The 143,754-nt window shown below is 44.2% G+C and overlaps 2 protein-coding genes and 1 non-coding gene across 5 annotated transcripts; 2 read left to right on the top strand and 1 right to left on the bottom strand.

Annotated features, from left to right (window-relative positions):
* The first annotated feature begins 1,203 nt into the window (after positions 1-1,203).
* On the top strand, positions 1,204-14,227 carry TIPIN (TIMELESS interacting protein). Of its 3 annotated transcripts, none has more exons than XM_070953578.1 (8): positions 1,204-1,264; positions 3,033-3,185; positions 5,080-5,173; positions 6,804-6,879; positions 8,253-8,375; positions 8,478-8,541; positions 11,981-12,184; positions 13,803-14,227. In XM_070953578.1, the coding sequence occupies exons 2-8, from the start codon at positions 3,056-3,058 to the stop codon at positions 13,931-13,933; spliced, it is 822 nt and encodes a 273-aa protein (XP_070809679.1). In that variant the 5' UTR covers positions 1,204-1,264; positions 3,033-3,055; the 3' UTR covers positions 13,934-14,227. The 3 variants fall into 3 exon arrangements, with proteins under 3 accessions (XP_070809679.1, XP_070809681.1, XP_070809682.1); XM_070953580.1 differs by lacking the exon at positions 1,204-1,264 and adding an exon at positions 1,277-1,327; XM_070953581.1 differs by lacking the exon at positions 1,204-1,264 and adding an exon at positions 1,783-1,801.
* LOC139324224 (small Cajal body-specific RNA 14) lies at positions 11,039-11,173 on the top strand. Its single transcript, XR_011601060.1, has one exon. It is a non-coding gene; the product is annotated as a small Cajal body-specific RNA 14 (non-coding RNA).
* Positions 14,228-17,224: 2,997 nt separating the features above from the next.
* DIS3L (DIS3 like exosome 3'-5' exoribonuclease) lies at positions 17,225-55,024 on the bottom strand. Its single transcript, XM_070953933.1, has 17 exons — positions 54,895-55,024; positions 50,740-50,893; positions 44,159-44,287; positions 41,946-42,081; positions 38,806-38,982; positions 35,060-35,138; positions 33,907-34,086; positions 32,851-33,020; positions 32,604-32,765; positions 31,501-31,748; positions 29,613-29,705; positions 25,658-26,191; positions 22,766-22,920; positions 22,496-22,674; positions 21,739-21,884; positions 18,442-18,616; positions 17,225-17,753 (listed from the first exon to the last, which is right to left on the bottom strand). The coding sequence occupies exons 1-17, from the start codon at positions 55,022-55,024 to the stop codon at positions 17,439-17,441; spliced, it is 3,162 nt and encodes a 1,053-aa protein (XP_070810034.1). The 3' UTR covers positions 17,225-17,438.
* Positions 55,025-143,754: the final 88,730 nt, after the last annotated feature.

Consider the following 143,754-nt stretch of genomic DNA (forward strand, 5'->3'; position numbering starts at 1 on the left):
CAAGCCTCTTTCTCTGGGTTTTTGCCATCCCACTTTGCAGAACGACAGCCTTTTAAAACAGGGGTCCCCAAACTTGGCAGCTTTAAGACGTGTGGACTTCAACTCCCAGAATTCTCCAGTCAGCTTTGCTGGCTGAGGAACTCTGGGAGTTGAAGTCCACACGTCTTAAAGCTGCCAAGTTTGAAGACCTCTTTTTCTAAAAGGTGTTTGAGCAGGAGAGAACATGACCCTCTCTACGTCTATGGAGATTGTCCCAAGGGTGCTCCCCCCCCCCAGAGGCAACTGGACTTTCTGTTTCTTTCTTTGAAGATGTTTCGCTTCTCATCCAAGAAGCTTCTTCAGCTCTGACTGCAGGGTGGATGAAGGAAGGATTGATACTCCTTGCAGACAGCTGGTCTTTTGCATCCTTTTAGAGAGTCATTGAGACCACTTGGAGGTTTGTCTGTGTCCTTAGGGTCACCTGAATAGTGCAAATGGTTCCTGTAGTCCAGGTCATGGTTGTCCCAAAGGTGATTTTTCTTTTTCCCCAAGAGGCAACTGGACTTTCTGGTTTTTCTTTGAAGACATTTCGCTTCTCACCCAAGAAGCTTCTTCAGCTCTGACTGGAGGGGGTCGGGGGTGGTGGTGGGGAGAATAGAAGCTTCTTGGATGAGAAGCGAAACGTCTTCAAAGAAAAAAAAAACCCAAGAAAGTCCAGTTGCCTCTTGGGGAAAAAAAAGAAAAAGAAAAAGCATCTTTGGAACAACCATGACCGGGAGAATCTCCATAGACGTAGAGAGGTCATGTTCTCTTCTTGCTCAAACACCTTTTAGAAAAAGAGGCCTTCAAACTTGGCAGCTTTAAGACTTGTGGACTTCAACTCCCAGAATTCTCCAGCCAGCTTTGCTGGCTGGAGAATTCTGGGAGTTGAAGTCCACAAGTCTTAAAGCTGCCAAGTTTGGGGACCCCTGTTTTGAAGGCCGTCGTTCCGAATAGCGCGATGGCAAAAACCTAGAGAAAGAAGCTTGTTTAGTTTGCGTACGGAGGCTGGGCCCTTTAAGACCAATTGTGGACTTCAACTCCCAGAATCCACATTTTTTTTTAAGTTTAACGGTGCGCGGTTCCTCTCGCGAGAGGACGCGAGACGTCCGCCTGTGATTCCCGCGCTTTTTTTTTTTTTTTTGCTCCGCTCCGGAAGCGGAAGCCCAGCTCAGAAGGCGGGATCAAACTGCTTCCGGTGCAGCCGGCAAAATTGGCGGCGGAGGCTGTGAGGACGGCTCTCTTAGTAAGGAAGGAGCGAGATGGCCGGCAGAGCTTTTCGGGAGGCAGCCGCAGCGGGATATTTTGGGTACGGGAGGGTGGATGGGCACCCCGGGAGTTGGGAGGCTTCTCTCTCTCTCTGGCGCAAGTGGCCCGTTTGGGGAAGGGAATCGCCGCTTATCTCCGTCAGTAAATGGATGGGAGGCCACCAGGAGATCCAGCTCCAGGGCTGACACGGTACTCGTGTCTCCCAGCTTTCCCTCAGGCGACAACCCTGCGAGGTGGGCTGGGCTGAGAGGGAAGGCCCCGCCCGAAGGGAGTCTGGGATAATTCCCGTTGGGGGATTTTTACATTGAAATAATTTTAATTAATTTTAATTGGGTTTTAATTTTTTATGTAATTTTCGAATTGTTGAATGTTTCCTTTGTAAGCCGCCGCCCTGAGTCCTCCGGGAGAAGGGCGGCATATAAATTACATAAAAAAAAAAAAAAATTTCGCCACAGGACGAAGAGTCGCACTCATGTCAAAGAAAGGGTGGAATAAAAACCGTGCAAAAGAAAAGGTGCCCAAAGGAGATAACAGGGTGAAATGCCAATGGCAAAAAAATTATTTTTTTAAATTTTTTTTTAATTGAAAAGTTTTACAAAAAACAAAACAAAACAAGAATTTTCTTCCCCCCCATGTTCCCCCCACCCTTTCTCCCCCTCATCCCACCCTCCCCCCCAGACTTCCCAGAGCAAAATACAAGGTATTTCATTTAATCAATCATAAGCTAGATTTTAAATACATAAATATAATAATTTAAGTAAAAATAATTAAATAGAATGGCTGAAGGGTTGAATTGAATTGGCCATAAAGGTTATGGAATTGAATTGAATTGAAATTTTCCTGCAGTGAGTTGGCCGTGGCAAGTGGTCCCATTCCGGGCCCAAAATCCCCCAGTTTTCATGCCTAACACCAGGCTCGAACTCTTAGAAGTCTCCTGCCTTCTTTTTTTTAAAACATATTTTATTAATTTTTAAACAAACAAAAAACGAAAACGTAAGTACAAAAATGCAAAAAAGAATAAAATTTTTGTGCAGAACTGTGACCTTTTACACGACATATCGCTACTCAGTTCTTTTACTCTATGCACTTTATTTCATCAAATTCTATTATATCTCAATCTATTTTATTTTTCTGTTTTCAATCCATTTGTACCATTTCTCCCATGATACATAATACTTTCCGGATACTTGGAACAATCAACCAGTGCAATGGCTTTCCTCCAGAAAGTGTGGGTGCTTCAACACTGGAGGCTTTTAAGAAGAGACTGGACAGCCATTTGTCTGAAATGGCATAGGTCAGGATGGGGTTGGACTAAATGACCTCCAAGGTCATTGCCAACCCTATAGCTCTATGATTCTACTTACCCCCTTTGGGAAAGGAGAAACTGTTCCTATAAGGCCACCAGGAAAACTCGGAATTGCCAGATCATTTTTAAGCCTTTCTTTGACCATGAATGTTATTATGAATTTATTAATCAGTAAACTGGGTTAAACAAACTCAGCTTTAGTGCAATTTGCGAAGGCAATCTTTCTTTTGTAACACCATGCTTCCAAATGAAAGTGCAGAATTTGCACTTTAATAATAATCTGTGCAGAATTTGATTCTAATCTTGTCTGCAATAATATTGCAGACAAGATTATTGTGTAGTAGTCTTCTCTATCGCTGAATTTTGAGATGTCCTGCAAAGATTTGAGAATTATTTTGCTCTTTATCTTTCCTCCTCCTCCTCTTATTGACATTTGCAGGTTTTAAGCATCCTTGAGGCAACATGATAGATCCTGTTGAAAACAATTTATTTGATCTTCCTGATTATGAACACACACAAGATGAGACCTTTCAGCCCCTCCTACCCCCAGACTCTCCAGGGGGGGCAGCTGAAGATGCCTTACTCAATGGAGGTAATTATTCTCTTGACAATTGAAATATTATGCCTTTATTTGTGAATAAGCCTTACAATATTCATTGGGAGTATCTCCAAAATATACATACATATAAATGGTCATCACTTAATACCAGTTACTTTAGGAGGATTTCATTTTATATATAATTATATACATGTATACATATGTAGCCATCATGCTGCACATGGCAGAGCTGTGGCAAAACCTCCCCTCCTGAACTAGTGTACATATTTTCTACCTTGCTACAAATGTCACAGGTATAATTAATAATTTAAAAGGGTCATCTAGAGTCTCTTAAAGTGAGTGGGCGGCCATATGCATTTTCTAAGGAAATAAAAAGCCCAACAATAAAATAGCGATATATCATAATTTAGATGGTGTGGTGGTTACTGGCTAGAAACCAGGAGATTATGAGTTCTAGTTCTGCCTTGGGCATTAAGCCATCTGAGTGACCTTGAGCCAGTCACTTTCTCTCAGCCCTAGGAAGGAGGCAATGGCAAACGACTTATGAGAAAACTGCAACAACTTGTCCAGGCAGTCTCTGAGAGTCGAACATGATTAAAGGGAAGTAAAATTTTAAAACAAGCTATCTGTGATGCTGGAGTCAATAGAATCAGTGGCATTTATAGCTTTGTTGTTCGGTTCCTCTTGAAGAACACAATTTTGCCAGGATTGTCAGACAATGACTCCTTGGCATTTATGTAAGCTTCTGCTTGTTCATCAGTGATGCTATCTCTCACCTTCATCCTCTATTGGTTTTCTTTTTTTGCCTTCGATTTTTTCCCCACAGGCTCTCCCAATGACCCTTTGGTTACATATAATATGTGTCCAAAATATTCAAACTGTCAGAACCACCAGCTCTGGCTTGGCACCTTGCAGGTGTTCTGCCATCAATCAGGGAAGGGAAGGGGAACAAATGAGCAATTTGCTGTATACCTTTATGGCGGGAAATTGGGAGAGGGAAATTGACAGTTGAGGAAGAACAGGGCCATTTGGAATCTGGTTTGTGTTGGTGTGCCGGCAACTTCAAGGCCATTTGCCCTGAAAATGGAATTTCACCAGCCCAAAGTCCTCAGAGTTTCTTACAACATCTCAGCAGTGCTGGATTGACTATGCATTGGCGCGCGGGAATTTTAGATTCCTCTTGACTCTGCAATCTTAGTAAAAGTGCCTTTTCATTTCAAATGGAGTCGAGAGTTTTATTTTCCTAAGGAATCAGACTGGGGCAGGTCTGACATAAACTTTGCCTTCATTTTGCTTTCATTTAGCAGTCTGATTGTACATCATCTAGAACTATTTGGTTTTTGAGAGGTCCATGGTGTTCTCATGATTTTTCCCCCACCACATTGCAAAGGCATTTTTCTTCATTTAGCTGCTTTTAAGATCCAGCTTTCAGAACCTTTTCTTATATGGACTTGATAGGACATATTCATATAAGAGCCATGGTGGCACAGTGGTTATGAGGACCCGGATTGTTGGGGGCAAGATGCTGACTCTGTAAACTGCTTAGAGAGGGGCTGTAAAGCCCTGTGAAGCGGTATAGAAATCTATTGCTAAGTGCTATGCTTGTTGGCAGAATGGTCTTTCTTCATTTTAATATTTACCCAAGTAGTAGATGCCTCTATCTCTTGTGGCTATAGGAACCATCTTTGCACATTTTGAGCCTGGGGAGATTGCAATGTACTGCCCACTTGCAGTACATTGATCCTCCCTATTACCTCTGTCTCAGTTCTTTTAATATTGACTAGCATGTTAGCTTTGGCATTCTCTTCTTGCTTGTACATATATTTTCACTAGATGTATTTCCTAATATGAACAATTCATGACGAAAAATCCAATAGGTGCAATTTGTATTCCTAGTATTAGAATTAAGTTCTGTTTTACTCACCAGATCCAGAGGGAAATCAGTTGACACAAAGCAAAGATTCTTCTGCGACCACAAAAAGAGCCGTTAAAAGAACAATACCTAAATTAGATGCTCAAAGGTATGTAGTCATTTTTACTCTCTGTATGGTGCATATCCTATAATTATTATTTTTTTACACAAGCTTCTATTTTACTGTTTTGAAAATGGTTTTCATGATGCCAAACTTCTGGAACAGAGATGCTGGGTTGTTTTTTTCCTCTGTTGACCTGTTTGGTGCCCTCCCAAAGTTATGAGAAACATCTTCGTCGCTGAGTATCGGGAAGCCCCTCAGCTGCCTGTAATTTCTACTAGAGACACTCATGCTCATCCCATGACATTCAGCTATGGGATTGCCCTGACTCGCTTCATGGATTTTTCTTAAGTGCCTGTGATCATAACATCTGGTTTCTATCTTTTAGATTACTGTATGTTTCGGACTATAAGACGCACCTAAATTTAGAAGAGGAAAACAACAGAAAAAAGTTTTTGGCCTCCATGCACCCCATTTTTGGCCCGTTTTTGAGGCTTTTTTCAACCTGTTTTCGAGGCTTTTTTTGGCCTGTTTTTGACGCTTTTTTGGGCCATTTTTTCTGAAAAGAAGCCTCTAAAACAGGCTGAAAAAAGCCCTGAAAGCGGACTGAAAAAAGGCCTTAAAAAGGGCGAAAAAAGCCCCAAAAACGCCATGCAGAGGCCAAAAAACGGCCGGTGGGGCTTCAGCAATATTTGCTCTATAAAACGCACAGACATTTTCACCCCCTTTTGGGAGACAAAAAAGTGTGTCTTGTAGTCCGAAAAATACGGTATACAGGTAGTCCTTGACTTACAACCATTCATTTAGTGACCGTTCAAAGTTACAACGGCACTGAAAAAAGTGACCTATGACCAGTTTTTTCACTTGTGACCGTTGTAGCCTCCCCCATGGTCACGTGATCAAAATTCAGATGCTTGGCAACTGACTCATATTTATGACGGTTGCAGTGTCCCCTGGTCAGATGATCCGCTTTTGTGACTTTCGGACAAGCAAATTCAATGGCGAAGCCAGATTCACTTAATCCTTTTATTAATTTAACAAATGCAGAGATTCACTTAACAACTGTGGCAAGAAAGGTCATAAAATGGGGCAAAATTCACATAACAACTATCTCGTTTAGCAACAGAAATGTTGGGCTCAATTGTGATCATAAATTGAGGATTACCTGTAATTTGTAAAAAAAAAAAGAAAAAAAAAGCCAAGACTTCTTTCCATTTTTGTGTAAAATACATTGATTTGGGAATGCTGTGTTCCAAAATGTACTGTTCCTTTATAAACCTTGCTGGACCTCCAGAATGGGATTGTGGGAAGGTGGTTAAATGGCTTGAAAAGTAAATTCTCCAAAATGAAAACAGTTCAAAGCATTCCAGACAGAACTCCCCAGCTGAAATAACTCAAAAGTCCCTCCGGCTCAGAGCATCTGTTTTCAGATACCACTAACCTATTAATCGGAACAGCAAGGATTGGTAGTCCTAATAGATAAGCCTAAAGAGTTGTCATATTTGTCCCTGTCGTTCAATTGTACCATATCAATTGATCAAAGCAGAGCAACGAAGCCTGTTGGCTGGACAAGGACTAAGACTCATCAAGTGTTGGCTTTCTCTTTCAAGATCTTGGATGATGGAGTACCTATTTATGATATTTTCCAAGTAACTGGAGACCCTTCTAATGTTTGCAGATTAACTTCAGAGCGAGGACTTCCAGCTTTGTGCAATTTGTTCGACAATGTAAAATTCAAAGGTAAAGGTCACGAGGTAAGGAATGGCTGAGAAAGATTTTGTGGATTTTTGTAGTTGTTGCATCCGTAGATCGTCTACAATATCTAAAAGTTGTAATGTTCAAATGTGAAGTTTATCACTGATATTTTCGGAGCTCCCATGCCAGTGTGGTTAGCTTTATTTAAAGTTGTTATGCTTATATTTTATTAATATTTAGTAATTTTTGTTTGATGTTATACTTCTGCAAGGCTCCATCTCTGCAGGCAAAGTAATTATTCAAACAAAGATATTCTGGATAATAATGAAATGACAGACATAATACAGGTAGTCCTTGACTTATGACCACAATTGAGCCCAAAATTTCTGTTGCTGAGTGAGACATTTGTTAAGTGAGTTTTGCCCCATTTTACGACCTTTCCTGCCACAGATCTTAAGTGAATCACTGCAGTTGATAAGTTAGTAACCCGGTTGTTAAGTGAATCTGGCTTCCCTGTTGACTCTACATGTGCAAATGGAGTGTTTGTGCTCGCTGTTCGCGCAAGTGGGGATGCGCACGCGTGTGAGCTCACCCGCCGCTTCTATGGCCCGGTTCTGAACAGCTCACGGCCCAGTAGTGGGCTGCGGCCCGGGAGTTGGGGACCCCTGCTTTATGCGATAGATAAAGAAGTTTCTATCAAAACCTTTGATTTAAACAACAAAATAAACCCTAGCAGTGGACAGGCCTCATTATGTACTTAAAGAACGTATATGACTACCTGTCTCATATAGCTCATCTAATGATCCTAGGGCAGTGATGGCTAACCTTTTTGCCGTCACGTGCCAAAAGCGGGGGGGGGAGTGCGGGGGAGGGGTTGCATGCACACGTGCCCACACCCATAATTCAATGCACTCCGCGCATGCGTGCATGACCCCCCTGCACTCCCCTCACTTTTGGCACACGATGGCATGGTGAGCATGGTAGGCCCATTTCTTGCCCTCCCCAGGCTCCAGAGGCTTTCTTGGAGCCTGGGAAGGGCAAAGGTGCCCCCCCCTTCCCGGAGGCCGGAAACAGCCCGTTTGCTGACTTCTGGTGGGTCAGAAGGCCCGAAAATCAGCTGGCCTGCGTGCACATGCGTGCTGCAGCTGATCTAGGGCAATGCTCGCGTGCCCACCGATACGGCTCCACGTGCCACCTGTGGCACACGTGCTATAGGTTCGCCATCACGGTCCTAGGGCCCTCAAATAGCCAGTAAGAAAAAGAATAAAAGGAAAACAATGCTTCCCACCAGGTGCCAGCTCAGATCAACAGCCTCCGGACTGAATCCCATCCTAGCCTAATGCTTGGGGAAGAGCCTGGGAAGACTAAAAAGGGGAAGGGTCCCTGCAGTCTTCTGTTGCTGTGCCGGTCAAATGTATTCTCCTTTATTTAGGAAGCCGATCTGAAGACGCTTATAAGGCACATGGAACATTGGGCCCACCGCCTCTTCCCTCAGTTTCAGTTTGAAAATGTTGTGGAGAGAATAGAGAGCTTGGGAAATAAAAAACCTGTCCAGGTGAGTGTTAATGGGATTGGTTGGGGGGGCGGAATGAAACACTTAAGGGAAAGCTTAACGCCTCTTGACCGGGGATAAATAGTTTGACCTTTGCCTCTCTAGACGTGCTTAAAGAAAATTCGACTTGATCTCCCTCTTTCGAACGAAGACTTCAGAAGTCATGAAGGCATGTATGGCTTTAAAGTATTTGCACTCGATTATTTTTGTTTGGAATGATTGAACATAAATGCCCCTGAGAAATAATAATAAATAATAAAATAATAAATAAAATAATTAATTATGGTCTAGGATTTTTAGTCTTTAGTTATTAGAAATTAATAACCCTCAGTTAAAATTAACGAGAATTTATACTGAATAGCTCATAACTGTTAAGCACGTAGCATAGGCAAGACCTCAGGTGGAGCTCTCGCCTTTGAGTTCGATCCTAGGAAGAGGCAGATATTTCTGTTTCTGGGCACAATAAGAATTTATCTGCTGAATATGACTCCACATTGGTGACAGGAAGGGCATCCGGCCAGTAAACACTCAGCTCCATTCAGTTGCCCAGACTCCACCCCACAAGGGATTATGGGGTCATTAAAAGATGATAGGTAGACCTCGATTTATGATCACGGATTTCTATTGCTAAGCAATTGAGGCGTCAAATGAGATGCGCCTGATTTTACGACCTTTTTTTGCCATGGTGGTTAATCACGTGGCCATTAAGCGAATCCAGCTTCTCCTGTTGATTTTGCTTGTCAGAAGCCATCTGGGATGCTCCTAAGTGGCCCATCATGTGACTCTTGAGACCCTGCAGTTGCTATAAATGCAGCCAGTTGCCAAGTGTCCGAATTTTGATCACGTGACTATTGGGGATGCTGCAACAGTTGTAAATGCAGGGATTGATCATAAGTCACTTTTTTCAGTGCCGTTGTAACTTTGAACAAGCAAAAGGTTGTAAATTGAGGACTACCTGTAGTTTCTATTGAGTAAGCCCAGAAAAAAAACACCTGTGCATGTTTATTTATTTATTAGTTCAATTTATATATGCCGCCCTTCTCCGGAGACTCAGGGCGGCTTACAATGCGTTAAGCAATAGCCTTCATACTTTTGTATATACCTGCTTAGTAGGGCTTTCGCCCCCCCCCAAGCGGTGTTCTTTTTTTTATACAAAGTCAGCTTATTGCCCGCACAATCCGGGTCCTCATTTTACCTACCTCGGAAGGATGGAAGGCTGAGTCAACCTTGAGCCTGGTGAGATTTGAACTTGCAGTAATTGCAGGCAACTGGCAGCTAAGTGCTACTTTAACAGCAGCAGCACCACCAAGGCTCTTGTTTGTTAATAAATGTTCCATTGAGTAAGAGCAGAATAATCCCAGTTCCAGGATAGCCTGCCCCAACCAGATGCTTTCCATATAAGTTGGAATCACTTTTCCCAGGAATCCCATATTTTGATTAAGAATGATCTAGTTCTTTCTTCATAAGGAGTACAGTTAGTCCTCAACTTACGACCACAATTGAGCCCAAAATTTCTGTTGCTAAAAAAAACATTTGTTAAGTAAGTTTTGTCCCCATTTTATGACATTTCTTGCCTTGTTGTTTGATTCACTTGTTATGCAAATCACTGCGGTTTTTAAATTAGTAACACGACTGTTAAGTGAATCTGGCTTCCCTATTGACTTTGCTTGTCGGAAGGTTGCAAAAGGGGATCCGGGACACTGCGACCGTCAAAAATATGAGTCAGTTGCCAAGCATCTGAATTTTGATCATGTGACTGTGGGGATGCTGCAACAGTCGTGTGAAAAATGGTCATAAAATCAGTTTTTTTCAGTGCCATTGTAACACTGAATGGTCACTAAATGAACTGTTGTAAGCCGAGGACTACCTGCATAATTCGGTTCTAGAATTGCTTGCATTTGTGGGGTTTCATTTTGTATCCAGAGGCTTGATTGCATATTGTGCTTCAGACAGAGCTCCTTGTCTTGAAAGCCAAACTCTTAAATGTGGTTGCACATTCGGATTTTACAGTGGAAGTCAGTCTTTCTGGACTTCTGCATCTCTGGGCTGCTCCCAAGGTTGGCCTAAGGATGCATGTGGTCTACTAGCATTTTTCGTGGCTTCTGGAATCTCCCCAAATGTACAGAGGAAAAAATTAAGGTCCCTTTTTACAATTCTGAGGAGTTCTAAGGGGCAAAATAGGTGATTTTAACCTTGCAGATGCTCTAAAGGTAGATTTTGGTCTGACTCTTTTCATTTAAAGCCCTAAGTCAGGGGTGGACAATTAATTTTCTCAAGGGGCCACATAAGAAACTGAAACTGTTGTGGAGGGCCACTGCCATCTCCCATGCCACCATCGTGGGCTGGACAGGGACATGAAAAGCTGGATATGGACCAAGGTTGTAAGATGCCCAGGTCTGTAATAGGTAGAAATATAGGACAATGATGAATTTGATTAAACTTCTTTGAAATTTGGTTAGAGGCTCAGAACTATCTTTGACTTCGAGAGGTATGTGTTAAAGAGATAAACAGTGGAGTTGGGAAGAAATTCAGTTTCTAATTTCCAACAATTGAAGGCCAGGGAAAACTGTTCAGTCTGTTAAAAGGAGTGATTTTATTCTCTTCATTTTATACCATTCCACTTGGGAAGCGGCTTAGAAAGAAAATACATTTCAGGTACATAACGTGTGGCTGCGATAAATATCGGTTGTATTTGTAAGCAATACAATACATCCCCCAGGTAGCCACATACATTAATGCGATGGTTCCTGCCGACAGTGTCTGTCTAGTTATCAGATTTCTGTGCGATGGCTCCATACATGCATTTATGAAAGGATTGGGTGGCAAGGAAAGAAAAACGATATATCGGCAGTTGCGTTGGTATGAATCCCAAAAATTATATAAATCGTTGTTTTTACAACTGTTTTCTTTTTTGTACGGTCACCCCAAAGTTGCTTAAAGAAGATGGGCAACCATGCAGATCGAATAATAAATTTTTAAAATGAACATTTTCTGAAAAGAGGGCATATTGATTCGAGTGTTTTTATCCCTGGAGTGCTTTTTTGAAGCAACCCAGTTTTAACTGTAGAGGTTGCCTGTGTCAGATTATTCATGAACCGGCAGAGACATGGTAACAAGGTCAACCAATGTATAGGCATAGCAACTAAGTCGGCCAATGAGGGCTGTTTGGGAGCTGAGACATACTAGAGCCAGGGCATGTCTTAGTCTGCAGCTTCTGAGTGTGCAGAGAATTGAAGCTGAAACTAAGCAGTCTGTGAAATTGTCTGCTCTGCTGAAATGAAACTAACTGTTCTCTCCTGCCTTGTGTTTTGCCTATAACTTCTACCAAGTTGAAGAATCGACTATTGGTATTGTAAAATCTACTTCATCTGTTATTATATACATAAAGAGAAGTTAATGAATCCTGCTGAATCAGTTTATCTGTGTGTGCTTTTGGATTTGATTTTGCAAGAAACTCTAATAGCCTAGATCAGTGTCTCTCAACCTCAACAACTTTAAACTGTGTGGATGCCAACTCCCAGAATTCCCCAGCCAGCCATTGTTGAGGTTGAGAGACACTGACTTTGCTGATTACTGATTAATAGTGATCCATCTTCCATCTAAAACAGGTGAAGATGAGAACAACAGACTAAGCTCAGCCGCCGAGGAACCAGTTTTCCTTCCCGAAACACAGAATACCCCAAAAGAATCTGGTTCTCCATCTTTAAGCCCTGCCCTGACCGAGGAGCAACAGCAAAGAATAGAAATGAACAGACGGAGAGCCCTTGAGAGAAGACAAGCCAAAACCCAGCTCAGTCAATCTCAGAGCGATGGTGAGGTCTAAGTATCAACCGTGAAAGACCGAGGCATTTGGGGATACTAGAATTCTCAGGTTCCTGCTCAAAAGCCACAATTTTAAATCATTTAAACCTAGAGCGGTTCCTCTTTCCATCCCCCAAAAGCTGCTTTGCTGAAGGCCGATGAGTAAATAATAATTTTAATGTTATTATTATTAAATAATAATAATTTAAATAAGTAGAACTTTGATGACAATGGCTGGAGGGAGTTTTCATATTTGTGTTGCTAGAATTCACCAGTTCAGGCTGTGGTTGAAAGTTGACACTCCTCAGTTAATTTGATTTTTGAAAAAGGGCACCCGAATCTGTTTAATGGTGACATTTGAGAGTAACGACAGTAGTGAAAAAAATGCAAGCCTCTTAATCCACATTGTTGGGAGACATAGAACCATGTCGGTCAATTTTAGGGTGTGTTTAAATCAGGGATGGACAGGTGTGGCCCCTTGACGGCCTGTGGACTTCAACTCCCAGAATTCCTGAGCCAACTTTGCTGCGGTTTAAGGCAGCACCCTTTTTTCCTGAGATAATCAGTTTACAACGGTATTTCTCAACCCCTGGCAAAAATGCAGGAGGGCTGCCCCAAACTGCCTGGGCTGTAAACCAGTGTTCACCCTATACAGCCATCCCAGCTGTTGGGTGCACAGCTTCAAGAATTATTTTCAATGTGGCAGTAGAGGAAAATTACTAAATACATACCGTTTCCCCGAAAATAAGACCCAGCCAGAAAATAAGGCCTAGCATGATTTTTCACGATGCTCGTAATATAAGCCCTACCCCCAAAATAAGCCCCAGTTAAGACGGTCAACCAGACGGAGGCGTTTAGTACTGTATTTCCCCCAAAATAAGACCTGACCAGAAAATAAGCCATAATGCATCTTTTTGAGCAAAAATTAATATAAGATCCGGTCTTATTTTGGGGAAAACATGGTACATAAGTAATTAACTATAGTGAATTTTTCCCCCTTCTGTTAAATTGTGTCCAATTTTCAGAGACTGCATGGAGAAGCCCCCGCAGTTTTCTTGGCAAGGCTTTTTGGAAGTGGTTTGCCATTGTCGCCTTCCTAGGGCTAAGGGAGAGTGACTGGCCTAAAGTCACCCAAATGGCTTTCTGCCTAAAGTGGGGCTAGATCTCCTGGTTTCTAATCCAGAACCACCTTCACTACACCAAATGGGTCAACTTGAAATTTTACTTGGACTTTAATCCCATGTAGTTTTGGCCCCAAACTTCTTTCTTTCCGAGTCCTTCCTGGGCCCTGTGACTTCTAGCCACCCAACAGATGAAGCTGGGAACAAAGAAATGGTTCAGTGCAAGATTCTGATTTGAGAACTCTGGCCGAGCCCGATAGGTCATTGTTGGACTTGGTTATAGTCCTCCATGGAAATCTGTAATAATCAGTACGTGCATTCATATAAAAAAAAAATCAAGTATTTTCTGCAAGTTGATCCCTTAGTGATAATTATTTCCCATTTTCAACTAAAGAGATTTTTTTCACTTCATAAAACTCATGAAGCAATTGGAAAACTGTGCCATGGTAATTATGTTAGAGCCAATGCAGAAATCGTGATTTTAAAGCCAATTTTTTGTTTCCTTTAGAGTTGCCTATAAATGAAGAATGCAGCACCATTACAACTCAGGAGAAGGACGATGTCTGCATAGACAAAGCTGGTGTCCCTTTTCAAGCTACCGAGGACACACAAAGTAGTGCAGACCAAGTGACTTTTTAGTTGTGTGGTATAGGAATAGTGTAGTTTTGTTTTTACTGCAACTTTAGATGTCGGGGCTGGTTAATTTGGCAGCTGCTATAATTTTCAGTGTTTTCTGTTATGCCAACATTTTAAAGAAGTGTTTTCATTTCAGCGGAAGAACATTTTAAGCTTTAAAGCAACATTTGTACAGGAAACGTTAATGAAAACTATACATAAAAGTCAAATGATGCTATATTTCTACAATTTAAATCTTTTATAACTTTCCCATTGTGAAATATTTGTAATTGCCCATATTTTATAATAGAAATGAAAATAATAAATCTTGGAAACCAGAAGTAATATATAAGCTCCAAACTGAAAAAAAAAATCTACTAATGCTGTAATTGCTGGTTAAATGCATTGTTTGCCTTCTAGAAATTGGCTATGCAGACCTTCTGAATCCAAAGGCATGGACTGAAGGATATGCAGAAATAGTGAACTAAAATCTATTTACTAAAAGAAGCAAGGGATGAATGGGAAAATAGAATAGAACAGAGCTGGAAGGGACCTTGGAGGTCTTCTAGTCCAGCCCTCTGCTCAAGCAGGAGAACCTATACCATTTCAGATAAGTGACTCTGTAGACCAAGGGTGTCAAACTTGAGGCCTGTGGGCTGGATCTGGCCTGCGGGGTGCTTGAATCTGACCAGTTCGACACCCCTGGTCTAGACTCTTCTTAAAAACCTTCAGTGATGGAGCGTCCACGATTTCTGGAGGCAAGCTGTTCCACTGGTTAATTGTCCTCACTCAGGAAATTTCTCCTTAATTCCAGGTTGCTTCTCTCTTTGATTAGTTTCCAACCATTGTTTCTTGTCCTGCCTTTTGATGCTTTGGAGAGTAAATCGACCCCTTCTTCTCTGTGACAGAACTTCAAATATTGGAAGACTGCTATCCTGTCGATCCTAGTTCTTCTTTTCACTAGACTATCCAGACCCAAATCCTGTAACTGTTCTTCATACGTTTTAGTCTCTGGGCCTTTGATCATCTTAATTGCTCTTCTCTGAACTTTTTCCAAAGTCTCAACGTCTTTTTTGTAGTCTGGTGACCAAAACCTGTTGCAGAATTCTCTCCTGTTCAATCATGTCCAATTCTCAAAAACTGCTTGGACAAGCCCCTACAGTTTTGTTACTCAGGTTTTCCAGAAGTAGTTTGCCATTGCCTCCTTCTTAAGTCTGAGAAAAAGTGACTGGCTCAAGATTGCCCAGCTAGCTTTGTGCCCAAAGTGGGACTAGAACTCAGTTTCCCAGTTTTTAGCCTGACACCTTAATGTCAGCCCCGAACTGGCTCCAACTTATACCTAGAGATTGGATTTAAAATATCCTACATACCTGACGCAGTGACATACGGACATGGTGGCTCAGTGGCTAAGACACTGAGCTTGTCGATCGAAAGATCAGCAGTTCAGTGGTTCGAATCCCTAGTGCTGCGTAACGGGGTGAGCTCCCGTGACTTGTCCCAGCTTCTGCCAACCTAGCAGTTTGAAAGCACGTTTAAAAAAAGTGCAAGTAGAAAAACAGAGACCACTTTGGTGGGAAGGTAACAGCGTTCTGTGCGCCTTTGGCGTTGAGTCATGCCGGCCACATGACCACGGAGACGTCTTCGAACAGCGCTGGCTCTTCGGCTTTGAAACAGATTCCCCCTAGAGTCGGGAACGACTAGCACATATGTGCGAGGGGAACCTTTACCTTTACATACCTGATATGGGGAAAGAAAATAGACCTTTTAATAGTAACAGAGTTGGAAGGGACCTTGGAGGTCATCTAGTCCAACCGCCTGCTCACGCAGGAGACCTGTACGAGGGATTCGAACCGCTGAACTGCTGACCTTTCTGATCAACAAGCTCAGTGTCTTTGGGTCAGTCTCGAGTCCTGGTGAACACATCTGTTTTTTTCTTGGTGGCAGCTCAAAAGGTGCTTATCAATACCTCTCTAGAATTTCGGGATGTTTTGGTTCTTATATAAGTTACAAACTAGAGATTCCCTGGAAGTCTCCAATCAGGTAAGAAACAACCACCCCACCTGTATTTGGCCTCCAGGTCTAGACAGGTTTGGCAGTGTGACCACCCATCGTACAAAAACAGATCAACGAATAATCATTTTTATTTTTCCAAACCACTTCAAAGAAGAACTGTACAATGCGGACGCCCACATCTGCAACCGGCTAAGTTTGACAGACACTGTCAGTCAAACTTCCCACCAGCCATTTTTCCCCTTGGCTGCTAAGTGCAGAGTTCAGACAAGGTCATGAAATCTTTGGTTCTTCCACAGTGATACTTTGATCATAGTTGGGGAAGGAGAAGACATTTTTTACTGCTTCCGCAAATTCATATGAATTAAATCTGAAGCCTGGCAATTTGTGGATGTTTGCTGAGAAATAAAAGCTTGCTTCACGTATTATCACACCAAGCTGGTGTGAACTCACTTGAGTGCTTGTGCTACATGGGAAAAGTCAGGCATGTGAACGATAAGCGTGGGGGTTCAACCCTTAAGTACATGGTACTATAAATAGCAGCTAAGAGATTGAGGTACAAACTAGCCACCAGCACTTTAGTGCGTTTAGAGAATACAACTATGAAGTTAGTACATGGTCCACTGCAGATCCAGAACATTGGGTTAACCATTTTTTTTTTTTTAATTTGATTTATATGCCGCCCTTCTCCGAAGACTCAGGGCGGCTTACAATGTGCTCAGCAACCATTTGCAACTGTATTGTGCAAATCCAGGTGTTTTTGTGCATTTATAGAGAAATTAGGATTCCTACAAAGAGCCCTTGCAAACCCCTAGTTTCAGCATAAGAAAATTGCATATCTGAGCATCAAAAATGACTTGGCTTTGCTTCCTTAGACTTCAAAACTAAGCAACTCTGCCTATAAACGACTTTTTTTTTTAAAAAAAAAGACTGAACTAAACTTGTTCTTAAAGCTACATCTGATTGTTTCCTGTCATTTACATACTGTATATCTCAGTATCTGCATGTCAAAACAACTAAAAACGATTAAATAACTGAACCGTAGCTCAGTGTTTCTCAACCCCAGCAACTTTTAAGTTGTGTAGACACTTGATTCCCAGAATTCCTGAGCAGGCATGCCAGCTAGGGAATTCTGGGAATTGGCATCCATGATCTTAAAAGTTGCTGAAGTTGAGAATCGCTACGCTACCCATTAAAATAATTTAAAGCAACTCACTCAATGTAGGTTTCTACACAGTCAAAAATTACCAAGCAGGAGTACTTTAAAGAACTAATCTGCTACATCATCACTTACTCCCTGAGGTCCTTAAGAGCTATTTGTATTTAATTTATAAAAGACAAAAGCATATCTTCCATGACCAATAATTGCTGTAAATGGATTTAACAATGCAATCTTAAAAATAGATTCTCCATTTTTTTAAAGATAAACAACATTGTAATCATAAATTTACAACTTAAAAAAAAAACCCCACAAGCTGAGAAAAGAGGTTTTGGCACAGAAGCCGTGGGAAATGAGGCCTCATGCTCCACGGTCTGCAGATACATCCAAAAGGGACAGATCCTTGATTTCTTCTAGCAGATGATACAAGCTCTTCCTACACTGGGTCTGCCGATACTCTTCGTCAAATCCTTCCTTTGCCTGGTTTGCTTTGGCCAGATTCTGTGCAAGTTGCGTTTCCTCCGCCGTCTTCGTGACTTCCCTTACCAAGTCTGTTCTAGACATCTGGGTCCTCTGAGACGGTTCTGTTTCCGAAGTCTTGTATGGCTTGCAGCTTGTGATCTGAAGTTGGATCCTATCTGCATGGCAGCGAGACGCCTGCACGGAGATTTTCACCTGGGTAAGAACAACTCGGAGTAAATCTCTTTGTCAGACCTGGCACGGATTAAACTCCTAAATAGAAACGATCGTTGGCTCCCATTTTGTTGAGAAATATAGTTTTATTAGAAATCAAGCTTATTGCAATAATGCAAAGCCAGAACTGAAAACTGCACGCCAAAATCCCTTAGTTCAACTTTATCCCACCCCTTATCTACCTCCCATTACCCACCCCCGGGCAACCAATGAGGTTCAAGCAAGATGTTTTCTTAATGGACAATACAGACACCGTTTGGTATGCAGCTGATATGCCGGATGACCTTGAAGCAGCATCTCGAGATAACAGCATTTACTTTCGCTTTCCCCGTTACAGTTCCCCTCCTCTCCACTGTTCCTGGCACTGTCACCAAATAGTAGCCAAGCACAAGCGAGCATAAGATGGCAGCTGACACTCTTGCAAGTTTACGTAAACTGCTGGTGCGTGTTGTAAAGCAGCGCCCCCCAAGCTTTTGAGCACCAAGGACCAGTTCTATGGAGGGAAGGTTTTCCCACAGATCAGGGAAGGGCGTGGTTACACACGCTGCCTGGATCCCGCACATGTGCAAATGGGACTTTGCTTGCTTGCATGGCCCAGTTCCTGATGGCCCGCTTAACTGTTGCCGCAGCCCGGCGGTTGAGGACCCTGTTGTAAAGATACATCACTTACCGTCACATGATCGAAGAGATTCAAAGTCACAGGCTTTCCGACCGTGGGAGTGGCGATAATTTTGCTGGGGAAGCGCTGCAGAGAACCAGGTTGCCATTCATAGTCCCCATCGGTTGGACAGGAGATGACCAACCCTTCCTTGCTCCTCAGATAGGCAGCCCCTTTAATGCCGTACCTGTAAGAGAAACGGCTTGCTTGACACTTCAGCCAGATCCTTTATACCAGTGTTTCTCAACCTTGGAAGCTTGAAGATGGGTGGACTTCAACTCCCAGAATCCCCCAGCCAGCAGCGCTGGCTGGGGGATTCTGGGAGTTGAAGTCCACCCATCTTCAAGCTACCAAGGTTGAGAAACACTGCTTTATACTTTTATACTTAACAGCCAGGAAGCTGATTCATCAAATACAAGTCTTTGGCCGCAAGTTAAAGCAGGGGTGTCAAACTCACGGTCCGTTTTTGCTGGCAGAGGGTTGCAGGAGGCCGTCGCAGCTGGAAACAGAGCTCAGGAGCCCATTTTCACTGGCAGGGTACTCGGGCCACCGCAGGCGCTCCCCGACAGGAGTGACGTCAAGCTGGCCACACCCACCCTGGCTCCCCCGAGGTCATCACAGCCCTGCTGCAGCCCTCAATGAAATCAAGTTTGACACCCCTGAGTTTAAAGGAACTAAGTGGCTGCTGGATTGGCTGCTGAAGAAAAGAGCACTCTGGATTGGCATCCTGAAAATCATGTCCCCGGTACTTTATTTGGGGGAGGAAAATGCACTCCGTATCAGAGGCTCAGAGCGTGCTCACTGGGGCACCTACTCCAGAGGTAGATGCGATGTCAACTCTTCGGAAAGATCCAGAAGTACAAACCATGAGTACTAAAGGTGCTTTCCCAAAAGGTGACTGGACTTTCTTTCTTTCTTTCTCTTTCTTTCCTTCCTTCCTTCCTGCCTTCCTTCTTTCTTTCTCTTTCCTTCCTTCCTTCCTTTCTTTCTTGGTTTGATTTATATGCCGCCCTTCTCCGGAGACTCAGGGCGGCTTACAATGCGTTAAGCAATAGCCTTCATCCTTTTGTATATACCTGCTTAGTAGGGCTTTCGGGCCCCCCCAAGCGGTGTTCTTTTTTATACAAAGTCAGCTTATTGCCCCCACAATCTGGGTCCTCATTTTACCTACCTCGGAAGGATGGAAGGCTGAGTCACCTTGAGTCAACCTTGAGCCTGGTGAGAATTGAACTTGCAGTAATTGCAAGCAGCTGGTTTTACTTAACAGTGCTTTAGTCTGCTGCGCCACCAAGACTTGGGTTTTTTCCTTTGAAAAAGTTTCGCTTCTCATCCAAGAAACAGTCTTCAGTCTTCCTTTCTTGGATGGGAAGCCAAACGTTTTCAAAGGGAAAAAAACCCAAGTCCAGTCACCTTTTGGAAAAAAACTTTTCGGTCAACCATGACCTGGATGATTGAGAATCTCCGTAGACATGAGTACTAAAAGTTACCTGTTCTGACCTAAGCTTCCCAAGAGCATGAAGCAGAATCCTGGTCCCGACAAAAACCCCTTTTTATTAAGTTACTGTGAATTCCTCTCATTCACATCCAGCAAAGTCTTTTCAAGGGAGAATCTGCAGTCACAGACCTTACCTGGCTTGGAGAGCTGCCAGGCTGATATCTTCAAAACTTGGCAAGGATTCTCTGAGAGTCACAAACCAATTAAGCGAACTAATTGTCTCCTGCAAACTCCCCTCCTCTTTCGCTCCTCTTTTATTCCCCCTGGGAGGGGCCATTCATCGTCCACCTGTGGCTTTACTCCCGAGTCGACCCTTGTTCCTTAGCTGTTCCCTTCTCCTGGCAGCTCTGTGCATGCGCACACTGGGATCAGGCTCCAATTGTTCTTCTGTCCTACTTATCTCTAACTCTGAAGGTAGCTGATAACTGTCAGACGGCCCTGGCCCCATCTCTGCCTCCAACGCAGAGCACTCATCACAGCCTTCCCCAGACTCCAGGACTGGCCCATGTTCCTTGCCAACCTCCTCACTGTCGGAGTCTCCCACCAACTCCACTGGCTGCTGGCGGGCCACAACACTACCTTTATCGTAAGATTACAGTAACAGAATCTTGAAGTCTGAAAACCCTTCTCCCTCACTTTTCCTTTCCAGAGAACGGGGGGCGTGGGGGGGGCGTCCCTTCTGAGACACTTCCCACGCCTCTTTTCCTTCCCTGGGCTGAGATTGCCATTTGCATGTTGTCTAGGCTGCGGTTCTTCCTCCTCCTGTGTCCCAAGGTCATTCTCACATGCCGTTACATGAATTGAGGTCTAAACCAGGGGTCTCCAAGCTTGGCAACTTTTAAGACTTGTGGACTTCAACTCCCAGAGTTCCTCAGCCAGCAAAGCTTCTGGGAGTTGAAGTCCACAAGTCTTAAAAGTTGCCAACCTTGGAGACCCCCTCGTCTAAACCACAGCATCTGTTTGGCAGAGACCCTGCTCGGAAGACTGTTACCATCCACTGCCTGCAAAAAAAACTTTGCTAGCTGACCCTGAGATCTCTCTAGAACCTTTTCCCAGGTTTCTATGTTTAGCTGTCTCTCATCGGTTGACTCTACCTTGACAAAACGTTTTACTGCAATGAATTCAGGACAATTTCTTTCCTGAAATTCTGCCCTTGCTTTCCAGCGCCTTGCCACGTCCACGGCCTTTCCTCACCTCTCTTCAAGATGCCTCCTGTTGTGGCCCATACACGGCCTGTGCAGCTAGTAGCTGATTCAGATAGCGAGGAGAATGGTGTGGTGCTGCGCCAGCAGCCTGTGCAGCTGGCACTCGAGTCGGACAATGAGGAGGCTGGAGAAGATGTGGTGCCAGAGGTGGGGATTCAGCCAGGGCCTTCAGAACCTCCAGAAGCTCCCTTAAGTGAAGAGGAAGAAGAGGAGGAGCCTCTTCTCAATGCACGGGTGCGCAGAGCTGCCAAAAGGCAGGAGTGGCTCCTCAGGAGGAGGTCTTCTCGAGAGTAAGGCTTGGGGCTAATTGGCCACTCCCTTAGCCTATTTAAGGAGGAACGTCGACTGAAGCAATTTGCAGGGAACAACTTCGTTCACATACCTTCCTGTCTTGTCCTGCTTATCAGCTTCCTGCAAATTGCTTCTGGGCATTCTGCCAACCACAGTAAGTTTTCAGTTGTTATTCTTTGAATTGTTGGCGGCTGTTAGTGCAGTTAATTAACAGCCCTTGTTGTAAAAGACTGGTTTATTCAGTAAATTAAGGTTTGAACGGACTTTGTGTGTGCTGCGTTCTTTGGGGTCCGTAACTGGGGCAGAATACCTCCTCACCTTGGCACAAAGACGAGCACCCCGTTGGTTCGGATGGAATAGATCACTCCGTCCGCTGAGCGCTGCTCCTCCCTCTCAGGACTCTTGTCGTTGAAGAACATGCACTGGAAAAGGCCTGTGGATTCCTTCTGAACGTGCTGGGCCGCCTTTCCGAAGAAAGCAATTGCAATTAGCCACAGAAGTTGCTTTCAAAACGTTTTAGAGTCTCAGATGCTGTCAAATCCAGCACCCCTCATGCTGCCTGCCGTTTCTTTGGCTCTTGTCTGAATTGCTGGTCTGCTCTGTTCTAACAAGCTAATCAATACCCACCATGGCTATAAATAGAAAACCCACCATGGCTATTTAAAAGAAAAATCAGGATTAGAGAGCCAGTTTGGGGTTCTGGTTAAAACAGTGGGCTAGAAACTGGGAAGAGGGGGACGGCCGCAGAGGACAGGAAGTCGGCCATGCTGGGAAGGTTTCTGCAAAAGGAAGAGGGGGACAGGCGGAGACGACATCAGTTATGCTGGGAAGGTCAGTGATGCACAGGAAATGGGACAGCCAGGAAGTCCTTCCTTGCGGTTTGTTTGATACTCGTCATTTTTACTACTTTTTGCGCCTCAAATCCATTAACGACGAGTACCAAGGTACCATTTTAGACAGAATACTGTCATTCTTGGAACATCTCCAGAATTGCTACAGTGAAAAGTTTTCAAACCTCAAGCATGGTTTTTCTCTGTTGAAGCATGGATAAAAGGAAACTGGTCTGTAACCTTACCCGGTTCCTGCTGTTGATATGTCTGCATAGCTCTTCAAGTTCTTTATTGCCAAGCAAGCCACATTTTGCACCAACTCCATCTTCTGCTGAAGTGGCTGCTAACAAGAGTCTGTGGACAATTATATCTGCGTACCTCCTAATGGGCGATGTGAAGTGGGTGTATTTATCCAGAGCCAGACCTAAGGTGGAGAGGACACGAATAAGCCCAAAGTCCACAAGAGCAGCTGCAGAAGTAAGAAACAGACAGGTCGCCCATATTACAGCAAATACCGTAATGGAAGAAGTCTTCCTCGGGAAATGATCCAGTTGAAAAATAGACGGCGTTTGACATGGCTTGAGTGACCATAGACCTCAACAGCTGGTTCACCAGGGGGTCAGAAGGGTCCACGGCTCTGTCCAGAGAGTCAGCTAATGCCTTGTTAGATCTGTCAACGAAAGAACTATAATTACTTCTCTTAATCACTCAATGCCATAGAATAGGAGTGGGCAACTATGGTCCCTTTACGACCTGTGGACTTCAACTCCCACAATTCCTGAGCCAGCCATGCATGGAGGTTGGAATTCTGGGAATTGAAGTCCATAGGTCACAAAGGGGGCATAGTTGCCAACCCCTGTCCTATAGAGCTTTGAAGTTGAAAACTATAATAAAGCTAACCGTGTGCGGCGGCAACCAAAAAAGCCAATGCAATCCTAATCTGCATTAATAGAGGGATACAGTCAAGATCAAGAGAGGTACTAATACTACTCTATAAAGCCTTAGTAAGATCACACCTAGACTACTGCATCCAGTTTTGGTCACCACACTATAAAAAAACAACTGAGATGATTAGGGGACTGGAGGTTAAAACATATGAAGAACGGTTGCAGGAACTGGGCATGGCTAGTCTAGAGAAGGACCAGGGGAGACAGGATAGCCGTCTTCCAATATCTGAGGGGCTGCCACAGAGAGGAGGGGGTCAATCTATTCTCCAAAGCACCCGAAGGCCAGACAAGGAAGAATGGATGGAAACTGATTCAACCTGGAAATAAGGAGAAATTTTCTGACTCTGAGAACAATCAACCAATGGAACAGAAGTTGTGGGAGCTTCATCACTGGAGGCTTTCAAGACGAGACTGGACTGCCATTGGTCAGAAATGGTGGAGGGTCTCCTGCTTGAGGGGGGGTTGGACTAGATGACCTACAAGGTCCCTTCCAACTACCACTTTGAATTGCTCTGGGAAGCCCAGTTGGAGGCAGTGTAGTTCATGCAACGCTGGTATCCCATAGTTGCATCATGGTTTTCCTGCTGAGTTCTGGACCGGCTGAAATTTTCAAATGGTGTTCAAGGGCAGCCCGATGCAGAGTCCATTGTAACAATCCAATCCAGAGGTGAGAAGGCGTGAGGGACCTTGAAGGAAGGCCTCCAGATCTAGCTAGGAATGTGCGCAACTGATGCACCAAATGAAACTGTGCAAAGACCTTCCTGGGCATGGCCGCCAGCCGCTGTTCAAGTAGGAGTTGCAAATCCAGGGGAGATGCCTGAGGGATTGTTACTCCCTCTCTAAACCATGATGACTAGAGCCAGGGGACCTTGAAGCCCACAGACATTAATCTTGTCTAAGTTAAGTTGAAGCAGTTCTTCCAGAGGCTGAGAAAGCTCACCAGTGTTGCTTGGATGGCCCCAAGGCAAAGACGTATAATAACTGAGTTTCATGGCTTACAAGTCTAACATTGCTGTTAATGCTCTTGGAGAACCGTCACAATGAGAATGTTCCCTGCACATAAATCCTTTTTAGTAGAATACTCATTCTACTTAGCCTAGAACAGGGGTGGCGAACCTTTTACTTACCGAGTGCCGAACAGGAGCGCTCTGCACGCACTCGCATACCATCCGCGTTAACGCATGGCTCCTCCCCATGTGCTGCATGCGCAACTGCACCATCTGCGCATGCGCACAGCTTTTGCGTGTGCTCCATGTGCTGCGCACACAATCGCACCATCTGCGCATGTGGACAGCTTTTGTGTGCACAATGCATAAGTGCAAATGCTGTCTGCACATGCGTGCACTGTGCACCAGTCATCTCGTGCACATGCGCAAACACGCACGCATGCGGAGAGCTCCGAAGACCAGCTGGGTCCCCTGAACTGTGCGCATGTACACCAGAGGCCTGAACACCACCTGGGGCACACGCGCATGCACAGCTTCATGTGAGCTTGGCAATGGCTCTGTGTGCCACTTCCGGCATGCGTGCCATAGGTTCACCATCACGGGCCTAGAATAATTGCTTACTACCACATCAGCAATGGGCAATCCCAAATAGGATTCGGACCTCACACAGCGTCTGCCAGGACTCTCTGTATAAATGGGGCATAGCATCCTCTCCTCAGTGTGACTGTGGGGTCCCGTATCAAACTGTAGATTACATTGTGTCTGGCTATAAACTGAGAGTATATACCAGTCCAGTATCTGATTTTTAAAAAGTTTAAACAATGTGTTGTGGTCTGTAAGCTCCAGCAGCTGAATCAGAGGAGGAGGAGGCATGGAAGTCAGGGTCAGCACCAAGGCAACTTGAGAGCTCCGAGCGGGAAGAGGGAAAGGAGCTGTCAGAGAGAGAGGCAGAGGCGAAGTCTGGGCCGTCCGTCAGCCCTCAGATGGAGAGTCAATAGCTCCCCGGTCTGGAGGTGGCTGATGAGGAAGAGGAGGAACAGCTGGGTCCAGTGCCTGACGCGTGGATGCACAGAAGGCAGAGGAGAGGAGAACAGTGGAAATCTATGGGCCGGCCCTTGGGAAGGAAGAGCCACCGCTGCTAGCGAGGCCCCACCCTAGCTCTGGGGATAAAAGGCGGGGGGTGGAGATGAATAGATGTGGCAGACAACTATTCATCTCCCTGCCAGACAGACTTGTTAGCCTGCACGGAGAGAGAAACTTTTTGCCGGGGCTGCTGGTGCTCCTAATAAAGGAATCATTGGTTTAACCACAGAGGGTTTGTCGTGTTTGGGGAACTGGGTCAGAACACAATGCTGCACTTCAGTGGTTAAATGGCCTAGACATTATTTTTTGAACATAGCTCTTTTTGACTTTCATCTTTTATAGGGTTCTAGTCATCTAGTTGAAATGTTAATTTATATTGCCAGTCCATGTATAATATGCCGCATGCTAAATAAATGATACATCTACTTACCGCGTGTCAATCGAAAAGCCTTTTGCACTGGCACATTCTCGGACCTCGGAAAAAAACTCCTGCCGGGGTGGCGGGTGCTGACGAAGCAGCGCCTGGTAGGGGAAAACCTCCCAAATCTTCTTGGCTACCCAGTGGTTTGCCAGAATCATGCACTCGGCTATTGTCTCGTGGACTTCCAGCGGCTGGCGGGGGATAAGGTCATCGATGTTTTTCTTGTCGTCCAGCTGAACCCTGATTTCCACCCCTTCCAGCTCCAGGGCTCCGTAGCTGCTGCGTTTGGCTCGGAGATGGCGGGCAACATCAGTTAACTTCCCGATGGCCCACTTCAGCTCATCTAACTTCTGTTTCCGTGTATTTTCCTCCATGCTTTTGAGCTCTGGGATTTCCCCGGCAGCAGTCAGGTCTCCCTCTAGCAAAGCCTGGGCGGCCTCATAAAAGAGTTTGTAAGAAGAGCGAATGATGGTTCTCTGGTACCGGACTCTCTTTATTTCGTAAGAGGCCTTGTCCAGCTCCCAGATAACGCTCACGGCATACCTGAAAACAAATATGCAAACCATCCCTGATGAAGACACTTACAAGCAAGTTGTCAGGGTTCCAAGTCATACAGCCATAGCACACAGAACTCCGCAGCAGGTAAATTCCTCAAAGGACAGCTTTGTTGGATATATCATATTGGCACAGTTCTGGTAAAAACCGACTCTGAATGTTCCCGCGGTTTTCACCAAATTAAAACTTAAAGTTTTCCTTTGGTGAAATCCAAATTTTTTTTACTACTGGTTCTGTGGGCGTGGCTTGGTGGTGTGGTGTGGCTTGGTGGGCATGGCAGTGGAAGGATACTACAAAATCTCCATTCCCACCCCACTCCAGGGAAAGGATACTGCAAAATCTCCATTCCCTCCCCACTCCTGGGGGAAGGATATTGCAAAATCTACATTCCCACCCCACTCTGGGGCCAGCTGGAGGTGGCATTTGCTGGTTCTCCGAACTACTCAAAATTTCCACTACCGGTTCTCCAGAACCTGTCAGAACCTGCTGGATTTCACCCCTGGTTTCCCTCCTTCCCCCAACTATCAGTCACACGATCCAATTAAGGTGTCATTACTACAAGGTATGGTAACTTCACGCCTCCTCTCTCCGACCACCTGTGGGAATGTCCTTGGTTCCCAGGAGAAAGTATTTTGTTTTGGCTACAAACCCCATCTATCTCTATTTCCCCCCCCCCCATCCCTCAGCTCCAGTGTGGTAACACTGAAGCCTCAAAATGGCCTCGGTCAAGTCAGCTTCAGGGTTGACACAATGTTTTGTACAATAATAATAACAATGCAGAAAAGAAGTTTACAAGTATTCCATGTCATTTAAAGCACTCACTCCACACTTCCAAGCCTTATTTTGGTGGAAGGATGGCATTTTGAAGGGGGATAGGCACAAAAAGAAAAATGACCTGACATTTAGATCTCTCTCTTGGGAGGTACAGAGAAGATACTCAAAATTTCCGAACTACTCAAAATTTCCACTACCGGTTCTCCAGAACCTGTTAGAACCTGCTGGATTTCACCCCTGTAACATGCCCAATCGGGCTTTTGAGCACATGTGCTAAAATAAGCCTCCCCATGAATATAAGTCCTCCCCAAAAATATTTAAACAGAGAACTGTAAATTAGGTAAGGTGGCAAGAGGAGCCCCATCTTGCTCCATACGCCCCAAAATAATAAGACCTCCCCGAAAATAAGGCCAAGAGCTTATTTCAGGGTTCAAAAAAAATATAAGACAGGGTCTTATTGTCGGGGAAACATGGTACTTGTCTCAGCCCGCAGGAGGAGGGAGGGCGTGGGAAACATCTCAGAAGGGACCCTCCCTAGCTTTCCAAAAATAAAAATGAAATTTAATGAATGTGCACCAGGGAGGAAGCACACATTCTAGAGAGAGGCCCAAGAACTGGTTAAGGAAGGGAGGAAAAGGTCCAAGGTAGCCACACCCTAGAATCTCCCAGACTGTATGTATTAAGTTAGAAGGTTATAGTTTTAATCTGGCAAGATTCTGTCTATTAGCAATAGTACTTAGACTTATATACCGCTTTGCAGCACTCTCTAAGCCGTTTACAGAGTCAGCATATCATCCCCTGCAATCTGGGTCCTCATTTGACCCACCTCGGAAGGATGGAAGGAGCCTTGAGTCAACCTTGAGCTGGTCAGGATCGAACTACAGAAATGCTGGCAATCGGCAGTCAGCAGAAGTAGCCTACAATAATGCATTCTAACCACTGCGCCACCACGGATCTTCTTAACCGAGTTGAATAACAGACTTGAAAGGGACCTTAGAGGTCTTCTATTCCACCCCACTGCTGAAGCAGGAGACCCTATACCATTTCAAACAAATGGTTGTCCAATCTTTTCCTAGACCAGGGGTCGGCAACCTTAAACACTCAAAGAGCCACAAAGGTCCTAACCGGAAGTCCCCCCGTTCAATTCTGGAGCTGACCGGAAGTCCGGTTCCCCCACCATAGAGTCTCCTTCTAGCGCAGCGTCCTTTTTCCCCTACCTGTCCTAACTGAAAGCCCTATCAATTGTGGAGCTGACTGGCGACAGGAAGCCGCAGCAGAAGGATGAAAGAGCAACATGTGGCTCCGGAACTGCAGGTTGCCGACCCCTGTCCTAGGCAAAGTACTTTCCCTTTGCAAGATTCTGCTACTGTAACCCTATATAACGAAAACAGAGCTCGTATTCCAGGTAATGCTTTTCGTCAGGACTAGTAAAGCTAACAGACTTGGACCTAATATGAAACACGAATCCAACCAAATAGGGTTTTTTCATACCCTACTGGAAAACCAGGTGCTTTTTTTAAAAAAAGTTTTTTTATTTTTTAGACAAACAAACATTTAATATATCAGTCATTCCTTCCATGTGACATCTCGGTATTGTCTCCAAAAGTTCTTCTTTTTGTTGTTTCTTCTATCTTCATTCTCGCCAAGTTTATAACAATTCAACACTAACACAATATTCTAATTGTAGCATTTTTGTACATAACTCTTAATTTACTTATTTGTATCTCTTTTCTAACCAATGGTAAAACTGATTCCATATCTTAAAAGTATTCTGAATCTTCTCTTTCTTTAATCATCAAAGTCAATCTATTCATTTCTGCACAGTCTAAAATTTTTTTAATTACTTCTCCTTCCAAAGGTATTTTCTCTGCTTTCCAATTTTGTGCATAAACAATCCTTGCAGCTGCTATTATATGTATAATCAAATAGATACTTTCTTTACTAATTTTTTCTTGATGATACCCAGTAGGAACAGCTCTGGTTTTAAATCAATATGTTATTGTATCATTTCTTCCAGCCATATCTTAATTTTATTCCAATGGTTTTTAGCTTCTAAACATGTCCACCACATATGATAATATGAACCTGGTAACTGGTGACACTTCCAATGTTTAGCTGATTTATCTTTGAACATTTTTGCCAGTTTCTCAGGGGGCATATGCCATCTATAAAACATTTTATATTGATTTTCCTTGTATGTAGTGGACATTGGTAATTTATAATTCCTTTCCCATAACTGTTGCCATTTATCTAAATCAATTGAATAGCCAAAATTCTTTGCCCAGGCTATCATTGTTTCCTTTACTTGCTCCTCCTCCAATTCAATGCCAAGTAAAAAATTATAAAGTTTTTTTTATTAATTTATCCTCTGTTCCTGTGAGTAGTCTATCCAGCTCTGTCTTTTCTGAATAAAAACCATATAATATAACCATATAATTTGGAAAACCAGTGGCTTTTACTGCAGTGGGTGAACCCAGTCACACACTCGGCAGGAAGGTAGCTTGTATTTTCTTAGTTAAAAGACTGCAAGTCTTTATATTTAGAGTCATAGTTCCCACAAGAATTAGTGTTGGTGAAAAGGCGTACTACGAGGGGCTTAGCTTAACTTCCCCACTGCAAGGAGTTGATAACTCACCTGTCCACGTTCCCAAGAAGGGAGCATAAATTGGCACTCAAGATGGCAGGCAACATGTCATAGCGACGGTCAGCTAAGTAGTAAGTAGTAGCCCTAAAGAAATCAGGAGCAAAAGTAGTCAATGGTTTTTTTCTCTCACTGCACATTTTGAAGCTTAAAAAAAAAAATCAGACACACCTTGTAGCACCGTGGTTATTTTTTAAGCCTTTGATTCAGTCTTGATTCCTGGCAACTGCCTGGACAGCTCCAGGCAGCTTGCTTGGTAACATATTCTGGATGTGTTCAGGCTTTTAATTACTGACTATAAAATAATTTTATCTAGACAAGAGGTATAGGTTTCATATAGCATTTGGATTCATCGTAACATGTTAATCTTCGTTGAGAGTCAGTCTGGGGTTGTGGTTAAGGCCTTAGGCCAGATACCAGGAGACCCTGAGTTCTAGATTTTTCTGAGGCACAAAAGCCAGCTGGGTGACTTTGGGCCAGTCACTCTGTCTCAGCCCTACGAAGCAGCCAGTGGCAAACCATTTCCAAAACCTTGCCACGAAAACTGTCAGGGCCTGTTCAGGAGACAAGAGTGACTCAAAGGCACACACACACACACACACACAATCTTTGTTGACATGGATGCCTCGGTTTAGTTCAGAATAATTGTTTTTAGCAGAAACAATTCACCGAGGAAGTTTTAACAGAGAAGAAAAATGAAAATAGATTAATGTAGGCAGTGTTTCTCAATCTTGGTAGCTTGAAGATGGGTGGACTTCAACTCCCAGAATCCCTCAGGCAGCAGCGCTGGCTGGGGGATTCTGGGAGTTGAAGTCCACCCATCTTCAAGCTTCCAAGGTTGAGAAACACTGATGTAGGGCTCAAATTTTATATGAGGACATAACGGAGCTTGTTGACTCTCTCAGCAATCGTGATAAATAAACCACAGTTTATGGCTCAGCCCATTTCACAATCCTAACCAAGTGTGAATTATTCAAGCCATAATTAAGGAAAATGTGAAGTTAATGTGACGTTAGAAACCAATAACATCAGGAGTAGACAAAGGCTAAAAATAATTTGGGCAAATCATACAGGCAGTCCTTGACTTACAGACATTTGTTTAGTGACCGTTCAAAGCTACAACGGCAGTGGGAAAAAAAATGACATGGCCATTTTTCACATTTACGACCGTTGCAGCATCCCCCATGGTCACGTGATCAAAATTCAGAGCATAATATTCTTGGTATACAGATAGTCCTTGTCTTACGACCACAATTGAACCCAAAGTTTCTGTTGCTAAGTGAGACAGTTGTTAAGTGAGTTTTGCCCCATTTTTTGCCAGAGTTGTTAAGTGAATCATTGCAGTTGTTAAGTTAGTAATATGGTTGTTAAGTGAATCTGGCTTCCCCATTGACTTTGCTTGTCAAAAGTCACAATAAGTGATCAAATTTATTTTATTTATTTATTTATTTTATTAAATTTATATCCCGCCCTTCTCCCTGAAGGGACTCAGGGCGGTGAACAGCCGAAAATTAAAATAACATGCAATATAAAATTTAAGATAATTAAAAATAAATTAAATAAATGGCCTCCCAATTTAAAACCCCTAGCTATACAATTAAAAAAACCCCATAAAACCTATTCAGGCCAGGCCGGTTTGCTGAAATAAAAAATGACACCGGGACACTGCGACTGTCATAAATGTAAGTCAATTGCCAGGCATCTGAATTTTGATCACATGACCATGGGGATGCTATAGGTTGTAAATGTGGAAAGTGGTCATATGTCACTTTTTTCAGTGCCATTGTGACTTCGAATGGCCACTAAATGAACTGTTGTAGGTTGAGGACTAGCTGTCGTTTCTTCAATGACTCTTGGCATGATTAAACGGGAAAAGGCCTACCTTGCTTTGGCCTCTGTATCGGTGTAAGAATTGGCTGCCACAAAATGCGTTACGTCGGCAATGTGGACGCCCAGTTCCAGGTTGCCGTTGGGAAGGAGCCTGATGGAGAGGGCATCATCCACGTCTTCGCAGCCTTTGGGGTCAATGCTGAAGACCAAATGGGTCTCTCTCAGATCGAGGCGCTTCTGCTGCTCCTCGGGACTTACTTGCCATGGCTTCTCTGGGACGAGGGTGGGCATCTCACACATCTACAGGGACAAAGAGACCACTGCGTCATAAACTGAGCCCTGGTATAACTGAGCCAGTGGTGAAATCTGAACCGGTTTACTACCGGTTCGCTGGCTGCGCATACGCAGTGCGCACCATGCACCAAATGCGAGGTGCGCATGCGCAGTGCACACCAAAAGGAGGCATGCGGTAAGTAGAACAGCGCACGAGGGGGGGTGATCAGCTGTGGCGCGCAATCTTTTTTTTACTTTTAAAAGAATTGCTTTTAAAAGTAAAAAAAAAAGCCTCTGATGATTGCGCGGCTCAGCTGGGATTGAGATGGACAGCTAACACTTTGTTAATCTGAGATGGTTCGTTGCTCATCCAAGCAACATCATCCATCAGAGCAAAATTAGGCAGAGTCAGAGAGTCGTAGGAATGTACCCTCTCTTGCCACACCGACTTCGGGGGTTTCTCCCCAAAATGACTCACAATATGTCAACAAAGACTCAATCATCTAGGCCAAAGGTGTCTAATTTTGGGGAGAAACTCCTGAAGTTGCTGTAAATTGGTGATCACACAACCCTGGGATATTGCAATCGTCATAAACACTGAACGATGCCAGGCATCCAAATTTTTACCAAGTGACCACAAGGATGCTTGCAAGAGATGTTAAGTGTGAAAAATTTTTCAATTCCGTTGTAACTTTGAATGGTCGCTGAGCGAATGGTTGTAAGTTGAGGACTACTTGTGTACCGCCCCTAAAATTAAATTAAATTAAATTAAATTAAATTAAATTAAATTAAATTAAATTAAATTAAATTAAATTAAATTAAATTAAATTAAATTAAATATTTAAATTTCACCAAAGAAAAACAAGAACAACAAGAGCTTACCTGTGCCTCGGAGAAAGGACTAACTGAAACGGAATTCTCCACCAGAATTGTCTGTATTTCTCCTTCGAGATCGCCTATCCGGCCCACGACCCGCACAAAATGTCCGTTGGGGTACAGTGAGGTTGATTCCCAAGAATCTATACGCACGACAACCCGGAAATCCTGAGGCAAAAGCACGTCAGAGGTGTCAGAAGTCGCTCGCTCACACACCCGCTGGACTCTGAGGGAAGGCCAAACGACCGCTCACCTGCAATGCCTCGGCCTGCTGAGTGCTTATTCGGATTTTAGGGATCCGGTAATCCCAAGGGGTCACAAGAACCTTCTGGGCATTTTTGCTGTGCAACTGATTCTCTTCCCTGGATGGGAAAGTGACCACGTACTCACGCCAGTTCTTCTGCAGGATGCCCACCACTTTGCCTGGAAGGGAGACCGAGGCCGATTACCAGATCAACAGAGTTGGAAAGGACCTCGTAGGTCATCTAGTCCAACCCCCCGCCCAAGCAGGAGACCTTACACCATTTCTGACAAATGGCAGTCCAGTCTCCTCTGGAAGTTTGGAAGTTGTGGGAGCTTCATCCCTGGAGGAAGCTCCCACAACTTCCAAAGGCAACTTCTGTTCCATGGGTTGATGGTTCTCACTGTCAAAAAATTCCTCCTTATTTCTAGATTGAATCTCTCCTTGATCAGTTTCCATCCATTATTTCTTGTCTGGCCTTCAGATCAGGGGCGAAATTCAGCAGTTTCTGACAGGTTCTGGAGAACCTGTAGTGGAAATTTTGAGCAGTTCAACAAATACCACCTCTAGCTGGCCCCAGAATGGGGCGGGAATGGACATTTTGCAATATCCTTCCCCTGCCATGCCCACCAAGCCACACCACGCCCACCAAGCCAAGCCCACAGAACCGGTCGTAAAAAAATTTGGATTTCACCACTGCTTCAGGTGCCTTGGAAAATAGCTTGACCCCCTCCTCTCTGTGGCAGCCCCTCAAATATTGGAAGACTGCTATTCTGTCTCCCCTGGTCCTTCTCTTCACTAGACCAGCCAGGCCCAGTTCCTGTAACTGTTCATCGTATGTTTTAGCCTCCAGTCCCCTAATCATCTTGGTTGTTTTTTTCAGAATTTCAGAATGCACACCTTACACAATTAAGACCCATACCGTAACCCATCCCTGTCTTACGCACCCCAATATCCTCTCCCCGAAGACCTGCATTATACTTGATAATACAACAGACGTATAACTGGGGCTGGCAGCCGATCAAAACAGAAACCTGGTCTCAACAGGTTTTCTTCTTGGCCACATACCAGTGGGCATGGGTTCACCATAAACTTCCCCAGGAGTTTTCTCTTCGCCCTCATTCTCTCCGAGGGCAGCCGTCCGTCCTTTCCACTCCTTCTGGGGCAATAATTCCACTGCCACCACATCCCCATGGATTGCCCTATTCCGGGCTTTTGTGCCATAAATGAGAACATCCGTCTTGAGATCTGGGTACCAAGGAAGAAAAATATGGATCAAGAGGACTAGTATCTCCAGCATTAGAGAGGAGAGGAAAAAAAACAGAAGATTTTCAATATGCTTCAGTTTGCTAATTAGGGATATTCATGGATAAGAGATGATCCATTAAATGAATAATTAATTAAAGCTGAACAATAATTATTTAAAAAATAAAATATGCAAAAAAGCCTCATTTTAACATAACAACTGTTAAGATATGGCTTGTCGTTTTTTTAAAAAGCTGCCCAACATTGCAGGATATTGTTTTACTAATTTTTATCCCAATCCAATCCAATCCATTCCTGTTCCAATAGCTTTGGGGAACCCGATGTCAGCGTTTCAACGCTGGCATAGAGAGCAGAGGAGAGCGAGAGATAAACTCTGAAACTTTTGCCTGCCAAATCCCTTTGAAGTCGGGTTGCCGTGGAAATGAGGGGAGGGGGCACATTCCTGGGAAATGACATGAAGAGAAGTCTGAAGAATGACTTGGAAGATAGCCAATGAGAAGCAGAGATTTGGGGATCGGAAAGGGAGGGATTGGGGGGCAAAAGGTCAGTCTTGTCCGCGCGGAGTCATGATCTGGTGGCTGTGCTCAATTAAAGAAAGTTTTCCTTAAAGATTGGCAGTTTGGAAATTCATTTAATTTTGAGATAGCATCGCAGTCTGACACCCATTCCCAAAATGACCCTGAAGTTTAACTGAACCCACCATAATATCGGCAACAAAACAGAGGGGCAAAAGTCAGAAAAATGTAGAAGCAGCATTGTCAGAAGCAGATTCCACCCATTCAACCAGCCTTTCTTTCAGGTTGCCTAGTTAGGCCCTGGACTGAGGTATAAATAAATTTTTTAAAATTAAATTAAATTAAAAATTAAATTAAATTGCCTCAAGTGTACGTTGCATAGGAAGGCAAAACCAGACTTGGCATGAGAGCCAAACGGAATATGCTGAATTTGTCCTCACCTTTTTCTTTGTTGCTAGCGCCTTGAAATCGCATGAATGCCTCTAACTGGGCTCTGTGCTTATTCACATTCAAGACCCCCTACAAAAATGAATAACAGATTAACAGAGTTGGAAGGGAGCCCAGAGGTCCTCCAATCCAACCCCCCACCTAAGCAGGAGAACCTGTACCATTTCAGTAACAGTAACAGAGTTGGAGGTCATCAATGGCTGTCCAGTCTCTTTTGTCTCCTACAAACTCTGAAGGCAAGCTGTTCCACTGGTTAATTGTTCTCACTTTTAGAAAATTTCTCCTTAGTTCTAGGTTGCTTCTCTCCTTGATTAGTTTCCACCCATTGCTTCTTATCCTGCCTTCAGGTGCTTTGCAGAATAAATTGACTCCCTTTTCTTTGTGGCAACCCTTTAAATATTGGAACACTGCTATCATGTCACATTTGGTCCTTCTTTTAATTAAACTAGACATACCCAATTTCAGCAACCGTTCTTCATACGTTTTAGCCTCCAGAACCCCAATCATCTTCGTTGCTCTTCTCTGCACCCTTTACAGTCTCTCAATATCTTTTTTTATATTATGGCGACCAAAACCGGATACGATATTCCAAGTGTGGACTTACCAAGGCCTTCAAAGGTGGTACTAATGCTTCACACAATCTTGCTTCTATCCCTCTGTTAAAATTGGCTTTTTTCCCCCTTTGAATTGCAAAGCTGTTTCAGAATCATGCACGGATAAGCCTTGATTTATTTTAGTTGTATGATTATACAAATGGAGTTTTTTTTCCTCAATTATATTGCTAAGAACAGCTCTTTCCTATATCAGAGTATCAGGAACTGAATAAAAACTCTCATTCGTGGTCTAAGATAAGGGAAGAACTGAAATGTGAAGGGTATTTGAAATACTTAGTATACAAATTGCTTCAGGATTCAAATACTAAAGAGAGCCGTCCATAGGACAGAAATGAATGGCAGCCCCTATTCATTTTTGTTTGACCTGGATATTCTTTGTTTGATTTGCTGGCTGACATTCTTTTAAGTGCTGCCTGGAGGAATGCTGAGAATTTTTACGAGCCAAATGGTTTAGGTATCCCAAAATGCCCATTTGTATTCGTGCACGAGATAAATAAGTATTTTAAAAGTAAAGTCACGTGCAGCAAAGCGAAGCCGCTCCTGATCAGGAAGGATGAGAAACCCCAGGAGGGGGATGATTCTGACCTCAAGTATCTTTAATACAGGTAGTCCTCGACTTACGACCATAAGTGGGACCAGGATTTCAACTGCTAAGCAAGGCAGTTGCTGGGTGAGTCACATCTGATTTTATGACCTTTTTTGTCATGGTTGTTAAGTGTATCACCACAGTTGCTAAATTCTTGTAAGTTGTTAAGCAAATCCAGCTTCCCCCATTAAACTTGCTTGTGAGAAGCTGGCTGGGGAATTCTGGGAGTTGAAATCTACAAGTTTTAAACGTTTACAAAGTTGGGAAATTCTGATCTAGGTGAATGCAATACAGGCAGTCCTCAACTTACGACTGCAATTGAGCCCAACATTTCTGTGGTTAAGTGAAGCATTTGTTAAGTGAGTTTTGCACCATTTTATGACCTTTCTTTCCACAGTTGTTAAGTGAATCCCTGAAATTGTTAAGCTAGTAATATGGTTGTTAAGTGAATCTGGCTTCCCCATTGACTGTGCTTGTCAAAAGGTCGCAGAAGGGGATCACGTGATCCAGGGACACTGCAACCGTCATAAGTACATGCCAGTTGCCAAATGTCTGAATTTTGATCACATGACCATTGGGATGCTGCAATGGGCATAAGTGTGAAAAACGGTCATAAATCACTTTTTTCAATCCCATTGTAACTTCACTAAATGAACTGTTGTAAATTGAGGTTACTGTACCTTTAATTTCCCCTACAACTGCAACCCTGAGAGGTAGCCTAGACACTGACCGACACTAAAAGTCACTGAGTTTTCATGGCGAGACAAGATTTGAACATGAACTTCTGCTGCTCTTAATAATTCGACCCCTTAAGCAGCCAACCACACTGGCTCTTGTGTAGGGAGATCCTCAGTCCTCCAGGTTACGGTTGTCCCAAAGGTGCTTTCTGTCAGCGCTTCGACGCTGGCATAGAGAGCAGAGGAGAGAGAGAGATAAGCTCTGAACTTTTGCCTGCTAAATCCCTTTGAAATCGGGTTGTCGTGGAAATGAAGGGGGGAGACGTTCCTGGGAAATGACGGCAGAGATTTGGGGATCGGAAAGGGAGGGGTTGGGGGGCAAAAGGTCAGTCTTGTCCGCATCGAGTCATGATCCAGTGGCTGTGCTCAATTAAAGAAAAGATTTCCTTAAAGATTGGCAGTTTGGAAATTTATTTATTTTGAGATAGCATCGAAGTCTGACACTTTCTTTCCAAGAGGCAACTGGACTTTCTGGCTTTTCTTTGAAGATGTTTCGCTCCTCATCCAAGAAGCTTCTTCAGCTCTTCGGAGAAGCTTCTTGGATGAGAAGCGAAACGTCTTCAAAGAAAAACCAAGGAAGTCCAGTTGCCTCTTGAAAAAAAGCCCCTTTGGGACACGCTGGCTCTTGCTGCTGCTATGATATCCACCTTGTGGCTTAATAAATCTAACTGGCCTCTTTCCTATTAGCTTTCCCCCATTCTTTAAAGACTCACTTGTGGCAAGCGCCATCAGCCAAGCCATATGTTATTTATTTTATCCGGCCAGCTGTGCGCCGTTTATTACAGTTGCTTCGCTATGTCATTTTCAGAGCCATAAACGACTAATTTTTTATTACTAGTTGTCAGGCCATTTTCAAATTATTTAAAATAAATTGCCGCTAAACACTCCAGAGCTTCGTTTTGTGGATTTTGGGTTTTTTTTCCTACCAATTCCGTAATTCTACAAAGGCCAGCATAGAGATGGCAGCAAGATGCTGGGCCCTTTTTTTGCCTACAGAGACAGTGGCCATTTTATATTATTGAGAGAAAAGAGCAAGAGAGATGAAACAAGTGGGAAGGGCTCCTTTTTCAGGAATTTCCCATACCCTATCTATCTATCTATCTATCTATCTATCTATCTATCTATTTATTTATTTATTTATTTATTTATTTATTTATTTATTTATTATTGGTTTGATTTATATGCCGCCCTTCTCCGGAGACTCAGGGCAGCTTACAATGCGTTAAGCAATAGCCTTCATACTTTTGTATATACCTGCTTAGTAGGGCTTTCGGCCCCCCCTAAGCGGTGTTCTTTTTTATACAAAGTCAGCTTATTGCCCCCACAATCCGGGTCCTCATTTTACCTACCTCGAAGGATGGAAGGCTGAGTCAACCTTGAGCCTGGTGAGAATTGAACTTGCAGTAATTGCAGGCAGCTGGTGCTACTTAATAGCACTTTAGTCTGCTGAGCCACCAAGGCTCTAAGATATCTTTTGACATATCTCTGACCCTCTACATTTTCACCATTATTTCCACAAAAAAAAAAAAAACCTGCACAGAAATATTATAAAAGCATAGCTCATGGCTTATGATTCTGTAACAGGTCTGCTTCTTTTGGTATTTACAGCCGACTCTAGCAAAATCAACCAGATTTTGCTTGGCCAGATTGCAGATCTGGTCTACAAATTTTAAAGAAAGATGATTGGAAGTTTAAAGTAAGCTCACATTGGAAGGCTCTGTGTCAAGCTACTTTGAGGTCAGAAATATTGATAATTTCCCCTCTGTTATTTTAGCTTTCTGTGCATGCATTGTAAACGTCACCTGGATGTAGTGTCCCGATTTGATTCCGGCTTCCAGGGTTTCTATGGGGAGATGCTCGGGGTATTCCTTCCCACTGTTTTCATGGCTTTCGCTTTCCCGTTCACGTCGCGACTGGAGTATGGAATCCAAAAGCTCTTGAGCGGCTTTTAAATCGGGCCAGAAGTTGTCCAAGTAATTCTGTGTGTACAGACAACAAAGAAGAAATTGGAGACCCACTGTCCCGCTACCTATCGATTTACTTCATTAATTGCAAGATTGATGTCAACTCTGCAAGGCAGGCCAGTCAAGAAACATACCCTCAAGAAGTAGTTCTATTTTACACTAAGATTGCATTAACACAGGGGTCAGCAACCTGCTCTTTCACCCCTCTGCTGCGGCTCCCTGTCACTCAAAATATGCGTCACAACTGCCAATGTGCAACACCCGCCGGCACACGATTTATTGTGCGTTTCAACCCCCGGTAGGCCAACCATGGATAAATCCAAGAAAAGAAAAGTTTCAGAAGAAAACAGAACGTTTAATTCAACTACATATGCTAGTTTTGTGGCCGCTCAAGAAGTAGCCAGGCACGGGATGGGTTTTGTGGCTCCCGGTGTTGTCTTTTCTGTGGGAAACGGGTCCAAATGGTTCTTTGAGTGTTTAAGGTTGCAGACCCCTGCATTAACAGAATCTTACAAGTTTCAATGTATATCTCTCTTCCCCTCTCCTTTACATCCAAGAAACTAGGGAGGGTCCTTTCTGAGCTGTTTGCCATGCCCCCGTTGCTTATGCAGCCTCTGCTGCCTCTTATCCAACCACTCACTCACCTGCAGCTCTTCCTCCCGTCTCCAAGGCCATTCTCACATACCATTACAAGGCCCGGGGAAGATCAGTTAATAGCACTTCCAGTGACTGAAGTGAGGAGATTAAGATGTCCATTACTTTTCTGCAAGGAGTTCAGATGCACAGTGCACAGGACAATAGCGCAAAGGAGCTGGGTGCATGTATACATGCACTACCCCACTCCCCTCCCCCCCCGTACAGCAAGAGTTCTACAGGTGTTTATTCAACCCACCCCTGAAACAGGTCCTTGGAAAGCAGCCCCCGTTGCGCAGGTCCGAATTCCGAGCACAGTAACAGAGTCATTGGGTAACTGAGTCTAGTGGGCACACATGAAGTCCAGGAAAGCAGTCCACAAGTCAAATGGGTCAGGATACACGGCACAAACATACAAGGCACGGAACTGGGCACGTTGCTCCAACAACACTCAAGTCCTCAGGGAGGGATTAAGTAGGTGATGTAGTGCAGCGCTTCATGAGAGGCGAGGTTGCCTCCACATGAGTAGTCTAGGAGGCTACTCCTAGGAGTAGTGCCTGCCTCCTCTCTGCTCTACGTGACCTTGGATCAGGAGGAGGTGTGGACGTCACCTCCTCCTCATTGCTAAAAGGCAGCTGCTGATGCCAGTCCTAGCCTGGAGCCTCCTGGCCAACTGGCTGCAGCTCGCCAGCTTCAGCCTGTCACTTGTCTGATGACCATTTGTCTGAAGTGGTGTAGGATTTCCTGCCTAAGCAGGGGGTTGGACCTCCAAGGTTCCTTCCAACTCTTGTTATTCTGTTCTGTTCTGACCTAGCTGAGGCTGCTCCATCAGGCCAGCACTCTCTGAGCCCCAATCCTGACCAACACTCGGCTCTGCGCTTTACTCTGCCGACTCAAACTCCCCCTCCTCTGAACTCGCATCTGGAGAGGATCTGGAGGCAGATTCGTGACACATAGGTGGAGCTGCCTACCTGGTTCTGTCAAAACAAGGTTGTGTCTTTTTTTCTGCCTGAACTTTAAAACCCAGCAGAACAGTCAACTTCCTCTTCTAAGAGCATGAGGGCTCAGTGGCTAAGACGCTGAGCTTGTCGATCGAAAGGTCGGCAGTTCAGCAGTTTGAATCCCTAGTGTGCTGCGTAATGGGGTGAGCTCTCGTTACTTGTCCCAGCTTCTGCCAACCTAGCAGTTCGAAAGCAGGTAAAAAATGCAAGTAGGAAAATAGGGACCATCTTTGGTGGGAAGGTAACCGTGTTCCGTGTGCTTTTGGCATTGAGTCATGCTGGCCACATGACCACGGAGACGTCTTCGGACAGTGTTGGCTCTTCGGCTTTGAAACGGAGATGAGTGTGTTTGGGGATTGTTATGTGTGTTGGACCTGTCTTTGGGTGTTAAGTGAATTTCATTGTATGAGTATACTATGTATACACATACAATGACAATAAAGTTGTTGTTGTTGTTTTGTTGTTGTTGTTGTTATTATGAGCACCGCCTCCTAGAGTCGGGAACGACTAGCACATATATGCGAGGGGAACCTTTACCTTTACCTTATGGTACCTTAAACAAAGTAAGGGACTTGCAGCCAATAGGAAGGTAAGGTGGTGGAGAGCACAAAACTCATTTCTGAAAGGCAGCAAATGCCTCTTTGCCCTCCAATGTGATTGTGGATCCCCACAATATCAGGAGTGACTCCAAACTGGGCCAATGGTACTTTATGGGGGGGGGGGAATTCCTCCCTCCCATTCTAAAAGGATAGATCCAGACGCCTCTTTGGGGATGAGAAAATAAAGAACCTGAAAGTCTATTACAGGTAGTCCTCGACTTATGACCATAAGGGAGCCTGCCCCTCATGGCTGTGATGTTTATAAATTGGTAGGTCACATAACTTTTTTACAACTTCATTTTTTTTTGCAACAATTGTTTAGTGAATGCCACCATGGTTAGGTGAAAACCAAAATCAGAAGTGCCAGTTTTAATCAAAACTGGTGTATGAATGTGTGTTGTCGCCGGCGTGGGGGGGAGGTTGGGTGTGTGTGTTATTATTTTATTATTTTTTTTATTATTTTTCTTTTATATTGTATTTTTATATCCTTGTAAGCCACCTTGAGTTGCCATGTGCGAGTAGGTGGTAATATACATTTTCTAAATAAATTAAATGAATAAAAACATGATCATGTGAACATGGGATGCTTCAAACGGCCTTAAATATGGCTGCGATGCTGGGCACCCCAAGTTTGGTGGGGTGTTGGTGGAGGCAGCCATCAGAACTCTGAATCCAGTAGCCCCAAAGTAACTAAATGACCAAGTCGTAAGTCGACACACAAAAGAACAGCACAAAAGGCATTTACCTTGAATGAGATCACAAAGACGCCTTCCGTTTCACTTCCGAACAGTTGTACAGCCTCTTCGTCCTCTGTTACCATGACGATGGGCATCTGGCCCGAGAAGTGATTATAGTACCACACGGAGGCGTTGTAAATACTCCTAGGAGAATCAGCGATCACATTTATCTTTGGATGTCATGTTACATCTTCTCCTTTTGCTCTGATCCCGCCGTTTGTACGACTTAATCGTCTGCCGTTTGAAAACATGCCACAAGCATCTAAGTCAGTGTTTCTCAACCTTGGTAGCTTGAAGATGGGTGGACTTCAACTCCCAGAATCCCCCAGCCAGCGCTGCTGGCTGGGGGATTCTGGGAGTTGAAGTCCACCCATCTTCAAGCTACCAAGGTTGAGAAACACTGATTTAAGTCTACGCAGTCAGTCCTTCAAGGGTTCACTGATCAACACTAAAGGGAGCTCCTTCCACATTACTTTACTGAAATACTTGATTGATTAGGTCTCATCCGAATATATTTTAGCAGAATATAAAATAGGGGACAGTGAATAAGACCGTATGTGAAAAACAGAGTAGAACACCTAAATGCAAGAAAACGCACATCTTATTACTGTGTCACCCCAGTCAGATCCAGGTAGGCCGTTCTCAATTGTGCTTTGTTCGAATAGAGGTAGTCCTTGACTTATGACAGTTCATTTAGCGACCGTTTAAAGTTACAACGGCATTGAAAAAAGTGAATTATGACAGTTTTTCACACTTATGACCATGGCAGCACCCCCAGGGTCACGTGATTTAATAATAATAATAATAATAATAATTTTATTTCTATACCGCCCTTCTCCCGAAGGTCTCAGGGCGGTGTACAGCCAATTTAAAAACACAAGACACAACAATGATTAAAAATTAAAATAATTAAATAGATTTGGCCGGTTTAAAACCCCCAAAATTTAAAATACCCCAATTTAAAATCATTATGTTGATAGCCCTGCCTGGCGGAACAACAGGGTCTTCAATGCACAATGAAACACCCGGAGGTCGGAGATCTTACGTATTTCCGGGGGCAGTTCATTCCACAGGGTTGGGGCTCCCACAGAGAAGGCCCTCCCCCTGGGTGTCGCCAGCCGACATAACTTGGCTGATGGCACCCTGAGGAGACCCTCTCTGTGGGAGCGAACTGGCCGGTGGGAGGCTATCGGTGGCAGAAGACGGTCTCAAAGGTACCCGGGTCCTGTGCCATGGAGCGCTTTAAAGGTGGTAACCAGCACCTTGAATCGCACCCGGAAGACCACTAGGAGCTAGTGCAGCTCGCGCAGGAGGGGTGTCACGTGGGCGCAACGGGTTGCACCCATAACCACCCGCGCGGCCGCATTCTGGACCAGTTGGAGCCTCCGAGTGCTCTTCAAGGGGAACCCCATGTAGAGAGTATTACAGTAGTCCAGCCGGGAGGTGACAAGGGCATGAGTGACCGTGCGCAAGGCGTCCCGGTCCAGAAAGGGCTGCAACTGGCAGATCAAGCGAACCTGATAAAAGGCCCCCCTGGCCACGGCCGTCATATGCTCTTCTAAAGACAGCCGTGCGTCCAGGAGGACGCCCAGATTGCGAGCCCTCTCCCTGGGGGGCAAAGATTCACCCCCAATAGTCAGCGATGGCACCTGCTGACTGTATCGGGATGCCGGCAGCCACAGCCACTCGGTCTTGGAAGGGTTGAGTCTGAGCCTGTTCCTCCCCATCCAGACCCGCACGGCCTCCAGGCAGTGAGACATCACATCAAGGGCATCGTTGGGGTGGTCAATTTACATTTGGATGCTTGACCACTGACTCGCATTTATGACGGTCGCAGTGTCCCGGGGTCACGTGATCCTCTTTTGTGACCTTCGGACAAGCAGAGTCGACAAGGAAGCCAGATTCACTCAATAACTGTGTTACTAATTTAACCCCTGCAATAATTCACTTAGCAAAGTGAATTGCAAGAATTCACTTGCAAGTCTTTTGGCAAGAAAAGTGGAAATATGGGACAAAACTCACTTCACAAATGCCTCACTTAGCCACATAAATTCTGGGCTCAATTGTGGCCGTAAGTCAAGGACTCCCTGTATAAGACAATGATCACCCCCACCCCCAGGTCAGGCCAGGCCAGGGCTGGGCAGCCTGAAGACCGATGAAGGTGTCACCAAAGCTGAGCCAAAGCTGCACTGCTCAGGGCCGCGTTATGTGGAGCATGTACCTGGTCTGCCATTTCTCCAGCGATTCTCCCCGCTCTCGTGGCAAATAAGAAAGCAGCTGGAATTCATTAAAAAATATAATGCAATCGCGGCGGGCATCCCTCACTAAATTCCGCAGTTTATTGTAGTGCCTGTAGAAGAAGCAGAAGACAAGAGACGGTTTCACAGAGAACAACTTTATTATTTAAGATCCGAAACAGCCATGCCTCATATTTAGACTTTCCTGCTCAAATCATTTGCAGCCTTTTGCTGCCAGGAGATCTGGTTATATATATACACAGACCTTCAGATAATATGTTATGTTAAACTATGCTAAGAACAGCAGTGGCAGAGTGTTTTTTTTTTAAAGAAACAACGTAGAATCTTGAAATTATTGAACAGCTATATCAAAGGAATTATGTAATGTGACAAGGTGGCCTGAATGTGTTTTCTTCTGTGCTCTGTTTTATATTTGCCTTTCATCTTATGGCAGTGATTTATCGGAGGGCATCAACAACTTTGGTGAGGAGCAGGTGGCTGGCCAGGTGTTTTCACCGGCCACCCCACCCATCCCTGCCTGGGCATCCCTTCCCTGCCCTGCTTTGCCTGCCAACGAGAATGCCAGCAGCTTCTTCTGCCTGCCAATCTGTGAGGTCAATGGAAGGGCTGTTCCTGCCAGCCGAGGCTGCAGCTGGGCACATTTTGAAAAGTGTCTGACCGAGTCCGCTAATGCAATGAGCCGCTCAGAGTCATGTACAGGTAGTCCTCGACTTAGAACAGTTCAATTAATGTCCGTTTGAAGTTACAATGTCACTGAAAAAAAGTGACTTATGACTGTTTTTCACATTTAGGACTGTTGCAGCATCCCCGTGGTCATGGGATCAAAATTCAGCCGCTTGGCAACTGACTCGTATTTATGACTGTCACAGTGTCCCTGGGTCATGCAATCCAACTTTCTGACAAGTAAAGTCAATGGGGAAGCCAGATTCACTTAACAACCTGTTACTAACTTAACAACTGCAGGGATTCACTTAACAAATGTGGCAAGGAAGGTCGTAACATGGGCCAAAAGTCACTTAACAAATGTCTCACTTAGCAACAGAAATTTGGTCGAGGACTACCTGTAGTTGTAAACGGGCAGTCATATACCATAAATGAAATGAAATCAATTTAAATCCAACCAAATCTTCAGTAAATGAAGGAGCAGCCAGCTTTTCTTGCCAACAAAAGCACCAGAGAGGTTTCTGGGCCAGCCTTCCTTTACTGGGGCTTCCCTTCGAGATGCAGATTGCAAAATTTCCCCCAGGCAGAGGGTCTTTTTGAGAATCCTGGGGTTGCTCTGCGTATTTGGAGGGTGTCTGGTCTGGGGAGAGCTGCCCCAATCTATGTAAACATATTCACCTGTTGGGTACCAGTTGGAAACTTCAAAATTCTGAATTATAGAACAATTATAGAATAATAGGATAAGACAAAGGCAAAGACAGATAAAGACAAGACAAGATAAAGATAAGCTTTATTTCACTTTTTTCTATGAACACACTGGCACACGTTAAAAAATGAAATTCTGATGCCTGCTCTCAAAAGAAAATAAATATAGGGTGGGACCTTGAAGGTTTTCTAGTCCAACCTCTTGCTCAGGTAGGACAGCCTCCACCATCCTGTCCAATGCTACCTTGTTAAAGAAAGAATGAAGGAGGAATTTCCTGATAGTGAGAACAGTTAGTCAATGGAACAGCTTGCTTCCCTGGAGTTGTGAGTGCTTCATCCCTGAAGGTCTTCAAGAAAAGATTATAGACACCCATTTGTCCTATGTCAGCACGTCAAGATGCATTTATCCTAGTGCTGACATGAAAAGGAGAACGCAAGTGTCTGCAACGGGACGATTGCCTTTCACCTACTTATTTTAGGTGGAGATAATGTTCCCTAGGAGATGGATGGGAGGGGGGAAATTCTTTGAGTTGGAGCAGTAGATTAGGGGTGAATGATTGGGAAGATGGCCAATGAATGCAGAGGAGTGGGGGAAGGAAGAGGAGGGATTTTGGGTCAGCACCTCAGTGCTGGCTGCATGGAGTCAGTGTAAAAGTTGCCGTGCTAAATAAAATGGAAGTTTGTTTCAAAAGACTTTGTTTGAGACGCAATTTATTTGAAGATGGCCTGAAAACCTGACATCCTGTATGAAACAAGTTCTCCTGCCTTGGCCAGGGGGCTGGACTAGAAGACCCCTGAGGTCCCTTGCAGCCTTATGATTCTATGTGTAATTCCATATGTATATGTAACAGAATGGAAATGTGCGAGAAGCATAATTTAAATTACATTCCAGCACTTTGACTCAACAAACACACCCAAAGCTATGAAGCACCCAAAGCACGTGGCACTCAACAAACCCTCCTGCAACCGATGTTTCCTGCTAATTCTATAATTACTGGGTCCCATCGCCCCTGCCTTACCTAAGCTCATTTTTCTTCAGAGTCCCACAGCCAAAGTAAGGACAGTGGCTTCCTCGCCCCCCCACCCCACCTTCATTGGGGAAGAGAAGCTGAAATCTGAGGATTCTTAAGGGTCCCCCAATTCACTAGCAGACCCACCCAAGATTAAAAGAGATTAGATCCTATTAAAGATTAGAGCCGAGGTGGTGCAGTGGTTAGAGTGCAGCACTGTAGGCTACTTAAGCTGACTGCTAGCTGCAGTTCAGCAGATCAAATCTCACCAGGCTCCAGGTTGACTCAGCCTTCCCTCCTTCCAAGATGGGTAAAATGAAGACCCAGATTGTTGGGGGCAAGAGGCTGACTACTCTGTAAACTGCTTAGAGAGGGCTATAAAAGCACTATGAAGCAGTATATAGATCTAAGTGCTATTGCTATTGGTAAAAGCCTAGTTCCATGATGGCAACCTATGGCACGCGTGCCAGAGGTGGCACGCCAGAGCCCTCTCTGTGGGCACGCACGCCATCACCAGCTGCTCTTCGTGGGAAAACAGCCTGAAAATGCCCCCCAAAACAGCTAAAAAACAGGCCATTTCAGGCTGTTTTGGGGGCCTTTCCCGGGCCTTTTTCTGGCTGTTTTTGAGCTGTTTCTTGGGTGTGAAAAACAGCCTGAAAAATGGCCAAAAAACAGGCATGCATGCACCGGCCAGCTGGTCTTCGGGTTTCCTGTGCTCCGGTGCGTGTACATACATGTTTTCAGGGTTCCAAGTAACCCGATTGGTCGGGTCCACACAAGGACACACACACATGCACACAAGTTCCGGTTTGGGCACAGTGCCAAAAAGGTTTGCCATCACTGGCCTAGTTCATCCATCTTCATCTACTTATTTTTGCAACACCACTGAAAGCTCATAAAAATGCAACGTTAAGACATAATTTCTAAATAAGAGAGTATTGTATTCCAAATCTTAAATATTCAAACTATGCGTAAGAATTTATGTGAATAAAGTGTCAGTCAAAAATAATTCATTTATGCCGCTGAAATATGCCATTGCACTCGGGTTTTCCAAGTCAGTGAGGAATATTTGACCCCCATCTGTCAGACTGCAGGAAGGTCGCGCGGGGAGGCAAATGGCAGATTGTGTGTCAAGAATGAAAAAAATTAAGACGTATTTTACAGGCATAACATGGAATCATTTTCACAATCCAGGGAGGGTCTGACAGTAAAAAAAAAAAACCGAACAAACATACCAGGGGCAGAAAGATTTTAAACATTTTTATTAACTTTCTGTATTATGACTTTCAATTAGAATCCTCCATTACCTCTGAAATATATTCATAGATAATGATGCTATAATTAATGTCGGCTAGAAAAAAAAATCCCTGATTAACCTTTCAGGTCTCAAGGGTATTTAGAGCACGGATGTATTCATATAATCGCCAAAGCATATTATTAACCTTTGCAATTGATTTTTTTTTAAAAAAAGAGACTACAGTATACTTTTTAGAGTTTGATTCTGTATATCTTGGCTTTTCCAATGCCACTGTAAATCTGAAATAAGTCTGCAAACTGAAGTCTGAAGGAATATGAGATTTTAAGCATGTCTATTAATTTGCAAGGCAGATTAAATACAGAAGGGCCTGCAAATCTTCATATTTTTTTTTCATTTTATTAGCAGTATATTATGGATGGATGGACTGATTGATGCATGCATGTTTTTCTTCATCATCACCTGTATCACAGATCGCAAATGAACGCAAGTACTTTAGCTTAGGGGTCTAGGTGTGGAAACACAAACAACCATCAATTGTAGGTGAAAACTGAAGTGACAGAAGACGTTGGATTTACATCCTGCCTTTCCTTCAGGAGCTCAAAGCAACCCCCTTCTGCTCCCCCCCTTTCCCCCCCCCCAACAACCACCTGGTCAGCCCTTGGTTGGGCTGAGGAACAGCACTGAATTTCTGTGGCTGATGGCAATGCTGAACCTGGATTTCTCTAGCCACTATTCCAACACCTTCACCCTGCTTGGATCTTGGTGGAAAAGCAACTGGAAACAATGGTGGTAAAGAGCCGGAGGGCCTTGTTCCAGTGGGACTGCATCAGGCCTGGAACTGGCTGACCATCTCAGCCCGCTGAGCCTCCAGGAGCCAGTACCTAGCCTTGTACTCCCGCAGGTCTCCTCTCTGCTTGGAAAGCCTATGCTCGTAGTCCTCAGTGAGATGTTTCTGCTGGGCCTCCTTCTTGGTGAGATCCAATTTGAACTGAGCTGTTTTGCCAACTCTTTCTCATGGTGGCTGCTTAGCTCCAGCAACTGCTTCCCGTTGGGATCCTAAGGAGCCTGGATGGGAAGGCGAGGAGTGGCTGGGAGAGGAGGGGTGAGTAGAGGCCAGCGAGGCACCCCTTGACGTGAGTGACATCGAGTTGACCACGCCCACCCAGTCACATGACCACCTAGCCACGCCCATCCAGCTGATCATTACGCAAATCATATTAGTGGTCCATGGGATTTAAAATTATGAATTTAGTGGTTCCTGAGATCCGAAAGGTTGGGGACCCCTGATCTAGTCCAACCCTCAGGAGACCCTACACCATTTTTGACCGATGGCAGTCCAGTCTCTTCTTGAAAGCTTCCAGGGATGAAGCTCCCACAACTTCTGAAGGCAACTTCTGTTCCATTGGTTGATTGTTCTCACTGTCAGAAAATTCCTCCTCATCTCTAGGTTGAATCTCTCCTTGATCAGCTTCCATCCATCATTCCTTGTCTGGCCTTCAGGTGCTTTGGAAAACAGCTTGACTCCCTCCTCTCTGTGGCAGCCCCTCAAATATTGGAAGACTGCTATCATGTCTCCCCTGGTCCTTCTCTTCACTAGACTAGCCATGCTGAGTACTTGCAATCGTTCATCGTATGTTTGAGCCTCCAGTCCCCTAATCATCCTTGGTTGCTCTTCTCTGCACTCTTTCTAGGGTCTCAACATCTTTTTGTGTATAATGGTGACCAGAATTGGACACAGGAAAAGGTAGTCCTCGACTTACAATAGTTCATTTAATAGTTCATTACAACGGCACTTACAATAGTTCATTCAAAGTTACAACGGCACTGAAAAAAGTGACTTATGACTATTTTTCACACTTATGACCGTTGCAGCCTCCCATGGCCACATGATCAAAATTCAGACACTTGGCACCTGACTCACATTTATGACGGTTGCCGTGTCCTGGGGTCACATGATCACCTCTTGCAACCCTCCGACAAGCAAAGTCAATGGGGAAGCCAGATTCACTCAACGACTGTGTTGCTAACTTCAACCCTTAACAAACATGGCAAGAAAGGTCGTAAAATGGGGCAAAACTCACTGAACAAATGTCTCACTTAACAACTTAAATGTTGGGCTCGGTTGTGGTCGTAAGTTGAGGACTCTCTGTATTCCAAATGTGGCATCACTGGTGCAGCAAACAGTCCCTTTGTGAGGGAGATGGGCAATTAAGAAGTTTGATAAATCAATAAATAACATAAATAAAGAGTACTATCATATTACATGAACTTGAAACTGCCCATTAATGCAACCTAGAAAGGGGTGGGTTCTAAATTTTTTTACTGCCGGTTCTGTGGGCATGGCTTATTTTGTGGGCGTGGCTTGGTGGGGGGAATGTGACTGGGTGGGCGTGGCCAACTTAAAAAAAAAACTTTTAAAGCATTTTTTCTACAACCTTAAGAGGTTGCAGGAAAAAAATGCTTTTAAAAGCCTCTGACAATCAGGCAACTCAGCTGGGATCGCCAGAAGTTTTTAAAGGCATTTTTTTTCCTACAACCTCTTCGGCTGAAGAGGTTGTAGAAAAATGCTTTTAAAAGCCTCTGACGATCCCAGCTGAGCCACGCGATCATCAGAGGCGTTTTTTTTACTTTTAAAAGCATTTTTTCGGCTGAAGAGGTTGTAGAAAAAATGCTTTTAAAAGTAAAAAAAAAAAAAAAAGCCTCTGATGAAGTGGGCGGAGTAAGGGAGCAGCGACCGGGCCGGGGACCGGTTTGGGGGCGTGGCCAGCCAATGTTATTACCGGTTCTCCGAACTACTACAAATTTTTACTACCGGTTCTTGTGAACAGGTGCGAACCGGGAGCAACCCACCACTGAACCTAGGACTACATTGGCCTGTAAATTAACCCTCCTGGAGAAGACCAGATACCTGCGTCCTCTTTGTTGCTGCATTGCTTGACATGCTGTCTGCATGAAAACCAGCCCCTTCAGCTCAGGGAATTCCAGAATCTCCAGGTAATCCTGAAGCACCTTCCAGTCAGGCACAACATAGTGAGTGACATCATCGGACAGCAATTTCCCATCTGAAGCAATAAAACCAAAATTTAACAATATGTATAAATATGTTGTCAGGTATGACGAAAGACAGGTAGGGGAATCCTGAGGGATTTACAATTTAAAACAGGATAAATTTAATTTATCCCGTTTTAATTTACAATTTAAAACGTGATAGGGCAGGGGTCAGCAACCTGCGGCTCTGGAGCCGCATGTGGCTCTTTCATCCCTCTGCTGCGGCTCCCTGTCATCGGTCGACTCCACAAGTGATAGGGCTTTTGGTTAGGACAGGTAGAGGAAAAAGGATGCTGCGCTAGGAGGAGACTCTATAGTGGGGGGGAACCAGACTTCCGGACGGCTCCAGAATTGAATGGGGGCTTCCAGTTAGGACCTTTGTGGCTCTTTGAGTGTTTTAAGGTTGCCGACCCCTGGGATAGGGGAAAACAGCTGAAGAAGGGAGAGTAGGTAAGGTTTAAAGTGTACAGTAGGGGGAAATTATGCAGTTTTTAACTTACAAAAACTTAGAAAGGGAGACCAGTTCCTGGGAATGGAGCAGGGGAGAACATGATTAGCAATGACTTCTGGTTTTTTAAAAAAAATTAATGAAAAATGGAAAGTAATAGTAGGGCAATGATTACTGGCATTGAAGTCATGGAGTTACACCTAGACCCATGATGGCGAATCTATGGCACGGGTGCCAGAGGTGGCACGCAGCGCCCTCTGACGGCACACAAGCCATCACCCCAATTCAGCTCTGCTGTGCATGCGTGCGCGCCTCCCACTGGCCAACTGGTCTTTGAGTCTCTGCCACGCACGCGTGGGGGGCTGGGTGCTTGCAGGGGGGACATTCGTGGGTGCGGGGCTCATGCGGGGCGTGCACATGTGCAGGGGCGCACGCACATGCGTGGGAGTGGGGTGCATGAATGGGGACCCCACGAACATTACATTTTGGGGGTTCAGGCATGAGCTTGCTTGCACTTTAGGAAACTCGGTCCAGTTAGCCATCACTGACCTAGACAATAATATTGAAGCCAGTATTTCCACTTAACAATCATCCTTTTGGGGGAGGGGAGAAAATTTATTCTGCTGTCGATGGGCGCCTCAAGGCCATCGCCCACAAAATGGGAGGGTTTGGCTACAAGCACAACTGAGGTTTAAAATTCTTCTGGGGCTGAGCAGCCTTTTGGATTCAATCCTAAATTTTGCACTGAAACCCACAAGGGCAGCACGTGGCATTTAAAGCAACTGCATTTATCCTGGGCTGTGGGAGTCAATCCTACTAAATGATGCAGCTGCTTTAAAGAGTCAGAGACAAGGTGCTAACCTTCAAACTAAACTTCATTTTTTGGGAATACCTGTATCAATAAAGAGCTTCCCCATGCTCTAATGAAAAATCAAAAGCAGACATACTGCTCACAGCATTCAAGTTTAGAGCAAGAGTTGCAACAGGGTATGCAAACTGAGAAATTGAATTAAATACCCCATGAAAATGGTAGAATGATATTCTTTTAGGATATCCTTTTTCATCCTTAAGCAGAGATGAAGGAAAAAACTGCCTTTGACATATCACATTTAGTCCTAGGGAGACATTCTTATGTCATTCTCCCCTGACCTTTTCTATCAGAAAGGGACTGCATAGCCTACCTGGAAATAATTTTATTAATAACAAGTATCTATTTTATTAGTAAATGCCAACTACCAGCTAGTTACTAACTCATTTATTTTTAAGGACAAAGGCAAAGAAATTTATTTAATTTTACATTCAATTGTGGTGGGGAAAAACAGGGGGAAACTTGGATATTCCATGTAATTGTTAACATTTTCTAACAGCTTTTAATTTTCACAAAACTGAAGTGAGGTCGTATATGGGTGAGAATCTTTCTGGTATGGTTGTTCCAATCAATCTTGGAATTCAAATTTATCACCTGGAGATTTAAGGGGCTCCCCCACCTCCAGAGAAGGACCAGCTTCACAAGGAGAATTCATTACTGCCAGCTAAGGAGGCAACGCTCTCAAAGGAGGATTTTTATAGGCCTTCTTAGCGCATGCCTGTTACAGGTAAAACACCTGGTACTTGTAGTCCTTAAAACAGTTCATTTAAAAACCATTCAAAGTTACAGTGGCACTGGAAAAAGTGACTTGACCATTTTTCACACTTATGACCCTTGCAGCACCCCCATGGTCATGTGATCAAAATTCAGACTCCTGGCAACTGACTCATATTTAAGTCAGTTGCAGTGTCCTGGGGTCTTGTGATCCCTTTTTGTGATCTTCTGACAAGCAAACTCAACGGGGAAGCCAGATTCACTTAAAAACTAGGTTACTAGCTAATCAACTGCAGTGATTCACTTAACAATGGGGCAAGAAAGGTCATATAATGGGAGAAAATTCACTTAGCAAATGTCTCCTTTAGCCACAGAAATTTGGGACTCGGTTGTGGTCGCAAGTTGAGGACTCCCTGTAGTTTAAAGCTAATTTATGCCTGATTCATGTATACTTGATATTATGTATATGTATATATATATATATGTATATCATATATATACATACATACATATGTATGTATGTATGTATGTATGTATGCACTGGTCTCCCAATGGGCAGCAGGGTGCTTGCTGCTGCCTGAAGAAAAAAAGCCTAGAAACTAGTGGATTGGGATTTCATTGAACTAGGGCTGCATAAAAATCTTGGTTTACGTAGGAAGAACCTGGCTCAAGAGAAATACACATAAAGGCCTACGAAAAGAAAAGAAAACATATGTATATCATGTATACATATATCTCCTCCTCCTCCCACTTATGACTGTATGCCTGTAACCTTGTTGCTGGTATCCTTAAGATTTATATTGACTGTTTCCCTATGACTATCATTAAGTGTTGTACCTTATGATTCTTGACGAATGTACCTTTTCTTTTATGTACATTGAGAGCGTACGCAGCAAGACAAATTCCTTGTGTGTCCAATAACAATTGGCCAATAAAGAATTCTACTCTATTCTATTCTACTTTTCCTGGATTCAACCTACATAGCTTGCAAGGCCCTTCCTGCCCTCTTAACTGTGCAAAAAACATTTTAAATCTGATCCTTTCTCTACTTTCTGCTGGGCATGAAGCCTTCTCCTTCTTGAAAGCTACCATGAAAACGTGGAATAAATTCTTCCCATTTGCTTGATTGGGCCTAATCATGTGTTGCTTGGAAAGAAAAGGGCTGAAATGCAACTCACTCTCTACTAAGAAAGTTACTTTAGCAGCCTATATTTTTAATGCATTTATACATTTTGATTTTCCTCTCCCTGGATCCCTTTCACATTCAATGAGAAGTAATGAAGCCATTTCATTTCCCCCCCCCCTTCGCAAGCACAAAATCTAGAAGTGACATCCAAATGAAAACAAATTTACCTCTTTGAATAAAATAATCAATTTTAACCATTCCATTGCTATGGAAATAATGCCTATTTCTTATTTGCACCTAGTAAGTCTTTGTGGACTGTTACCATTTTTATTTACAAAATTCATGGTATTTCTTTCAAATTCTTTGACCTATGAAAAAAAGGTCTTTTTCTTTCAAAGTTCTAAACTTTAAAAAAAAAATAAGAAAGAAAAAAAAACCCCTTTTTTCTTTTCTCCCTTTAAATGAAAACTTTAATCTGTCGTCTTCTTTGATTTAACATACAAGCTTTAAACTTTCAACGTTCCCTTCAGATTCCCTCCCTCCATTGGACTCTGAAGTCTTTCAGCGGGTCTGAAATAAAGAGCTCTCGGCACCAGCAGCGATTTCCTCCCACTACACGCATCTTTCCTACCCAACACGTGTTCACACGTTCACACGTTCTCTCCACGTGACGCTAATATTTTGAGATGACATAGTCATAGGCCAACCCCACTCCTGGCTCCGCCCCTCCTTGGCCCCTCCCTCGCATTCGTAAGCCCCGCCCACACAAGGGAAGGCCGCGAACGGCGTTCACACGACTCTACCCCCACCTGAGCCGCGGCCCCGCCCCCACGAAGCTCCGCCCCCGCTCTCAACGCACCGCGGGGACAGCCCGCCTGGCAGAGGGCGCTGCCGCAGGGCACGTCGGGACGCAGGTAGTGCTCGCGCACGACCCGCACTGAGCGGCCTTGAAGGCTCCGCAGCAGCAACACCTTCTCCGTCCGCAACATCTCCGCGAGGAAGCAGGGCCCCGTCGTCGTCGTCGTCCCGCCTCCCGTTGCCGGGCAGCCCTCCTTCCTGTCTCTCTGATTGGCCGTCGCCGAGGAAGGGGGTTGGGCTTAACAGAAAGGACGCGCGAGACGGGGCGGGACCGCGCGAAAAAGGCGTCGCCACTTCCGGTGCCTTTTCCCGCCAACGTCTGAGGTAAAAATTAGACGTTGTTGTATCGCGGTCGGCCTCTCAGTGGGCGTCGCGCTCCGGGCAGGCCGCGCGAGCTGTGAAGGCTCCTTTATTATTTCGGAGCCGCGAGATGCTCCCCGTCTTCCTGCTTCCGCCCGCCGCCACCACGACACTCCTGTGAGGTAGGCCGGGCGGAGCTCGAGGCCGGATCTCTCGTCGCTTTAGCCCCGCAGGCTCGCCGCCTTTTTCCGCCCCGCCTTTCCTTCAAGAGCTTAACTAAACAGTGACAGAGTTGGAAGGGACCTTGGAGGTCATCTAATCCAACCCCCTGCTCACACAGGAGACCTGTACTAGGGATTCGAACCGCCGAACTTTCTGATCGACAAGCTCAGTGTCTTAGCCACTGAGCCACCTAGTCAGGCTCCATGGTGCTATAACAACAATCCTGCGAGGTGGGCTGGGCAAACATGAGTCCCCAGCTGTGAAGTCACTGAAGGAACTTCTCTGAAGGAGGCCCCGGTTTCCCTGGTGCCAGTTCAATGCCTTCCCCAGTGTCCCAGAGCTCACCAGGGAGTCCCTATGGCTTTCCATGGGAGGGGGGGACTGGAGCCTGGCTCTCCCCATTCTCAGGCATCCCCTTCACACGGAGGCCCCCCAAATGTCACTTGGGAAAAAATACCATCACATCAGTGTCTTCGCACAGTAACAAGAGTTGGACCGGACCTTGGAGCAGGGGTGAAATCCAGCAGGTTCTGGAGAACCGGTAGCAGAAATTTTGAGTAGTTTGGAGAACCGGCAAATACCACCTCTGGCTGGCCCCAGGAGTGGGGAGGGAATGGAGATTTTGCAGTATCCTTCCCCTACCACGCCCACCAAGGCACGCCCTCAGAACTGGTAGTAAAAAAAATTGGATTTCACCACTGCCTTGGAGGTCATCTAGTCCAGCCCCTGCTCACGCAGGAGGCCTGTACTAGGGATTCGAACCACCGAACTGCCGACCTTTCTGATCAACAAGCTCAGCGTCTTAGCCACTGAGCCACCTAGTCAGTTCTTAGCAACTCAACTTGGTTGACAAACTGCACTCAATGGAGTTGTGGCCCAAGGTTCTCTCTTGGGCCCAGTACCCTTCCAGTAGCAATAAGACATATATACTGCTTTACAGGTGCTTTACAGAACTCTCTGAGCAGTTTACAAATGTTAACATCTTGCCCCCCAACAATCTGTGTCCTCATTTTACGGACCTCGGGAGGACGGAAGGATGAGTCAACCTTGAGCCTGGTGAGACTCGAACTGCTGACTCTGGACTGAGTTAGCCTGCAATACTGTAACCATTGGGAAGAAAGGAAGGAAGATAGCAATAGCACTCAGACTTATATACCGCTTTACAGAGCCAGCCTATTGCCCCCAGCAATCTGGGTCCTCAATTTTACCGGCATCAGGAGGATGGAAGACTGAGTCAACCTTGAGCCTTGTGAGACTCGAACTGCCAAACTGCAGGCAGCCGGCAGTCAGCAGAAGTAGCCTGCAATAGAGGATAGAAGGGGAAATCGTCAAATTCGCAGATGTCACCAAGTTTGTGGGAATAGCCAGCACTCCAGAAAATGGGCTGAAGATTCAGAAGGATCGTAACAGACTTAAACACCGCGGCTATCCAACAAAAGGCAATTCAATGGGAGAAAAATAAGGGTTTACACTTAGGCAAGAAAAAAATACAAATGCAGGCTGCATCAATAACAGGATAGTTTTAAGAATATGTGAAGTGTTAAGTACCACTTTATACTGCAAGGTAAGGCCGCACTCCAAATTGTACTGCATCCAACCTAGTGCAGCACTTTCCCCACCACCCCATCAGTAGGTTGACCTTGAATCCCCCAGGGATAATTCATGGCAGAGTGGGGACTTGAACCCGGGTCTCTGCACTCTTCTTAGTCCAGCACAAAGAAGAGAGGGACAGAAGAAATGATGCAAACTAATCCAGGAGAGAACCAAGCTAAAAATAAGGACAAATTTCCTAACAGAATAATTAATCAGTAAAATGGCTTGCATTCAGAAGTTGTGGGTGCTCCATCACTAGAGGTTTTTAAGAAAAGATTGAGCAGGAGGATGGACTAGAAGACCTCCAAGGTCTCCTCCAATTCTGTTATTTTGTTCTCTACTTTTGGTCTTGTTCTTCCTTTGTCAAAAGAGAAATCCTATGAAATAAATAATGCACAATAGTTGTGAGTTTTATTTATTTTATGAAGCTTTTTAAAATATGTTTTTATATGCATTTTCCCATGTTTTTAAACGGTTGTCTTATTCTTTATTGTTTATATTTTCTTTTTCATTGTTTCTAAGCTGCCCAGAGTCATATATCACAGCGGAGGGTGGCTATATAAATTTGAATTGCTTATTTATTTGGGAAATTTATATAGCTGCCCATCTCACCACATGAGAATCTGAATGGCATACATAATTAAAAACACAAAACAGTACAATTTTAAAATTTAGTATCGTTTTTGTTACAAAACAGATTTTAATCTTTAAAAATTTAAAAAATACAAATACAAACTAAGAACAAAAAAAAAATCTTATATTTTATATGTGTCAATAGTCTCTGGTTTAATCTAAAACAACACAACAAAATAACCCAAACCAAAAATATTAAAACCAATTAATACAAAAAATATAATTATATAACAAAATTCTTATTCTGTTTTTCTTTATATACATAACTCAAAGTGGTAAACATACTGTGAGCATAATGTGAGTTTCATATGGTGTAATCTTAGCATCCTGATACATACAGAATAGTAAGTATAAATGTGTAAATGATTCTCAACTACAAAGGAATCAAAAAGTTCAATGAGAAGAAAGGAAGAGTGCTAGTGAGATATTGAGAAGGGTAGGAGCAACTATATCTTGTAGGATGTGAGCTGTCTTTCTGATGAGTGCTTCCAGATGAAGTGGAAAGACTACTGAGCCACATCAAAACTACTAATTGCAATTCACTCCCATTTGTGGACATGCATTATAGCTAGAAGAGGACAATTACTTGTGAACATCAGTCTGAGAATTCCCCAGCCAACATGTTTTAAAGTTGCCAAGGTTGAGAAACACTGGTTTAACTATAAAGTCGAGTAGGAAGTGAAGAGGCTGGGCATGAAAGTATGAGGGGTTTTTTGCAGGAAAGCAAGATCCTGAAAGTGAATAGATAATTAAGAAATTTGTATAAAATCTGAGATTCTTAGACCAACCCTTTCATCAATAGTATAAGAGACTTTAGCCAGAAATGAACTACAGCTCATATGGTGAAGGAGAACATGTTTGGCAAGAGCTTTGGGAATCTTATCAGGAGGGCTAAACTGAAAAGGAATGAGGGGAAAAAGAAATATGGACCATGAAAAGTCTTGGACACTAGGAACATGGCTTCATACCATCATAATAAGGCTATGCAAGACAAAGAAAAATAGTTAAAATTCTTAATATAGGTAGTGCTTACAAACATTTGTTTGGTGACCGTTCAAAGTAACAACAGCACTGAAAAAAGTGACATAGCTATTTTTCACACAACTGTTGCAGCATCCCCATGTTCACATCATCAAAATTCAGATACTTGGGAAGCGTCGCGGCGAGACAGTCGGGGAATTAGTGGGCTCTGATGATCTCCATGAAAATCCGGACTGACAAACCGCTGCCGAGGGGTCTTCGGACCAATCCTGTAGGGACGGGGAAGGAGAGACACCTCGGAAGACCAAGAGGAACAGGCAAGTTCCTCGAAGGTCAGAGGAATCTCCGATTCGGCAGCAGAGGTGGCAGCCATTGCAGCTGTCAAGAAGCTGGGGCAACTGGAATAAGTATTGAGCAGGAGCAAAAGTATTGTTTAATTTGGACTGGACTATATAACTGATTTGGTATCTTTAAAGTTAAAAAGAAAAAAAAATTCGGATACTTGACAATTCGCATGTACTTTTGTCTCAGAGGTATGTAATCACCTTTTGCAACTTTTTGACCAGCATTGTCAATGGAAAAGCCAGATTCACTTACTAACTTAACAACTGCAGTGAGTCACTTAGCAGCCGGCAAGAAAGGTCATAAAACGGGGCAAAATTCACTTAACTGCCTTGCTTAGCATGAAAATTTTGAGCTCAATTGTGGTCGTAAGTCAAGAACTATCTGTATGTGGCAGTGAGGAGACCAATAAACAGTGATAATCTCATCTCTTATCTCCAACACATAAGGTCTTACTTAACAGCTGCCCCGTTTAGCAAGCATCTAAAACTCTTGATGGCACTGAAAAAATAAGTGTGCCACTGGTCCTTGCATTTATGACTCTCGCAGTGACCCTGCAATGATTGACATTTGCTTGCTTCACAACTGGCTGCTGATAAGAACAATCAATGGAGAAGCTGACAGTAAAATTGCAAGTCAAGGTCACACGTCTTGCTTGCCAATCAAGAATAATGACTCAAATGAGAAGTGATGTCAATCTGTTGTAGTCATGTGATGTTTTGTATAGCGACCACATTGCTTAGCAGCAGAGTTTCCTGCCCCAAAAGAAATTGGAAGCAAAAATAATAGTACCGGTACTATGGATTATGGTTATACAATTATGGTTTATATTAAGGAATGCTTCTCCAGGCAGAGATGTGGCCAAACAGTTTATAAATCATTTCACAAGTTCTCAAGGAAACAGGCTACAGTGGTAATGGGAGACATGAAATACCTTGACTTTAGCTGGAAAATAAACTCCCCTCAGTGGAGTTTGAGTGGCCCTACAGATGTCTCACTTGCTGACAATGGTGTTTTTCAGAAGGGGAAGGAGACACTGGAATCCGCTACCCTGGACTTAAATTGGACCGAAGAGAGGAGCTGATCAGTAGCCTTATGGTATCAGGTGCCCTGGGAGAAGTGGGCAGGTCGTGTTGATATTCAGACTCGAGGGAGAAAAGCTGAGTGGAATAAGTCACAGACTTCAGAGAGGCGAGCTTCAGTCAGCCTGGGCAAAAAGCATACAGCCTATTGAAATATGAAATCCTAAGTGAGAAGTCGAAGAGGGATGGGAGAACGTGGGAAAATAGATTAGGCATAAATGATCCCCATAATAAGGAAAAACGAAAAGCTTTAAGAAGTCTGTGAAATTCACTGAACAGCAAAAAGATGCGTATCGGAAATAGACTCAGCAGGAATCCAGGTAATTCAAGTATGTAAGGATGGGGTTGGGAAGAATAAAGGTGTTAAAAAGAGGTTTTTTTGGGGGGGTGCATCTGAAAAATAAGATAGGTAGTCCTCAGCTTAAAACCACTACTGGCAATTTCCATTGCTAAGCAAGTCAATTGTAAGAGAGTTGCACCTGATTTTACAACGTTTTTTGCCATGGCTGTTAAGCAAATCACTGCTGTTGTTAAACGAATCATGTGGCCATTAAGTGCATCGAGCTTCATCCATTGACTTTGCTGGTCAGAAGCTGGCTGGGAAGGTCGCAATTGGTGATCATCTGACCCTGGGAGGCTGCAACCATCGTAACTACATGCTGGTTGCCAAGTGCTTAAATTCTGATCACTTGAAAAAAAATCACTGATTTTTTTCAGAATTTCATTTTTCAGAATTTCATTTTTTAATGTGTGCCAGTGTGTTCCCAGAAAAAATAAAGGTGATCTTACTTTATTGGCCTTGGAAATGCTGCAATGATCATCAAGTGTGATGTAGGTCAGTTTTTAGTGCTGTTGTAACTTTGGTTCCTAAACAAATGGTTGTAAAACGAGGACTATCTGTAGAGCCTTCCTATTAGAAGCAGAATGATCCAGGCAGCTTCTGAAAGAAACCTCTTAGTGGTCAGAACTGTTGAGCAGTGGGACAATCCACTTAAGAGGGTAAGGGACAGACACCCACCCCCACAACTCTGGCAGGAGGGTCCCAAACAGGGGCTAGTGTCAGGGTTCCCCACCCAAAAGAAAGTCCAAAGTCCCTCAACACCCACATGTCCATCACATGAGCCAATCAAAGCACCGTCCCAACTGGAGATGCCTCCCAGTCACAGCCCTCCAGGTGCAGGGTAAGATGTCCTTGACTCTCTGAGAAAGGAATGTTATTATGACTACGTATCACCCCTGCTCCATACAATCTCCACTCCCAGTTCCCCACAGCAGTGAATGTGGCAGGCCTGAAGATCCAATGCAAAAGGTGGCTTCCAGGCCTGACAGCTAGATAATCTGACCAGGAAGAATTAGTGGATTCCCAAACTAACCAAGGCATGGTCCAGATCCGTACGGTCCCCACCAACTCATACGTGCTGTGATACTTTCCTGTTACAGGTAGTTGGCGATTTAATAACAGTTCATTTAGTGACTGTTCAAAATTACACCCGAAAAAAAGTGACTTGTGACCAGTTTTCACACTTAAATCCATTGCAGCATCTCCATGGTCACGTAATCAAAATTCAGATGCTTGGCAACTGGTCCATATTTATGACGGTTGCAGTATCCTGGGTCATGTAATCAACTTTTGCGACCATCTCAAAAGCAAAGCCAATGGGGGAGCCAGATTCACTTAACCGTATCAGTAACTTAACAACTGCTGTGATTTATTTAACTGTGGCAAGAAAGGTCATAAAATGAGGCACTTAACAGCCTCACTTAGCAACAGAAATTTTGGGCTCAATTGTGGTCATAAATCAAGGAACACCTGCATTTTTCCCAGACAGATGATACTGTTTTATTTCAGCATAAAAGAACTTACTACTCAAGGAAACAATGCTGTTAAGAGCGAACATAATCACAAGTTGCTAAAAACAGAGGAATAGACCAAAACCTGTCATTCTGAATGGATTAGTATCTTCATTTTTGCTGGCATGTCAGAGCTGTTATGATCAATTATTAAGTAAAGAAGAAAAATTTACTGTGATATTCACAACTCTGATTTTTTCCATATATGTGCAGTTGTAATGTATCATCTTTTGACATTTTAATGACATTTTAATCTGGTAACTCCTTTCATTTTCAGGTTATGTTCATGTACACTGTAGAAGCTCCCATCTACTTCCCTCCCTCATGCCAGTCAAGGAAGAAAAATGCTTTTCCTTCCATATGGCAAATTAAAAGATATACAGTAGCAGCCCAACTCAAGAAATAAGCCACGAAAGACAAAAAGGTTTATTCTGTAGTTGAAACGCTTCTGTTTCCAAAACCATGACTCACCGCTGGCGTATTGCGATCCAATGAACCTTTGCAGTGCACAGAGGTAAATCCCACCCAGTTAGTTCACAGATTTGAAATGGTAAGAGAGCCACAGATTATCTATAAAGATTTCTTTTTGTATTCGTTAGATCATTTAAGTGCATTTGACAGTAGTTTACAGGGTGTAATTTTCATAACTGGCATTGAGCGTCACTCTTTCCCTAGATCAGCCCTGCTGGATGAAGCAAAGAGAGTTTCATTGCCCTTTTGTGATTGTTCCAGCATCCCGGCTGCTTCTTTCAAAATACGCTTAATAAACCTGTAAATTCATCTTCAAAATAAAAAAAAAAATTGCTCTAGTATACATTGTCACAAGCAATGACCTAGCCTGTTAGATTCATAGAGATCATCCTCCTTCTATTTTTATTTTTGCTTAATTTTTTCTGTTATATATTGGTTAAACAATTCCAACATTAAGATTAAATTGTTAAACTCTACTTTTATGCATCATGCAATTTGATACCTGTATAAAGTTTGGGGACTATGCAAGTATTTGGCAACATCACATTTGTCATTCTGGGATAAATTTGTTGTGTGTTTTAAGTAATAAGGATGAATATTTGTAGCTCAGGGTTGAAATGAGGGGTCCTTGGTGCTCTGAGCTTGGTTGTTTTTTTTGTTTGTTTTTTGCAGACATTTCATTACCCAACTAGTTAACATAATCAGTGCTAGGGGGATTAGGAAGTGCAGAGATGAAGAGAAGGATTGGTGGTTGTTGTTATTTTTTGCAGATATCTCATTACCCAAAGTAGGTAACATCATCATGGCTAGTGTTTTTTAACTTTCCAATCTAGCCTAGAGCTCTGCATACATCTTTATAAATCAGTGCACTTGTCTATATCAACTTTTAAATTATACCCTATACACACTTACCAGACAAAAGTGCTCCACCAAATTAAATACTGTAAAATGTATTATATTACAATTAAGTGTATTGTCAAGCTCTTTGGCAACTACCTCAACCCAGAGTAATTCTTCCAAGCAAGATTCTCACAGGGTCTCCTTTAACGCCATCTATCAAGATGAAAAAGGATTACCAGAATTCTAGAACTGACTTATTCCGAGTGTCGAACTAATTTATTCCCCAGTGCATTATTGGCGGTGTTTCTCTTAGTTCCTCTCTAATAGCTTTGTTGTGAACCAACAAGGAGGCAATTCTTTTCGCTGATAACAAAGGAGCAGGTGGCTGTTTACAAAACTGCCTCCTGAATTCTTATCAATCGCTGAACTAAGTAACACACATAATGGGATCCAGCTGTTCATTTTCTTTTCTTTTTTTTATAATTTCAGAAAAGTGCTTCACAGTTAACGTAGCAGGATTGGAAGCCAATACAACGCGGGGAACTCTTTTCTTTAAAATCATGTGTTGCATTATTTATCCCATTGCACTATTGGAAAGTAAACTCTTTCAGCATAATTCTTCTCGTGTATATCTTAGATTATCCTTGTAGCCACAACTTAGTTTGGCAGATTAGAGGGAGAGAAAAGCCCAAATCATCCTGGGAGTATATAAAAATTGGAAATGGATCACCACCAGCAACTTACCTGTTATATCCAAATACCATATTTTTCAGAGTATAAAACGCACCCTTTTCCCGCTAAAAGGGGCTGAAAATTTAGGTGTGTCTTATACACCGAATGTAGCCCTGCCCACCCACTGGCCCCCACCCTTTGGCCTCTGCCTCGCAGCAGTTACCTCCTTGCAAGCAAACAACAAGAAAAAACAGCTCCTTTCAGCTTCAGCAGAGCCTAATTAGCACAAGTTGATTGGATCGGCCTCCCGACTCTCAGTTGATTTGCTTTCAGCTGTTTTGCACAGGCTCTGTTGCTTGCTGCAAGAAGGTAAATTGTTGGAGCAGATTCCCCCCCCTTGTGCTAATCAAGCTATGCTGAAAACGAAAATGAAAGTAAAACAGGCTGTTTGCTGTTTGCTGCAAGGAGGCAAAATTGTGCAGAGGCAGAGGCAGAGGGAGATTTCTTTTTCTTCTTTTCCTCACCAAAAAAGGTAGGTGTGTCTTATACTCCGGTGTGTATATACTCTGTGTATATACAGTGTGTCTTATACTCTGAAAAATACGGTAGCTTTTACATACAGTAGTAATTTTTCTGAAAATTGGCATTGGCAAAAACATGAATGGATATAAGTGGGAAGCTGATAGAATATTTCTGTGTATGGATAGTTCTCGACTTGCAACAGTTTATTTAGTGTCTGTTCAAAGTTGCAACGGCACTGAAAAAAGTGAGTTATGATAGTTTTTCACACTTAACAATTGTTGCAGCATCCCCATGGTCGCGTGATCAAAATTAAGCTGCTGGGCCACTGACTCATATTTATGACAGTTGGGGTGTCCCAGGGTCGTGTGATCCGCTTTTGTGACCTTCTGACAAGCAAAGTCAATGGGGAAACCAAATTCAATTAACAACCGTGATAGTAACAACTTCAGTGATTCGCTTAACAACCGTGGTGTTGTTAAGATCGTAAAATGGAGCAAAACTCATGTAACAACTGTCTCATCTAGCAAAATAAATTTTGGGCTCAATTGTGGTCGTAAGTCCAGGATTGCCTGAATAGCCTGTCACGGAAATTTGACTGCTTTCAAAGGAACCTGAAACTATTCATCAGTGTTAGGTCATTTTGATGAGCATATATAGATGAGAAAAATGCTGGTGGACAATGATTTCCTTCCTTCTATACAGCTTTAAGGTACCCTCCTAAACTTCCTCCCATGTTATCTGTGCAGCAAACGATGACTCGAAATAGTTCAATGATGCCTCCCGATAGATGGCTAAAAGGAATTAATCAATTTCTTATTGGCAAGAGTTATTTTAGCAGCCCTTTGCAATGTAATTCTAAACAACCAAACTGAATCAAGAAACACCCTGGGCCTTGTAATCAAGGAACTCTAAACGTTCCATAAATATTGAGACGTTCCAGCTTGGGTTCCTGCCCAGATAAGGATAGATCTGAAATATTCAGACAATCCAGGCTATTTCAGGTCCCTTATTCCTTGGATATTGGTCATAGAAGAGCCTTGGTGGTGCAGCAGACTAAAGTGGTGTTACGTAGCACCAGCTGCCTGCAATTACTGCAAGTTCAAATCTCACCAGGCTCAAGGTTGACTCAGCCTTCCATCCTTTCGAGGTAGGTAAAATGAGGACCCGGTTTGTGGGGGCAATAAGCTGACTTTGTATAAAAAAGAACACCACTTAGAGGGGGCTGAAAGCCCTACTAAGCAGGTATATACAAAAGTATGAAGGCTGTTGCTTAACGCATTGTAAGCCGCCCTGGAGAAGGGTGGCATATAAATCGAACCAATAAATAAATAAATAGATGTGTTTAAGCTTCTTTTATTCTACAATCTTACACTAGCATTGTTACAAGTTATAATTTGCCGGTAAGGACAACTTCAGAAAACCAGAATTGCAAACAAAATGTAGGGAGGATCTTTTTCAGAATCATAATTGGCATATACAGCTCTTTTTATAGCACCATAGAGAGAAACAAAAATGTTTCCATAACCACTTGAAAAGAAAAAGGGGGAACACCCCCCCCCAAAGCAAATGATTTGTAACAACTCCGGTTGAATAAACTTGTCTTTATTAGCACAGAATGATGTTTAAACTATAGATCGGTCTAAAATTAAAACTAACTATTGGGGACGAGTCATTGACCCCCGCAGAGAAAGCTCGCAATGTAGGCATCCTCCTGGATGCACGACTGTCTTTAGAAAATCATATAACAGCCGTGGCCAGAGGAGCTTTCTATCAGGTTCACCTGATTCGCCAATTGCGTCCCTTTCTAGACCGGGACTCATTACGCACAGTCACTCAAGCCCTCGTCATTTCCCGACTTGACTACTGCAATGCTCTCTACGTGGGGCTCCCCTTGAAGTGCACCCGGAAGCTCCAACTGGTCCAGAATGCGGCCGCACAAGTAATTATGGGAGCAACATGGCGCTCACATGTAACATCTCTTCTACGCGAGCTGCACTGGCTTCCGGTGGCCTTCCGAGTGCGCTTCAAGGTGTTGGTTCTTACTTTTAAAGTGCTCCATGGCTTAGGACCTGAGTACTTACGAGATCACCTGCTGCAACTGATAATCTCCCACCAACCAATACACTCTCACAGAGTAGGCCTACTCATAGTACCATCATTAAAACAATGTCGTCTAGTAGTTCCAAGGGAGAGAGCCTTCTCTGTGGGGGCACCTACTCTTTGGAACAAAATACCCCCCTGGAATACGAATAATCCCAGATCTTCGCACTCTCCGACGTGCCCTGAAGACCTTTCTGTTTCAACAAGCAGGGCTAGCATAAACATCTAAATTCTATGCCAAGGTCTTAGCAGATACACCAAGTTGACTCAATTTATTATTTACTGTTTATAAAAAAAATAAAAATAAAAAATTATATTTATATGAAATCTTAATCTGTTCACCGCCCTGAGTCCTTCGGGAGAAGGGCGATATAGAAATTCAATAAATAAATAAATAAATAAATAAATTTCAGGCAATGGACATGGATATTTACACAGCTATTTTTATAAACAATTCCAACTATTAAAGATTCTTAACTGATAGAATCAGTAACCATAAAGGTAAGGCAGCTTTGATGTATGTACTGTAGTATCTATGTGAACGACACATAAAAAGTGATTGGAAGAATAGAGTATTGCCAGTATTTTTATTTCAGTACCCTGGACAGTTTTTCCTCTGTCCTGCAAACTTTGCATTGTCACCGGTTCATTTTTCTGCAGCCCCATAGAGATATCTGGCAGGCTGCATTTCAGATGAATAAAATAATATGCAAAATAGACATATGTTACGATGTTTAATATTGCACGTGCAGAATTTAAATTTTCCTGGTGAATAATTTTTGACTTCGTTAATTGTTTTTTTTCTTGCACTGTAAACAGCCCCCCGCCCCCACATCTGTTGTTTGCTTTTTCTTCCAAAAAGCAGGAAAAAAATGCAGTTTGTGCTGACAAACCTCTAAGTAAGCAGGTAAAAATGAAATGCTACAAGGATGAGGAGGCAGAGAGGAGACGGTGCGCAGATTCTTTGCTGAGCCATGCTCCTCTGCTGGCGTTCTCGAAGGAAAGGTTTTTTTTTTTTTTGCTGGTGCAAATGCAAAACAAGCTCTACCGGGACTGAGATTTTGGCAGCCAAAGAACAGGAAGGTCAAACGGCTTGCCAGAGGTCATCCATTGAGTTGAGTGTCTTTGACAGGACAGCAGCCAAATTTCCCACCGTCTCCTTGTCCTGATCTGTTGCCTGTTGGCTTTTTAACGCAGGACTAGGTTCTCTTTTGAGTCGTATTTCTTTCCTCAAGCAAACTATTTTTATAGAGTTTTGCAGTAACTTAATATATCCTGCAATGAAAGTCAGAGGGAGATATTGATGGCCGCCTTAGCATATTTTGGTGCAATGCCAAGAACACCCCCGGGGGAAAGGCAGTTACTCTGCTTTGGTGGAGGGTTCCCACATTCTCAATTCTCCTGGAAAGGTTGCTCCTTATTAATACGATGCCATCGTTCGGTACCTTCCATCTTGCCATCCCCCAACAGCACATGTTCAAAAGCAGAAGCGAAGGGCATCCATCTTTTACCACAATTTAACCACAGGGCTTGTTAACATGGCCTGCTTAAATAAAACCATCTTACTTTATTTTCAGGACCTGATCTTTGTCAGTGACAAAAGCAACACCGAAGAGGAGCATTTATTCAGCATTAATGAATTCAAATAAATCATCGGTTGACTTTATTAAGTAATGAGTTATTTAATTAAGAATGGAGATGGATGGAGATAGATAGAACTCTTTTACGAGAGGCTCGGTTTTCCAGACCCTTTTTATCTTCTCTTGCGCCAATCCTGTTGAAATAAATGGTAAAGTAAATATAAATAAATAGTAAATAGACCTTGAATTATTTTTAATATGCTTCTAGTCGCCTCACTTTTAATGTTGGAATTTAAGGACGCCTTTTTCTTTTTCCAGATTCTTTTATTTCTTTTTGTTCATCCAACCTCCTCCTTTGCTGATTGTCCCCTGCATATCAGATAACGGGGGAAAAAATGAAAACTGCCAAATGATGTGCTAAAAACAATAGCCGATATCTAGACTGGTCAACTTGAATGTTAAACTAACTTTACTTTGAGCGCATTGCCAATTTTGACCTCGATAAAATTATTCATGCCTGCAAAAGTCCATAACAACATTAAGCACCGTTTACTTGCAGGGTTTTCTTGTTGTCTTCATTTTTGTGAATTTTATTAGAGTTTGATGGCAAGCACTGCAAATGCAAAACAGAAAGTGTGCAGGAGAGATATTGCTGTTGTTTTGGAGCACCAAGCATCTGTGGGCCAAAGTAGATTTTTTTCTCCCAATAATGCAAACTAGCTGTGCTAGGATTTGTCTTCTGGAACCTGAATGGTTATTTCTTGCTATCAAATCTGCTTACTTGACTAAATCCAGTTTTGTTACTAATATTCTAACAAATACCTAGGACGATTTTTGTAATGTACAATTATCTCTTTTTTATCTTCACAGCAACTATGCAAATGTTGAAAAGCAGCAGCTTGCATGTTGCCTGGTCACCAAAAAGGGTTAGAAGACTTCAGCTCCTGGTTTTCTGTGGGTCCAATGAGTGACTTCGCATTCCTGGTGAGGATTTTATTCATTGGACCCTTAGACCCGTTTTCAGATTCTTCAAGCAGCTGCTCCCAGTGCCATTTCCTCCCTCCAACATACAGATAGTCCCCGGCTTACGATTGCAATGGAGCCCAAAATTTATGTTGTTAAGTGAGATAGTTGTTAAGTGAATTTTGCCCCATATGTTAAGTGAATCACCGCAGTTGTTTATGTTAGTGACACAACTTCTGAGTGAATCTGGTTTCCCCAATGACACTGCTTTTCAGCACTGCGACCGTCATAAATATGAACCACTTGCCAAGTGTCTGAATTTTGATCACATGACCATGGAGGAGGCTGCAATGGTCCTAAGTGTGAAAAATGATCATAAGTCACTTTTGTTTCAGTGCCATTGTAACTCTGAACCCTCAGTAAATGAACTGTTGTAAGTCGAGGACTACCTGTATAGAGTAGTTTCAGCTGTTTCAAAGTGCACTCAAAAATGTGACTTACGGGGAGTCTTCACACTTAAAACCCATCACAGCATCCTGTAGTTACGTGACCAAAATTTGGGCTGTTGGCAACCAGATATTTGCGATGGTTGCAAGTGTCCCAGGGTCATGTGATTACCATTTGTGATCTTCCCAGTTGGCTTTGGACAAGCGAAGTCAGGGAAGGAAGGTGGATTCACTTAACAACGGCAGCAACGTGCTTAACTGTGGCAAAAAAGGGTGTAAAATTGGGTGTGCCTTACTTAACAACCACCTTCCTTAGCAATGGAAATTCTGGCCCCAGTTGTGACTATAACCTGAGGACTGCCTGTACTGATCCACCTTGGGAATAGCTATTTTTATTTACACAGCAACAAGAAATCTGGAACCTTGGTCTAGAACAGGGGTGTCAAATTCGATTTCATTGAGGGCCGGATCATTCATTCATTCATTCATTCATTCATTCATTTATTTATTTATATGCCGCCCTTCTCCCGAAGGACTCAGGGCGGCGAACACAAGTTAAAAACATACAATGATAAAATAATAAAATCCCGTTAAAACCAAATTAAAATCACTAAATAATAAAACCCAAGAATCAGCATCAGCCCATTCATTGGAATAGCCAAGTCTTCAGGCCTCGATGGAAGGAGCAGAGATCCAGGGCCGTCTGGAGCTCGGTGGATAGTTTGTTCCAAAGGGTAGAGGCGCCCACAGAGAACGCCCTACCCCTGGGCGTCGCCAGACGGCATTGCCTGGTCAACGGTACCCTGAGGAGAGCGGCTCTATGAGAGCGGACAGGACGGTGGGAAGCGGGCAGGAGATGGTCCTGCAAGTACCCCGGGCCTAAGCCATGGATCAGGATGAGGGTTGTGTTTGACTTCAGGGGGCTGGGGTGGGCGTGGCCAGGGTAGGCGTGGCCAGCACATCACTCGTATCGTGAGTGCCTGTGGTGGCCCCAGTGCTATGGCAGCAAAAATGGGCTCCCGATGTCCGTTTTCGGCTGCGACAGTCTCCTGCAACCCCCTGTCAGCGAAGCACCGCAGCAGAGGCACCGTGGGCCCGTCCTCCGCTGTTTCCAGGGTGGCCCCATGGGTAGGATTTAAGCACTCCGTGGGCCAGATCCAGCCTGCGGGCCTTGAGTTTGACACCCCTGGTCTAGAAGAAAAAAGATGTTTGGACACCATTTCACTCTCCACCTCATTTCCTTTGGGTCCTGCAAGAGATTAAATCCCATGGGCACCGATTCAGCAGCTCAAAGGAAGAAGACCGAGGAATCAAGTATGCATCTTTTTGATATCTGTTATTTTTCCAAGGGACAGGTTTCGGAAAAGGCTGGACGCAGCGAGATTTTGGAGATAGAAAATGTCCAGCTGAGATTTACAGCTTCAGCCTGATTAAAAACCTGTGCTTACCTGGTGGCAAAATCCAGAGTCGCGATGTCTTCGGATCAAAGTGGGTCCTTCCCCCCCCCCCAACTCGCATATTCTTCCATTTGGGAGGGGGGGAAAGCAGGAAACTATCTTGGCATCTATTCTAGGCCATAATGAAGACAGATGGTTTACCTGGCACTCTCTCCTTCCTGCCTTCTGTCTGCGGGACAAGCAGATCATGAGCCAGGAGGCGGCATGGAGGCAGGTCACTCACCCCACCCCACACCCCACACAGACAGTTTGATCTCCCCTGGGAGGGTGCCCTGAAAGGGAGGAAAAAGAAAAAAAAAAGAAAACAGGAGGCAGAAAAGCAGCAGCTCGTGCCAAAAAGAGACATCATGGTGAACTGTAGTGCAAAATGGAGACTTGCTTTTCTGTGCTGCTGCTGCTTTTTAAGCCACTTTCTTGCTGTCTAGCCAGGAATCTGCTCTCCGTGTTTAGAAGCACACAGTGGGCCACTTCCAAGAGTTTATGTTCCTTTTATTACGTTAGGAAGGTGCCCTTTCCCATTTAGGTTTTACTCAGTGCAAGTCTTAACGGTTTGAAAAGAAGGGGCCTTGTGAAGGTAAAAAAAATATATAGAAATAGCCCTTATATCAGACCAAAGGATCTTTGGACATTCTGCTAGGTCCAGAGAGCTAGGTATAAAAGTAGATCTCGCACCACTGGCTTGGAAAGGGTTACTGCCTTCGGATCTGGAACATAAGAGCCTTGGTGGCGCAGCAGACTAAAGTACTGTTAAAGTACTGCCAGCTGCCTGCAATTACTGCAAGTTCAAATCTCACCAGGCTCAAGGTTGACTCAGCCTTCCATCCTTTCAAGGTAGGTAAAATGAGGACCCGGATTGTGGGCGCAATAAGCTGACTTTATATAAAAAAGAACATCGCTTGGGGGGGGACGAAAGCCCTACTAAGCAGGTATCTACAAAAGTATGAAGGCTATTGCTTAACGCATTGTAAGCTGCCCTGAGTCTCCGGAGAAGGGCGGCATATATAAATCGAACTAATAAATAAATAAATAAATATTCATCATCGCTAGAAATCATAGACAAAAAAGACCGTTTGGGAGAAAAAAATGAACTCTGGAGTGACCTTGAATTTCAAACATAGGAAACTCTCTTCTTTTTTTCCCCTTTGTTCCCATTGTAAGTTATTTTGATGAGTCAAGCCCTGTCTCATCATCAGAATAACGGGCTTGGAAGGGACCTTGGAGGTCTTCTAGTCCACCCACCCCTGCTCAAGCAGGAAACCCTATTATTTCAGACAAATGGTTGTCCAATGTCTTCTTAAAAACCGTCACTCATTTGATGGGTTTCCTGTCCATTGCATTTTTTTTCCTGCCTGGACCTTGAGACCGGAACACACACAATCGAGGGTTATTCCTTGAGTTTAGATCCAACCCTTCATCTTCCCTGCCAGTCATGCTTCCTGTGAGCCAATGCAGGAGATGGTTAATATTATTTTGAAAAGTGTGATTCCGTGCTCCGTGGGCTTGCTATCATTTTAAACTGGTGAAAATATTGGGAATTTTGGCAGCATGTTATGGACCCTGGCACCAAATGGCTGCCTCTTGGGCTTCGTTTTTATCTTCTAAGAATTCCTATGTGGAACCCAAGCAATCTTAAAAAGAATAATGTTAGAGAGTGGTGATTGGTTTTCTTTTTAAAAAAGCATAATTTTTAAATTTCTAATTTAAAAAAAAAGCAGTAAGGGGAGCAGGGAGTCTGGTAGACACCAAGAAGGAACCAACGAACCAAATTGATGCCACTGGGCACTTCGTAGGAAAAATTAGCCCTATAAACTAAAAAGTAACAGTATTGTAGGGTTGGGTTGTTGTTTTTTTTGTTTGTTTGTTTGCAAAGAATGAAAATGGGCCTTCATAAAAAGTCTGCTGATTTGTTAGGGATTCTAGAGTCTTCCTTCAAGCTCTTCCCTGAATTTTTTCGGTTTCTTTTAGTCTGGAGAATCCTGTCTCAAATTTCAGGAAAGATGATGAACAAAGCTGGGAATGATTCAGCCATTGGACATCACCCCATGAACACCACATTGGGTTTCCATTGGCTCTTTCACTCCTGCCCCAAACCTCAGATTTACGCCTCCAGGAAAACAGTGGAAGAGCTGCTCTTTGTGAAACGATCCAGGAATCACTGCAGCAAATTAACTCAACCTTCCTCCGCCTGGGTTTGGATTGCAGCTGCCCGAGTCTTCAGACAGTTAATCCAACCTCTGTCAGGCTTATTGGCAGCTGCCTAAAAGTGAGCCCTTTCCAGGCGTCATGCTCACAGTTTTCTTTAGCAAGATTTATTGAAAGGGATGGCACAGGGGTTACAAGCATTTGAAGAGCTGAACTGTTTCTCATTAGAACTAATCTCTCCCCATATATGTTATGGCAAGACTTTATGTTTCTCTTTCTGGATGGATTGGCAAGGACTTTTCACCAAGCTGGCAGCTGACTGTTTCTATAACTGCCTCCTGAATCTTGGAGGCCGAACATCTTGATCAATTATTCCTCAAAGCTTTCTAATTTGATAAGTTCCCTTTTTTCCCCTACTCAGGCAAAAATTGAGTGAAATCAGCTGCATGGAGAGAGCAGAGCATAGAATGAATATTTTGCATTGGGTCTCGGCACCTAAATCTAATATAAGTTATTTGATTTGAATTCTTTGGATTAGTAAGGAGAGATTAGCTATGAAGGAGACCAGATTGTTATTCAGCATTATTAATGATGTTGTCTATTCTTAGATTCCCCCAAACTAGAAAACTAATACATTTTGCTTATTGGAGGAAAAGGGTGGGTGGGTGTGGGGAAGAAGCACGGAGTAATCTAACAAATATATAAATTCTTTAAAGTATTTAATATGTGTTAAGGAGACAGCATGATAAATTCAATATTGAAAAGCAATATCAGGTTTACAATTATTTGCCATTTATCATCGCTGATTGCGCAGACAGTATCTTATTGAGAAGGATAAAGCGATTCATAAAGAGGATTCTGGTGGAGAAGAAAGAAAATAAAAACAAGGGAGAAGACTGATGCAATCTACGCATCTCTTTGCTACCATTTTCACCAAACCATTATTTGTTCTTCCAAAGAAACAAACGGTGTCTGGATTTTGTGTGTGTTTCTGTGTAATTGCTTGCACTTGGATAGGATATTAGAGATATGATGAATTTATTAAGGGTGGTCCAGGCACAATTTCTGAGCAGTGTCTTGACAGCAGATTTTTCTCCAAAGATCTGATTTTCCATTTTCAGAGGTAAACAGAGACAGCTCTCCCAAATCTTTGCCTTCAAGAACTGATTTCTTTGAAGGTTACCTCTCTCTCTCTCTCTCTCTCTCTCTCTCTCTCTCTCTCTCTCACACACACACACACACACACACACACACACACACACACACAAAACTGGACCTAGCAGAAGACAAGAAAATTCTGTTTCTAATTCATCTGTGATGTTTTTTGAAATGCTTCTTGTTAAAAGTTTTCTCACCGGTGTAACTTTGGCTGAAAGGGCAGATGTGTTAAAACCACTGCATACGAAGTTCTGTTAGTTTTCCAAATCATGTGAGCTGAACCTTTGTGGCATGTAAAGGAGGATTTATTGATTTATGTGATACAAGAATATACAGAATAACACAGCTGGAAGGGATCTTGGAGGTTTTCTAGTCCAACCCTCTGCTTAAGCTGGGAGATCCTATACCATTCCAGACAAGGGGCTGTCCAGTCTCTTCTTGAAAGCCTCCAGTGATGGAGCACCCACAGCTTCTGGAGGGAAACTATTCCACTGGTTAATTGTTCTCATTGTCAGGAAATTTCTAGGTTGATAGAATAGAATTTTTTTATTGGCCAAGTGTGATTGGACACACAAGGAATTTGTCTTTGGTGTATATGCTCTCAGTGTACATAAAAAGAAAAGATACATTCGTCAAGAATCATAAGGTACAACACTTAATGATAGTCATAGGGTACAAATAAGCAATCAGGAAACAATCTCAATATAAATCGTAAGGATCCAAGCAACAAAGTTACAGTCATACAGTCATAAGTGGAAGGAGATGGGTGATAGGAATGATGAGAAGATTAATAATAGTGCAGACTTAGTAACTAGTTTGACAGTATTGAGAGAATTATTTGTTTAGCGGAGTGATGGCATTAGGGAAAAAACTGTCCTTGTGTCTAGTTCTGGTGTGCAGTGCTCTATAGCATCGTTTTGAGGGTAGCAGTTGAAACAATTTATGTCCAGGATGCGATGGGTCTGTAGATATTTTCACAGCCCTCTTTTTGACTCGTGCAGTGTACAGGTCCTCAATGGAAGGCAGGTTGGTAGTAATTGTTTTTTCTGATATTTCTTATCCTGCCTTCAGATGCTTTGGAGAATAGGTTGAAACCCCCCCCTTCTTTAGGACAGTCCCTCAAATATTGGAAGACCGCATAATTGATGAAGTAATAGAATGGTAATAATGAATTATTTAAGTCAATATGAAGAAATGATAAAATGTAGGGATGTTTAAGAATTGAAAATAAGACCCAGAAATAAGAAGTTTAATATATGAAATTGTAGTAGTTTGGAACATTTGGGTGAAGATATATATTTAATAGGTTTCTACTAATATGTTGAATTGTATTATTTAGAATAGCTGATAAAAGAATCATTGGTGATTAGAATAAGAGAATTTAAGGAAATAATTGGGGATTGTACTATGTTATGTGAATTTAAATTTAGGGGTTCAAATTTTAAGGAGGGAAAAGAAAAATTGAACTATAATAGGATGAGAAGTTAAGATGAAGGGTAATATTGGTTTCTTAAAATTAGAGAGAATAAATGCAGTGAGAAAAATTGAACATATAAAATTGTGTTAAAGATGAACAAAAATCTGTACAAATTTAAGACCGGGCCAATATTCTGTTTAGAAAAGATGTATTTTATGTTTGTGTGTTTAAAAAATAAAAAAAACTTTACCAAAAAAAAATATTGGAAGACCGCTATCATGTCACCCCTAGTCTTTCTCTTTGTTGGCCTAGACATAATGCAATCCAATGAACTTCAATTGTTCATGTCTTAGTCTAGGAAAAATGTTGGGAATCTGAACTGCATCTGCACATAACCTACCTAGCCCACATGTAATGTGGATGTATATGTCCCTATGTAGAACAAGCACATAAATCAAATTGGTGGCCACCAATTTGCTGCCCGATCAAAGCCACACCCTCTTTTTAAGCGCTTCTAAAAAAGAAAAAGGGATACGGGGGTTCAGTGGCTAAGACGCTGAGCTTGTCGATCTGAAGATTGGCAATTCAGCAGTTCGAATCCCTAGTGCCGTGTAATGGGCTGAGCTCCTGTTACTTGTTCCAGCTTCTGCCAACCTAGCAGTGTGAAAGCCGGTAAAAAATGCAAGTAGAAAAATAGGGACCACCTTTGGTGGGGAGGTAACAGCGTTCCGTGCACCTTTGGCGTTGAGTCATGCCGGCCACATGACCACGGAGACGTCTTCGGACAGCGCTGGCTCTTCGGCTTTGAAACGGAGATGAGCACCGCCCCCTAGAGTCGGGAACAACTAGCACATACGTGCAAGGGAAGCTTTACTTTTACCTTAAAAAAGAAGAGGGCTTTGATCATGCAATTGTGGCTGCCATTTGACTTTTTTGACACGCGCACACACAACACAACTTGTATTCCCCTGGGTTGAAATTGAAGAATTCACCAGGAGATCGTACTTGGCACTTCCAACATATTTTTTACAGCCCAATGATAGATTTCCTTGCCTGGAAATGTTCCATGAAACTTCCTCAGTAATAAGGGTGCTTAGAATCAGGGCCAAACAATCACTCTGTTGACACCATGTTAAGTCACAACGGGTTGTGTTTGTTTTTCCCTGAACCCGGCCAATTGAAGTTTATTTAACAAATGAATAACAAGCTACCTATCAGTCAGGGTTTTGATGGAATAATTTAGCATATTTAGGAAACTGCCATTTAGATCAACTGTGGGAAAGGAATCAACAACCCAGCTGGTAGATTTTGTGTTTTTCCTCCATGAGTAGAAATGGATTTTGATCGCAAAAGGTTCCAGGAAGGAAGGGTTAAGCTTTGCTGCGCTTACCCTAAGACCCTGTTCCTCTTCTCAGCAAAAATAGCCATCCTGATTTCCCAGCAGTATTACCACGTGCCTGCTAAAGGGGAGAGATTTTCCTTCTTGGGGTCTTTTTCTGGAGCAGATATTGATTGCTGATCAGTGGATTATTGAAGCCTTAATTTTAGATGTTGTGCTACAGCAAATGCCAAATGGGTGCATGGAGGTTTTGTGATCCAGGGTTTAAACAATGGCTGTGTTTGCAAAAAATGTTGCAGAAAAAGCTAATCCCTGCAATAGCAGAAACTGCTTGGCTGGTATTTAAACTTGGTTCGTTGTGTGGTGCTTAGCAGGTTGGGCAAACTCTGATTCATTTAGGATTCACTGCGTCATGCCAGCCAGAGCATGGGTTAATCCAGTCACCAGGTTAAATGCATTATGTGAACACGGCCTCTAGCTGACATGACCGGGTCATTTCAGACAGCCATGGCTAGTTGATCTTAGGTCTACCATCCCAGCTTTATCATACGGCTGCCGCATAACCACAATCTTTGGCTCCTTCTTCAAATTTTCTGCTTGGCGAAGACCAGGATAAGGAAAGAAAAAAACACAACACCCCCCTCCCAAAAAGACATTACCCCTAAGAAAATAGAAAACCTAAGCACCAATTCATATTGGAGTGCAGGTAGTGTTGTGGTTCGCCAGCAGCCAGCGATGAGGCTGAGGAAGAACATGGGCCAGTCCTGGAGGCTGGGGAAGGCCCTGATGAGGGCTCTGGTCGGAGGCAGAGATGGGGCCAGGGCCATCGGGGAGTGATGTGCGGACTCCAGAGCCTCCAGAGGCTGACAGTAGAGAGGCAGAGGAACAGGAGGAGCCTGTTCTTAGTGCATGCATGAGAAGAGCTGCCAGAAGGCAGGAGCAGCTAAAGCAGAGAGGACAACTCAGGAGTAAGGCCAAGAGATGAGATAAGGCTTAAAAGACCAGCAATGGCTCTTGCGCTCTTTGTCAGAAAACAACATTGATAGTCTTGCTGCACTTATTTCTTGTTGGTGTCTTCTGCTTTTGAACTTTTGCCTAATTATACCAAGGTTGGTGATTAGACTGAAGAATTTGTGTTATGAAGAATTTGTTTTAATTTGGACTATGCTGAGAATGAGTTAATTCTCAGCTGTTCTAATAAAGTCTGTTTGTTTTGGAACTGTTTGCGTCGATTACTACCTACTTGGGCCTGGGTCACAACAGGTAGACCTCGACTTACAACAGTTCATTTAGAGTCTGTTCAAAGTTACAATGGCACTGAAAAGAGTGACTTATGACCATTTTTCACATAACCATTGCAGCATCTCCGTGGTCATGTGATCAAAATTCATACACTTGGCAACTGGCTCACATTTATGATGGTTGCAGTGTCCTAGGGGTTATGTGGTTACCTTTTGTGGGTGTTTTTGACCAGCAAAGTCAATGGGGGAAGCCAGATCCACTTAATGACAATGTTACTAAACTTAATAACTGGCAAGGAAGGTTGTCAAATAGGGCAAAACTCACTTAACAACTGCCTCGCTTAAGCAGCAGAAATTTTGGGCTCAAATTGTGGTTGTAAGTCGCGGACTACCTGCATTATTTGCAAGGGTTTAAATTCTGCGGAAGTCTTTAAATCTTTTAAAGCCGTATAGGGAAACGAAAAGGAAAGGAACTCTTTAAATCCCCCACCTCCCTTCCCATGATGAGACTCTCCCAAGGTTAGAGCATCTGCAGAAATGTTTCCCATCTATTAAATCTTAGTGGTGGGCTGTGAAAGTCTTTCCTGAATGAGCTCTTTAAGGTTGCACCGATTCAGAAAGATGCCCTTGAGATAACCTTGCCCTGACACGCAGCCAGTGCGAAATATTCTGGGGGGCTGTCTATAAGCAACCAAGCAGCCGCCTCATGCACCAGCTGAAGCCCCCCTCCCCAAAGTGTAGTACAGGAGTTTCGAATAGATGCAGCCAAGCAACGGCAGGCATTGCAAAATGGCTTTTTTAAAAAGATATTTAAAGAGCTGTTTGGTGGTCTGAATTTCCTCTGGCCGAGGAAACAAAGGCTCCTAAAAGCTAATATATTTATTTTTGCAGACGTTTTTGTCCTGCGTAATTCCTTGAATTATGGATGGATACCCTAGAAAGGTGTGAGTCTTTAACAAGATGCTTCCCTCCACCCCCAATAGATTAATACCTTGCCCCAAGAGCCTGACGTGGCAGACGGTTGAGAAAATGGTTTTGGCAAACTCTGGGGGCATCCCACCGGCTCGTGATAATGGAATATCTCCCATGCTGTTCTATGTCTCCCCAGGAAAAGCCTTGAGGAATTGGGGATGAGGTGTCATTGCGATGCAACTCAGAATTATTCTTGTTGGAGGGATTTTTTTTTTTTTTAAAAGAAGGAAGATCAAAGTTGCTTTCTACTATCTTTCTCCTTTTCATAGCAGGAAAGGAGAGGAAGATATAATTAATGAGATCAGGGTTCTTTTAACCTTGCATGTAGAGGGGCTGTCCTTTGAACCTACTGTGGTTTAATCCAAAGGGTGAATCCAGCATAAAGGTCTCCCATCTGTGGAGTCTTTGGTGCTCTTTAAGGTTATTTGTTGGCTTGCAGAGGTTAACTGGATGGTGCCCTGATGATGCCCTGATGGAGCACTGATGATGCTACCTAGTTGGGTCATGAAATGTCCGCAAGAAAAGAACCGAGCTCAGAGAGCATCAAGGACACCAAACTTCTCTTCCTCCTCCTCTCCTCCTCCTCTCTGCAAACCTCACTCCCTTCTGCCCCGTTTCCCCAAAAATAAGACCCAGCCGGAAAAGAAGTCCTAGCGTGACTTTTCAGGATGCTCGTAATATAAGCCCTAAGCCCTCTCAAAATAAGCCCCCGTTAAGATTGTCAGCCAGATGGGTGCATTTAGTACCGTATTTTCCCCAAAATAAGACCTAACCAGAAAATAAGCCCTAATGCCATGATGGCGAACCTATGGCACGCATGCCACAGGTGGCGCACGGAGCCATATCTGTGGGCACGCGAGCCTTGCCCTGGCTCAGCTCCAGCGCACATTCACGTGCTGGCCAGCTGATTTTCAAGCCTTGCGGTCCCACCGGAAGTTGGGAAACAGGCTGTTTCCGGCCTCTGGAGGGCCTCTGGGGGAATGGGGAAGGCTGTTTTCACTGTCCCCAGGCTCCAAGAAAGCCTCTGGAGCCTGAGGAGGGCGAAAAAACGGGCCTACCGGGAACCTTTTTTGCTGTTGGGTGCCAAAAGTGGAGGGAAGGGGTGGGTCGCATGTGCATGCACGGGGGGCATTGAATTATGGGTGTGGGTGCATGCACGCACGAACCCCCCCCCCGCGCTCCCCGCATTTTTGGCACGTGACAGCAAAAAGGGCAGTGACTGTCCTAATGCATCTTTTGGAGCAAAAATTAATATAAGACCCGGTCTTATTTTCGGGGAAACACGGTAGCACTGGTGATGTTACCTCATCTGGTAATGAAATGTCTGCAAGAGAACAACCAAACTCCCAGAGCACCAAGGACCTCACAATTCAACCCTGAGTTTCAAAGATTCTCCTCTCCTCTCCCCTTATTTTCTTTTTTCTTCTGTGTATTTTCTCTCCTCTCCTCTTCTCTTTTCTCTTCTCTCCTTATTTTATTTTTTCTTCTGTATATTTTCTCTCTTCTCTTCTCTTTTCTCTTCTCTCCTTATTTTATTTTTTCTTGTGTGTATTTTCTCTCTCCTCTTCTCCTCTCCTCTCCCCTCTCCTTATTTTCTTTTTTCTTCTGTATATTTTCTCTCTTCTCTTCTCTTCTCTTCTCTCTTCTCTCTTCTCTCCTTATTTTATTTTTTCTTCTGTGTATTTTCTCTCTCCTCTTCTCTTCTCTTTTCTCTTCTCTCTTCTCTCCTTATTTTATTTTTTCTTCTGTGTATTTTCTCTCTTCTCTTCTCCTCTCCTCTTCTCCTCTCCTCTCTCCTTATTTTCTTTTTTCTTCTGTGTATTTTCTCTCTTCTCTTCTCCTCTCCTCTCCCCTCTCCTTATTTTCTTTTTTCTTCTGTGTATTTTCTCTCCTCTCTTCTCTTTTCTATTCTCTCTTCTCTCCTTATTTTATTTTTTCTTCTGTGTATTTTCTCTCTTCTCTTCTCCTCTCCTCTCCTCTCCTCCTCTCCTCTCCTCTCCTTATTTTCTTTTTTCTTCTGTGTATTTTCTCTCTTCTCTTCTCTTCTCTTCTCTTCTCTTCTCTTCTCTTCTCTTCTCTTCTCCTCCTCTCCTCTCCTCTCCCCTCTCATTTTCTTTTTTCTTCTGTGTATTTTCTCTCCTCTCTTCTCTTTTCTCTTCTCTCTTCTCTCCTCTCCCCTCTCATTTTCTCTTCTCTTCTCTTTTCCTCTCCTCTCCTCCTCTCCTCTCCCCTCTCCTTATTTTTTTTTTCTTCTGTATATATTCTCTCTCCTCTCCTCTCCTCTCCTCAAGAAACAATGGTTAGAAACTAACCAAAGAGAGAAGCAACCTAGAATTAACGAGGAGGACAATTAACCAGTCTAACAGCTTGTCTTCAGAAATCATGGGCGCTCCGTCACAGAAGTTTTTTAAGAAAAGACTAGACAGTCACTTCTCTGAAATAGTATAGGTTCTCCTACTTGAGCAGAGGGCTGGACCAGAAGACCTCCAAAGTCCCATTCCATTCCATTCCATTCTTATTTTTAGCAAAAAATATCCATACTGGGGAAAATTGTTTGATTGTAGAACTTGTCTGAGATTGTATATAGGTTCTCCTGTTTGAGCAGGGATCTGAACTAGAAGACCTCCAAGGTCCCTTCGAGCTCTATTTTATTGTTTTCCTATCTTTTCCCCAGGCTTGGAGAGCATTTGATGTTCAGAGAAACCTGTTCAGAGAAAGGGCTGAGCTTTTGCCACGTGCAAAGCCTCCCTCATTGCCCACGAGAGTCACTTCTCCTCTTAGCTAAAGCACTGAGCGTGATTTCCCAGGAGGACGGACGGGGAAGGAGAAGGAGGAGAAGAGAGGGGCTACTTACTTGTCAAGAAGAGGCCAGACCTTTGCTGCATTTTTAAGATAATCTTTTTCTGGAGTTTTCGAACCTTCTCTTAAACAGCTTGGCGTGGGCCACCCTCTTTTTATACCCGCTTCCTTTTCTCATTGTAGTAATTTTATTCCTTTGTATACCTAAATTACCATTTGTATATACCACTGCATGATTATTAGATCAAGGGCAAAACAAATATTTTTTAAATAAATAACCCTTTCCCCCCCCCCACAGTGCTCTCATTGTCAGGAATCGATTTTTCTTAGTTTGAGATCATTATTACCTCTTGTTAAATAAATATGCTACAAATGTTCTCAATGCACTAAGTAAAGAACAGCTTCTCTGCTTTATTCTCTTTCTTCCACTTTTGGAACCGGCTGTAACTTTAAAAAAAAGAAGAAGAAGAAGAAGACGCAGGGGGAGAGCAAAAGCCCTCACCACAAGTTTTCTTCTCATAGATCTACATTTGTTTTTAATATTCTAATGCAAATAATAAAGAAAAGCAATTAGGCTGCCTCTTGTTTATTCAATAAGCCATTGCTAAATTTCAATCAATATTCAATGGCTTTCCATCCTTGCTCTAATTTAATCAGCAGTCACTTATTTATTATTGATGTTATGAGTTAAGAAGTTTGGCGTTTTTGTTTTCCAGGGGGAAGATAAATTAAAAGTCTTCCACCAAACCCAACACCCCAAAACTTGCTTTAAACCTCGGGACAAGGCAGAGGAGGAACCATAATGGCAGAGGCAACCGGCAAACCGTGGCCACATTTGTGATCGATTCTCCTGGCGTGGACAAGGAGCCGAATTGATCACGCCACCAGTGGCAGAAATCAGGCAGCCAGCCCCCTCTTGCTCCGCCGGCTTCCTGGGTGCCTAATTCATCATCCAGAGAGCCAGATCTATAAGGCGAATCTTGCACGGATCGGATGATCGTGCCTTGCCTGCTGGTTTCTCACTCCAGCCTTGTGTCCACCCGACAGGCAGAATTTGGGGATCAGTAAAAAAGGAAGGGGGGAAGGGGGAGGCGCTGAGTTTTTGGGGTGCAGGCAAGCAGAGGCAGCTGGCCTTGACTTCAGCCATGTGTGGGTCAAGGATGGGCCCCATCCCTGCAGTGGGTGGGCATTTTTTATTTTATTTTTATTTTTAATTTGATTATATGCCGCCCTTCTCCGGAGACTCAGGGCGGCTTACAATGCGTTAAGCAATAGCCTTCATGCTTTTGTATATTTATACAAAGTCAGCTTATTGCCCCCACAATCTGGGTCCTCATTTTACCTACCTTAGAAAGGATGGAAGGCTGAGTCAACCTTGAGCCTGGGGAGATTTGAACTTGCAGTAATTGCAGGCAGCAGATGTAAGTGGATAATAACAGTTTATAATTAAAGTTAATAACAGTGCTTTAGTCTGCTGAGCCACCAGCAGTGCACTGCCGAGTGTGGAAAAGTGTGAACAAAAAACTCAGACATTTAATAAAAAGAACCTGGGGGGGAGAGAAAGAGGGAGTCCACAGAGAAGGGGGCAGCGGGGGTCCCTAGCTTAGAGAAGCGGGTGGCAAACAGGACCACGTGGCTCTCTATCTGCAGCTTTGCTCCAAGCCCCAGGTAGACTGCTCCTGTCGCTGGAAGCCCGACGATGGGGGCATTTCTTTCTCAGAGGCTCCATTCTCCCCTGCCACAGGGAGCCAGCCTTGGCCCGAGCGCATTTCCTTGGGGGTGGGAAGCCCTGTTGCCTGCCTCTCCCAAGCCCCCCGACCCACGTCCTCTCCCTCCCACGGGGGTCAAGAAAATCCGGACGGCCGCTAAGAGCCTGATGGCTCAGCAGACTAAAAAAGCATTGTGATTAAGACCAGCTGCCTGCAATTACTGCAGGGTTCGAATCTCACCAGGCTCAAGGTCGACTCAGTCTTCCATCCTTTCTAAGGTAGGTAAAATGAGGACCCAGATTGTGGGGGCAATAAGCTGACTTTGTATAAATATACAAAAGAATGAAGGCTATTGCTTAGCGCATTGTAAGCCGCCCTGAGTCTCCGGAGAAGGGCGGCATATAAATTAAAGCAAAAAAAAAAAAAAAAAAGAGGCGGGGGGGGGGGCGTAGCAGGAGGGAGCCGCGGCGTGGGGGTGGCGGGCTCTGCCACGCGTGGGAAGGGCCGGCCGGGGGTCGCGGGAGCTGCGGCTGTGGCGCCTCCTGGCCAAAAGTTCTGCTCCGCAGAGCGGCGGCGATCGCCCGTCCTTGTCGCAGGACTTAATCATTTATTACCTGCAGTCTCCGGCACGGCCGAGGTGCGAGCGCCGGCTGCAAGCGCTCCTCCCCCGGCTGGCGGGCGGCGCTCTGCAGACGCTCAGAGGCGCTTGCCTTCCCCCGGCGGCGGGGGCGGGGGCGGGGCTGGGCTGGGCCGGGCCGCCCCGTCCTGCTGGGAGGCGGGTTTAAGGCGCTTGTGCGGCTGCTGCAACTTTCCCACCGAGCCGACCAGGCGCCGGGAAGGACCCCCGAGCCCGAGCCGCCCCCAGCCTCTCCCGGCCTCGCCAGCGGCTGCGGCAGCGGCGGCTGTTCCTGCTGCTGCGGCTGCTGCTGCTGCTCCGGCCCCGCGCATCTTCTCCGCTGCCTTCGCTCGCCGGCTCCCAGCCAGGTAAGCGCCAAGTCTCTGAGCGCGTGCAGAGTTCCGCTTCCTTGCGCGCGCGGGCGGGCGGGCGGAAGGCGCAGACCTGAGGGTCTTTGGGGAAGGCGAGGCGGAAGAAAGGAGGAGAGAGAGAGAAAAGGGTAGCCCTTCCCTTCCCTTCCCCGCTGGGCTCATTTGTTTTCCGGCTGTCAAGTTCCTAGTCCCTGGTGAGGCTCTCTCTTCCGCGCTTGTCCTGTGCTGTCCTTGCCGGAGGGTGCCGTTCCCCACCCCCAAGTTGGCTGAATGGCGGCTGGCGGGAAGCCCAGAAGGGGATGCCAGCCTCGCCATCATCACCCTGTGCCCGCAACAAGCAGGAGAGGATCCCCCTTATGAGTCTCGACGGGGGTGGTGGGGGGTCTCCACCAGCCGGGATTCCCTGCTCCGGGCTGAACTGCCTCCCCCACCCCCCCAAATCCTGACTAATTCCTCTGCTGGGTTGACCTTCCTTCCAGCCTCTTCCCTCCCCCCCCCAAAGAAAGCTGCATTGGGAAAAAGAGCCCCCCCCTCTTTTTCCATCCCTCGAAAGAAGGAAAACCTTCCCAGTTGCTGCCGTTCAACTCGCGCCCCTTTTCAGGACTGTCCCCCCCCCACTCCCCAAATACATCTGGGGAGGTTTCCCTCTTCCTCCGAAGTGCCTCTGACCGTGTGCGGGGAGGCTGTGCGGGACCCCCGCTTCCCGCTGCTTGTTAAAGATGAACTTCTGGTGTGTCTACCGCCCCAAAAACCCACCTGCCAATTCCCTGCGGCTTCGGGGCTCCCATATCATCCAGGCGGCCCCACGCGTGATAAATGGTTTCTTTTTAATTTGGGTGGGTGGGAGAGCGGGGGACAATGCGGGCGTGCTGGCCTCTAGCAGGGAGGGGCCGGGAGTTGGGTGGCAGACCCCGGTGGGAACGGGGTGGGTGGGTGGGTGGGTGGGAGACGGGGGTCTTTGCAAATGACAGCCTCCTTGCTCGCGGCTCTCCAAAGCGCATTGCAAATTCTGTGCCGGTTTAAAGTATCCGCAGAGCTTTCTCCAGATTCCCGGGGAAAATTTCGAGCTTGGCTTTGAATGGTTGTGTCTGGGGATGCCGAGGGGAAGCCAAATACAGGCGTTAAAGGCTTGAACTTGTTGGCTCTTAACTCACCGCAAGCCCTCCTGCTTAATGATTGGGGAGACCCCGCTTCTTCCCTGCCCCTAAACCCCAGCTCCTTGGCTCTTAAAGTTTGCTCTGGAGATTGTTGAGAAGGGAGCTGGAATCCCACTTACTCCTTCCTTCCTAGATGGGACCCACCGCATGGTCCTCCTCCAGGATCTGATGGGGAGGGGGACACCGATAGATGTCAGGGGGCGGGAGACCATCCCTCAAATAAACTGGGCCCTGTGCCATGTAAGGCTTTGTCCCCAGCACCTTGGATTGAACCCACCTTGAAGGAGGCAAAGCTTTTTCTTCCATACCTTAGCATGCAAAATTACCTTAAAAAAATGACTTAGTTGAGCAAAAATCTCCCAAGTCAGCATGGGTCAGCATCTTTGAGTCCCTGGAAAGTCCGCTTCCTGAACAGTCCACAAAAAATATGCCTGATTTTCTTGCCTGTAACTGTGCTCCTGTTAACTCAGGGGAATTAATTGAGTGGCTTTATTTTCTTGTTTGCTACTGGTAACTTCTACCTACTCTACTTGCTACTCAGGTTCCTCTAACAGACTGCTATGCTGAGACCGAATTAAAAAAACATTGTGTCATTCACACATCCTCAGGACTCTTTTAGAAGGAGTCACGGCTCTGGCTTGTACATCCACCAACCTGTTGTACTTTGAATGAAATTTTAATTTGCCTTGCCTGTGTAGAAGGGACTTGGGTGCAGAGTTAACTGGATTAATAATGATAGTGAAGGCAGAGAGAATGGGAACAAGCTTCGGCACAAGTTCGGGTGTCCTCCTGGGAAAATGTCGTTCCTGTGAAAATGTATGTTACAAGTGCTAGCAGATAGAACTCGTGCTTTGTCTCATGAGCTGGAAGGATGCGTGTGGAATGCTACTTGCCAGCTGTATAGGTGGACGGTAGCATTAGGAAATAATTTATGGCGTTTACAGGGCTATTCAGATTGAGTCTCGGAAATTCTGTTTGTAGCGCATCCCTTTATTGCTAAATATTTGGAAAAGTTTGTTTGCTCATTGTTGCTCATTTGCGGATGCATTTTGTAAAAGGAAAATTGAAAGTAATTTGATTTGAGTAATTCAAACTAATTTTCAGAAATAAATAATATTTGTTTCATGGTGGCTCCAAGAAAAATTAAATTAAAGCTGAACAAATTCCTCTTAATTTAAATTAGCAAAGAGATTTTTAAAATTTAATTTTAACTCCAAAAGGTTGAAAACAAATCACTCTCTCTGGTTTTCTTTCCATATCTCATGTTTTTAGCTTGAAGAATGTTTCAAGCACCCCCTTTTCTTTTCTTTTTCTTTTTAAAAAGTCCCATTAGAGCAATTTTGCTTTACAAATTCATTTTGCATTATGTTTTAAGCTGTCATTATTATTGTTCTGTGTCTTAAAGCCAATGTGCTACTCAGCAAAATTATGATTTCTTGAAACGAGGCACTTTCTAAAGGGAGTGAATAGAGCTTTTAAAAAGCAAGTTGTACTGGCTGTTTTTCCCCCGTTGAAAAGGTTAAAAGAACCCTCCTCTAAACGTTTGAAATGTTTTCTGCATTATTGCAAAGTCTACGTCTGGCGGTTTCTTGAATATCATTTCACAGGTTCCTTAGTTGCTTTGAAACTTTCAACACGCTGCAAAGGCAGGCGGAGGATCCTATGGAAAACATGGTCAGATTCCCACAGATCATTCGTTTTATGAAGCTGAGCCAGATCACAAAGTAACAGCACCGAGACGGGTTGTATCAGGGTTATTTTGACTAAAACACCAGAGCTTTGAATAGGGAGGAATAAGAAAGAAGGCAGGAATCTCAGGTTGCCTTAAAAATTGCACCTCATTATCCAGTCTTCCCTGCTGGACACGGAAAAGGGAAAAAAGCGACTATGATAAATATTTATCTAATTTGGCCAAGTGTTTTAGACATACAAAGAATTTGTCTCTGGTATAGAAACAGTGTACATGCAAAGCGACGGAGAGAATAATAATAATAATACCAAGAAAAAGGGGGAAGTAAAGATAATAAGAAGGATAAATAATACTACTACACAGCCATACTACATGAGTAAATATACAGTACGTAGACATTAGATTGTACTGTGAAAATTAGGTATTCAGCAGAGTGATGACACGAGGGGAAAAAAACTGTCCCTGTGTCTAGTTGTCTTGGCATGCAATGCCCTATAGCAGGGGTCTCTAACCCCCCCCCCCCCCCGGTCCATGCCATGCCATCAACCGGGCCACACAAACAAGCGAAGTCCCATCCGTGGGCAGCATACAAAACCACGTCCCCTCCAGTCTGCGGAAAAACCTTTCTCCGTGGAACAGGTCCCTGGTGCCCCAAAGGTTGGGGGGTCGCTGCCCTATAGCATCATCCCGAGGGATGGAGTTGAAACAGTTTATGTCCAAGATGTGAGGGGTCTGCAGATCTCTTCTCAGCCTTCCTTCTGACTTGTGCAATACAGTATGTGTAGATCTTCTATGGAAGGCAAAGCTGGTTGCAATGATTCTTTCTGCGGTCTTACTATCCGTTGGAGCATGAAGTTAATACAGAGCTTGGTGGTCAGTTTAACCCCCAGCCCCCCACCTCTGAAGAAGTGTGAAGGAGTTTTTGGGTGCCCCTGAGCCTTTCCGCCGGCCTTCCAAACATAGATTTTTCAAGTCCGTTCTTGCACTTAAAGAAATTAGGGAGAGCGCATCTTGTTAGGTACTTGGATGGCTCACCACCAGGAAATCCCAGGACTGTAGGCTAAGCTGGGAAATCTAGAAAGCTTCCAGGAAAAAAAGGCATGGGGAAACCATCTCTGGGTTGTTGCCAAGAGCATTATATGGATGCGTCTACAGAGCCTCTAGGAACCAAACTTAACTGGTGGTGGGGGAAATATACTTTTTTCCTTTCAAAAGCAGCCTTCTCACCAAATGTGGATGGGGCTGTATTCCTGTGTATGCAACAAAACCTCTTTGCAGTCGCATGTAAAGCACTTTAAAAAGGCAATTTAAAAAACAACAACACCTGCTTAGTTCTTGTTGTTGTGCAAATCCAGCTGTTGGTTGCACTGCGGTTTACGGCTTAGCATGATGGGCGAAACCCTTGTGACATAGTGTAGAAATGATGGTTAAGGAAGCCGGTGGATTAGCATGATGCGCAAGGGGCTATTAATTGTTATGCTGAATTTGCACTGGAGGAACATTTTTGCCTTGTCCACAAAGCCCTTTCCCCAGTTGCCTTGTTCCCCTCCGTTCCACAGTTTCAGACTTAGGAATTCTAGAGAGGCGTTTGTCCAGGGGTGAAATCCAAATTTTTTTACTACCAGTTCTGTGGGCGTGGCTTGGTGGGTGTGGTGTGGCTTCGTGGGCGTGGCTTGGTGGTGTTGCAGGGGAAGGATACTGCAAAATCCCCATTCCCTCCCCACTCCTGGGGGAAGGATATTGCAAAATCTCCATTCCCAACCCACTCTGGGGCCAGCCAGAGGTGGCATTTGCCGGTTCTCCAAAGTACTCAAAATTTCCACTACTGGTTCTCCAGAACCTGTCAGAACCTGCTGGATTTCACCCCTGCCTTTGTCCCAAATACCACTTTGGTTGTTTTGAGTAGCGCATGTTAGGAAGGGCTGTGCTGGCTGGTACAGATGCCGAAAGCATCTTTACTATAGGTAGTCCTCGACTTACGGCCACAACAGAGCTCAAAATTTCTGTGGTTAAGTGAGACACTTCTTTAAGTGAGTTTTGCCCCATTTTACGACCTTTCTTGCCTCAGTTGTTAAGTGAATTATTGCAACTGATAAGTTAGTCACTCGGCTGTTAAGTGAATCTGGCTTCTGTATCAATTTTGCTTGTCAGAGGGTCGCAAAAGGGGATCACGTGACCTTGGGACACAGCAACGGTCGTAAGTATGAATCTGTTGCCAAGCGTCTAAATTTTGATCACGTGACCACGGGGAAATGCATCGTAACTGTGAAAAACGGTCATTAAGTCGCTCTTTTCAGTGCCGTTATAACTTTGGATGATCACTAAATGGGAGGTTGTAAGTCGAGGACCACCTGTACTGTATGGAGTACTAGTATTGCGCCAGATGTACCAGAGACCCAATGGCTTTGTATCGCCAAGGAGAGAAAAAACAAACCGATTCTCAAACTCTTCTCCGTGTTCTAAGAATTTGTGCTTCGGAGGCAACTTTGGCTGTCTGTGTTTCTGGAAAAAATTCTGAAGTTAGATGGAAGGGATACGAAGGGAACCCAGATTTTAATCCTGCAAGTTTTTAACTCTTTTCCAATGTTTAGTTTGTCCTTTGATATAAAACAGTCTCACCCCGGCTTGATATCTGAGATAGTCAGTTGCACCAGGGGTGAAATCTACTTACCTTCCCTACCAGTTCGGAAGTGTGCACTCTGCGCATGTGTAAAGCCTTCTGAGGGTCAAAAGCAGGGTACTTCCTGGTTAAAACCAGGAAGTCACAACGTCCGGGTGGGTGGGCGGAGCCTCGTGTTGCCACGGCTACTGGTTCGCCGAACCACCTGCCACTGCCGCTACTGATTCGCCCAAACTGGTGCAAACCGGTAGCATTTCACTGCTGAGTTGCACCCTCATTATCCTATTATTTCTGGACATGGCAATTGCTCTTGTTCTCGACTCAACCAGAAATTTAGGAGAGGGTAGATTTAGGGGAGGACGCAGTGGCTCAGTGGCTAAGAGGCTGAGCTTGTCGATTGAAAGGTCGGCAGTTCAACGGTTCGAATCCCGAGTGCCGCGTAATGGGGTGAGCTCCCGTTCGTTGTCCCAGCTTCTGCCAACCTAGCAGTTCGAAAGCACGTAAAAAATGCAAGTAGAAAAAATAGGGACCACCTTTGGTGGGAAGGTAACAGCGTTCTGTGCGCCTTCGGTGCTTAGTCATGCCGGCCACATGACCACGGAGATGTCTTCGGACAGCGCTGGCTCTTCGGCTTTGAAACGGAGATGAGCACTGCCCTCTAGAGTCGGGAACGACTAGGACATATGTGCGAGGGGAACCTTTACCTAGATATCCCTGCCCCTGGTCTGGCATTTATCCCAGTTGGTTTCCCCAAGCGAGGATCTTCAAGCTTCTGCTCGAACAGGACAAGAAGTTTCTGTGTAGGAGTTTCCAGCTCATTTTTTTGGCAATGGGTCTGGGGGTTTTGTTTTGTTTTTACAATATTCACAGCATCTCTTCTGGGAAAATGATTGAACTTGGTCCTTATTGATGTAGGTTCCTTCCTTTCCCCCAGGTGACCTCTGTCTTCTTGCCCATCTGGACACAATGTCGACCAGATCGGACCTTGAAAGATGCTTGTAGGGGCCATCCAGGATGCCAATGTGTCAGCTTCTAGAATTTAGAATTTTAGAATAACAGAGTTGGAAGGGACCTTGGAGGTCTTCTGGTCCAACCCCCTGCTTAGGCAGGAAACCCTATACCACTTCAGACAAATAGTTATCCAATCTCTTCTTAAAAATGTCCAGTGTTGGAGCATTCACAACTTCTGGTGGCAAGTTGTTCCACTGATTAATTGTTCTAAGTGTCAGGAAATTCCTCCTTAGTTCTAGGTTGCTTCTCTCCTTGATGAGTTTCCACCCATTGCTTCTTGTCCTGCCTTCGGGTGCTGTGGAGAATAGCTTGACTCCCTCTTCTTTGGGGCAGCCCCTGAGATATTGGAAGACTGCTATCATGTCACCCAGAGGTGAGTTTCACATATTTTTACCACCAGTTGCCCCGCCCATGTGCACACGCTCGCTTTGCACATGCACACACCTTCCACGCATGCACCCGGACTTCTGTGTATATGCTTTGTGTGCGTGCACGCCTTCTTGAAAATATGGCTAAATCGGATGGCATAGCGCCTGGGCAGGTGGGTGGCCCCACCTGCGATCGCCGCTACCAGTTTGCGCGAACCGGTCAGAACCGGCTGAATATCCCCCATTGATGTCACCCCAGTCTTTCTTTTCACCAAACTAGAGATACCCAATTCCAGCAACCGTTCTTTATATGCATTGGGAGGGAGTGTCCATGGGGCCATCCCAGTGCCCCTCTGAGTGCCCCAAATCTTTATGCTGCCTGCATTTAGCACGAAGGACTGCCGAAGCCATTCTGTTGGTGACTTCCTGTATGGCTGCGATGTTTGCCCATATATTAGCTTATCGTGCAACCCACATGCACAGCAATATTGATTTACATTTCAAATTTTATTAGCTTTCGTGTCTCCTTTTGCTGAGCCTGCGTTATTTTCAGTTGGATTTTAATAACTTTATTAAAAAAAATTTTTTTAAAAAAAATCAGCTAAAAACAATGGCAGGAAACCTTAGAATTCGTAATGAATTCTCGAAGGTGCAGATGGTAAGCAAAAGTTTGCGAGGGAGATGGATTTGGGAATGCTGTTTCTTTAGATTGGCTTGCTTTGCCTATTCAATAGAGATCCAGTTGGTCTAAACTAAAACTAAGAAGAAAGGGTGCAAATTTTCAGATCTTTAACACGCATGAAAAGCAAACTGTGAAGGATTTGCAGGAATTTCATCTCTTAAAAGAAAATCTATTGGAATGATGCAATACAGGAAGTTACGACCTTAATTGGGATCAGAATTTCCATTGCTAAACCAGAATGCAGAATAACAAGAGTTGGAAGGGACCTTGGGAGGTCATCTAGTCCAACCCCCTGCTCAAACAGGAGACCCTGTACTATTTCAGATAGATGGCTGTCCAGTCTCAACTGATCATTTCTTCCCAATTCCTTCCCAATTTAGCCAGGTGGTTATTATGTGAGTCAGACCAGCTTTTACGACCTTTTGCCGTGGTTGTTAAGTGAATTGAGCTGTTAAGTGAATCATGCAGTCATTAAGTGAATCCGGCTTCCCTCATTGACTTTGCTTGTTGGAAGCCCATGGAAAGATGGTAAAGGGTGATCAAAGGACCCTGAGATGTTGCAACCATTGCAAAAAAGAAACTATCAGGTGCCAGGAAATCAGAAAATCAAGGCAGTTCACATGTGTCTAAAGATTTGTTGCAAACTTAAGCTTTCTACAAGAATCTGAACTACTAACAGTCAAGGGAAATTAGTGGCAGTTAAGAATGGAAGGAATTCAAGGTGGGCTGCACTCTTGTGGGCGCGAAGGGCCTCATGACTGATGACACGTTTGACTCCTCCTTCAAGCTCAGCCTCCTACAAAAATGCTGATTGCCAAGTGCCCAGATTTTGATCAGGTGACCGTGGAGATGCTACAATGGCTGTAAGTGTGAGGAATGGTCACTAAATGAATGGCTGGGAGTCATCTGTATGCTGATGATACTCAGCTGTACATCTCCACCCCAGACCACCCCAACGATGCCCTTGGTGTGATGTCTCGCTGCCTGGAGGCCGTGCGGGTCTGGATGGGGAGGAACAGGCCCAGACTCAACCCTTCCAAGACCGAGTGGCTGTGGCTTCCGGCGCCCCGATATAGTCAGCAGGTGCCATCGCTGACTATTGGGGGTGAATCTTTGCCCCCCATGGAGAGGGCTCGCAATCTGGGTGTCCTCCTGGACGCGCGGCTGTCTTTAGAAGAGCATATGACGGCCGTGGCCAGGGGGGCCTTTTATCAGGTTCGCCTGATCCGCCAGTTGCAGCCCTTTCTGGACCGGGACGCCTTGCGCACGGTCACTCACGCCCTTGTTACCTCCTGGTTGGACTATTGTAATGCTCTCTACATGGGGCTCCCCTTGAAGAGCACTCGGAGGCTCCAACTGGTCCAGAATGCGGCCGCGCGGGTGGTTATGGGCGCAACTCGTTGTGCCCACGTGACACCCCTCCTGCGTGAGCTGTACTGGCTCCCAGTGGTCTTCCGGGTGCGATTCAAGGTGTTGGTTACCACCTTTAAAGCGCTCCATGGCATAGGACCCGGGTACCTTCGAGACCGTCTTCTGCCACCAATAGCCTCCCACCGGCCAGTCCGCTCCCACAGAGAGGGCCTCCTCAGAGTGCCATCAGCCAAGTTATGTCGGCTGGCGACACCCAGGGGGAGGACCTTCTCTGTGGGAGCCCCAGTCCTGTGGAATGAACTGCCTCCGGAAATACGTAAGATCTCCGACCTCCGGGTGTTTCGCTGCGCACTGAAGACCCTGTTGTTCTGCCAGGCCGGGCTATCAACATAATGATTTTAAATTGGGGTATTTTAAATTTCTGGGGTTTTAATTGAGTCAAATTTATTTAATCATTTTAAATTTTAATTGCTGTTTTGTCTTGTGTTTTTAAATAGGCTGTACACCGCCCTGAGTCCTTCGGGAGAAGGGCGGTATAGAAATAAAATTTTTTATTATTATTATTATTATTATTATTATTATTATTATTATTATTATTATTATTATTAATTATGTGTACTAGAACGTATAGTTGGCACTGCCAGTTCCAATCTTCCAATTTCTGACCCCAGCTTAACTGGTGGGCACCAGGTTGGGTAAAGTAAATTAGTTGGACACTGACCTGCTTGTCCAACCTAAAATTCCTCCAGATTTCTAATTCCATTTTTGGCTCATGTTCAGTTTCTGGTCAAGTGTGCTATCTCCACATCAAATCTTCTCTGTTATTCATACCTGACAGCTGTATGATAGGCACTGCATCAGTCTCAGTGGTGGGTTGCCCCCGGTTCACACCGGTTCTATAGAACTGGTAGTAAAACCAGTGGGAGGCTCCGCCCACCGACCCCGACGTCATCAAAATGCTTTGGCGCATGCGCAGAAGAGCACGCATACACGTGAGCAAAGTGAGCGCACGCGCGCGGCCCCGCTGCAACCCGGTAGTAAAAGTAAGTAGAACCCACCCCTGATCAGTCTTTCAGAAATCTCTTGTGGGCCACTGTTTCTCCACCTTGGCAACTTTAAAATGAGTGGACCCCGACTCCCAAAATTCCTGGGGAATTCTGGGAATTGAAGTCCACACATTTTAAAGTTGTCAAGGCTGAGGGGACACTATTGTGGGCTCTGATAGAGCTTCCAGATGTGCTACAAAAAATTAGACCACCACTAGAAGGCAGCAAACAGGTTTTCCTCACTCACTGTTTTCCATTAGTGATCCTTTGAATTTCTGTTATCCCTCCTCTGGCTGGCTATCCAGTTTTGATGGAATCTCCCATTGAATCAATCTCTTTTTTTTTTCATTTTCAGACCAAATGAAAATCTTTTTCTTAATTTTCCATAGGGAGCCATGTCAAACTATACTCTTTAGTTGTTAAAATTGCACTCCCCGTTTTTCTACTATTGGACAAACTGGTTTTAAGGTAAAGGCTCCCCTCGCACATATGTGCTAGTCGTTTCCGGCTCTAGGGGGCGGTGCTCATCTCCGTTTCAAAGCCGAAGAGCCAGCGCTGTCCGAAGTCGTCTCCGTGGTCATGTGACTCAACGCCAAAGGCGCACGGAACGCTGTTACCTCCTCACCAAAGGTGGTTCCTATTTTTCTACTTGCATTTTTTACGTGCTTTCGAACTGCTAGGTTGGCAGAAGCTGGGACAAGGAACGGGAGCTCACCCCCTTACACGGCAGTAGGGATTCGAACCGCTGAACTGCCGACCTTCTGATCGACAAGCTCGGTGTCTTAGCCACTGAGCCACCGCATCCCTTAATTTTACGTAATAGTAAAAAAAAGAAAAGAAAATGAATATATGAAGTGTATACACAGTCCAAATTTCCAGAGTTCTCCGGTTTCCATTCCCCAAAATAAAATGGTTGTTCAAATAAAAAAAGTTAAATGCGTCCCTTGGATCACAATTGACTCACAATAGTTGTGTTTCTTTTTTCCAACTCTAACAATGTTCCTTCTCCATTTCTGTTCTCCACTTGCTAATTTCCAACCATTTGTATGCAATTCAAAAGAAAATGATCATCGGCAAACTATTGCAATACAATTTATATCCAAAATAACTTCTGTCCAAAAGCTAAGCCCTAGATATTTCATTGTTTCATTTTGTGCACTTTGCCTGCAACAATTCACTGAACCCATCACTTTTCTTCCTGGAACAACAACAAAAACAACAACAACAAAAAAAAACAGAGGAATCCAAACGTCAGAACGCAAGGACTTTTGTAGAGTTAAGGATGCCTTTAAGTCTATGGAAATGTGACGAAGGGAGTCACAAGGGGTTGAATGGAATGAATTAATCGATTGGTTGATTAAATGTATTCGCCGGCCATTTCGTAGTTGAAGCGACTCTGAGCAGCTTACCTCAAGATGAAACAACATATAATAACAGTTATAAATATAAAACCGATTATGAAAATGATGTAAAATAAAACAAATAAAAAACAAGGGTTTAGAGAAGATATATATATATATATATATATATATATATATATATATATATATATATGTATATGTATATATATATGTATATGTATGTATGTATGTATATAAAATTTTAGATAATTGATGAATTAATATAAACATAAGAAATTTGGGAAGAATGATGTAACAATCTAAATGATAGAAATATAATATGAAAATGAGGGAGGAGGGAGTAGAAGACACAAAATATGTAACTCAGATGAAACACTGAATGATTAAGGATGTATTGTTTGTATGTTTGTTTGTTTGTTTTAAAAAAAACTTTTTTAAAAAAACAAAAAACAAGAGTTCGGTTAGTGCTCCAACCACCAAATAATTTAGGAGGTGGAAAATTGGGTTTTTATGCACATTTTTTTCCTCTCTGTGTAGTCTTGTCTAGTTTTGTATTTTTTTTTCTTTCCCCCCCTTTTTTTGGAATCTATTTCAACAAAAATTTGAATTAAAAACAAAATTTGAATTAAAAAAAAGATTCAATTGCTGGAATGTTTAAATCAGAGGCTGGGAAGGGGAGGGGTCATCTGTCAAGAATGCTTCGTTAATTCTGTCTGCCCTGAGCAATGGTTAGACTAGATCTGTGATGGTGAACCTATGGGTACGCATGCCACAGGTGGCACACAGAGCCATATCTGTGGGCACGTGAGCATTGACCTAGTTCAGCTCCAGTATGCATGGGCGAGCTGGTCAGCTGATTTTTGGGCCTTCCAGGCCCACCGGAAGTTGGGAAATGGGCCGTTTCTGGCCTCCGGAGGGCCTCCAGGGGGGTAGGAAAGGCCGTTTTTTGCCCTCCCCAGGCTCCAAAAAAGCCTCTGGAGCCTGGGGAGGGCGAAAAAACGGGCCTACCGGGCCCACAGGTAACCTTTTTGCCATCATGTGCCAAAAGTGGGGGGAGCACAGGGGTGGCATTGAATTATGGGTGTGGGCACACATGTGCACGACCCCCTGACGCTCCCCATGCTTTTGGCACACGACGGCAAAAAGGTTAGCCATCACTGGACTAGATGATCTCCAAGATGCCCCCCAACCTTTGCGTTTCATGATGCTTCTGTAATTCTGTTGATGTCCACGTTCAGGCATTAACATTCTTTCTGTTTCTCTGTCTTCAAGTTAATTAAGAACCATCTTTTACATCAATACAGGGTTAGAGTAAAACGGGCGACGTTGTGCCTGGACTCACACAACAAGCTACGTCTGGTTTGCTTAACCACAGTTTATGGATAATCCAGAATTGGCTGGGTTCACCCCAGAGACCAAACTACCTGCATGCAAGCAGGCCACCTGGGGGGCGTTGTGAAAACCCAGCCAATGTCTGGTTCTGAAGAGCGGGTGGAAGGAGGGCTGGGATGCAATTCTTCTCGGCCAGCTGGGGAGCTTGGCCCTTACAGCTTATTTATTTATTTTATTTATTGGTTTGATTTATATGCCGCCCTTCTCCGGAGACTCAGGGCGGCTTACAATGCTTTTTAAGCAATAGCCTTCATACTTTTGTATATTTTATACAAAGTCACCTTATTGCCCCCACAATCCGGGTCCTCATTTTACCTACCTCGGAAGGATGGAAGGCTGAGTCAACCTTGAGCCTGGTGAGATTTGAACTTATGTCCATTTCATTCATTGCCGTGAGCCCTTCAGAAACAGGCTTGGCTTGGGATACTGGCTGAGCTCAGCGACTGTTGTTCAGCCACAGGGTGGACACGGTGCCTGATGTTAGCCGTGTAAAGCGGAGAGATGCTTTCTAATAATCTCCTGAGCTTCGAGTCCTTTCTTGTTGCAAAGTCCCGTTTACATGAATCCTCCGCTGGCTGCTTGCTCCCGATTTGGGGAATGTGAAAAAGCTCTAGTTGAAAAAGGGAGCGTGCAAAGGGAGGAAATACGGTAGTGCCAGGTTCTCTTTGGGCTTTGCGCCCAACAGTGATTTTATGTTTTCAAGGAGTTAATGATCATCTCCCTTTCCCCCTTCCTTTCTTCTCCTTCTTCCCCTTCCTTCCTTCCTTCCTTCCTTCCTTCCTTCCTTCCTTCCTTCCCCCCCTCCTTCTTCCTCCTCCTCCTCCTTGTTCTTCTCTTTCTTCCTTCCTCTCCCTTCTCTCCTCCTTCTTCCTCTCTTTCCTTGTTCTCTTCCTTCTCCTCCTTTCTTACCTCCTCCTTATTTCCTTCCATCTCCTTTCTCCTTGTCCTCCCCCCAGCTTTTAATCCTCTCACCCCATCCCTCCCCTTATTTTAGACTGTTCCTGTGGACCCTTCCCCATCAGATGCCAGCGTGATGCCCTCGAGCGGCTTTTGCTGTGTTCCTTTCATCTCCTGTTTGTGCCTTTTAAAACCTTCAGCCCCCCTTCCCAGGCAGAGAGTCGTAGTGGCCTACCCCGCCAAGCTGTAAATCATGACTTGTTAATCACAGTGGCTGTGTTCGTACAATAGTCTAAGCCAGAATCAGAAAAACCACATTATAGCAATTTACCGCAATGGGTGAACCCAGCCAGGGGCTATTTTAAGTGCTTTTAAATCTTCCCTTCTTATTGGAGTTGTTTGCAGCTGGGTCTTCAGAATCTAATTTTGTGAGTCTTCCAGCCTTCTCACTTTCTTTCCCCTAGATTTGGTGCTTTGCTCCTTTTTTTTCTTGTGGGTTTTTTTTTTTTTTTTTGGAAAAAGGGCTTTCCTTAAATCCAGCAGATACAGATTAACAGAGTTGGAAGGGACCTTGTAGGTCATCTAGTCCAAGCAGGAGACCCTACACCATTTCTGACAGATGGCAGTCCAGCCTCTTCTTGAAGGCTTCCAGTGTACTCTTTTTGCTTCTTTTCCTAAGGATGCGGTCAAAGCAGCTGTTTCTAAGGTGCCCCGGATATAAAATTGAATGACTATAAAAATTGTTTAATAAATAAAATCTACTCGAGATTCAAACGCACTGCCATCTTGACTTTTTTGACCATTCCTCTGGGATGACCCCAGTTTCCTCTTGCTGGTATTAAAGAACTCATGAATTTGTACAACCTTTGGGGTTTGAGGGAAAGATGGGCCTTTGACTTCTAAAGGCTCCTTAAAAGCCCTTTTGGAGGCCCGGGTGCAGTGGTGGGTTTCAAATTTTTTTACTACCGGTTCTGTGGGCGTGGCTTGGTGGGCGTGGCTTGGTGGATTTGGCAGGGAAAAGATACTATAAAATCTCCATTCCCTCTCCATTCCAAGGGGAAGGTTACTGCAAAATCCCCATTTCCAGCTGAGACTTGGGCGGCAGAGATTAGATGGGGGCGGGGCCAGTCAGAATTTTTACTACCGGTTCTCTGAATTACTCAAATTTTCCACTACCGGTTCTCCAGAATTGGTCAGAAGCTACTGAAACCCACCTCTGCCTGGGTGCATATTAACTGAGCTGTCCTGGTGCATTAAAAAGCAAAGTTGTCTCTTTGACGTCCGTAGCTGAGCGTTTTCTGCTAAGGGCCAAAGTCTAAATGCTATTAGACAAAGACAGAATCCGTGGAGGTAAAGGCACAGGTTGCACCTCTCTCTGGAAAGAGATATTTTTAATCTGCTCCCTCCAGCTAGCTCACCCCATCTTCAAATTAAAACAATGTGGTGGCATTGTAGCAATAGATACGGTGTTAATTAGTCTTTTGATTGCCTTTGCTTTAAATTCAAAAGATGGACAGAACTGCTTGTATTTAAAAAAAACCTGTGTGGCAATTAGTTTGGAATAAATTGTAGCCTTTCTGTGTAGGAGATAAGGTTAATTTTTTTTTGCTTGAGGAGGGCAGTGGGCAAATCCTGATTTTTCTAAATTTCTAACATAAAACAGGTTGGAAAACTGTGTCCGCTTCTAGTTTCTGCTCTTTTGTAACTTATCAGAAAAATGCTGAAATTCAACTTGCCTTTGCAGGAGGTAGAGAAGGTAAGGAACATACTTAAGGCATGGCCTTCATTTGGTATCATGGTATTCATTAGTTGAGGGATGTCCAACCTTGGCAACTTTAAGACTTGTGGACTTCAACTCCCAGAATTCCCCATTTGGTCCACCTGGACATTCAAATCCGAGGGCAATTCTGGGAGCTGAAGTCCACAAGTCTTAAGGTTGCCAAGGTTGGAGACCCCTGTATTAAGGTTTCTAGGTCATGATGAGCCTGACGTGGTCAATTCGGTTGTACCATACATCACTACAAGGATGAATTGCTAAGAAGGGATCTGCCAGGAGATGGGAGATTCTTTTCCTCTGGAAGGTGCTTGAAGGATCTTAACTAAGAACCAGCTTTGAGATATTATTTGACCTTGGTTGGTTTCAAGATCTCCTGGCCAGTGCTCCTGGAGAGCGAGAACAATAGTGGCCCTGATGTTAATGGGATCTGATTTTTTGGAGTTAGGGATTTGACTCTTGACCCACAAGTTGATCCTTGGATTCCAAACTTTGTGTGGATCCCATAATTCCTCTCCTAAAGAGGTGCTTTGGGAGAATTGGAATAAGAGATCCACCTCTCAGGTTGGTCTGATGCTTTTGGGATTGCAAGAGGTTCTTTTCTTTTGCTAAATGGATGAAAGTCTTCGGTTGAGAATAAGGTGTTTATGAATCAAACCAGAAGATGGATTTTGTTTCTGATCATTTTTTTTTAATTTTTAAAACTACTGTAGATCCTTTCTTTCTTTCTTTCTTTCTTTCTTTCTTTCTTTCTTTCTTTCTTTCTTTCTTTCTTTCTTTTCTCTTTCATTCTCTCTCTCTCTCTTTCTCTCATTCTCCCTCTCTCTCTCTTTCTTTCTCTCTTTTCTCTCTCTCTGCCTACCTGTCTGCCTTTTTTTCTCTTCTTTGGAATTCTGAATGTGAGTCAAATTGCCATTTTCCAGGTATTTCCGTCTTCTACTTCTGTTTTTCTGTTTTATTCTCAAGGAACATGAACTTTTCTTTCAAATTCCTCTGGCTGAAATCTTCCAGATGGTTCTGGTGTGCAGCCAGAGAGGGTGACAATTGGTATTGCCGGGTCCTTTACATTTTGGTCCACCTGGACATTCAAATCCGAGAAAGATCTCCAGGAATCTTTCTTGGCAGATGAGAAGTTTGCCAAGGTGTTCACCCCCCAGATTCTGATTCCTTTGCCACTACATCTCAAACTATCATGAGGATGTCACCAAAATTTCTCACCTGAAAGCACGTTTCTTCATCACACTGAATGAGAATGGCAGAAAAATAGAGGACTTAGTAGATAACTTCTATAAACGCAACCACTCTTGTTTGTAAAGCAGGGCTTAGGACAAATTGCACAACACAAAAACCCACAGTTACATTTACACCCCCCAAAAAACGTTTAGCACAGCCCCTGGAGTCTCTTCTGAAGATATCTCACATTGTGACTTCTAGTATAACAAGGAGGAAAGCTATTAAATATGGTGATGATAATTATATTAATCACATTAAATGGAGGTAATTTAATTTTAATGATAGCGAAATGTAAATTACATGGAATCTAATGTAATGTTTAGCCTGGTTCCACTCATTTACTTGTTCTTGTCGTCAGCCTCTTTGCCATGAACTCCTGCTTCTTCCTCACTGCAGTCCTTGACGGCCAACATCGCAAAAGGGAGAGAGAGAAAAAGAGACGGAGAGAGAGGGAGAAGGAAAATCCACACTCTTGAATTATGATGTACAGGCAGTCTTTTTTAAATGGTAGACCTCTCTCTACCTACCATATCCAGACTGCACGCAATTCAGATGACTGTAGGAGATAGCGCAGAGATACCGACATGTTTAACCATTTATTTATTTATTTATTTATTTATTTATTTATTTATTTATTTATTCATTCATTCATTCATTCATTCAATTTATATGCTGCCCTTCTCTGGAGACTCAGGGTGGCTTACAATACATTAAGCAATAGCCTTCATACTTTTGTATATACCTGCTTAGTAGGGCTTTCGGCCCCTCCTAAGCGGTATTCTTTTTTATACAAAGTCAGCTTATTGCCCCCACAATCCGGGTCCTCATTTTACCTACCTCGAAAGAATGGAAGGCTGAGTCAACCTTGAGCCTGGTGAGATTTGAACTTGCAGTAATTGCAGGCAGCTGGCAGCTAAGTGCTAATTTAACAGCACTTTAGTCCACTGCGCCACCAGGCTCCTAGTGGGGTCTACAACATCTCACCGTGGCCAACTCACTGAAGCCAACTCATTGCGGGACGAGACTTATACTAATATCGAAGAAATAATGGAATAGAATCATTAAAGAAAGGATGCCAAAGGAGGGATGAAATGAAATGTGAATGACAAAAATTAAAATATTTTTTAAAATTAAATTGAATTGTTGAATGGTCCCACGGCGAGGTGTCCCGTTGGCCAGGCTAAATTGGCCTTGGCAAGTTGACCATGGCTTGTTGGCCATGGAGAGGCCAATGAGTTGTCCGGTTCTGCATATAGTTTCTAGTTTCCATATCTGCTGTCCAGATATGTGTAGTCCTGAGATATGAGGGGTTCAGATTTTCCATCCCAGAACTTCCCATTTTGAAGAAAGCCGCCATCTTCTTCACTTGACTCTCATTTCTTAAGATACTTGGTAAAGTTACTTGCCACAGGATAAAGTATCAATTACGTGTTGGTAAGACCACATCTGGAATACTGCATCCTGTTCTGGTTGCCACAATATAAAAAAAGATGTTGAGACTCTAGAGCAGTGTTTCTCAACCTTGGAAGCTTGAAGATGGGTGGACTTCAACTCCCAGAATCCCCCAGCCAGCGCTGCTGGCTGGGGGATTCTGGGAGTTGAAGTCCACCCATCTTCAAGCTACCAAGGTTGAGAAACACTGCTCTAGAAAGAGTGCAGAGAAGAGCAACGAAGATGGTTAGGGGGCTGGAGGCTAAAATATATGATGAACGGTTGCAGGAATTGGTTATGTCTAGTGAAAAGAAGGACTAGGGTGACATGAAAGCAGGGTTCCAATATCTGAGGGGCTACCACAAAGAAGAGGGGGTCATCCTATTCTCCAATGCACCTGAGGGCAGGACAAGAGATAATAGATGGAAGATCATTAAAGATAGATTTTATCTAGAACTAAGAAGGAATTTCCTGACAGTAAGAACAATTAACCAGTGGAATAGCTTGCCTCTACAAGCTGTGGGTGCTTACATCACTGGAGGTTTTCAAGAAGAGAGTGGCCATTTGTATGGAGTAGTATAGGGCAGGGGTGTCCAATCTTGGCAACTTTAAGATTTGTGGACCAACTCCCAGAATTCCCCAGTCAGGCTGGCTAGGGAATTCTGGGAGTTGAAGTCCACAAATCTTAAAGTTGCTAAGATTTGACATCCTTGGTATAGGGTTTCCTATTGAGCAGGGGATTGAACTACAAGACATCCAAAATCCCTTCCAGCCATATGATTCTATGCCCTTTAGGGAAGCCAGTCTTTTAAATCAACGTTGCCTCTATAAAAAAAAAAAAAAAAGCATCTAAGAGCTTTCTTTTGCAAGTGGTTTTTGGATAATCCTACCCTAGTGCCCATCTATCAAGGCTGAATTTCCTGCAAAAGGCAGCTTAAAAGCGGCCTTGCGAAATGTTTCTTCCATTCTCCCAGCCGCTCATCATCTATAGAACGTTGTGATTGCGCTTAATTGGAAATGAGTTTTGAGAATCACAGAGAGACGGTTTTTGGCCTTTGGAGCTAAGGATCAGCCTGCTGGAAGATGAGGGATGACATGTAATTTTCCAAGTTTGTATTGTTTCAAAGAATCTGCCCTCCCTCTCTCCCTCCCTCCCTCTCTCCCCCCCGCCCCCCCTGCCCTGGACTTATGCAGGAGGTGGGCGAAATGGTTGCACAGCAAAAACTCAAAAGTCAGAATGAGGGTCATTGCTCAGCACTTGCGAATAGTAAATGGGTCAGGAAACTGTTTCATCTAAAGGGAGGAGTGACAAAATTGCAAATATATTCTGAAATATCTGCTCTATATCCTCTCTGTTTCTGTGCTTATAATTTTCGTAGGGGGTTGTAGTACTAAATCCACAGACCTATAGAGCTGCACGGTTCTGGAGTTGAAGGAGCTCCATCACTGAAGATTTTCAACAAAGATTGTCCAGCCATTTTCCCAGGGTGTGTAAGGTCTCCTGCCTCTGGCAGGCGGTTGAATTAGAACAGGGGTTGGCAACCTTAAACACTCAAAGAGCCACAAAGGTCCTAACCGGAAGCCCCCCGTTTCAATTCTGGAGCCAACCGGAAGTCTGGTTCCCTCACTATAGAGTCCTCTTAGCGCAGCGTCCTTTTCCCTCTACCTGTCCTAACCGAAAGGCCTATCAATTGTGGAGCTGACCAGTGACAGGGAGCCACAGCAGGGGGATGAAAGAGCCACATGCGGCTCCAGAGCCACGGGTTACCAACCCCTGAACTAGAACAAGGGTCCACGACCCCTGGGTTGCGACCCACTATCAGGCCCTGGCCTATTTGGAACTGGGTCATGTGAGAGGCAGGCCAGCATGCACAGTGGGCACAGCTCCACTTGGTGGGCTGGTTCCCCTCTCTCCCCCCACCCAGCCAGACTGCCAAGCCACAAAGGTTGGGGACCACTGAACTAGAAGACCTCCAAGGTGCCTTCCTGCCGTATGATTCCATGTACCAAGGGACCATGTACCATGCGCTTCCATGTACCAAGGGACCAGTAGTTGATGTTCTTTAGCAGACCCATTTGGGGTGTGTGTGAATGAATATGTCATTCCCACCCCTGTCTAATACAGGTATTCCTCAAGTTATGGCCACAGTTGGGACCACGATTTTCAATTGCTAAGCCAGGTGGCTGTAAGTGCCTGACTTTATGACATTTTTCCCACAGTTGTTCAGTAAATCATGGCAGATGTTAAGTTAATCATGCAGTTGTCCCAAAGGTGCTCTTTCCAAAAGGCAATTGGATTTTCTTGGTGTTTTTTTTTTCTTGGAAAAAATGTTTCCCTTCTCATCCAGGAAGCTTCTTCAGCTCTAGCGTCTCCCCATCCAGACCCACAAAGCCGCCAGACTTTAGGAGATACTCTTCATAGCCTCACCTGGTTGACCTTGCCATGTCTGCGCCATTGCCTCCCCCCCCTCCACATGCTTTGGAGAAATCTTCCAAATTCAGACATGGGAAGGTTCAGGGTTAAGAGCTATTCAGCTCATACGATGGGGTTGCTTTTTGCATGGTAAGAAAATTAGCAGCCTCAAATTCCATCCCAGAAGCTGAAAGTCGTCCCAAATACAGTGTAGAGACCTTCTGTATTCCCCATCCCTTGGTCTGAATTAGATGAAATATAATTTGCTGTCGACGTTTCTTGTAAAGGAAAAGAAAATTTCCGACAAAATCCCCATGGATGAAGAGTAGCGTGGTATTTATTAAGTTACAAGATGGCCCAAAATATATGTTGTGTTTGTGTGAGGGAAGGAACTCTTTCTCGACCGAGAAGCTTATTGTTAGTTGTGGAAGGAGATTTCCACCAAGGATGGATTGCTGAACAAATTCTCCTCCTTCTAGAGAAACCATCCATTCATTTGTTCTGCAAATTTGATGGAGAATTTCGAAAAGGCGATTTGTAGCAATCGCTGTTAGGCAACATTGGAGAAGAAAAAGATTTGGCTTCGGGAAGGTCACTGGAAAAGGTTCTGGGTGGATCTTCCTGGGGGCAGAACTGTAGAGATGCTGAAAGGACCCTTTTCCAGTTTAAATAGTCTTTAATAGTCTGTTTAAAATAGTCCTTTTAAATATGTTTAAATAGTCATATTGCACATCTCTGTTGTGATATTCATCACCATCATATTGATAATATAATAACATAATAATATAATAATACTAATACTTAATGCTTAACATCATCTTCTTTAATAACTGTCCACTTTACCATTTTTATATCTCCTCCTTTCTAACTTCTGTTTCTGTTATCTAGCAGGGGACTGGAATAGAAGACCTCCAAGGTCCTTTCAACTCTTCTTCTGTTATGATTGGGTTAGTTTGGTTTAGGCTTTATGGGACGTAGAGTGTTATGGTCTGTAAATCATTATGCTGTGACTTGTATGCAAATCCAAGCGATGGTTGTTTGCAAATGGTAGCTAAACTATAGCTTAGTATGATATAGGAACTATATTTATGGGGGACTCTGAATCTTCAATAAGGGAATATTTCTGATGAGTTTCTCATAGATTTCTAGAGCTTTGTGGTATTTTATCCTGCTGAACATTGTTTGAAAACTTAGCTGGGTGTAAACAGTCCCTTGTTAGCTAGATAATAACTGCATTGTTATAAATGAGTCCCTTAGTTTTGTCCTCTTTGCAGGTGTAGTACTTTTTATTGAATGAGGTCTATTTTTATCCGTAATTTAACTCCAATGTTGTATGGATTTTGCTGAATGCAAGGAGTTCTAGATGAACAGGTTCGCTCCGTTTTCAGATATTTTTGAAATGTTGATTTCTTTCTCTCCTATTCCTGTAGAAATTTGAAAATTCAATGTAAAAAAAAGTAATCGTGGAAAATCCTCGTCCATGGCCTGGCTAAATGAGAAAGTTCTCCGTGAGGCTAGCCATGTTAGTCACTGTCCTCCGGCAAAATCGTTTTGTTTTTCTTTCTTCGTTTTTATTGTCCTGAAGATCTTTCCTAAAGAAGAATTCTTGAATATTGAATATTTCCCCTTATCCGTAGTGTCTATTCTGAAAGATGACGTATAAATATTTTAAATAAATCAGCAGCGTGGCTGTAGAAATCTGCTTGGGGATCCATTGAGGGGATGACCGAACAAGCTTAAATGCACTGCAGTTTCCAAAGTTTGTGTGTCCAAGCTGTAACTGAACATTAGTCCGGACTTCAAGAATAAACGAAATGCCGGATTAATACTTCCACGTTCTCACCCTTTGCCTGGTGATCTTGTTCCAAGAACAGGCTGGGCTATTTTGCATGGTGGTAAGCCAGTGGTGAAATCTATTTTTTTTTAACTAACGGTTCTGTGGGCGTGGCTTGGTGGGCGTGGTGTGGCTTGGTGGGCGTGGCAGGGGAAGAATATTGCAAAATCCCCATTCCCACCCCACTCCAGGGGAAGGATACTGCAAAATCTCCATTCCCATCCCACTCCAGGGGAAGGATACTGCAAAATCCCCATTCCCACCTCACTCCAGGGGAAGGATACTGCAAAATCCCCATTCCCTCCCCACTCCTGGGGGAAGGATATTGCAAAATCCCCATTCCCTCCCCACTCCAAGGGAAGGATACTGCAAAATCCCCATTCCTACCCCACTCCTGGGGGGAAAGATATTGCAAAATTCCCATTCCCACCCCACTTCAGGGAAGGATACTGCAAAATCTCCATTCCCACCCCACTCCAGGGGAAGGATATTGCAAAATCCCCATTCCCTCCCCACTCCTGGGGGAAGGATATTGCAAAATCCCCATTCCCTCCTCAATGCTGGGGGAAGGATATTGCAAAATCCCCATTCCCTCCCCACTCCTGGGGGAAGGATATTGCAAAATCCCCATTCCCTCCCCATTCCTGGGGCCAGCCAGAGGTGGTATTTGCCGGTTCTCCGAACTCTCAAAATTGCCGCTACTGGTTCTTCAGAACCTGTCAGAACCTGCTGGATTTCATACCTGGAGTAAATGGTAGATCTCATTCTCTAACCCTTATTGAAGCAATTCCTGAACTGGAGTGATAGAAAACACACACAATTGTTGCAAAGAAAAAAGAAAAAGAAGGACATTTCTGCTCTCCTCGCCTTGCCAGCCCTCAGCCCCCTACAAAGCCATTTGTAACCACACATACAATTGTGTCTGCTTTGTAATCACCTCAGCCGAGAGGCAAGCATTCTTGCCAGCATGAAAATAGGCTGCTTATAGCCTTTGGAGCCGTTTAAAGAGAAATATCAGCTTCGCGGTAATGTCCAGTGAGTCATCACAGAACCCAGAAATAAAGAAGCTCACTCGGCCAAACCTGCTGATGTCATGAGGTCAGAAAGAGGCCTGGACCAATCTCAGCATGGCCTAAAGCAATAAGGGTAGAAGAAGCCATCATCTCAGTGGGCAAGACCTGTGGCTGATGTTTAAACCATGTTAGTAGGTTACAGTCACAGGTTGGGATGATGGAGAGTTTCAGGTGTGCAAGCCGTGCCCTATTGATTGCAATGATAGTTAACATGGAGGACTTTGGAGAAGGCTGCTAAGAAATGGAGACATGGGAGAAGAAGAAGTCTTCATCATTGCATCTAAGACCAAGTTTCTCAATCGTGGCAGCTTGAAATGTGGACTTCAATTTCCAGAATTCTTCAGTCAGCAAGGATGTCTTCTTAGATTAGTGTTTCTCAGCCTTTGTAACTTGAAGATTTGTGGACTTCCATTCCCAGTATTCTTCAATCCGAAAGGAAGTCTTCTTAAATTAGTGCTCCTCAGCTTTGATAACTTGAAGATTGTGGACCAACTCCCAGAATTCTTCAGCCAGCAAGGATATCTTCATAAATTAGTGTTCCTTGGCCTTGACAAATTCTGGGGGTTGAAGATTGTGGACTTCAACTCCCAGAATTCTTCAGCCAGCAAGGAAGTCTTCTTAAATTAGTGTTTCCCAACCTCACAACTTAAAGATTGTGGACCAACTCCCAGAATTCTTCAACCAGCAAGGAAATCTTAAATTAGTGTTTCCCAAACTTGGCAACCTGAAGATGTGTGGACTTCATCTCCCAAAGATCTCCAGCCAAGCATGAAAGACTGATCTAAGAAGACATTTTCTTTCATCCAAGACTCAAATCTCAATCGTATTTGTTGGCATTGGTGCAATGCTTAGCTTAATTAGAGCAATGAATCCTATCTCTCTCTCTCTGTTTGAAGTGGGCATAGAAAAATTGGAGCTGGCTTTTGGGTGGAGCTGTCAAATCAAAGGGCACAGCATTGGATGCACTTGAATGGCCATTGATTCAGGGCAGTATCTAGAGTGTGTCATCGGAGTGGATGGAAATATGGGGCTAGGAATTTGCAAGGCCTGCATTGTGTTTCTCAGGCCAAGCACAAACTGCTCACAATGGAGGGTGTTTTTGCAAAGTGGGGTGGAAATGGATTTTCTCAAGCGTAAGCCTTCTCTGTGCAGGCTGGAGTGACTTTTGTGTAGCGCACAACAGCCACGACAAACGGAGACGTGTCTGTTGCCTCTGACAAATCTAAATCCTGCATCTTCTTCTATAAATTATGCTAAATTCGCCCAGCTTCCTTTGTATGACATGCTATAATTTGTGTATTCTTGTTCTAAAGCGATGGCTGCAAAGAATATGCTCGGAAGCACGCGGACGGTAAAAAGGCTGATGAAAAACTCATTTTTTTTCCATACTTGGCAAAACGCATACAATTAGAAATGATGCAATTTGCAGAATTGATATGTGCGGCAGGCTGAAGCTTCTCTGGCTGACAAGCTAACATTTTCTGAGCTCCTTGCTTTATATTCTTTGGAAATCCACATGGGTGGATAAAAGGGCCTGCAAAGGTCCCAGTTTATACATCCCTAAACTCTTCTGGATCAGGTCCGGAACAGTTCCAGGAACTGGGTATGTCTGGTTTAGCAAAGAGAAGGACTAGGAGCGACATGATCACAGTCTTCCAGTACTTGAGGGGCTGCCACAGGAAAGGGGATCCATCTATTCTCCAAAGCACCTGAAGGCAGGACAAGAAATAATGGGTGGAAGGTCATTAAAGAGAGATCTAACTTAGAATTAAAGATAAATTTCCTGAAAGTGTGAACAATTAATCAGTGGAACGACTTGTCTTCAGAAGTTTTGGGTGCTCCATCACTGGAAGTTTTCAAAAAGAGATTAGACAGCCATTTACAGATTAACAGAGTTGGAAGGGACCTTGTAGGTCATCTAGTCCAACACCCCGCCCAAGCAGGAGACCCTACACCATTTCTGACCGATGGTAGTGCAGTCTCTTCTTGAAAGCCTCCAGTGATGAAGCTCCCACAACTTCTGAAGGAAACTTCTGTTCCATTGGTTGATTGCTCTCACTGTCAGAAAATTTCTTCTTATTTCTAGGTTGAATCTCTCCTTATTGTTTCCATCCATTATCCCTTGTCTGGCCTACAGGTGCTTTGGAAAATAGTTTTACCCCCTCCTCTCTGTGGCAGCCCCTCAAATACTGGAAGTCTGCTATCATGTCTCCCCTGGTCCTTCTCTTCACTAGACTAGCCAGGCCCAGTTCCTGCAACCATTCATCGTATGTTTTAGCCTCTAATCATCCTGATTGCTCTTCTCTGCACTTATTTTAGCAAGGGGGTTGGATTAGAAGACCTCTAAGGTCCCTTCCATCTCTGTTAGTCTATGATTCTATGATCTAGTGGGAGACATTGCAAAAGTTATAGAGGTGTTTCTGGAGACCTGAAGGCTGAACATGTGGGTAGAGAGGTTCCTAGCTTTGTCAGGATGTTGCTTTGAACTAAGTGTTGCTTACACTTTTATTTTATTTATTTTATTATTCATATTTCTATGCCGCCCACTCTCCGAGGACTCTGGGCGGCTTACACCAAAGACAGTATACTAAATAGCATATTGCCCCCAACAATCTGGGTCCTCATTTTACCCACCTCGGAAGGATGGAAGGCTGAGTCAACCTTGAGCCGGTGAGATTTGATCCGCTGATCTGCTGAACTAGCAGTCAGCTGAAGTAGGTGCAGTACTGCACCCTAACCACTGCGCCACCTCGGCTAATATTGGCCAGGCCACCGAGACCTTCCTGTATCCTTGATGATGTTGGCCTTGCACTTGGTAGGACATAAATCTGGAATTTGCTGGATGGAGAGAGAGCGGTTGACTAAGCCACACAAAAGCAGACTAGTCTGCCCCTCACCTCCTGGAAAATCATTGTTTGTTGTGTAGTTTGGTTAGTGCAGCAGTTGGCCTGTTCTTGGCCTTGATCAAGAGAGGGGCCACATGTAACTTGAAATCCTCAACAGAATTGCCATGATGTGACTTTTTCTGGATCAAACGCAGAAAGGAGGGAAGATCCTGAACTCAGCACCTGGAAAAGCACAATGCTGAAGTGAGCAAAACTAGACTACAGCCGGAGAAACACAGCCTGGATGTCAGGTTCCCCCCACCCCCCGCCGATGGACAAAACCAAGGAAGCACAAATAACACAGATTTCAGCTACATTATATTTAATGCTAAACTTGGCATAAACGCAGAATTCTGGAAATTGTAAGAGGAGCTTCTCTAGGATCATTTATAAACGAGTTAATTAAGACAGTCTTTTGAATGAAATTTTGCCACCGAGTTGAGTTGCTGTTGATGGGAATAGCTGCAAATAGACTTACCTTCTGTCTCTTGATTGTGTATGTTTCTTGATTGAGGGCTCATTCAGGGAAGGGTGACATAAAATTAGCCCTCTGCTTTGAAGATGTGTTGTGGCCCATACGCGGCTTGTGTAGCTAGTAGCTGATTCCGACAGCGAGGAGGCTGGTGTGGTGCTGCGCCAGCAGCCTGTGCAGCTGGCGTTCGAGTCGGACAATGAGGAGGCTGGAGAAGATGTGGTGCCAGAGGCGGGGATTCAGCCAGGGCCTTCAGAACCTCCAGAAGCTCCCTTAAGTGACGAGGACGAAGAGGAGGAGCCTCTCCTAGATGCACGGGTGCGCAGAGCTGCCAAAAGGCAGGAGTGGCTCCTCAGGAGGAGGTCTCCTCGAGAGTAAGGCTTGGGGCTAATTGGCCACTCCCTTAGCCTAATTAAGGAGCAATAGCCGATTGAAGCAATTTGCAGGAAACAACTTAGTTCACGTACCTTCGTGTCTTCTCTTGCTTATCAGCTTCCTGCAAATTGCTTCTGGGCATTCTGCCAACCATAGTAAGCTTTCAGTTATTATTCTTTGAATTCTTGGCGGCTGTTAATGCAATTAATTAAAAGCTGTTGTTGTAAAATACTAGTTTATTTAGTAAACTAAGGTTTGTACAGACTTTGTGTGTGCTGCGTTCTTTGGTTCCGTACTGGGGCAGAACAAGATGTGAGTTCTGCATTGTGATGGCTTTTGGTACAGGAAGATCAAGCAAGGAGATCAAGCCTCTACAGATCTCTACATCAAATCTCTACAGATCTCCCTGCTTGAACTTTCTACACAAGGTGTTTCCAAACTTGGCAACTTTGTACTACTGGCTGAACAATTCTGGGAGTTGAAGTCCACAAGTCAAAGTTGCCAGGTTTGGAGACCCCTGTTCTACACCAACAGCTAGGGCAGGCCAGTGGAAAAGTTGCTGGATTAGGAGCGGAGAGACCCGAGTTCAAGTCTGTCCTCAGCCCTGGAAGCTTCTCGGGGTTGTCTTGGGCCAGAGTGCCAGACCCTTCCTCTCAGCTATCATGGAGTAGAGATGAAGGGGCTAGATTAAGGCCAGGGAGTCCCAGCCTCTAATCCACATTTAGCCAGGGAAGGTCCATGGGGGCCTACTTCTCAATTGTGGTTGGGGGAAAAAAAGGAAAGGTAAGATATAAATGTAATAAATTAAATATAGTTCCTTCTTGATGAAATAGGGTCATAGACTGCTGCAGCCTTCAAGGTCCTTTTGCTGTATATCATTTGCCACCTGATAATACCAGAGCGTGGAGCCTAGTGAAATGCTTGCGCTAGGCGTGTGCCAAGCATAGAAATTGTGTCTTCTACCATGGTGGACTGTAGTCTGGATTCCCAGGAGGGAGGGGCTGAATTCCCGAGGGCAAAGAGACATTGAAGCTTAGATAGTTCGGTTGTCAACGTTCCAAGTAACACATCCCACTTAATAAGAACTCCGAGGCAGGCAATTTCCTCAAAGAACATTTTATTGGGAGATATCAAATTGGCACAGACTTGGTGGAAAACCAGCTCTCTAAGTTCCCATTGGTTTAACATCCAATTAAAAGTAAAACTTCATCACTTCCTTCCAGAGTCTGCAGTCCCATGGTCCAATCAGCATACAGCCCAGTTGCTAGGTGACCTCAGTCTCCACCTTTCGAACACCTGCACCAACGTCCTTGATTCCCAGGGAAAAGAATTTTATTTTGGCTACAACACCCCAGCTACCTCTACACTCTCCTCCCTCCCTGGCCCCTTCGCTCCAGGCTATGGCAGCAGTGAGAAAGATAATATTCAATGTGTAGTAGGTATGTATATTATGTAGTGACTATATGAATAAGTCAGTGATGAAATGTAAAATTTGTTACTACTGGTTCTGTGGGCGTGGCTTGGTGGGGGTAATGTGAATGGGTGGGCGTGGCCAGCTTTTTTTTCCTTTTAAAAGCATTTTTTCTACAACCTCTTCGGCCGAAGAGGTTGTAGGAAAAAAAATGCCTTTAAAAGCCTCTGATGATCCCAGCTGAGTTGCCTGATTGTCAGAGGCTTTTTTTTTACTTTTAAAAGCATGTTTTCAGCTGAAGAGGTTGTAGAAAAAATGCTTTTAAAAGTTTTAAAAAAAGCCTCCGATGATCGCACGACTCAGCTGGGATCGTCAGAGCCTTTTAAAAGCATTTTTTCTACAACCTCTTCGGCTGAAGAGGATATCAAAAAAATGCTTTTAAAAGGCTTTGACGATCCCAGCTGAGCCGTGCGATCATTAGAGGCTTTTTAAAAAACTTTTAAAAGCATTTTTTCGGTTGAAGAGGTTGTAGAAAAAATGCTTTTAAAAGTAAAAAAAAAAAAAAGCCTCTGATGATCGTACAGCTCAGCTGGGCATGGGTATTTGCTACTGGTTCTCCGAACCAACCGCCACCATCGCTACCGGATTGGGCAATCCAGTCCAAACCGGGAGCATTTCACCCCTGGAATAAGTATATAACAAACAAAATGCATATGTATATATAATTGGCCGAAGGATAAAATGGATATTACTAAAGATGCCGGTATTGGAAAGGTGTTAAACTGTAACTAAGATTTTAAAGATGTAAATGTTGAATTAAAAAAAAAAAATCAATTTCAGAGTTGACATTGGTGGAGTGGAAGAGTGTTAAAACAGTTCTTACCTAGCAATTCTCAGAGGAATGTCTTTGGTTATGCAAAGTATTGCTTTGATTTGGCAAGATTTCTATCTGTAGGTGAGGAGCAATAAAGAAAAAACTGTTCAGAAGAAATTCTACAACCATTCTTTCTTAAGCTGCTGTTGTTAAATAAGTCACATGGTTATTAACGTGAATCTGGCTCCCCCCCCATTGATTTTGCTTGTAAGAAGGTCACAAAAAGTAATTACATGACCCCAGGGATAACATAACCATCATAAATATGAGTGAGTTGTCAAGCATCTGGATTTTGATCATGTGACCATGGAGGGGATGCAAATTTCATCAGTGTGAAAAACGGCCATAAGTCACTTTTTTTGCTGCTGTTGTAATTTTGAATTGTCACTAAATGAACTTTCGTACGTCGAGGACTGCCTGTAGTTGGCTGAGTGTCACCTCCACCACCTGTATAAATCCACACAAGTGATTTTTCTTCAACCAAAGAGTTAAAGAAGCCATCTGGATTTGGAGATGCTGCCCTTAAATATGCAACCCCCTTTTTTTCCTCTCCTGGAATCTGACCCCAAATTATGCCCTCTAATTACCATGCATGAATCCGGGTTTGAAAGATCCCAATTAAGGAGAGATTATTAGCAACCGGCTTGTGAAGTGTCAGGGAGCTGCCTCGCTTGGAGGAGAAAACCTGCACGTCCCTTCAAATGCCGCTTGTTCTTTGCGAGATCTAAATGAGATCACCAGAGAAATGAACTTGCCATGTAAAAGCTAATTTGTACATTAGCTCTGAATATTCTGAGTGATGAAAAATACATTATTTGGGCTTATTAAGGTATCTCGCTATTTTTATTCTTCTTAAATGAAGGCCCGCTGTTGCTTTTGATGCTTGAAATTGGAGCGGACATTTCTGTCTGTCTGTCTGTCTGTCTGTCTGTCTGTCTGTCTGTCTGTCTGTCTGTCTATCATCTATCTATCTATCTATCTACCTATCTATCTATCTATCATCCATCATCTATCTATCTATCTATCTATCATCCATCATCTATCTATCTATCTATCTATCTATCTATCTATCTATCTATCTATCTATCTATCTATCTATCATCCATCATCTATCTATCTATCTATCTATCTATCTATCTATCTATCTATCATCCATCATCTGTCTGTCTGTCTATCTATCTATCTATCTATCTATCTATCTATCTATCTATCATCCATCATCTGCCTGTCTATCTATCTATCTATCTATCTATCTATCTATCTATCTATCTATCATCCATCATCTGCCTGTCTATCTATCTATCTATCTATCTATCTATCTATCTATCTATCTATCTATCATCCATCATCTATCTATCTACCTATCTATCTATCTATCTATCTATCTATCTATCTATCTATCATCCATCATCTATCTATCTATCTATCTATCTATCTATCTATCTATCTATCTATCATCCATCATCTATCTATCTATCTGTCTGTCTGTCTGTCTAGCTATCTATCTATCTGCCTATCTGCTTATCTGCTTATCTGCCTACCTACCTACCTACCTATCTACCTACCTACCCTGTTTCCCCCAAAATAAGACATCCCCTGATAATAAACCAAATTGGGCTTTTGAGCGCAGGGCAATAAGGCCAAGTGCTTATTTCAGGGTTCAAAAAAATATAAGACAGGGTCTTATTTTCAGGGAAACATGGTACCTACCTACCTACCTACCTAGTGTATCTATCTAATCTATTTCCCTCCTTCATCTTGGGAAAGGTCTAGATGCAGCCCTTCAGCCAGGCCTTTTGACGTTAGTAATTCTAGCCGTTGTGGCTTTAGTGCACTTTGATCTCGTTTTTAATCTTTCCCTTTTTTTTCTTTTAAAGGAACTTGTGTTGGACTTCTCTATTGTACTGTGAAGGAGACTAATGTGGGTAGTCATGTAGAACTTGTTATTGAACATCTCTGTGTTACCTAAAATTGAAATGGACCTAATTCGAATAATGGGTGAATAGCTCTGGCAGATTTAGAAACAAAGAGTTACGTTCAGCAATCCCCTCCGGACAACTCAAAACAAGACTTTGACTTGATTCATGTGATTACATGAACTAAGGTTGTTGAATAAGCCACAACTGACGGAGTTCAAACAACTTGGGTGAAATTCAACCAGTCCCATATGAACCCCCATCCCTGGCAAACTCCTGCAGGTCAGAGCATTGATGCCTGGAGGTAGGAGGAAATGGAATATGTGACACCACAGGCCTGATGATGTCATCACATAAATGATGCCAATTGGGTTAAAGTTGCATGATGACGTCACAACACATGTGACATCATTGTACTGGACGCTTGTGGGCTAAAGGTCATAAATTCTACATTTTCCCACCTTAGAATATAGAATAATGGGGTTGGAAGGGACCTTGGAGGTCTTCTATGCCAGAAGACTCCTGCTCAAGCAGGAGACCTAGTATATACCATTCTGGACAAATGGCTGTCCAGTCTTTTCTTGAAAACCTCCAGCGATGGAGCACCCACAACTTCTGGAGGTGAGGCGTTCCATTGGTTGATTGTTCTCACTATGAGGAAATTTCTCCTTAGTTCTAGGTGTTCTGTCCCCGTCTCACACACGCACACAAACAGTCAGCCAGGAGTTAATAAAACCAGCAGTCAAGAATTCCTTTGAGATAACAGAATTGGCAGCAACCCAGTAGCTGCCTGCCAAAGACTTTACTCACAAAGAGATCAAAATAAGCCCACAAAGCCAAAGAATTGTCAAGTCCAGTCCATAATAAATCCAAGGAAGGCATATAACGAAGTTCCAGAAATGCAGTATGACTTGCTAGCTTTTCAGTTTTGTCTGTCACAAGGCCTGAATGGCCACTACATCCCCTTTTATCCCCTGTGGGGTGTGGTCCAGTGACTCAGCTTAATCTCTGGCACCCCTCTTTCTCTGCGCGCTTGTCTTTCTGACGCTGTCGGGGATCCAGCCAAGACTCATCTCTGTCACTGTCTAACTGCGGCTGCTTGGAAGTGCCTGGCTCCTGGCCTATCTCTTCTCCTTCGGAAGACACCTGAGGCATTGCCAGAGAGGAGGGTCCTGGAGAGGGAGGCCTTGCCAACTCCTCTCCTTCACTTTCGGAGTCTTCTGCCTCTGATAAGATGGTCTCGGGGGTCGGAGTCACAACACTAGGTTGGATCTCACTTTAATGAACTTCCACCCATTACTTCTTGTCCTGCCCTCAGGTGCTTTGGAGAATAGGGCAACCCTCCCCTCCATCTTCTTTGTGACAGCCCCTTCAAATATTGAAAGATTGCTATCATGTCATCACTAGTCCTTCTCTTCATTAAAATGGACATACCCAATTCTGTAACTGTTCATCGTACGGTTTTAGCCTCTAGACCCCTTACCATCTTGGTTGCTCTTCTCTGCACTCTTTGCAGGGTCTCAACCAGGGGTGAAATCCAGCAGGTTCTAACAGGTTCTGGAGAACCGGTAGTGGAAATTTTGAGTAGTTCAGGCTGGCTCCAGAGTGGGGTGGGAATGGAGATTTTGCAGTATCCTTCCCCTGGAGTGGGGTAGGAATGGAGATTTTGCAATATCCTTCCTCTGCCATGCCCACCAAGCCACGCCCACAGAACTGGTAGGGAAAAAAATTGGATTTCACCCCTGGTCTCAACATCCCCTCAACAGTTTAGCCTTCAGACCCCTTACCACCTTCCTGAACCCATTCTGGGAGGTGTGAAATCCTGGTCCATTGGCAACTGGGCCTCCATATTAGCTTCTTCGTGCAGCTGCTTTATATGTGTTGAAATATTTGACCCACCACCATTTCCAGTCCAATAGGTTTTGTTAAACAAGCCCTTTCTCTCCCCTACTGAGAGCCGCTAGGCTGCTTCCTTTATTTCTCAGAGTTTTATAAGCCTTTTAGTTTATGTGCCACATCAACAATACTAAATTAAATCCTTACATTGACAGCTTGTCATATTTTAAAGCAAGAGGGTGCATTAACACTGTAGAAAGCTGTATGAAAATATTCTGGGTACTTCAGAACACTTTGGTGCATACTTTGAACATTGATTCCTTTGTAAGGCACAGGTTTAGGGGTGGGGAGCCCCCCGCCTCCCACGGAGGAAAGCTCTTAGCTTAATTGAACTGGGGCCTTAATACTGGGAACCATCACTCAGCTGTAGAGTTTGTTCCTTCTCTTAAGCTTAATTGTATTCCTCTCGAGGGCTTTGCGAGATCAATAGAAGATGATCAACACTCCCACTCCCGGTAGTTATGCAGATAAACATTTGATAATCATAATAAACTGGGTGAGAACAGAGGAAATAAAATCTATTTGGAAAGAAACAGATTTCTGGGGGTGGGGGGGATAGAACCAGTGAAGGAAGATGACTTCAGAGACATGGAAGGCTGTAACTAGAATCAAAGGTTGAGAGCAAGGGTTGAGATCAAAGGGAGAGATCAAGGGTTGTCTTCTCAGTTGCACCAGTGACCTTCTGAGAAGTTCATCTAGCCTCTCCATTTGTGGATGAGGAATATCCAGTCTGTAAATTCAGGAGAAGACAAGTTCCATCAAGACAGGGCATGGGACTTGCAGCCATTCCTAGGTTGACAGTAGCCACTCTGGGCCTGGATTTACTCAGTTTTAGACAGCTGTAGTAGATGACTAGGTGGAACCCAAAGATGGGGTCAAATGCATTGTCAGTTTGGAGTTGCCACACTCTCACAAGAGATGCAGGTCTACTCCAGCCCCCATGAATTCCATTGACTCTTGTCTAGCACAAATTTGCCTTGACCACTAGCAGATCAGATTCTTGTGTAGAGATAGCATGTAAAACATTTATTTGTTTATTTTATTTATTTTATCATATTTATATGCCGCCCTTCTCCCATAGGACTCGGGGCGGCTCACAAGATAAAACAACATGACAATAAAATTATATTAAAATAATCCAATTTAAAATCCCCAAGTAATTAAAACTCCCGGCAGATCAGGGAATTTGCTGAAAAAGCCATGTCTTCAGGTCGCCGCGGAGAGTGCGGAGGTCAGGGGCCGTCTGGAGCCCAGTGGGTAACTCATTCCAGAGGGTCAGTGCGATCACAGAGAATGCCCTCATCCTGGGCGCCACCAGCCGACATTGTCTGGCTGATGGTACCCGGAGGAGGGCAATCCTATGTGAGTGCACTGGGCGGTGGGAGGCCGGTAGGAGGTGGTCCATGCCATGGCATGGGCCCATGCCATGAAGGGCTTTATAGGTAAGCGCCAGCACCTTGAAGCGGATCGAAAGGACCACCAGCAACCAGTGCAGCTCGCGCAGGAGTGGTGTTACACGGGAGTAACGGGAAGCTCCCGTAACAACCCGCGCGGCCGCATTCTGGACCAGCTGGAGCCTCTGGGTGCACCCCAAGGGCAGCCCTATGTAGAGGGCATTGCAGTAATCCAACCGAGAGATAATGAGAGCATGAGTGACTATACGGAGGGCATCCCTGTCTAGGAAAGGGCGCAACTGGTGCACCAGGTCAACCTGTGCAAAGGCCCTCCTTGTCACGGCCGTCAGATGGTCTACCAAGGACAGCCGTGAAACAAGGAGGACGGATTTAGTGCAGAATAACAGAACAACAGAGTTGGAAGGGACCTTTCGAGGTTCTCTAGTCCAACCCCCTGCTCTGGCAGGAGACCCTATACCATTTCAGACAAATGGCTAGCCAATCTCTTCTTAAAAACTTCCAGTGTTGGAGCAACCACAACTTCTGGAGGCAAACTATTCCACTGATTAATTGTTCTCACTGTCAGGAAATTTCTCCTCAGTTCCAGGTTGCTTCTCTCCTTGATTAGTTTCTATCCATTGCTTCTTGTCCTGCCTTCGGGTGCTTTGGAGAACAGGTTGACTCCCCCCCTTCTTTGTGGCTGTTCCTGGTTACTTGCGTCTCACAGGGACTACAGGATCCTTAAAGATGGAGGTGATGCTGTAGCGTTGTAGTTGGGTTCATACATTGACCAAGACCGAGGCAGAGGTGGCTACTTTTAAAGCCTGTAGGTTCACACCTTATGTTAACCACTTTTTTCAATAAGCCTGCCTTGATGTCAGGCTCAAGCATAAAGCGGACATGGTGAAATCTAAACAAGTTTACAGCTTTATTTGCTTATACCTAATAAACTGTCAGGCGCAGGTGAAGATCCAATTAAACTGATTTATTGCTGCTCATGCATTATGCACAGGAATATTCTGAATTTTTTTTTTTTTTTTTTTATTTGATTTATATGCCGCCCTTCTCCGGAGACTCAGGGCGGCTTACAATGTGCTCAGCAATAGCCTTCATACTTTTGTATATTTATACAAAGTCAGCTTATTGCCCCCACAAACTGGGTCCTCATTTAACCTACCTTAGAAAGGATGGAAGGCTGAGTCAACCTTGAGCCTTGGAGAGATTCGAACCAGCAGTAAATTGCAGGCAGCTGTGTTAATAACAGGGTGCTTTAAACCACTGTAGTACCAAGGCTCTGTGTAGTTACCACCTGCTTGGTGTTAGATAAGGGTCCATGGAACTCAAGGGGATGGGTGGGCTTTGGACTTAGTCCTCTTGTGACTATGTAGGGATTCTAGGCTGATCCCTCTTTTAACCCCACCCCTAGGTTCTGCCATTCCTTCTCTTAGTCCAACCCAATCGCGTCATGGGCCGTATCGTGATGTAGCGGTATGTTTTCTTTCCTTGCGGAGCCAGGGTGGGTGTGGCCTGCAGGGGCCATATTCGGCCCATGGGCTGCCAGTTTGACATGCCTGTCCTACATAGACAGAATCTTGCCAGGCTAAAGCTATAACCTTCTACCCTAATTGATATTTATTTATTTATTTATTTTATGCAATTTATATGCCACCCTATCTCCGAGGACTCGGGGCGGCTCACAACGGTAAAATGCATAATTCCTGCCAATATAAAATTAAAATCCCAGTTTAAAACAATTTTAAAATTCATTCCCCCCCCCCCCCAAATCAGTCCAGGCTGTGGAACAACCAGGTCTTCAAATCGTGGTGGAACGAGCGAAGGTCAGGGGCCATCCGGAGCTCCAAAGGAAGATGGTTCCAGAGGGTGGGTGCGCCCACAGAGAAAGCTCTCCCCCTGGGGGTCGTCAGCCGACACTGTCTGGCCGACGGCACCCTGAGGAGGCCCTGTCTGTGGGAATGGACCGGGCGATTGGGGATTGTCTCTGGCTGCAGGGGTCCGACAAATATCCCGGGCCTAGGCCATAAAGGGCTTTGTAGGTAATAACCAGCACCTTGAACCTCACCTTCCTGATATACCCAGGAAGATTCCAGGTGCAGCTATCTTGAATCTTTTCTTTCCTCCTCCACCCTGTTCAGGACTGCACAACCTGGATGTGCAGCCTCTTTCATGGGAAATCACGGTGGTCTCACCAGAGTTCCCCGTCCACTTCTTCTCTACGTCCACATTCTATCACACCTGGTTTGCACCTAACACCAAGTGCCGAACAACCAATGCCTGGATTATCTCAATAAACTATGTCGAAAAGAAAAGAAAAGAAAAAGCAAACCACAATTGGAATGTTGTTCTGTGATGCACCCAGGAACGGTTGTCTAGAAACAGCACTTTCAGAGAGAAAAACTTGAGCCCCTGTTATACATTGGAGGAGGAGAACTCTGTTAGTCTATAGCAGCCAAAAAACAGAAGGAGTCTGAGCATGCTGTTTCAGACTAACAAATGTTATTAAAAGACAGAAGCTTTCATTCAACTCCTCCTGGTTTTTAGTTCTTGTGAAAGCAACAGATGCCTACCAAACAGAAATTCTGTGCCTTGTGTTGATACCCACGTTTACTGCTTTGAACTCTGGCCTGGAAAGATGTCTAAAGAAGGATGTTTTGGCACATGGGCAGAGAGCTATTTTCAGGAGTAATGTATAATTGCACTTAATTTTTACTCCTCTGGGATTATTCCGGCCGGCTTCCTGAGTTATTTTCAGGCGCCCGGTGACCAACACCTTCTGTTTTCAGAATTGACGGTTGACTAAGTTTCCCTTTCCATTCACAGTCTTGGCATTCAGGACCATGGACAGTACCCCTTCTGGCTGATAATAGAAGTCATGCAAAGGTGGAGGTTCGCTAATGGGGCGGGGGTGGGAGGGAGGAGGCTCTAACAGGGTCCAGGCCAGGCCCAGATCTATATTCATTGCACGGTCTGTGGGGGATCTCCCGTGGTCACCTACGATAATGGTTTTCATGAATTAAGATTTCTTGATTTGAAGGGGGGAAATCCTGGCTTCTCCTCAAGTGTTGCAATTAAAACTGCAAACAAGGAGGTCTAGAATAGGATAACAAGAGTTGGAAGGGACCTTGGAGGTCTTCTAGTCCAACCAGGTCTAAAATAATTGCATTCTGCTGCTTGGAGAAAGGCTGGACACCAGCTGAGGAAAGTAGCAGGGGATGAGCTGAAGGTTGAATGTTGAATGAGATGCTTGAAAGACTCTCTGGACAGTTGTGGAGAAGAAGGTCCCTAGTGCGATGTCCGTGGCATGTGAAGACACAATGTGGCTTATTTTAGAACTGGGACAGATGACGTTTTGAAATCTTCATTTTTGAGAAAAGTTGGAAGGAACACTTCTCTGTCTTCCTTCAGAGGGAAGTTGGAAGTCTCCTACAACTTCTGAAGATCAAAGCTCTCTGTGATACTCACACAGGTCTTGAGGAAGTTTGTCTTCTGTTTGATTTAATAGGAGGGTCAGAATCCAGGGTGGCTTCACTACGTGGAGAAGAGGATGATGCAATGAGAGCACATTGGTGCTGCCTCCACAAGCTACCTTGTAACTAAATCAGTGCAAGAACATTCCCCAAAAGAGAATTTAACTGGGGGGGAAGGTATGGTAGATGCTAACTACAGCTAGTCCTTGACTTATGGCCATAATTGAGCCCAGCATTTCTGTTCCTCAGCGAGATGTTTGTTAAGTGAATTTTGTCCCATTTTACAACCTTTTTCTTACAACACAGCTGTTCAGTTAAGTAACATGGTTCTTCAGTGAATCTGGCTTCCTCATTGACTTTGCTTGCCTGAAGGCGACAAAGGGGGGGGGAGGGAAATCACATGATCCCGGGATACCACAACTGTCATAGATATGAGTCATTTGCCAGCCATCTGAATTTTGATCACGTGACCATGGGGATGCTGCAACCAACAGTCATAAAAGTGTGAAAAATGATCATAAGTCACTTTTTTTAGTGCCATTGTAACCTTGAGCAGTCACTAAACCAATTGTTGTAAGTCAAGGACTACCTGTACTGTAAAAATGTTGCTGCTTACCACAGACAAGGGCATTCTCTGTCACTTAAGTTTCCCATAGAATTTTAAACAGATTTAAACGGATTAACAGAGTTGGAAGGGACCTTATAGGTCATCTAGTCCAACCCATCCAAGCAGGAGACCCTATATCATTTCTGACAAATGACAGTCCAATCTTTTCTTGAAGGTCTCAAGTGATGAAGCTCCCACAACTTCCGAAGGCAACTTCTGTTCCATGGGTTGATTGTTCTCACTCAGAAAGTTCCTCCTCATTTCTAGGTTGAATCTCTCCTTGGTCAGTTTCCATCCATTATTCCTTGTCTGGCCTTCAAGTGCTTTGGAAAAGAGCTTGACCCCCTCCTCCTCTCTGGGGCAGCCCCTCAAATATTGGAAGACTGCTATCATGTCTCCCCTGGTCCCTCTCTTCTCTAGACTAGCCATGCCCAACTTCTGCAACCGTTCTTCATATGTTTTAGCCTCCAGTCCCCTAATCATCTTAGTTGCTCTTCTCTAGTTACTCTAGAGTCTCAACATCTTTTTTACAGTGTGGTGACCAAAACTGGATGCAGTACTCTAGGTGTGGTCTTACTAGGGCTTTATGGAGTGGTATTAGTACCTCACTTTAGAATTAAACTAAAGCCCATAGAAATGCCACAGTATTTCTAGTTCTTCCTAGAAAGGATTGGAAGCATGTAGAAATAAAAGGATTTGATGACAAGGTAGCTTTATTTTCCAATGAGCCTTCTTTGTTTTCTAATGATGATCAATTCCAGATAAGAATGCATCTGTTTAATTTGCATTTAAATGGGAACTTATTGGAGTCCTAGACAGGAGTGGGCTTCAAAAATTTCAGCAACGGGTTCTCTGCCCAGTTGCTGGGTGGGCGTGGCCATGGTGGGTGTGGCCTAGTCAGCATCCTGCACTGGGGGGGGGGCAGGGGCATTTTCGCCTTCCCCAGGCTCTGGAGGCTTTCCTTGAGCCTCTGGGAGGGTGAAAACTGCCTCCCCTGGGCATTTCTGGTCTTCCGGAACTTCCGGGAGGCCTGTTTTTCCCCCTCCCTGAGCCTCCGCATGGGCCCTGCACTTACCTCGCATCCAAAATGAGCCGCATGGAAACTCCTGGGAGGGGCATGATGGGGTGGGCAGGGCCAGCCAGGTGGGATTTGGAGGTTCTCCAAACCAGCCATAACATTAGCTATGGGTTCTCCTGAACCTGGGCGAATCCGTAGCAGCCCACCCCGATTCTAGAAAACCCATGGAGCCCTTGAGGTCAGCAAGTCCAGCTCCCTGCTCAATTCCAGAGTCCAAAGGAAAGCCTGCTTAACGTGGTCTGTGAAGGGGAGTCTATCATCTCCCAGACTTGAACACTGGGCTCTATCCAACAAAATGCAGTTCGTTGGTGAGAAAAGTACGTTCCTATAGACAGGCAAGGAAAAACAAAGGCACAGGTATCGAATAGGTGCTACCTGGCCCAACAGTAGTAACTATGAGGGGGATCTTGAAGTCCAACTGGACAATCACTTCAATATGAGCCAGCACTGTGGTGCAGCGGCCCAAAACACCCATGGAATCCGAGACCGCATCACCAGAGGGATAGCATCAAGATCAGATGAAGTGTTAATGCTGTTTAGTACCGTACTGGTAAGGTCACACTTGGAATATTGTGTCCATTTTCACTCACCACAATATAAAAAAAGATGTTGAGACTTTGGAAAGAGTGCAGAGAAGAGCAACAAAGATGATTTAGGGGGCTGGAGGATAAAACATGAAGAATAGAATAGAATGGAATGGGAATAGGAATAGGAATAGGAAAAGGAAGAAAAGGAAAAGGAAGAAAAGGAAGAGGAATAGAGGACAACCTGTATGTGATTGCAGGGTTATAGTGACAGTTGTAAGTGCAAGGAGCCGTCGTAGGTCACTGTTTTTAGTGCCATTGCAACTTTGAATGGTTAAGAAATGAATGTTGTAAGTATAGGACTGCCTGTATTTAACAGTGCTGTAATAGAATAGAATTCTATATTGGCCAAGTGTGATTGGACACACAAGGAATTTGTCTTGGTGGATACACTCTCGGTGTACATAAAAGGAAAGATACATTCATCAAGAATCATAAGGTACAACACTTAATGAGAGTCATAGGGAACAAATAAGCAATCGAATCATCAATACAGTCAATATAAATCTTAAGGATACCAGCAACAAGGTTACAGTCATACAGTCATAAGTGGGAGGAAATGGGTGATGGGAACGATGAGAAGATTAATAGTAATGCAGACTTAGTGAATAGTTTGACAGTGTTGAGGGAATTATCTGTTTAGCAGAGTGATGGCGTTCGGGAAAAAACTGTCCTTGTGTCTAGTTGTTCTGGTGTGCAGTGCTCTAGAGGGTCATTTTGAGGATAGGAGTTGAAACAATTTATGTCCAGGATGTGAGGGGTCTGTAGATATTTTCACAGCCCTCTTTTTGACTCGTGCAGTATACAGGTCCTCCATGGAAGGCAGGTTAATGTCCCCTTTACAGGTCCTCAACTTACAACAATTCATTTAGTGACCGTTCAGAGTTACAGTGGCACTGAACAAAGTGACTTATGATCGTTTTCACCCTTGTGACAGTTGTAGCATCCCCATGGTCACATGATCAAGATTCAGATGCTCGGCCACTGACTCGGGTTTATGACGGTCCCAGTGTTCCAGGGTCGCGTGATCCCCTTTTGCAACCTTCTGATAAGCAAAGTCAACGGGAAAAGCCAGATTCAATTAACCCTGTTATTAATTTAACAACTGCAGTGACTCACTTAACAACTGTGGCAAGAAAGGTCATAAAACGGGCAAAACTCACTTAGCAGCTGTCTGGCCTAGCAAAATAAATTTTGGGCTCCATTGTGGTCGTAAGGCGAGGACTATCTGTATTCATTTTTTCTCAAGGCCAAACATACCTTATTCCTATGGTCTGTCTATTACAGGGATCTCCATGCTGGCTGGGGAATTCTGGGAGTTGAAGTCCACAAGTCTTAAAGTCACCAAGTTTGGGGACCTCTGTTCTATTAGGACGTTTAATTTAATCTTCTGATAATTTTCATTGTCCTTCTTTGAACAAATTCCAGGTTTTTGAAACTCAATCAAAATAAGATGCCTGATATTTAAGGTGGAGTCTGCCTGAACAGAATAAATGAACGATTACATCCCATAATTCTTTTGTTGGTGCAGTTTAAAATTGTATTTAACCCTTTTTTTTTTATGCAGTCACATCCTACTTTTGGCTTATGCTCAGTTTGCAATCAACTATTATTTATTTCCAAGATGTTTTTTTCTCAGCCATGAAGCCAAGTATTACCCGCCTTTCTCCTCTGCATTTGAGTTTAATTTCCTATGTGTAGGACTTTATGCAGAATTTAATTCCGTTACTATCAGCCCCGTTTCTCCCACTTCTCACAATTGGTTTAAAAATTATTCCCGTCTTCGCTATCCCGTACAGTTTTGCAACATCTGTAAACTCAATAAACAATCCATAAACTCCTTCACCCAGATCATTAAGAAAAATATTGAAAAGTGAATAGCCCAATGATATTTCTGTCACATTTGATGATGTCAAGCTCAAAGAATCAGGACCACAGGTTAAATTCCAGTTAAGATTTATTGCTGAAGCCTTTATACAAGAATCTAGTTGGGTAATGATCAGTGCTAAATTGGTGCTAGATAAGAGTTAATGGAGTTCAAGAAAGGCTGGATCGCTTGTGAGAACTTAACAACTCCAGGATGATTCCTATCTTGACTCCTCCCTCTGCATCTCCTTTTCCTACAGAGGAAATAACTATCAATGAACATTCTTTGACTATAATTTTCAAGCTACCTCTGCTATATTATCCTGCCTACACTTAACTAGCTTATTGTCAGCATATTATGGGATTCTTTTGTCAAATGCTTTGCACAAGTCAAGATATATTACATCTGCCACATTCCCATAATCTATTAAGGCAATTATCTAGTCAAAAAATGAAATAAGTTTAGTCCAGCAACATTTATTCTGGACAAATCTGTATTGGTTTCGGGTGATTACTGCATTGTTTTCAGAGTGCTAATGGGCTAATTTCTTTATGATCTGCATTAGCGTCTTCTCAGATATCAAACTGATTGGTCCCTAATTTGCTGGGTCTCCCTTCCTTTTTGACAATGAGAATATCATTTATTCTCTTTCAACCATCTGGGCATTTCAATTTTGCATTTCTGGACCATTCGTGAAACGACATTCAGTTATCCTCCAAAAATATGTACGACTTTCACTTTAGCCATGAAATTGGCCAATTTAAAAATGCAAAAAAAAAATAATATATAGCGAGCGGAAAAATGGATATTTCTGTAGAATCCTTTCCCACGATGCAATCGCTGGGGAGAGGGGAAGTTGCAAGAACTGTATCCTGGTTTAAGAGTTGCCTCTGATTAGGATCTCAACCTCTTCGTCTTATTTCTTCCCGAGACTCTTTCCCTACAAACCTGTTTCTTCTCAGCCATGATCTCTCCCAACTCCCAAGCAGGAGCAGCTGATACTCAGTGGCTGCAGATTAATGCATTTGGCAGGGGCAACCTCAGCTCCTGGTGAAAAGGTCTATTGTGCTCCCCAAAGATGGGAGGCAGGAAATGAGCGGATAGAAAAGTGAATGTTGCCTTCCCAAATGAGCTGCTTTGATCGCAGCCCATTGCCATGAGCTGCCTTTGGCCTTTGCCAAATGCAGGGAGGCCTCTGAGACTTTCCTTGGTATTCTCGTCTGGGGAGAATGGGGCTCCTTGTTTGGGGATGAAAAGCAACGCTGGTCTGAAGCCTCCTGGCTAAACTTTGGGGGCTCATCTGGGTCAAAACTCATGCCTCTGAAGCCTAGACTTCCAGACCTTCTTTTAACTTATCCTTCTTCCAATTTTGTTGTTTTATTTTTGAATTTTGTGGGAGGAGACTGCTTTTAGGGGTCATTTCCTTAGTCCTCTGTAGGAGCATCAGTTGGGGACTCTGGAAGAGATTGAACATCCATTTTTTTCTGAAATGGTAGAGGGGCTCCTGCTTGAGCTGGGGGTTGGACTAGAAGACCCCCAAGGTCCCTTCCAACTCTGGTGATGATGATGATGAAGAAGAAGAGTTCTTGGTCTCTTCTGGGCTAGCCTGCAGCATGGGAAGAAGAATTGAAAGTGAAAGAAGGGGACACACAAAGGGTGCCCCAAAGTTTGACATACCCACTGCTAACCTGCTGTGTGACCTTCAGTGGACCATCTCAAAGGTATTATGACTGTCAGCCATACAACAGCGGAAGGCTACCCACCCCTGCCTGATACAGTCGGAAAGCACCTTACAGTTGACTTATATGAACTCCCCAGGTTTCTGATTTTTAGATTTGCTGGATACAGACATATTATTAACTGTATCCAGGCTGGGCTTGCGTGCTCTTCATCACCTTTAAAGCCCTCTGTGGTACAGGGCCAAGTTATTTGCAGGAACTAAGGACATCTGCCCATCCTAGCAGGTCAGATGGGATGAGCAGGCTCTAGTCCCTTCCCCTAAATATTGCCATCTGATGAGAGCTTGGAAGCATCCTTTTTCTGTGGCAGTCCCTGCCAGGGGTGAAATCCAGCAGGTTCTGACAGGTTCTGGAGAACCCGTAGCAGAAATTTTAAGCAGTTCGGAGAACCAGCAAATACCATCTCTGGCTGGCCCCAGAGTGGGGTGGGAATGAAGATTTTGCAATATCCTTCCCCCAGGAGTAGGGAGGGAATGGGGATTTTGCAGTATCCTTCCCCTGCCACGCCTACCAAGCCCACCAAGCCATGCCCACAGAACCGGTAGTAAAAAAATTTGGATTTCACCACTGGTCCCTGCCCTGTGGAACCCTCTACTCGGGGTGTCCAAATTTGGCAACTTTCAACTTTTGACGTTAGTCCACAAGTCTTAAAGTTGCCAAGGTTAGACATTGCTTCTCCACACTCTGAAGTTTGGCATGCTTCTACGATCGAAAGGTCGGCAGTTCAGCAGTTCGAATCCCTAGTGCCGCGTAATGGGGTGAGCTCCCGTTACTTGTCCCAGCTTCTGCCAACCTAGCAGCTCGAAGGCACATAAAAAAGGCAAGTAGAAAAATAGGGACCACCTTTGGTGGGAAGGTAACAGTGTTCTGTGCGCCTTTGATGTTGAGTCATGCCGGCCACATGACCACGGAGACGTCTTCGGACAGCACTGGCTCTTCGGCTTTGAAACGGAGATGAGCACCGCCCCCTAGAGCCGGAAACGACTAGCACATATGTGCGAGGGAAACTTTTACCTTTACCTTTAAGGCCCTAAAGACCTGGGTTTTCCCCCCAAGCTTTGGGCTCAGATTGGATAATTGCACATTATAACTTGACTTGATGCCAGGTCTTTGTTGTTGTTTTTTTATAATGTATTTACTTTTTATTATAGTTTTAATGTGATTTTATATGTTTTAGCTTTTGATTGGGAGCTGCCAAGAATTGATTAGAATACGGGAGGCTATATAAATGTTTAACATAAATAAATAGGTGTTGGCTGATTCCACCCATTGTGGTTTGTAAGACATGCTTTATGATGTAGCATTAAGTGTGAACTCAGTCAACAAGCCACAGTTAAACATGCCCAGTTTAGCACAATATGTAAATCCATAGATCTAAAGAGGGCTGTCCTCTTTTGAATGAAAGCCTTGTGAATTCCTTGGTGCTCGCTGGGCTCGGTTGTTTGTTTGTAGATGTTTTGGGACCCAACTAAGTAACATCATCAGTCTCCATCATCATCATCATCATCATCATCATCATCATCATCATCATCACACTGAAGATATTTAGCTGGGTCATGAAATTGCCTTCCACTCCCATCATTGGTGGTATTTAAGGGTCTTTGGGGTCCTTGGTGCTCTCTAAGTTTGGTTATGTTCTTGCAGGCATTATCAAAACTAGGTAACATTATCAGTGCTGGAAGAGAGTGGGGTTTGCGCTCTTTTTGCACACTAGTAGTACAGTTAGTATATAAAGTATACTTAGTTGTTCTGTCCCCAACCCCATGCACACACACCAACAGACGTTCAAGAGTTAAAGACCAAACCAGCCGGCAAAATCCTTTTCCTTATGATAACGGAACTTGGCAACAACCTAGTGGCTGCCTGCCAAGAGTTTATTATTTACAAAGAGGAGAGATAACTTCTCCCCACTTCTGATACATCAAAAGAAACAGCTCAATAATTACGGAGTCAATCAAGTCCAGAGATAATCCAGCAAAGTCCGGCAATGCAGAATGGCGTGGAAGCTTTCAGCTTTGTTTGTCACAAGGTTTGACTGGCCACCACACTCCCTTTTATATCCTGTGGGGTGTGGTCCAGTGACTCAGCCTAATCTTAGGCACGCCTTTTCTTCTGTTGCGCGCGCTTATCTCTGCGACGCTGGCGTGGATCCAGCCAAGACTCATTACCCTCATCACTGTCCATCTGTGGCTGCGTGGACGTGCTTGGCCCCGGCCCTATCTCTTGCCCTTCGGCGGACACCAAAGGCATTGCCAGAGAGGAGGGTCCTGGAGAGGGAGGCCTTGCCAACTCCTCTCCTTCACTCTCGGAGTCCTCTCCTGCCGATGACACAGGCTCAGATAACGGAGCCACAACATTAGTATATAAACAGCGCAGTGGTTAGAATGAAGTATTGCAGGCTAATTCTGCCAACTGCCAGCGGTTCGATCCTGACCGGCTCAAGGTTGACTCAGCCTTCCATCCTTCTGAGGTCGGTAAAACGAGGACCCAGGTTGTTGGCGGCCATATGCTGACTTTGTAAACCGCTTAGAGAGGGCTGTAAAACACGATGAGACAATATATAAGTCTTAATTGCTATTGGTGTTGCTAGAAACTAGGGGTGTCAAACTCGCAGCCCATGGGCCAGATGCATCACACACTGGCCACGGCCACCCCTGGTTTAGCGAAGGGGGAAAAAGTTGCGATACATCATGTGATGACAACGTGTCATCACGAGTTTGACACCCCTCCTATAAACAGAAAGCAAACCCCAATCCCTTCTGGCACTGATGATGTTACCTAGCTGGATAATGAAATGTCTGGGAGAAAACCACCAAGTTCAGAGAGCATCACAGACCCCACAGCTGAATCCTGAGCTAGAGAGATTCTCTTCTACTGGATGAAAGCTTCGTTTGAAGCAGAAGTCACAGCTCCTCCTTCCAAAACAAGCTTAGCAGTTTGACTCACCCTCCTCCTACGGGACCAGCAAAGCGCCCAGTTGCCCTAACGCTCTGTCGTGACCACTTTTCCATACCAAATAAAATTTGCTGCTCAGCACTCACATGTTCTGGTATTCCCGGCCATGAGAATCAATGGAGTCAATTAGCAGTGATTAATGAGAAAGCCCTGACGGATGATGGAGCTGTGAGTGGAGCAGCCTCTGGCAAGGAGACACAAGGCTGCACATCTGCAAATCTGGTTCAGGCGTTTTGCCGCTTTGTGCTGAAAAGAGGGGAGCCGCTCCAGAAGGAACGGCCGGGAAACGCCGTGGGACACAGCACTGATTTCTTTTATTCTCGATCGGGTCCCTGAACGGGGACTGCGGAGTCTGAGCTGTATCCACCGCAGGCTGGAGAGGGAGTCTGTATTAATTGGCTTCCTGCAGTGAACTCTGGGACGGTCACCCAGCAGCCTGAGAGATCTGGAGATCGAAGGGCTGAGAATCCACATTGGGTTGTGTTCTTAATTCTGGGAGGCTCCAGGGCAAGCGGAAACGAAGGCAGAATACAGAACATAGAAGAACAGAGGTGGAAGGGACCTTGGAGGTCTTCTAGACCAGTGGTCACCAACCAGTGGACCAGTGGACCAGTGGTCCACCATCCGTGGACCACTAGTGGTCCGTGAGAAAATTTTGATGGTCCGCAGAAAAATTATTTCCATTTTTTATATGGCACTAAATACTATTTATCTTATTTAAAAAATTCATATTAGTGGTCCGCAGGATTTAAAATTATGAATGTAGTGGTCCCTGAGGTCTGGAAAGTTGGTGACCCCTGTTCTAGACCAGGGGTCTCCAACCTTGGCAACTTTAAGACTTGTGGACTTCAACTCTCCAGAATTCCTCAGCCAGCTTTGCTGGCTGAGGAATTCTGGGAGTTGAAGTCCACAAGTCTTAAAGTTGCCACGGTTGGAGACCCCTGATCTAATCCAACTCCCTGTCCAAGGCAGGAGACCGTATATACCAGCCTGGACAAATGGCTGTCCAATCTTTTCTTGAAGACCTCCAACGATGGAACATCCACAATTTCAGGAGGCAAAGCTGGCTGAGGAATTCTGGAGAGTTGAAGTCCACAAGTCTTAAAGTTGCCAAGGTTGGAGACCCCAGGTCTAGACCAATACCCTGTTCCAGCAGGAGATCCTATTCCAGACAAATGGCTGTCCAGTCTTTTTAAAAAAACCTCCAGTGATGAAGCACCCACAACTTCTGAAGGCAACTTCTGTTCCACTGGTTAATTGTTCTCACTGTTGGGAAAATTTTTTTCTTAGTTCTAGGTTGCTTCTCTCCTTGATTAATATCCATCCCTTGTTTCTCGTCTTCAGGTGCTTTGGAGAATAGGTTGACCCCTTCTTCTTTGTGGCAGCCCCTCAAATATTGGAACACAACTCTCATGTCACCCCTAGTTTTTTCCCGAATGCCGTCACTCTGATAAACAATTAATTCCCACAACACTGTCAAATTATCTACTAAGGCTGAATTACTATTATTCTTCTCTTCCTTCCTAGTACCTATCTCTTCCCACTCATGGCTATATGCACGTTGCTTGTATCTTTACAATTTATATTGTTTTATTGTTTCCTAGTACGATTTGATAGCTTATTAGTATCCTATGACTATAAGTGTTATATCATGATTCTTGATGAATATATTTTATTTTTTCTTTATGTACACCAAGACCATATGCACCAAAGACAAATTCCTTGTGTGTCCAATCCAGGGTGGATAAAAATCAATGATTTTTTAAAAAAAAAATCAGATTTTTTTGATTTAAATTGGATTTTTTTTATTTAAATCAGATTTTTTTGATTTTTATCGAATTCATTTTAATAAAAACCTTTTGGGGTAAAAATCTATCGTAAGATAGTTTTCTATTTAAGATACATAAATAATTTAGTTTATTCAGCATGAAATGGAGCTTAGTTATGTAGCATGAGGCTGTATATTCTGCAACACTGGGACTATCGGTGAGTCAACAGTGGGTCAAAAGAGTAGCAGAGATGACAGCTGCTCTTTAAAAATTATGATTTAAATAGAGTTGATTTAAATCAAGCCTTTTTACTAGTGATTTAAATCATGATTTAAATTGTGATTTAAATCAACTCGATTTAAATCAAATCCACCCTGGTCCAATCACACTTGGCCAATAAATAATTCTATTCTGTTCTGTTCTGTTCTGTTCTGTTCTGTTATTTCTTTTCACTAGTCTAGACAAACTCAGTTCTTCAAATGTTTTAGCCCCCAGCCCCCTACTCACCTTTGTGGCTCTTTTCCGCACTCTTTCCAGAGTCTCTACATCTTTTTTATAATGAGGTGGCCAAAACTGTATGCAGCATTCCAGGTGTGATCTTACCAAGGCCTTAGAAAGCGGCATTCACCCTTCATGTGATCTTGATTCTATCTCTCTATCAAGAAAAGGCCTGTCTTGCCCGGGCAAAACACATCACCCTCGACATAGATCTATGAGCTTGGACCCATGTTCAAATCTCGTGTTTCCCCCCCTCCCCCTAATTTCAGCATTTCTAATATGATCGAAGTGCAGCAGTGTTTGTGTCCTGGGGCGAATTACCTGCAGAAGCAGTAAAAGGGCTAAAAAGGATTTGCCAAGTTGCCCACCGTCTCTTCCTCCATCTCGCTCTTCCTGCATTGCTTTTAATTTCTCTGCAGGTTAAGCAGGTCACGTACATTGCTTGCACACCTTAATTACCTTGCCTTTTCTTCCTGTGTTACAAGGGGAGAAATGCAGCTGCTTTAAATAAGGCCGCAAGGGCTGACATAGGCTTGAGGGGGGAGGGTGTTTAGGGTTATTAAAAGGGGATTTGAGTGACTCTGCAAGGAGAAGCATGGATGTCCTGTGTCCACAGAGCCCTCGGGATGTTTCTTACTCTCCTGCAATCTCTATGCAGGTAGTCCTTGACTTACGACCACAATTGAGCCCAAAATTTCCATTGCTAAGCAACACTTGTTAAGTGAGTTTGGTCCAGTGGTGGATTTCTACCAGTTCGGCCCAGTTCGGGCGAGCCGGTAGCGGCGATAGTGAGCTGAGAGCAAACTGGTTCTCTCTGATGGTTAGCTTGGCCCTCCCACCTGCCCCCGCGTTATACATACCGTATATTTGGCAGGTTTTAGCCCAGCTGAAAGGCGCGGCAGAGCAGATTGCCGCGTCTCAGCCAGAGGTAGGTTTCAGCAGGTTCTGACCAGTTCTGGAGAACCGGTAGCAGAAATTTTGAGTAGTTCAGAGAACCGGTAGTGAAAATTCTGACTGGCGCTGCCCCCATCTATTCTCTGCCTCCCGAGTCCCAGCTGATAGGGAGGAAATGGGGATTTTACAGTATCCTTCCCCTGGAGTGGGGAGGGAATGGAGATTTTACCTGCCACGCCCAACAAGTTATGCCAATCAAGCCATGCCACGCCCAAGCCATGCCAATCAAGCCATGCCATGCCACGCCCACTAAGCCACACCAATCAAGCCATGGCACGCCCACCAAACCACACCCACAGAACTGGTAGTAAAAAAATTTGAAACCTACCACTGGTCTCAGCTGTTCTGTAATACACTGCGCTTGCGCAGAGTGCAGGGATGAAATGCTCCCGGCTCAGACCGGATCACCCAATCCAGTAGCGATGGAGGCGGGTGGTTCGGAGAACCGGTAGCAAACATCCCTGCCTGCCTCCCCCCATGCCCAGCTGAGCTGCGCAATCATCAGAGGCTTTTTTATTTATTTTTAAAAGCATTTTTTTTACAACCTCTTCGGCTGAAGAGGTTGTAGAAAAAATGTTTTTAAAAGCCTCTGACAATCCCAGCTGAGTTGCCTGATCAGCAGAGGCTTTTAAAAGCTTATTTTTTTTACAATCTCTTCGGCCGAAGAGGTTGTAGAAAAAATGTTTTTAAAAGAAAAAAAAGCCTCTTGACGATCAGGCAACTCAGCTGGGATCGTCAGAGGCTGAAGAGGTTGTAGAAAAAATGATTTTAAAAGTTAAAAAAAAAAAAGTTGGCCACGCCCACCCAGTCACATTACCCCCATCAAGCCACGCCCACAGAACTGGTAGTAACAAATTTTACATTTCACCACTGCCTCTGTCCCTACATATATTGTTACTTTACTTCCCATGACATCATTCATTATATTTGTGTAACCCTGCTTTCTGAAAATGTGGGGCCTGTTTCTAAAAAAAAAACAGGCTGTCCCTTCCTTTGATTCAGTTGTATTAGACCAGAGGTGTCCAAGACCTGCAGACTTCAACTCCCAGAATTCCCCAGCCAGCCATGTAACATGGTGACAATCATGTTACCATCAAGGTGGGCCGAGGTGGCGCAGTGGTTAGGGTGCAGTACTGCAGCTACTTCAGCTGACTGCTTAGTTCAGCAGATCAGCGGATCAAATCTCACCGGCTCAAGGTTGACTCAGCCTTCCATCCTTCCGAGGTGGGTAAAATGAGGACCCAGATTGTTGGGGGGGCAATATGCTATTTAGTATACTGTCTTTGGTGTAAGCCGCCCAGAGTCCTTGGAGAGTGGGCGGCATAGAAATATGAATAATAAATAATAAAATAAGGTTCCGAGTAATGGACCCAACCAATCCAGCAACTCTGAAACTCTTAGCCATGGAGCCATTTTCCCCTGGCACCTTCAGGGCTGCCACAGTGGGAACGGGAGGGGGGAGGTAGAGATAGCTGGGGATTGTAGCCAAAATAAAATTCTTTCCCCGGAGAACCAAGGTCTTTCCCACCAGGTGTGAGGAGGTGGGATCTGAGACCAACTGACCCGTGGCCTGTGGCCTGATTGGACCATGTGATGGATTGCTTGGGCAGGGGAAAGAAAAATTTACTTTTAACTGGGAGGGAGACCTGAGGGGGGGTTTAGAGTCAGGTTTCCCCAGATGCACCAATATGACATGCCTAATAAATCTATACTTTAAAGCAGTGGTGGGTTCTACTTACTTTTACTACCGGTTTGCAATGGGGCCGTGTTTTGATGACATCAGGGTCAGTGGCCGGAGCCTCCCGCCAGTTTTACTACTGGTTCTATAGAACCGGTGTAAACCGGGGGCAACCCACCACTGCTTTGAGGAATATTTCTGCCTTGGAGTTTTGATTCCGTTGGGTGTGTTACTTGGAACCCCGACACTTAGCTTTCTCAAAGAACTGCTTTATTGAGTACATCATTTCAGCACAGTTGAAATACAAAACCAGCTCTGGCTATTTCCAGCACTTTCAGTATAATTAAAGATTAGACAGCCCCCTCCCCTCCTGGTCACAAGTCACATTGTTCAATTAGGTGTTCTGGCGTCTCCTTGGTAACCTCTTCCAGTCTCTGGCCAGCGCCTGTTGGGATGACCTTGGTTCTCAGGAGATAAGAAGTTGTTGAGGTCTGGTCTGACATTCCAAGCTCTCTCCTTCCCCCTTCCCAAAGTGTGTCAAGCTGAGAAATGGAGGAAATGGCTGCGACAGGTCCAATCCGTTTCGAAGTTGACAGTTACATGAAGTCCACCGGTCTTAAAGTTGGTAGCTCATAGTGGCATCAGAGCTCATAGTAGCTCTGATGCAGTGGTGGGTTGCCCCCGGTTCACACTGGTTCTATAGAACCGGTAGTAAAACCGGCGGGAGGCTCTGTCCACTGACCCTGATGTCATAAAAACGCTTCTGCGCTTGCGCAGAAGAGCGCGCACGGCCCCGTTACAAACCAGTAGTAAAGGTAAGTAGAACCCACTCATGCTCTGATGCCACTATGAATGCGGCATCAGAGCAATTCTGGGTATTTCATAAGACTTTGTATTTACATCTCTTTGTATCTATGGGCTGTCATTCCCTTAACCCTTAAGTCCTAGCCACGGTCTGCCATGTTGGCTTGCTGGATGGAAGATTTGGAATCAAAGAAAATGAAACACTTCCTCATCCAGCCCAAGACTGAGCTGAAGATTCATTTCCTGGAGATGTGATGATGGTCACTAAGTGGGACTGTTTGGATTGCTCCCTAGAGGAGTGGATAAATTGGATAAAGCAGCTCTGTCCAGGATTATTGGTCTTGAAGGCTCAATGTGACCTCCAAGAAATGTCTTCATTACACCCTTGAAACATCTGTTCTTCCATTGCAAGAAGCAAAATGCAGATCTGGCTTGATCCAACAGGACTCTTCTTAGATCGAAATCCCCAGTTCTTACCTAATACACTCGTGAATAAACCAAGAATTTCAGGTGCCAAAACACACCGCCCTAAATTTGAGTTCAGCTTATTTTTGGATGGATTCATGTGTAAGTTTATACTATAGTCTGTTTGCTACTGAAACTTTTCCTGTATCTTTGTGTCATGCTCCAATTGGAGCCTGAATCTGTGGGGGAAGATGAGCTGGAACTGGAGCTGATAGAGATCAAGGGGGCGGCTTCGTTGGCTTAGGAGGAAAATGGGGAGGAGCAGGCCCAGTCAGGCCAGGGCCTTTCAGGATTGGGATGGCTTGTAGGCAGGGAGGAAGGGGGGCAGGATGACCAAGAGAAGCTAAGCAGTGAACATGAGAGACAGAGCTCAGGTGATTAGCAAGGACCGCCCCCTCCTGATCCTCCAGCACCAAGAGTGGAGAGAAGGCAAGAACAGTGCAGACTGACCTGATTACTCAGGAGGAGAGTGCCCTGCCCCTCTTCACAAGGCACACCTGGGGACTGAGACTTAAGGAGATGCTGCGGGTGGAGTATTTGTCGCGAGAAACGCTGAATTCTTGGAGTATTGAGTGGCGACGTTTGAACTTTCCTGGATTCCTTGCGGTCTTTCTGAATTTCTGGATACTTGCCTTACTCCTTCGCTTCCTGAACTCCTCGACTTGCCCTGCTGGATTTCTTGCTTTGCAGCCATGCTTTGTTCATAGCGTTGGGCCAGACTATTTGCAGCGAGAGGCTGCTTGAGGTGTGTGTGTATGTGTTTGTGTGTTATCACTTTGCTCTAGGACTTGCCAGAAATGCGGGAGCAATTTTTTGGGGAAATTTGGAGCAATAAATGGGCGGTTTGAACTGCCACCTGCCTGTTTTGCCTCTGTGCCATGTCCCGGGTCATCACAGTTTTTGTAACCTTCATTTAGCCCAAATGTTGCATCAGAATACAAAAATGTGTGAATCAGTTTTCCTCAAATCCACTAACTTAAAGAATGCATACAAAATCCGGGACCCATTGCCCATTAATTTCAAGTTGTTTCACACCACTGTATTTGCAAAGTTGTGCCACTGCAATATGGCAGCAGTCGGCCACAATCCCATGATTGTGTTTTCTGATGCTTCTTGCTACCTTTCGACAAAGTCAGTGGGGAGGCCGGCAGGAAGTCAGAAGTTGCTTCTGCTCCCACTGCAGAAGGTCACTTGTGCTCATTCTGTTCAGCTGTTCAGCGAGGGAAATATCTCCAAAAGGATTTTTTTTCAGCTCATGAGTTGTTTGGACTTTTTGAAAGCACCCCCTGTATCCTACCTGTAATTGAAATATAAGCCCATCCACAAGTAAGCTGAGCTTTGAACTTTTAACAACTCCATGAAAAGGGGATAATCCATAGATGACACATGGATAAGCCAACTGAGAAAATTAAAACATAAACATTTCGAGGGCCTGTTTATCTGTAAGTGGTTTGTTTTTCATGGTACTTTGGTTTAAAAAATTAGAGGGCCAGTTTATCCATAGATGGGCTTACGTGTGTGTGTGTGTGTGTGTATACACACACACACATATATATTTGTCTATGTAAGTTTTCACGGGTATATATGTGTGTACAGTTAATATTTCGGGTTTCTTCCCGTGTGATTGTGAACATATCCCTAAAAGGGTAGAAGCGACGTTTCGACAGAATCTCATCTGCCATCATCAGACTTATGTGAAAGGTCTATGGCTATACAAACATCTTGATTTACATAGGAAAAACCCTGGCTAAAACAGTAATATATATATATTACTGTTTTAGCCAGGGTTTTTCCTATGTAAATCAAGATGTTTGTATAGCCATAGTTATATATTATATATATATATGGTGAGTCACAGCTTTGGCACCAGGGAATGTCGCATCTGCTGAGCTGGCCCTCTAAAAAATCTCTGTCCTTTTACGTTTTCCAGGCTGTCCCTGCCTGAGATGTCCCTGCCTCGCTGGCAAACGGGTTATCGCTCATGACCTTCGAGAGCCAAACTCTCCTATTTTCCCTGTGTGCCAGCCGTTTTTTCAGCTGCAGGTGTGTGCGATGCTCGGTCTGTGTGCCGTTTAATCTTTATTCAGAACAATTCCATTTAGCCTTTGGCTGTCTTTGGTCTGGAAGCAAATGCTGGAGAACAAAAACCAGACGCAAATGCGTTATTAGCGCGTCCTATGCCGGTTTTGCAAAGCTTTTTTCCCTCAATAGCTCAGTGGCTCTTTTGTGTCCCTAACAGACAGATTTTTTGCACATCAGAGTTTCCTGCGTGCAAACCAGAAAAAGTAATAAACTTGCATGCCTGTGTTTGAGATTAAAGAGGGTTGTTGTTTTTTTAAAAAAAATTCAATACTGAGTGTTTGGCACTCGTGGTGGGGATGTATAGCCAGGCCCCCCTAATTGAGAGCAGATTGCCGAGTGCCATTTAGCCACAGAATAATGTCAAATGGCTTCCGATGATCTCTCTGGAGGGTGGAATTGGGGAAATAGGATATCTTGATTACCGTACCTTTCTCAGGAATGCTGGTTTGGAATCAGCAAGAATATTAGAATTCCCCCTTAGCTAAAATGGGGAAGGGGAGCCTTTATGCAGCCCCCTTGTGGGTAAAGAGTTATGGTGATGCAGTGGTTAGAGTGCAGTACTGCAGGCTACTTGTGCTGACTGCCGGCTGCCTGCAATTTGGCAGTTCGAATCTCACCAGGCTCCAGGTTGACTCAGCCTTCCCTCCTTCCGAGGTGGGTAAAATGAGGAGACCCAGATTGTTGGGGGCAAAATGCTGACTCTGTAAACCGCTTAGAGGTTTTTTGCACAAATAACATACACTTTAAATTCCTCCGTCAAAGCAAGCATAACCCACCATCTAAAAACTCAGAGGCATGAAAAAAAATGTTGAGAATCTCCTTCTAATGTAATGTCCATGTTAGAGCTGGCTTTTCTGGTGGAAAATATCAGGAAGGATGGGGAAGCTCTTACTCTGATTAGCAAATGTTATGAAAAGGGACTTCATCAGATAAAATAGAACTGATATAGAATGTGAATCGGGGTGAGAGAATGCAATTTGCGTGGGAAGAGAAGGGATCAGATGAAGCTCATGAAAGTTTCTCCCTTTGAATAAAAAAAAACTATTAGCTGGAAGAGTTGCCATTAATCTGATTTTTTATAGAGCTGCTGCCAAGTGTTAGAATGATCCGGGGTCTAGGTAGACCAGACAAAAAAAAAATCAAAATTATGCATGGTCATACTATTTTTATTAGCTAGGGTGGCGCAGTGGTTAGAATGCAGAACTGCAGGCTATTTCTGCTGACTGCTGGCTGCTTGCAATTTGCCAGTTCAAATCTCACCAGGCTCAAGGTTGACTCAGACTTCCATCCTTCCAAGATGGGTAAAATGAGGACCCAGATTGTTGGGGGCAAGAGGCTGACTCTGTAAACCGCTTAGAGAGGGCTGTAAAGCAGTGTGAAGTGGTATATAAGTCTAAGTGCTTTTGCTAAATACAGATACCGTATTTTTCAGAGTATAAGACACACCTTTTTCCCCCCTAAAAGAGGGAGAAAATTTAGGTGCGTCTTATACACTGAATGTAGCCCCACGCACCCACTGGCCCCCACCCTTTGGCCTCTGCCTCCCAGCAGTTTACCTCCTTGCAGCAAGCAGCAAGAAGAGATAGCTCGTTTCAGCTTCAGCACAGCCTAATTAGCACAAGTTGATTGGATCGGCCTCCCGACTTTCAGCTGTTTTGCTCTCAGCTCTTTTGCGAGGGCCTCTGCTGCTTGCTGCAAAGAGGTAAATTTCTAGGAGCAGATAGTTTTCCCCCTTGTGCTAATCAAGCTATGCTGAAAACGAAAATGAAATTAAAGCAGGCTGTTGCTGTTTGCTGCAAGGAGGCAAAATTGCTCAGAGGCAGATTTCTTTTTCTTCTTTTCCTCACCAAAAAAGGTAGGTGCATCTTATAGTCCGGAGCATCTTATATTCCGAAAAATACAATAGTTCTCAACTTACAACAGTTAGTGGCTGTTCAAAGTTACAACGGCATGGAAAAAAGTGACTTGTGACCATTTTTCACACTTATCACTGTTGCAGCATCCGCGTGGTCATGTGATCAAAATTCAGAAACTTGGCAACTGGCTCATATTTACGATGGTTGCAGCATCCTGGGGTCATGTGATCCCTTTTGTGACCATCTGAGAAGCAAAGTCAATGGGGAAGCCAGATTCCCTTAACAACTGTGTGACTAATGACTGCACCGATTCACTTAACAACTGTGGCAAGAAAGGTTGTAAAACGGAGCAAAACTCACTTAATAACTGTTTTGCTTAGCAATGGAAATTTGTGGTCATAAGTCGAGGACTACGTGTGCGTAAACTGGGATTATATTGCAGAGAGTCTAGAACTGCTGGCCTCAATGCAGCAAGACTGTTACATGCTCAAAAGTGGGAAAATGTGACACTTCCCACAAGGGAGGGATGCGTGAAGGATAGAACTTCCGGAAATCGCTAAATTAACTTCTTTGATTAGAGAGAAAACAATATCTACATTTATGGCTGACTGGAAACCCCTTATAGATTTTTGTGTGTGCATAAAACAGAAGAAAATGCAGTTATAATTTGTGGTTTTGAGGATCAAACAAAATCTGGATGATAGAAATAAACGAGCTGCCTTCTGTAACCATAAATCCAGAGGTAACTTTGTGATCGTTCTTATATTTGCTGAAAAGGAAACCAGAGGTTTCTTCTTTCTATTTCTTTTATTCTTTCTTTCTGCACTTTCGATTCCCCCCCCTTCTCTTCTGCTTTTACTGTTTCTTTGTGTTTGTTTTTATGCTCTTTGTAAAACTTTCAACTTAAATTCATTTAAAAGAAAACCTTCCAGAATTATTGGCCTCAAGTCTGGCATTTCCTAGAATGGTTGAATTGCAACTGTTGTCACCAGCCAGATGGATGAATAGGTCACTGCATTCGAAGAGCATCTTGCTCTGACGGAATGCCGATTTGATATTACGGTCACAACTTCCAAAGAGCATCAGTCCATAAATTAGTCAATCTGTAGCTACTTAGCCACAATGGCAGTGATATTCCCAAATCGGGGACCGCATTCCTGCACAACACCTACTCCTTAGGAATGTAATTGGGAAGATGCTGCGAGCTTCCCACCGGCGTTCGTTAGCCGATGTAATGGATGCAACAGAACTGCGATGCTTTTGTGTTTCTGTGTGAAAAAGGAGCAGATTCTTGGCTGTTTAGAAAAAAAACATAATGTGCAACTTTTGCACCTTTAGATATTTTGAGCAGCCTGTAAATCATGCACATGTTAATTATACTTGGCAAAGTTGTTTGTCATCCCAGTCATTAAGGGGTAAAATGCCTGGAAGTCTTAATCAAGTTGATGCATTCTAGGTGTGTTAGATGTCAATTCCAATAATCTCCCAGCACTGTCGGTGCCACTGATGGGAATTGTAGTTCAGCCCATCAGGAAGTTGTGGGTGCTCCATCCCTGAAGTCCGTTATAGAACATGGACTTCAGAATTTAGGATGACAGAGTTGGAAGGGACATTGGAGGTACTCTAGCAGGAGACCTTATCATTTCAGACAAATAGCTGTCCAGTCTCCAGAAGTTGCCTCCAGATGTTTTGAATGCTCCAGCACTGGAAGCTTTTAAGAACACATTGGACAACCGTTTGTCTGAAATGGTATAGGGCCGTGATGGTGAACCTATGGCACGCGTGCCACAGGTGGCATGCGGAGCCATATCGGTGGGTATGCGAGCGTTGCCCTAGCTCAGCTGCAGCACGCATGCGCATGCTGGCCATCTGATTTTCAGGCCTTCTGGGCTCACCGGAAGTCGGGAAACAGGCTGTTTCCAGCCTCCGGAGGGCCTCTGGGATGTGTGTGGATAAAGCCCGTTTTTCACCCTCCCTAGGCTCCAGAAGCTTTCTAGGAGCCTGGGGAGGGTGAAAACGGCCTTCCCCAGCCCCCCCAGAGGCCA

Source organism: Pituophis catenifer, unplaced genomic scaffold (assembly GCF_029215685.1).
Source record: "Pituophis catenifer annectens isolate HBS135680 unplaced genomic scaffold, rPitCat1.0.hap2 SCAF_14, whole genome shotgun sequence".
NCBI lineage: Eukaryota > Metazoa > Chordata > Lepidosauria > Squamata > Colubridae > Pituophis > Pituophis catenifer.

What these genes read in the sequence shown, in the direction of transcription:
- TIPIN (XM_070953578.1), top strand. Translation starts at nt 3,056, where the DNA reads ATGATAGATCCTGTTGAAAACAATTTATTTGATCTTCCTGATTATGAA. An exon ending in TCAAAGGTAAAGGTCACGAG is followed by an intron (nt 6,880 to 8,252) that starts GTAAGGAATGGC and finishes TCCTTTATTTAG; the next exon opens with GAAGCCGATCTGAAGACGCT. An exon ending in AGACTTCAGAAGTCATGAAG is followed by an intron (nt 8,542 to 11,980) that starts GCATGTATGGCT and finishes CATCTAAAACAG; the next exon opens with GTGAAGATGAGAACAACAGA.
- DIS3L (XM_070953933.1), bottom strand. Translation starts at nt 55,024, where the DNA reads ATGTTGCGGACGGAGAAGGTGTTGCTGCTGCGGAGCCTTCAAGGCCGC. An exon ending in CTTCTTGGGAACGTGGACAG is followed by an intron (nt 26,192 to 29,612) that starts GTGAGTTATCAA and finishes ATTTGTTTTCAG; the next exon opens with GTATGCCGTGAGCGTTATCT. An exon ending in ATATCAACAGCAGGAACCGG is followed by an intron (nt 21,885 to 22,495) that starts GTAAGGTTACAG and finishes TTCTTCGGAAAG; the next exon opens with GCGGCCCAGCACGTTCAGAA.